General features: G+C 35.8%; 1 protein-coding gene across 1 annotated transcript; it reads right to left on the reverse strand.

Moving 5' to 3' along the window:
- Positions 1-15268: 15268 nt before the first annotated feature.
- LOC149168936 (uncharacterized) lies at positions 15269-15629 on the reverse strand. The gene is made up of 2 exons (XM_089425021.1): positions 15399-15629; positions 15269-15349 (listed from the first exon to the last, which is right to left on the reverse strand). Exons 1-2 carry the CDS (start codon positions 15627-15629, stop codon positions 15269-15271), a joined length of 312 nt encoding a protein of 103 aa, XP_089281147.1.
- Positions 15630-144179: the final 128550 nt, after the last annotated feature.

Consider the following 144179-nt stretch of genomic DNA (forward strand, 5'->3'; position numbering starts at 1 on the left):
TTTAATCCAGTTCAAAAATATATAGTTGGAGATAGGATGATGTTTGGATTTGCCTAAAGAATGCATGATAAAGGTGGAATAGATGTTCTTGAGAACAACATCCCTCCCTCACCAGTAAAATCATTAAATCTATCAGATGAGTTTGGAAGTTGCATTAGGGCTCCTATGTCAAACTTACCAAAATGTTACATCAAGAGTTTACAAGAAAATTTATTCAGGTCTATTAGAGTTGACTCTCAGAGAAGCTATAGTCCTATGTTTGTCTCATCAATCAGTCATCTGGGTGGTAATGGAGTGGCTAAGATGTTTTTATCAACTTGTGTCAATGATATGGTTATTTTGTTTATGAGGATGAGCCAACAAGCATAATAGCTTATGCACTAAGCTGGCTAGAATATCAGGGTATCCTATATGACAAGATCCTTTTTTTTTTTTTTCTAAATAAGACTGAACTATTATATTACAACAAGAGCAAAATTACATCAGTGGTATTACAACAGGGTCGAGGCCCTGTAGAACATGTCCTGGGACGAACAGTAAGCTCGAGAGAATGCATACCAGAATTACAAAAATGGAACCCAGAGTGATACTCCTGTGGCCGACACACGGACTGAAGTAGAAGGAGATTGAAACAACAGAAACACATAGAGAACATCGACCCCATGACAGAGATAACAGATAACCGACACCATAACAGAGATGGACAGAGATACATAGTAGCAGACACATATAAGATCGCGAAGGGAGCTGACAGAGAGAAAAATTTGTGCAGAGGAACCTGGAGCGCAAGTCGGGCAAGCTAATCTTCTTCCGTAGTCTGCGGTTCATCCTCTTTCTTGTAGCAGGGAGGCTGGAGTATTGCCTTACCAGTATTGCGTTGCACTGGCTCACTCGGGCCGGCTCTAGGATCAAGAACAGGCCTCAGCATGTCAATGGCAGGAAATTCCATTTCCACTGTGGGAACAATCCCAGGAATACGCGGAGGGTTGACTCGAGGGGCTTCCTCTTCTTCCCACGGATTACTACAGTGCTCCACTAAAACTGTAATGAAGAAAGTGGAATTGGATAAATTGCATGGAAGACGATATCTTACCATAGGGTGTTCAGTATGTCCACATTCCATTCTTGCTGGAGGTTCGCCATTCTTCCTCTGCCCGGAGGCCTTCCCCTCGGTCTTCTGCGTTCAGAAGATTCCTCAATTGAGGAAGAGGGCGAAAGGGCTCTTCCACTGAAGCTACCCCGTCGACTGGTTCCCCTCTGACGTTCCGGCTGCATATTGGAAATGGGCGGTTGGCAAGTGTAAGGCAGGTTCGCAACTCCTCCAATCTCCCTCTGAATTGGATTATCCCTCTGAACTGGATACCCAATCCCCCAACCAGAATGCGGAAGGCGGGTTCGCAACACCTCCAATCTCCTTGGATCACACCCAAACTGCCCGTAAACTCTCCAATTGCCCAAGTCGACGGCCTCTGGACCCTCACAGTCGCTCTCAGAGCCTGGCAGACATCCGAAACAATGAGCCTCCGCCACTTCCTTCAAGATCAAAACAGGAGCAATCGAAAAATGCGGGGGAATGTCTGAAACCATCCGGCTATAAAGCGCCATGTTACCTTTCTCAATGCAGGCAATGATTGCCGAAGAGACGTCGCTGCAGTAAACCTTAACTGCATACCTTAAATGTTACATGCCTGAACGTTTATGGCTTGTCCTCCTGAGATACGTGGCTTGTCCGGGCGGCCAGATGCCCTGCAGACAAGCCATGAGCCGTATGTTTCTAACAACCACCCGCATCCGGGGGTATATGACAAGATCCTTGATAGTGAGAAGAAAATGGAAATAGAAAAGGATAAAGAAAAGGAATGTGCATATTTATTTGGTATGGGTGGAGTTGTTTCAAATGCACTTTAGCTGTCAGATGGTTCCTTAGACTCGAGTAAATTTCTTTCCAAAGAGAGAAGTTCAAGATATGAGGATATTTACACATATGGATCCAAAGGGAATTGGGGTTCAGATTCATCACTATATGAAAAGACATGAAAAAATATATTTCCATGATGAGGGTCCTCCTAGAAAACTTAAGTACTTGGTCAATCATTATTATGCAAAACAATTTGATGACATTATGAAAAAGTGTTGTCCAATAGAGATGGACTTTAGATTATCACTAAATCACAACAAGAAATGGGCACCTCAAGGAAGAAAGAGAAATGTGCTTTTTGCAAAATCCTTAGATGAAAGATTTATTATTAAGAGTCACTGGGATAGAATTGGAGTCTATTATGAAGTTTTCGTCAAAATATTTCAAATATCTGTTTGACTCATTATGTTATGGAAGAGCCACATGTTTGGCAAAGATCCTTATTTATGAAGTTAGATACTCATATTATCTTTTATTCTATATTTGACAGTTACCTTTTGCATACTCCTAGAGAGTTTATTAGAATTTGTTTCCTTCATTGTGTGTGTGCATGCTACCTAATGTGTTTATCTTTTAGGTCACTATAAATAATGCAAAAGGTGGCAAAGAGATCAGGATGAACTGATGGTAATGTAAAATATTTAGTTTGGAAGAAATGTAACACAAGCTTATGACCTCAGGTTTTGGTTGCTCCCATTACAATGTAGATTCATCAGGAAACAACAAAGTTCTTCTGGACCAGAATCTCTTAGAGACCATGCAAACTACTCCAATATTTCTTGCGAATAAAGCCAAGCACCTTTTGGAGAGAGCAATATGGAATGATATTTCAGTTCTTGTGGTAAATATAGTTTTCGTTTTTCTTAATGAACAATAATTATAATCTTAGTTTTAATTTTTTGTTGAGCTAGTCAGTTACCATGATTGTGTGCAATGTGTGTTTGCAATCAATTGATGTCATGGATTATTCATTACTTGTTGGAGTTGACGAAGAGAATTGTGAGATGGTTCTAGGTAATAATAGACACATAAAATGATTAGTTTTGGCAAAATAGAATCATACATTTTCTTCGAAATATTTTCGCATATTTGATTTCCCATTTTAGGTAACATTATCAATAATTTCAGTTGCTTGGGTCAAAGCATGTATCTATCAACTTTTTAGAGATGAATACGCTAACTATTTTTTTCTTCATTTCAAATTTCAATACATGAAATTTAGTTTACATTGGTGATAAAGCCAATAGTTCTTGCTATGAAGTTTTTTATGCAACGATGCTTCCTAATGATGATATCCTAATGATTAGAACAATATTACAATTGACAAACTGAGCATTCTTTACTAGAGATATATTCTCTTGATATTGTACTTTTATATTAGGACCAAGAAACAAGTATTGGCAGTCAAAGATTTCATTATTTGTGACTGTCATTTGTGTGAATAGGTCACGGGTTCCTTGATTTTAAGGGTTTGGATAAGCTCATTTTAAGTTCCTCATATGGATCTAGCTATCAGATGAAATAAAATGTGCCCATCTTCTTTTTCTTTTCCTTTTTAATTCCTCTGATAATATATTTTGGTTGAATATTGTCTTTCATTTTCTAGTTTAATTATCTTCAATTCTCTAATATTGAACTTGTTTTATGCCATGAATAAATAATTCTGGTTGATTTTAAAATGCCTCCTTGACTTATTCTTTCCAGCCAACTAAAGTTAAGTGTATTAACACCATTTTATGAACTCAAAAGGCTTCCAAATTCATCATTGAAGGTGATATGATTTTTCTTGTCCTTGATGAGAAGTATTAAATCGTTTTCTTTCATGTTTTTATCCTTTCAATGCTTGGTAATTTCTAAGTTTGTTTTTAATTCTTGTTTTTTTCCATTAAGGTAGATTGGGCTTTGGGTCTTTACACTCACTTTGTGTCCATGTTTTGTAATGATGCTTTATAACTATGAATGGTTGTTAGTTGGATCTAATGGTTATCAAGAAGCAATGTGAGGCTTAAACATGCTGCTCCATTAATGGGAACATCTCTTGTCACAGTTTAGTAGATTGGTGGTACTAGGGTTTTGGTATTTATGCTCACTCTTGTGTCCATAATAGTGACTGTCATGAAATTTCCATCACAATAAATCTATTGTTCATATGGAATGGTGACGGTCACTATCCGTCATTATAATCATTATTTGTGATAGACTTTGAATGTCACCACAAAACCTATACTTTTGGCAACAGCACCATTGGTGATGTTCATTTTCTTAGTGACGAAGGCTAAGGTTGGTCATCATTGCTCATATGAAATGGTGATGGTCACTATCTATCATTATAAATCATTATTGGTGACAGACCTTGAATGCCACCATAACACTTATGTTGACATTTGGTGATGTTTAGTTTTTTGTGATGAAGGCTCTTTTGACTGTCACCAATGAGCTTATCGTGACATTTTTCGACACTCACCAATCACTTTTTTTGTTGTAGTGAGTAGCTCTCTGTCTCATGTTTACCCTGACTGACTGGTAAAGTTGGGTAAACGTGAGAGAGGTGGTTACAGTACATAAGAAGAACAATTTAATGAAATAAAGTAATATGAGAAAAAATTAATTATGTTGTAAAGTTGAAGTGTACCCCTATTATTATTTTATCACAAAATTACAAAAATATTTTAGAAATGAATTTAAAAATCCAACATTTTATAGTAGTTCGTAAATTTTTATGTCATGTATTAATTTTTATAAATAAAAACAATAATATTCAATTAATTTAATCCATCCATTGAGTTGGAAACCCATCATAAATGTAAAGTGCTATGTTTGAAGTTCCATGTTCAAATCCTTTACCAGTAGGTCTTGTGTTGCGGGGTTTTTTGGTTATGTTGTAGTGGTTGCAATGCCCTCCAAAATTTTGGCCCGCATCCAATTTCCGAGCCTCCTTTGAGAGTTTTACTTGATGTTTGCATGCACTCTGGTTCACGCCATGAGCTCATGCGAGTCTTTGCACCTAGCTTTCTTGATCGTTCAGCAGACAACTTTTTCATGTTGGTAACAACGTCACTCTTGCAGCCATGTTATGGTCATACAGAAGGTCTCCACTTCATGTGTACATGTTGTGTTCACTATGTAAACATTTGTTGCATGTACACGAAGTCGTATACAGTGTTGCGCAAGTGTCATCGTAGTCGCCCAACAATCAATCACAAGCATCTCGCTTGTTGAATTGCACCATCGGTTAGTCATGTTGAGCATTTGTGTTTGGATAGTTTGATTCATCTCATCATTAAGTCATGTAAGTGTGTGTTTGCAAGTTCACGTATGCACCTTTCCACTCGCTCACACCCTTATTTGTTTTGTTGATGTTCTAACGATTGGATCTCCCTATGACAGTTGGGCCTCCATCCCACCATTGACTCGATCGACTATCACCGAGAACAACACAGAGGCACCCAACAAGTCATTTCAAGCTACGATGCCCACACGATGGTCAATCAACCCTCCTGTTGGTCAACCAAAGAGTTTGACCCGCTAGTCACCCTAGGACTGAACTCCCCTCAAAAACTGCATAGCGGCTACAAACCGTGCCCACTCTACTGACTGAGAAATATGTGCAGACAGGCCAGACAGAAACTCAGTGCCCATCCATGTCTCCATCAGGAAATTGCACAGTTTTTCTAGCCATCCAATGAGTCAGTCGACCGGCTGTTGACCTGAAAAACAATGAAAATTTCATGAGCAAGCCCTCTACTTCCCAATAGTCCACTTAGCTCATAAATTGTGCAAAGGTGATTAGAAGGAAAACCTCCCAGCATCAATGTAGTTTTTCCACCAACAGCTCCCAGCAAGTTGCTGCTAGTTCCCTCTAGGAATTGTGCAATTTTTGTTGCCAAGCTCCCAATAGCCAATTGAAAGTTCCCTACAGGAGTTACATAGTTTTTGTTTCCAAGGTCCTGGCAGCTAGCTGCTAGTTGCCTTTAGGAATTGTGCAATTTTAGCTGTCAAGCTCCCACTTCCTACTTCTTCCAAAAATTGTGCAGATCTCATCTTCGCAACCTTCATGCAGCCTGGATTTCTCCTCCCAAAAATTGCGTATATTTGTCCTCAAACTGATCCAGCCCCCGCAGATAGTCAATGTCAATCCGGATTTCCTATCACCATCTCCTAGTGACTTCTGCGTTATTTTCACGAGCAATTTTCAGAGCCTCCATTTGAGCTCGAAGCTTGCCTTAAACAGTTTCATAGCCTTGTGTTCTCTCCTGGTCGTCTGCATCCGAAATGATCATGCATCATGGTAGAATAGGAGGTTTATGGATTTGATGTCATCTCATCATGAGTGATTGCAGATACATGTACACAAACAAGCATGGTACAACAATGGATGGGATGAATAAAGGGTGTACATGCAGAAGGACATGTTCGCAAACAGACACACAAATGATGCATGCAAAGAGATGTGCTTGGGAATGGACAATCATGCAAAGATGTCATCATCGACAGACGGATGGAAAAACATGCGAAGATGTGTTCACAGATGGACGCATGGACAGACATGCACTTTTTGCAAACGGACGAAATTATCAAGCATGTAAAAATACAAGCAAGGAGAAACATGCAAATGCAACATCAAGTGAACCCAATGACCACTGAATACTCCACGTACCTTGCCATGCGGAGGTGAAGCTGTGTCACACCATGAGGACATCCATCACCCAACAACACTCTCATGTCAGGTCCTATCATGAGTCATGTCATCCACATCTCTAATGTGGACCATACTATGAATCAATGCAATGTAATGTGGAAGTCCAAGGGACCCACTTGTCATATGAAGAATCATGTAAAGTTGAAAGGTCATTGAAGTCAAACAATCATGAGGGAAGTCGAATAGTCAGAAGGGTCACTTTCACCCTTGGGTATAAATACCCCCTCATTTGTACATGCAAAAGACTTTTCGCCTTGGCTCCTCCCACATATCCTTGAGAGTCTGTAATATTTTCTTTGAGGAGTAAGTAGCGGCTCCAATGCCTCGCCCATGGGGTTGGTGATGTATGGTGTATCAATGTGTCTTGGAACTTTGACTTAATTCAGAAGCCTGCTAATAGGCCAACACATTTTCACACGTGTTGTAACTGTTTGTAAGATTCGTCTTGAACACTTGTAAAGCATGTTGCTTTAACCTATGTTTAACACTTGGATTCATTCAACTATTCTAATACATATATATTAATGAAAATGTATTGTATAATTTGTTAATGTTTTCCTACCCATGTTGGTCACCTCCCAGACATGAGAAAAAACCTTTCATGTAAACTTTCTATAACGACCATCACACTCGTGTGGATTTCCCACTGAGTGTTGTACGAGCTATCTTCCCTTGTGTGTTGTGACTTCTACATCTGTGTGGATTACTCCTTCAGAAGCTTTGCACATCCTGTTGTGTTGTGTGTTCCTAAGAGGGTTGGGTTTCCTCCCATTCAACTTAGGAGTCACTCCCACCCTTCCTCTCTTCGGTGAAAGAACCTTGACACAAGTAACACTATTAATCACCAGGCATGCGAACCTCACTACACGAAGACAAAGAAAACCACTGTCTTGTGCTGAAAAGCGAGAGATAAGGAAAAAATTTAAGATAATGGCAACTAGACCATCATACTGGATGGGACTCCCACACCAAATGATGTGAGGTCTAGTTTGGACTTCATACTGGGGTGATCCCCTCAATGTTGGCGGGTCCAGCACCATCAACATTTATGGCACTAGAAGGAGGGCCACCAATTTTTTATGGCTAAACATCCTCTCACACTTAATCATCAACTATCTGGTTAAGGTAGTAACTCACACTCCCTCTCACCTACGTGTGAATCCACAGTTGGTTCTCACCTTCTAGGACTGAACACGAAATTCCATATCATCACCTTTACTCCATCCATCCCATCACTCACTAGTTCTTGAAACTAGTCGGACTTATCCCATGCCTACAACATCTTACATACACATCAAGGAAGCCAAAAACCACTCCCAAATGGGTTGTTCTATCATCAGTGGAAGAAGTAGTTCTTACCACACTTGAAAGTCTGGCGGAAGCTGTTGAAGATAAAGAGGATCCTCTGGGCTTTTGAGAGTGGGAACGAGACACCCTTGTGATCTTGGGCCCAGGATCTAGTCCATGAGGTGGAGGGGAAGGCAACAAAGGAGGCAGAGGTGGAGACGAACCAACAAACTCAGAGCCAGAACCATCAGATTCTGAAGAAGAGGAGGAGGACAAAGAAGAAGAAGAGATCCCTGACCAAAATCTGGAATTGATGACTCGAGGACCATTGGCTCTCTCGGGTGCTTTGCACAAGATGCCAAAGCAGGGAGAGAGAACAAGCATCAAGTTCAACCCTGGCAACACAGTGAAGGAAGAAGACCATTTGGGAAACTTCTACCTACAACTGCAGACCCATGAGGTACGTTACGATGATGTACCATGTAGATTGTTTCCATGTACCTTGGACGGGCACACAAATGCATGGTATGACAACCTTCCAACCAACTCCATATAGAACTGGGGTGTGCTCAAACACATGTTTCTTGAAAAATTTGTTGATGACAAGACCCCATCCATGTTACTCAAAGAATTGGGAAGCTTAAAGATGGAAGGGAAAGAAAAGTTAAAAGACTTCAATCATAGGTTTACACCCATATTGAACAATTTTGCAATGGACATGAAACCTCATGACTCCATCACTGTTGATTACTACACATCCACACTGTTGACCAACATTGTGTAGTTCATCAAGCGAGATGTGAAACCAACATTACTAGAAAAATGAAAAGAGGCTATTGCTGTTGAGAAAGATCTGTGCTTTATTGGAGTCATCAAGAATGATGAACTAGAAAAGGACTCCAAAGATGCGAGCAAGAATTCCCAAGTGGTGGAAAGAAAAGGTAGAGACAAGGAAACAAATGATATTGAAACCCTCACCCGCCTCGTCAAGAACTTGACAACAAAAGTGTCGAAGCTTAAAAAATGGGAAACAGACACCTCCGCAAGAAACCATCTACCCCGATAGAGACAACGAAGCATGTCATCAAGCAGTAATCGCTTCCCTGCAAAAACTGCACAAAGCTCCACGTTCTAGCTCCATTAATGCGTAAATCCTGAATTCTATTCGTTTCACGAAGACCATCGCCTAGAGAATTCTTGTTCAGACTGGAAGAGAGTCACAGGATTTGTATGCAGTTGCACATTTGACGCAAACAAAAGTATGCAGGAACAACCATAAGATACAGATAATGATGAAGATGTTTCGCCTAATGAGGCATCAAGTTTTGGGCATGTGGTAAACATGTATCAGTTCTGACAAGAAGAACTAAAGACGAACACTGAGAAATAACCCCAAAACGAAAATGACCGTTACAATCTCAAGAGTATAGGGGCTCCCCTTACAGTTGGGGAAGCACAAGAAAAGATGAGACTGTTGATGACAAAGGTTGATCCACCAACCATCCCAAAGCAGAATACACATAACAAGACTGGGAAGAAAGCAGGGGACAAGAGTAGGTCCATGAATAGTAAACTGCATAATAACTCACTAGATAACACGAACATCAGTCTCACCCCGGACGCCCCGGTGAGTCTTCACCCTCTGGACTACAACCTTGTTGATGAAATGAAGAAAACTCACATGGAAATTAGTTTGTTCAAGTTAGCTAAGATCCAGAGTTAGTGGGACATCCTATTATACACACTAGGACAAACAACAACATACAACAAAACCTCTACCAGCAAGGGAGCAAGCGCACCTCCCGAATCACTTTCAACTTTGCTAAACACACTCTTGATGGAAGAGGAAAACTCAGGTTGCCCTCCATTCTTTCTCTCATTTGAAATATTCAACTGTAACGTTCACAACTGCTAGGTTGATTTGGCATGGCAACCAACATCATGCCACTCTCCATTTCCAATAAGATCAATGCGTAATGGAGCAAGACATCCATGCAAATCATCCAACTTGATTGAACATTTTTGTCGACCATTGGTGAACTTCGAGATGTGATCATTCGACTATCTCATGATGGTTGAGTCCACCAATGCATCAACATTGTTGTTGTGGAAATACCGAAAGCATATGGCTTACTACTCAATGGAGAGTGGTCTAGTAATCTCAATGGATATTTTCCTACAGACTGATCACACATGTGGCTTCCATACAAGGGTAAAAACAATCAAATCCAGGTGTTATCGAAGAGGTGTGAGTCACATATTTAACACAAGTCCGTGGAAATAGGCGAAGCAGCTAGATGTTCAATTTATCATCATCTCGTCCCATTTGTAGCTCATGATTATTCAGAAGAAATGGGAAGCAACATATTGGGCTCTTGCAGATCAAATTTGTTTGGGGTAGCGATTGATTGCCTAGTCTGTCATCGAGTTCAATAGCGCGCATATGATAGGAGGAGGAGATTTCATGGGTAGCCATAGAGAGGCTCCCCACATATGAACATCTCAGAACTTCAATACCGAATGACCTCCTAAACAGTCAGTCCATCGGCTCCGGTCACAAGCAGATCGAAGTTTCAACTAGAAAATAAACTATTTCTTTCTTTCAACAAGTTAAATATATTTTTCAAACCATTTCTTTTTGACTTCCTTTCTCAGACTTAACCAATCTTTATGTCGAATCATTTTTAATAGATCATTCTACAAATCCTAGAAATTGTTTCATCCTTTCACATCGTATTCTGAATTTCTGACCTTGTTTCTTCTGGCTTACGAGACAATTATAATTTTTATCATTTTCAACAAGTTAGAAATATTATTGTTTAGCCATTACATGCACTTTATGCTCAATTTCTTTATTCTATACTATATGTCAGTTAACATATTTTTAATTTCACACTGGAGCCTTTTCTTTTAAAATAGTTTATTTGTATTTTTATTAAACATCGAATGTTTAATAGATTTTTATTTTTTATTTTTATTTTAGGATCTTATAGATTTTCTTATTGTTAAAATTATTTGTCATTTGTATTTTTAAGATAAAAGTTATATTATATATATATTTTTTAAATAAGACACTTCATATTATCGATTTCAAAAATTTACATGGATCAAATAAAGTTTTGAGGTTATGATAATATGGTTTGATGATAACATTAGCTAAACAAAAAGTACATAGGATAAGTTGACTATACAAACAATGATTGAGCATAGACTCGGAAATCATAAACATAGCATGTTTGTTAGAAGAATTATGAGTAGAGTGTTGGGCAAAGATGTTGACTCTCAATGCAGTTTTCTTTCTTAGTATCGGGAGCACTCCCTGGAAGGAGTTGTGGTTACATATACTGAGAATATTAACAAGCTTATGGTCTATTTCTTCCAGTTTGTCTTCAAGTTTAGCATGCTTATGAATGTTTTGTTGTTGGTCAATTTGGTAGTCAGCAAGAATGCACCCAAGAAGAGCTTTGGTATGTGAGTAGACACTGGCAGTCTGCATATAATCGACATATCTAGAGCGTGTGGTTGTGCCTGTGTTAGGAACCCAATTTTGAGTGTTAGCTTTCACATGTTAATCTTGAGTACATTTGCACTCTTGATCGACAAGGGCTTCATATCAATTAATATCCTAGTGGGCCAGGTTTGGGATGATTTGTTCTTAGTGAGCTTGGGAATGTTGGTTTGGTTATAGGCTCTATGTTGAGTGGTGAGAGATAGATTTTTGGATGAGGGAATGGACTCAGAGGGGTGACCTTTTTCCCTTCCTCAGCTAGAGGTTGTAGGATTGCTTTCAGTTAATCTCCTAGTGGGCGAGGTTTGGGATGATTTGTTCACAGTGAGCTTGGGAATGTCTGGCTTGGTTACAGGCTCTATGCTGAGTGGTGAGAGCTAGATTGTTGGATGAGGGAGCGGACTTAGAGGGATGACCTTTTTCCCTTCCTCAGCTAGAGGTTGTAGGATTGCTTTCAATTAATCTCCTAGTGGACTAGGTTTGAGATGATTTGTTCATAGTGAGCTTTGGAATGTCTCGCTTGGTTATAGGCTCTAGGCTGAGTGGTGAGAGCTAGATTGTTGGATGAGGGAGTGGACTCAGAGAGGTGACCTTTTTCCCTTCCTCAGCTAGAGGTTGTAGGATCGCTTTAAGTTATGTTGATGACAATGGGGTTGACTTAGATGAAAGAGGAATTGCTAAGGGATAGAAAGTAGATGTTTTGATGTAAAAGAGGGTTGAGAGAGATGGAAATTGATAGAGGGCTAGAGGAGCAAATACCCAAAGAGAACAAAATGGAAATGGGGGGTTGAAGGCATGGAACCTAGATTGTGAGTTGAACTAGAGAGGATTGATCAAATTGTGTTGTTGGGTGATGATTCTTCAATCCACAATCCAATATGGCTAGTGAGTGGCCCAAATATAATTAGTTCGATTCAGAAGGAATTGAATTGGAGTGAAAATGACCTTGCCCTAGTGTTGGAGGAGCTTGCGTTAAAGAAATTTGTTGTCGCTGAAATTCTAGGTCATCCCTTGTTGAATTTCCCATGTAGAGAGGATAATATGGGAAGGAAGCCATGATCCTAATAACGGAGTGATGGTATCTCGATTTCAAATTTTTTTAGAAAACTGAGGGAGCACATTTTTCCCATTATCGCACACCGACCTTGCTTTAAAGAGATCACCACCAACTCAAATCTGCATTCAAGATTGTGCATAGTACTGAGGTGATTATGATGGGAGGTGATCTCGATAACCACATACTTGGAGAATTTAAAGTTAGACTATCATTCTAGCACGATGATATAGAGTGTTCGTCCTTTGACTTGATATGTCTCTAATTGGGGTTGTATCAGTTTGGTACGTGTTATCATAATGGTGTTAGGGAGTTGTTTGAATGAGCATCCTTGGGATGACACGTTGCACATAGTCCCTGCGGGTGGAAGACATGTTTAATATCTTGTTTAATATCCCCGGAACCCGTGCCTAATTTTGAAATGATGGATTTTATTATTTGTGTAATAGGGAAAATATTATTGAACAAAATGTTATTGACTTAATCAGAAATGGTTTCTTTTAGTTATCGCCAAGAAATAGTTATGGAGTTGAGAACTCACTAGAAACTCCCACTTGGTTTTGAACGATTTTCGCAACTACCATTAGAGTACCGATATCATTCTTTCTTCACTATAGATCTCTGATCTGAGTACTGGGATGGTAACACCATTCGATTTATTTTAAAAGGATGTAAATGTGAATACAGTCATGTTGTTAAGAGGAAATATTATCCTCAAAATTAGAGAATTTAGATTTAACATTTGTTTTGAAGGACTTGAGAATTGTGGATCTAAATAACGATAAAAACTTGATCACTAAGTTCTGAGCATAGTTTCAAGGATTCAATTTTTTACCGAATTTCTTCATCACATTTTTTAACGCCGACGCTAGTTTCACCATGAAATGCCAATGAAAATTGTCGCAACGGATATAAACTTATGTCGACAAATCTATAAATGGATGCCATGATATAAACGTAGAATTTATTCTTGAAGCAATGCATGATGAATTGGTATACCTACAGGTCTCAATGGTTGGAAACTTGTGAACACCAACATTTCGACCGCTCGTTTATCAATATCTTTGGGAATTACGCTGAAGTGGTACTCTCTAACTACAGAGATGCAGTTCTCTTATTTGTGCAAGTATCAGATGCTTTAACCTCATTCATTCAGAACGTTGAGGCAACGACGTGGCTTTGAACATGATGTCCATTAATTCTTACGAGGGCGGTGGTGAGTTTGTAGCTTCTTATGATATTTAGCAAGCCGACAAAGATTGGATGGCATGGCCTTGAATAAGAGAGACGCTTCAAACCATAAATAAGTTAAACAACATACGACCGAAGATAGTATTTTGAGATGTTAATTCCTTTTTTTCTAGTGGAAAGTCCATCCGAGTATGAATTAATTCCTTTTGGATTTTATGGTACATTTATTCTGGTTAGATGATCCAAAAATACAAATTTTATGAGGTTATAAAATTAGAATAAAATAATTATTAATTTAAGATATCAAATTAATAATTATTATTCTAGAATGTTTAATTATTTAATGGAGACTTTTAGAATTAGCATATTGTTGTAACTAGATATGGCTCTCCAAATGTGTGGTATCTTAGGGCTCTATTATAGGAGATTAGTTAGCTAGTTGGTTTTAATAGCATTTATTGTAAATGGACACTTGTTATTTAATAAGTGATCCATAATTAGAGGTAGTTAGGACATGGAGCTTATAAATAGCTCATTGCAAGAGTGTTTGATTGTTCGGGTGTAAACTCTTGCAAAATCAATTATGTAATTTTTTTTTGTACGTCTCTTCAACGCTAAAAATGTCTAAGTTGATTAACTTATTTTCTGGTATCAGAGCTCCAGTAATGTTGCAGTGGATTTGAGGAGATTCCAACTCAACAAAGTCCTGTAAAACTCCATTCAGTAGGCCAACAAATCATTGGTATGGAAATTGTACAATTTTGTTTAAAAAAAAAAAAAATTATCATTGATTTTAGATTTTTCAAAATCTAAAATTCATTTTATTTATTATAAAAAAAATTGCTTTTGCTCAGCCTTCACACTTTTCTTCTGCTCAGCCTTCACACTTAGTCACACAGAGCCGATTGATCATCGAATAATGGCTATGGAGAAATTAATGACGGATTGATTAAAAATACATTGCTGATAGTTTGAATATCAATGTTTTCTTATAAAAAGTCGTATCAATTTCATAAGGCATGTATGTCCGGTTTGATACATCCTTGTCCTTCTGTTCCATTATTTTTCGCTTCTTTCTCTGCACCTCAAAGCATGTTTTGACAGGAGCATCATAAGATTCTTTCAATGGTTTGTACGTCAAAGCTTCCAGCTCCCTCTTGACTCTTTCCATCATATTCTGTTTTTCATTAATACTTCTGATATTGGTGCCGAGACTGCGAGAGCGTTGGCTAAACGAGGAGCACGGATTATAATTCTAGCCAGAAATGAAAAATTGGCCATGGATGTCAAAGCCCGGATACAGAGAGAGACCCTGGGAGCAGAAATCATTGTTCTGGAACTCGATAAATACGACTCCTGATGTAGTATCTACTCAGTCCCGCCTTCACTTGTCTTGAAGAAGTTCTGATTTGCTGTTGATCCTGCCTTTGGTTTCCATCCTCCGCGAGGGCAAAGGATCGATTCACAAGCACGCCTAACTGAATTGATCAAAGAAGATGTGGGACACAATCAAATATTTGATTGGAGCTTCAGGACCTAGCGGCTTTGGCTCTAAGTCAACTGCAGAGGATGTCATTGCACATTGTTGTCTCAATTCCGTGACAGCAATTATCACAGGTGCAACTTTCTAGTGAATCTTGCAATGCGCTCTTTACAAACACGCATCTCCATCTTTAATGAGTGTATACGAGACTATGTATGCACTGGAGTATGTTCAAGAACACTATTTTTATGGGAGTTGAGTTTCCAGGTCCTTACATTCCCTCTCAAGAACAAGTGCGTGGCTTTGAATTCTTAATACCGACCTCTTATGTGCAACAACTTTGACTGCTTTTATTCTTTCAAACTTCAGCCTGTAAATAGACTTGTATTTCTGATGAAAAGCTGCAGAATCAACCTCAGAAGGGAAATCTTTAGCCCAGAGCAATTTCCACAATGGATACTTATGCCCAGAAGCCAGGGGCAAGCACATTTTGTAAATTTGAAGAATATTTTGTGGAGATATAAGTGTTTTATTTTGTATTTGGAGTAATAAGGTGTTTTATTTGTAATTTGTAAATTGGGGAGATAAGGTGTGTTGGGTAATTTGTTTTTAAGAAGTTTTTTGGGATCATCACATTGTAGCTCAAAGTATTTTTTACTTTGAGGGGGGGTAAATTTTTTACCATATTGTGCAAAAGCACCATTGTACAAAGTCAAATTTTGAATGTTGCCTTGTAAAAATTTGAGAAATTGACTAGAGCCAAGTGCAAAGCTCAGTCAATTGTCTCCTGTTTTGATGACTATTCGAGGGTCAAGGCCAAGCCCTGATAGATCGTGTTTTTTGCGTGGTGTGTTGTGCTGACTATCTTGTACTTTCTGTTCTGCTTCTTAGTGCGTCTCTTCAACGCTAAAAATGTCTAAGTTGATTAACTTATTTTCTGATTCTGAGAACCTTGAAGGCACCAAATCTTATAAAACGTGGCATCGTCTTATTGAAAGCACACTCATTTACAATGAAGTATGGCAAGGAATATGTGATGGAGGTGTTAAGCCGAATAAACCCACAGATGCAGATGCACTGACAAAATGGGAAATCAAGAATGCCAAAGCCTTAGCTCTTATTAAATCGTCTGTGAATGATGAAATGTATGTTCATATAGAAAATGCCACAGATGCATGGACTGCCTTGAAAACTTTTAAAGACCTCTTTGATACTCAGCCTGAATCAAAGAAGGTTGATCTACAGTTAAAATTGTTGCAACAAAAATTAACTGAAGATGGTGATATGCTTGAATATCTCTCCAGACTTAAGAATATTAAGCAGGAAATTATTAATGCTGGTTTTCCCGCAATTGATGATAGCTTTATGGTCACAATTGTAATTGTTGGGCTTCCTTCTTCCTATACACATTTTTTAGAGACTTTACAAGTAACTGGGAAATTAGAAAAACTAAAGTTTGATTAACTTTGTGAAATGTTAAGTCAACATGATAAAACTTTTGGGAAGAAGAAGAAAGTTGGTGAAGAAGTTTTTCTCACAGAAGCCAGCACAAGTAAGTCATCAGCAGATACTTCTCGAGGAAGAGGCATATGGAATCAGAATCAAGCAACACATAATCGAGGTCGAAGCCAAAGCAGAGGCAACAATTTTAACAGAGGAGGAAGAAATAATTTTCAAGGTAGAGGAAACAACCAAGGAAGAGGCAATTTTCAAGGACAAGGATAGAATAGTCAAGGTAGAGGACAATCTCAAAATAGAGGTCAAAGCAGAGGCAGAGGACAATCTTCAGGAAGAGGAAGAGACTTAAGTCAAATTGTGTGTCGAAGATGTAACAAAGTTGGCAATTATGCCGAAGATTGTCGAACTTCACTTAATAAAATTCCCAAGTTTCAGCATCATTCAACACAATTTGCAAATGATCAAGAAGAAGATAACTGAGAATATGTTTTTACTTCCTCACCAGCATCACAAATTTCATCTCATCTTAGAAGTGACTATGAAGATGCCTGGATCTTGGATTCGGGGTAACTCAACACATGACTTGTCAACGTGATTTTTTCTGGTATTTTCAAGAATGCCAACTTAATTCAATTTTTCTTGCTGATGATACAAAACATACTCCTTATGGAAAAGGAGTAGTAAAAGTTTTTCTCCCTGACATTGGAGAAAAAATGATTTCCAATGTATGGTATGTACCCAGTTTCAAGAAAAATTTGATCTCTTTAGTCACGATTCACCAAGCAGGACATCAGGTGATTATGGAAGATGGTTTAGTGAAGATTAATTCAGTGAAACAAAACTTGAAAACAATCATGACAGGTTATGAAGATGGAAAACTGTTACGGATGAAAGGGACAGTTATTCCAAGGCATTCTGATTTTGCAGGGGCAGTGACTACAAGTATTTCACCTATAAGACTATGGCATGTAAGATATGGACATTTGAATTTTGAGAGTCTTTCTCAATTGCAGAAACAAGGAATGGTTAAAGGACTTCCCACATTCAAAAGGGAAAATGCAAAATGTGAAGCTTGCATTTATGGCAAACAAAATCGAGAAAGTTTTCCAACAAGTTCATGGCGTGCAAACAGGCGGCTAAAACTAGTTCACAGTGATGTTTGTGGTCCACTACAAACTTCATTTGGTGGTTGCAAATATTTCTTACTATTCATTGATGATTTCAGCAGAATGACTTGGGTTTACTTCTTGAAGAACAAGTCAGAAGCATTTGATAAGTTTAAACTTTTTCGCCAACTTGTTGAAAATGAAGTCAAAGAAAAGATAGGTACTCTCAGGACGGATAATGGGGGAGAATTCACTTCAAATGTATTCAAAACTTATTGCAGTGAAAATGGCATAAGACGACATCTCACTAATGTTTACACTCCACAGCAAAATGGAGTAGTCGAAAGAATGAATCGCACTTTGTTAGGAATGGCGAGATCCATGTTAACCTTCAAGAGGTTAAGTCCAACATATTGGGCGGAAGCAATACATACAGCTATCTACTTAAGAAACAAATCTCCAACTTCTTCTTTAGACAGAATCACACCTTATGAAGCTTGGTTTGGTTTCAAACCTCGAGTTAAACATCTTAGAGTTTTTGGGTCAGTGTGTTATGCCTTAGTTCCGAAAGAAAAATGAACTAAGCTTGACTCAAGAAGTTTAAAATGCACAATGATTGGCTATTCTGATGAGAAGAAAGGGTATCTTCTTTTGACCAATGGAAAATTCATTGTGAGCAGGGATGTCATTTTTGATGAAACAGAGAGTAAGAGTGCTAAAGAAATTGAAAATATTCTTCACAAATTAGAAACTAAGGGAAGTAAAAGAAATGGAAAAGTGCAAAGTCAACCAACTTCACCAAATTGGTATGAACTTGATTTTCCTTCCTCTGAAGATGAGTCATCCAGTCCATCTACATCAACAACATCATCTGGGTCTTCAAGCAGTTCATCCGCATCTCCAAGCAGCAGCAATTCTTTAGACAGTGAGTCTCCACATTCTTCACCTGAACGACGTACATCAGTTTATATTAATCCTCTTTACAATGATGGGGACTTTACAGAAGCACAAACAAGTGAGCACCAACTTCCGAAATGGGCAGTTCAACTTTTGAAAGATATAAAGCCTGATGAACAGAATAAAGCTGGCACCAGAAGGACACATAGAAGTGAAGGAAATTTTGCCTTGATAGCAAATGATTTTACTGAACCTTCCACATACAAAGAGGCAGTAAAACATACAGAATGGCAACAGGCTATGGTTGAAGAATATCAAGCAGTAATTGATAACAACACTTGGAAACTTGTTGATTGTCCAGCAAATGTTAAACCCATAGGATGCAAATGGGTTTACAGAATTAAGTATAATAAGAAGGGTGAACTTGAAAAGTATAAAGAACGACTTGTCGCAAAGGGTTTTGCGCAGCAGGAAGGCATTGATTATGAACAAACCTTTGCTCCAACAGCTAAATGGAACACCATCCGATTAACACTTGCATTGGCCGCTCAAAAAGGATGGAAAGTTCATCAAATGGATGTGAAAAGTGCTTTTCTCAACGGGGATTTACAGGAGGAAGTGTATATGACCGAACCACCAGGTTTTGAAATGGAAGGACAAGAACATAGAGTCTACAAATTGATCAAGGCTTTATATGGGTTAAAACAAGCTCCCCGAGCCTGGTATGCAAAGATGGATGATTAGCTTAAGAAAGTTGGTTTTCAACGAAGTGAATCTAATGATACTTTGTATGTGCGACAACAGGGCAAATATCTGGTAATTCTTGTTATGTATGTAGATGATTTGATCATCACTGGCAATCATGATGATCATATTGCACGGGTAAAAAAGGAGTTACATGCAGGTTTTAAGATGACAGATTTCGGATTACTTCACTACTATCTTGGAGTTGAAGTCTTCCAACGTCCACATCATATTTTTATTTCTCAGATTAAGTATGCCGCAGAGGTTCTTCAGCGATTTGGTATGCAAGATTGCAAGCCTGTTCTCACCCCCATGGAGAAAAACTTGAAACTTTCAAAATTTGAAGGGGGGGAAAAGGTGGACAGTACAACTTCAGACAGTTGATTGGCAGCTTGATTTATTTGACAAATACTCGTCCTGATCTATCTTATGCAGTCAGTATTCTTTCATGTTTTATGCAGGAACCATGAGACAGCCACTGGAATGCATCCAAAAGAGTTCTTCGATATATCCAAGGAACAAAAGATTTTGGTCTTCTTTACACAAAGACTAAAGATTTTGTACTTGGTGGATATTCTGATGCCGACTTTGCTTGGAGTATTGATGATCGAGCATCAACATCTGGTTATTTAATGAATATGGGGTCAACAACAGTATCTTGGAGTTGTAAAAAACAAGCTACAGTGGCCACTTCTTCATCAGAAGCAGAGTACATTTCAGCATGGGAAGCAGCATGTGAAATTGTTTGGTTGCGCCGAATTTTGCAGGACTTGGGCATTTCTCAGGCAGAAGCTACATCAATGTTCATTGACAACCAGTCAGCCATCAAACTTGCCAAGAACCCAGTTTTTCATTCAAAGACAAAGCATGTGGACACCAAGTATCATCATATCAGGTCTCTCATTGCCAAAGATGTCCTCAAACCAGTTTATTGTCCTTCCGAAGATCAGATCTCCGACATTTTCACAAAACCGCTTGGCAGAATAAAATTTACTAAGTTCAGGGATGAACTTGGTATCTGTTGTAATGTATCTTTGGATCATAGGGGGGAATGTTAGATGATCCAAAAATACAAATTTTATCATAGGTTATAAAATTAGAATAAAATAATTATTAGTTTAAGATATTAAATTAATAATTATCATTCTAGAATGTTTAATTATTTAATGGATACTTTTAGAATTAGCATATTGTTGTAACTAGATATGACTCTCCAAATGTGTCGTATCTTAGGCTCTATTATAGGAGATTAGTTAGCTAGTTGGTTTTAATAGCATTTATTGTAAATGGACACTTGTTATTTAATAAGTGATCCATAATTAGATGTAGTTAGGACATGGAGCTTATAAATAGCTCATTGCAAGAGTGTTTGGTTGTTCGGGTGTAAACTCTTGCAAAATCAATTATGTCATTGTTTTTTTTTGATTAATAAAATTACGTGTCTGAGGACACTTCTGCCATTAATTCTAAACCTCGGCATGGATAGTTATTATGTGGTATACATGCTTTGCATTGGAGGTTGATAATATAAATATGGTTTTTATATGGAAATACATTGCTTTAGGAAATACAATAGTGATGTTGCCATCGTTTTTGCATTCATAAATATAAGTTGAACCCCGAAAATGCATTTTGCATTTTGTAATTGTATTTTATTTATTTAAAGCATTTGAAATATGGACAATAAGGCATATTTTTATAATTTTTATGCCTTTATTTAATGCATGTGAGATGAAGATGAATGGGAGTGCTTTTACAATTTCTATAAATTTATTTATGCATGTGGAATGATGATTAATAAGCTTGCTTTTATAATATTTATGCATGTGAAATGTGGATAAATAGACTTGGTTTTATAACCATGTGTATTTATTTAATACATTTAAAATTTGGGAAAAATAGTTGTATGCATTTGTATTATGTTTGGGAATAAAGATAACCAGAATTAACCATATTTTATATTATTTAACTATTATTTAATGCATTTGAAATATGGGAAAAATAGTTGTATGCATTTGTACTATGTTTGGGAATAAAGATAACAAGAATTAACCATATTTTATATTATTTACATATGTTGTTGGATTGGTGATAACAAGAATGCTTTGTTATTAGAAAGAATTAGTAGATTGTTAACCATGGTTTTGCAATGATAAGAGTAACTCATAAAACAATATCATGGTTTTGCATATTTATTCCCATGCTTTTGCATTTTGATTATGATTTTGCAAATAATAATTAAGGTGTTGCATACATTGAATAGTTGTGTTTTTGTACTTGATGATGCATGTAAAAGTAAAAGATTGGTTATGGAGATGACTTTTACTATTGTTTATGCACGTGCAGGAATATGTTTTCATAAAAAGATGTATAGTGCATAGAGGATTAATAATGATTTTGACATAAAAAATTAGAACTAGTACGTTTTGATAAATTGATATTTCAGATAGTCAGAAGGAATCATGACTTTAACAAAGAATGGTGTAATAAAATAATCCCTTTTGTAAGGATCAAAGGATGGACTATAAATAATAATATTCCAAGTGATGAGGTCATTATGTATAACCATTGTTACATACAGAGTATAAGGTCGTCAAATGCAGTTTACAAGGGGTAACTTACTACATAAAACAACCATGCCACTAAGATATTGTGCTCAAAGAATTGTGTGGTAAAGTTTTTGTGAAACATGAGGTCATGATTAATGCAGTGGCCTCTAATTAATTATTCTTGAATTAAAATATTTTATTTCTTTTGTAAAATTTCATAAATGGACAAGGGATGGACTCCCTTGTTGCCAATGATGAGCGAGACAAAAAGTTTATTAAAATAAACATTTGTTGGTTTTTCCCTTCGGGGTTTACGGGGTAATATCAATGTCCATTTATGTTCTTTCCTATTCTATTATTTTGATGATATTTCTACCTTGCATGATGTTAGAAATTACATTGTTCAATGTGTTATTAACATGTTGGCATTAATTGAATAATTTTAATCATGCAAAGTTGCAATAAAATGAATTATGTTAAAAAGTTGCATTAATGGGTACACAATTTGATTGTTTCATTTCTACATGGTTATATCATTTGATGAGTAGTTAAGTAGGTAATAAGTCATTTGTGGGATGCTACGTGTTGTAAAAATTGATAGAAAAAAATAATCCTGTGTATTTTATATGAGGTATACCCAGAGATGTTACATGTTGTTTTATAAGGGGGATGTATTTTCATTGAGGGAAAGCAAAATGGGGGAATCTATGCATGGGGAACCCACCTTGGGGATATTTTTTATTAAATTTATTTAAATAAAAATTTTAAAATAAATTTAAAATTGTTTTAAGCAAAGTCTTTGGGTAGAAATCACATAGGAGAATTTTTTGGCCGACGCATTTTGAACCAGCAAGTGTGGTTCATCATCTGGTCCTAATGATGAACCGTACTTGTTGGTTCAAAACGTGTCAACCAAAAAATTCTCCTACGTGATTTCTACCAAAAGACTTTGCTTAATTCATTATGGATCAGAGAAGCTTGAATACAAAAATTTAAAATTGTTCTTACCTAATTAGGAATTTATCTCCTTTGAATATAAAGGAACATGTTAATGGTACAACATCCAAAGTAATATAATAAAATTCTACCGCCTTACCATCTTTCGAAAAAAAAAGCTAAATACAAATACTTTTATTATTGTGATAAACATGTGCTTATCATTTGCACCTTTTGATTTGTGTATTGATAACATATTAATAGATAAGTCATTTTGTTAATTGCATGTGTTTAATGTATTGGAGTAGTATATTTCTATAAAAAAATTTGCTTTTCTAACTCAATTAAATATAGCTAGTCTCATTTCTTTTTTGGCTCACTTAAATATAAATAGTCTCATTGCTTTTCTGACTCAATTAAATATTACTATCCCCATACCCTTACATAAAAAATATATGTACTTCTAATCGTCCCCGTGACCTACAACATCTATTGGAACCCACGAGGGTTCAATCCTTCTGAGATCACCTCCCACTTTTCTTATTTTAAGGGCTTATTCTCGCAGAATCACCTTGCTCACTTTGCACCACAAGACCTTGGAGCTAATTGAAGCCTAACTCACAAGTGCTTGACAAAACCTTCACTTGTATGTGATCTTGATGGATATAGAGGCACCACACTTCAACTACACCAAGATATGTTATGAATGGTGGATCTGCATGGTCCACCCTACATATGTCTCTCCCACTCAACTCATCCTCTGATATGGGAATATGAGAGGGGATAATTTTGAAAATGACTTGGATTCCACCAAGTCATAACCTCTCCTTGTTGGGTCCCATGGTAATATTGGATCCAATTGTCTGAGAGACTTAACAAATGATGATTCTTAGAACGGACGAATCTCTTCTCTATTCTATATGGCTTAAGTTCGGGAGTCTGGGCCATTTGGGACTTAGTTTCTTTTCCCTTGTCGAATTCTTTCTTCCTGTGATTAAATGAACCTCCAACCACTTGTAATTATGCTGAACCATGACTATTTGGTTACACAACTTGCACCACCATTACACTTTGTGACTTTGAATAGTTTTAAGTTTGATTGTCTTCATGTCCTGACTTGGTTCAACCACATAAACTTCAAGATAACTTAGAATGCTATGTTTCACACTTTGCAACCCATGTTTGTGGAATAACTAACATTAACTCAACAAATACATATTTACATTGAAATTTCTCCCCCTTTGGTTAATTATACTAAATACTCGACTTGAGAATTTTTAATTACTCAATGTTTGTTCTTTATCCAAGAATATTACACAGAGACAGTCACACAAATTTCTGAGGGAATCACTCCTTGCTTAGGTAGAGGAATTAAATGTTGGGAAAAATACTAAGAGGGGGGGGGGCGTGAATCCGTATTTACAAATCAATAACTTTTTGCATTTCATATTTAGATTTATATACTCGACTTTACTGAATGTAACCTACGTGTGTACGCGATTATTCTTAATACTATAAGCATATATCCAGTGAACTTATGTTTCAGTTAACCCATCATATGCTTGTCTTCAGCCAGTGCATTATTACTTTATTAAACGTTAGATAAACAGTAACCATGTCTTGTAATAAATAAATCATCACACATAAGCAACACAAATGAACACCATCCGTATTTACAAATCAATAACTTTTTGCATTTCATATTTAGATTTATATACTCGACTTTACTGAATGTAACCTATGTGTGTACGCGATTATTCTTAATACTATAAGCATATATCCAGTGAACTTATGTTTCAGTTAACCCATCATATGCTTGTCTTCAGCCAGTGCATTATTACTTTATTAAACGTTAGATAAACAGTAACCATGTCTTGTAATAAATAAATCATCACACATAAGCAACACAAATGAACACCAAGATTTAAGGTGGAAACCTAATGCCGAAGAAAAACCACCTATTTTTGTTGTCTCTGTCTTATTTTAATATAAAGAAAATATTGTTTACTATCTTATACTCATATAGACTGATACCAGTACATAGGCACCCACATGTAGAAGGCTACAACCTTCTCTCATTCTCTAGCTTCTACTGGAAGGGAGATACAACCCCCTAGCTCTTGTATTGTCTGATATGTTTACCGATATGTAGGAGCTGACCTACAAAATGCTACAACCTTCACTCGTTCTCCAGATACTACTGGAAGGGAGCTACAACCACCTGATCTAATCACCAGCCACTACTGGTAGGATGCTTCGACTTCGTCAATGAAGGCTCCAACCCTCATCATCCTCCATGGACCACATTTCATAAATTTTCCGATTGTATCCACGTGCTTAAACACATCATAACTTGTAGGCCACATTTCATCAAATTTTCATATTAGACCGAACATCAACACTTAAGCTCAATATGAGAACTCAAACTGTAACTCATCTTTGTAACACATTCATCCATCATCAATCAATCACTAAAACCCAATCATCAATATCTGACATAACTGAAACCCAATCATCATTTTCTAAATCAACTAATCATTGAAACCTCTAACACAATTGCATCACCCAATCATAAATTTCTGATACAATAGAATTAGCCATTCACTCAAAACTCAATTAAGTGACAATCAAAATTCAACTAATCATCTGGAATAATCAGATCACTGTAAATAGTACACATAAATGAACTCAGAACACTGCATCAACAACCATAATCAACTGCAATCTCAAAAATCATATGTAAGAATGTATACGCTACTTTAATGAAGCCAACCTGCATGTATACGTTACTTTTTGTAACCCAACCTGTGTATACCTCTAAAGATATTGAACCATAAACTATACCATCCAATAAAATTCTCAAGATCTATTGTCATATTACAGAGTTTTGAATAGATAGAAGCAAATATCACCCTTCTTACTCTATCAATCAATCAACCAGACTCAATCTCCTCATACAATAAGTTTTACTTTCAGATCTAATGAAGACATCATTGCCAAACAACAGTAAAATAATAGCGCTGATCAGATAGATCAGTCATATCTGAACAACAAGATTTTCTTCTACATACAGTACTTGGAAGTACTGAACCCACGTGTATATGCGTCTTCACCAAGGTGAACCTACGTATCAATTTGAAAATAATGGCTTATAAATTTTCATCTTTTCAAGACTTCATATATAACCAGTTCATAGCATATAAAGGATAAAACATGCATTAGCACTCAGATCTAGCCTATCCATTATCATATCATACAATGATAAGTCATTTCAGGTCTCATGATCCTGATCCATCATTATATCTCATCCATAATCAAACAGTCATGTGCATACTTAGTTCAGATCAAGAAAAGCATCAAAAACCCATAACATGCATATTTTATCTTGATCTAACTCTTCATAAGATTTTCATCACTTGCACACTTATCCCTTTAATCTTTTCTTCCTTATATAGTTTTATCATTTTTCAATACCTCAGGTCAAAACCATAATTATTCCGATGGTATTATTCGACGGGATCAATATTCTTTCCCGCGCTCATTACTATGGGACAATACCATGGTAGGAACCCTAGTATTCTTTAACCTCAATTTTCTATCCCATATGCACTTTTCCTTCTATGAAACTGTGTGCATATGTATATGCTACTTTTATTCTATGTACCCATCTGTATACACAACGTGGACTAAGGTAAACAACATATACAACTTAGAACATTCTCCTTCCTCCATTTCTTGATTCTAATATGAAATATTTTGTCCCATCATCCTATTCTTTTGTGCTATTTCTCTATTACCTATGAATTGACCTATTACAATGTGAGTTTCAATCATACATCACTTCTGAACTACCCTGCATTTTTTCACGTCTGTAAACACAACTGGAATGCATTCTATCACATCCCGTTTATACCTTTATCAATTAGTCCATAAGTAGGTTTCTTATCAAGGACAACACTAACAGGCTCCCTGTATCAAACCTTTGCCCATTATTATGTTCCATTACTTTGTCACCTCTGATTTGACTCGTAGATTCATCTATTTACCATACACTCGTTCTGCTTCAAGTGAGTTGCCATCAAGGACAACACATGCATCATAATGCCAACAATCTCCCCCTTTGGACTTGATGGCAACCACTTTGGTGTTTGGTCACCGCAACCTATAAATAACATCAAGATAAGCATCAAGCTACTTTCCAAACACCAAGATACTCTCCTAACACCAAGTTACTCTCCCCCTTTGACATCAAGGGAAAATGGCTGACCAATGTTAAATGAAGAATTCCATATCTAAACTATTGAATATGAAGACTGGTCATACTCCCCCTAAGCACATGCTGAATTCTATAATAAAACTCCCCCTTAGTACATGTTGAGATGTACTATACTGTCCATGCTCCCCCTCAGCACATTACATAGTCTCCAGAAATATTTTCCAAAATAATAATGTTATGACTCTATAACTCAACTATGTGAGTATGACCTTCCTGTCACCAATTATTCATACATATGTAAGTATTCCAACCAAGTGGGGATACATATTTGACTCATCCACTCAGCTAAGTGGGATTACATATTTGACATGATCTTAAAAATCAATACATTACTGAATATGACAATTATTACATCATAGTTCTTTACATGACCTTTACATCAAATGATATACATGGCATTTATAACAAATACCAAATACCTAAACAAGACCATGATAGTTATCAGCAACTATCATGCATCATATATGATCTGCACCATAAGCATCTGTGAGCAACATCAAGAATAACAACTTGTATATGTCCATCATCAGTATGTCAATGTAACTTTAGTATCATCAACCTGTGACTAAGTATGTTGCATATAGGTATCAACTCATCCTCCCGACCTTATCAAGACCAAATTTCTTTTTTTTTTATAGAAATAGCCTTTATCTATAACTTTACATGAATAAACTAATCATATGCCATATCTCCAAGTAGTAAATCCATTCACATCATATCATATATATGTGAAAGTACCATAGTCATCATCCATGACCATGACATCATCATCGTAGCAAGAACTACCTGATATTTCCAAAAGAACCCTCAATATATCAACCATGTATCATCAGTAGGGAACATCCCACATCTGATAAGCATTAATCATGATAAACAACATATTTGAGTATCAAACCTATCATCATAAATTAATAAGTCATCATTATATGAGTAAATAAGCCATGTCTCCATATATCCATTTCATCAAATAGCTATGTATTCAAATAAATATGTCTTCATGAAATCTGAAATAACACCATTCTCTTAGCCAACCAACAATATTTACCAATATGCAATTTAAGTAATCATCCATGTATCCAGCATAATATGTATAGTCATTTTTCGAACCTTCTTGATACCATCAAGATCAACGATCCTCAACTAATATACCATGTCAGATCTAAGAACTATAGGAATCCTCATTCATAACTGCACCCTATGAAATTTCTGTATCTTTGAAGGCATGATGGCAGCAACATAACAAAAATAAGTGACACTTAACATCATCAAATAATGAAGATGTGTACTCAATTTTTGTTCTTCTCCCTGAACTTATGAAGATCACTATGTAAGAAACATAACTATATGCATTGTCAAAAGATTCATCCACAGATCTAATCAGCATCATCAAAACAACTAAGTGGCTCAAGCAAAGTATCATATATATTTCATCATAGGAAATTCATAACCGTATCATAGAATGATGCGTCATTTAAACACTTCAACAACATAAGCATCCTCACTATTGATAGGAATCATTAGGTGCTACAGACTTCTAAACATAATTCCAATAATGCATTATTAGAAGCATAGCATATTCTCCTCCTGAACCTTTGCCAATTGTTCTCTGTCAGATCTAATTATTAAATATATCTGTAAGAATCATCAAGGCATCATCATCAATCAATTATATATCATGTTATCAACAACTTATGAGGGTGAAAATGACTTCTAAATAACATCCACAGACTGAAATCATCAGCCGTCAAAACAAAAAAGACAATTGATAATTGTCTGAACCATATCACACCCTTTTTCTGAGTCTTTCCTACTACTCCCTCATCAAACCAACATATACATGACTCTGCATCTTAAAACTCACGTATATACACAAATTGTCTTCACAAGATCAGTGTATGAGAAGTGGAACATTGAAATTTCATACTCCAGAGACTCCATTTTTCTCTTTTCTCCAGTCATGTGATGAGAACATTCACTATCATCTTTGTCTTTGAATAAGTAGAGAGAAAGATCACACCTTATCTGATCTTCCTATTCTTTATTCTTGGTGGATTCATCCTTTTCAGATTTTCTGATGTAAATGTGCTTGTCTGTTTTCTTACCATATTGTTTATGGAAATCCATAGACTTGTTCCTGCATTCTTTTTCTATATTCCCAAACTTATTACTAGAATAATATCTTATATGTTTCATATTCCATCTATAGCAATAAATGGATTTGTGACCAAGCATATTGCAAGAAAAACAATATCCCTTGAAGTACCTAAAATATGATGATATTTCTGTGAGACGATTATTAGCTTGAAACATTCTACTTTTGCACCTAGCTGCAACATGTATAAAATTATGATAGATATAACATTCACCATTATACATAAGAGGAAATAATATATTAACACTTCCATAGTTAGGAGTAAATGATTTTCTTTGGAGACTTTCCTTCCTTGGTTGTTGATGAAGTTGACCTCTTGTCTTTTTGTTGAGCATTTCAAATTTTTCATTAGAATTCCTTGCCCCAGTTTGTGAGCCGAATTCATCTTTAACAGTTTCATGAAAAGCAAGACCAGATTTGATGGCCAGAGACCTTTTATTACTAATAATATTATCCAAAATCGTATTACTATATTGAAATCGTGAAAGTTTATCCTTTTCTTCTAATTTACCTTTTAGGATATTTAATTCAACTTGATATTGATCTCCCTTTTCCAAATACTTATTCTTCATGATTTCTTCAACTTTTCTTCCTTCTCCCATTTTTTGCCTTAATTTTAGAACCTCATTCTCTTGTTTGTCAAATTCTTGAAGTAATTTTTCATTCTTCTTATTTGAATTTTCAAGATCTTCTTTTAGAGAGACGACCATAACTTCAAGACCTTCACAATAACTAGTTCTTTCTTTTAGTTCCTTGGTTGGTGTATCCTTTTCATCCACTTCATTTCTCAATGCTGTTACTTCATCCTGCAGCCTTTGAAATTGATCTTCCTTTTCTTTGAACTGCTTCCTTATTTTTTTCCTTCCTCCAATTGAGTTTTTAACTTGGTAACCTCTTCTTTGTAGGTACACTCCATTTTGTCAAATAGATCTCGTTGATCTCTAATTTTATCTGTGAGATTTTTAACTTTTGTCTCATTTAGATTTCTGTCACTTTCACCCATAAGAACAAATTCAGTTGTTTCACTCCAACATTCATTATCTTCAATATTGCATGAATAGAGAAATGTATCACTAGAGGACCAAAAATTAGTACCTGATAATTCTTTTGCTTGTTCATCTTCAATATGAGGTGATTCTGAATCTGAATAATGGCTTCCTCCTAATAACCAATTCTCCCTCCTGTTGTCACTTTCTTTTGAGATGTCTTCTTCTTCCGAGGTGCTTTCTTCTTTTGCTTTGTTCCTATTGTTAGAACAGATCTCCTCCAAGTGACGAAGATTTTGCCAAAGGACCCACTCTAATACCAATTGTTGGGAAAAATACTGAGAGGTTGGGGGAGGTGAATCATTATTTACAAATCAATAAATTTTTACATTTCACATTCACATTTCTATATGCAGCTTTACTGAATGGAACCTGTGTGTGTACGCAACTGTTCTTAATACTATAAATGTATATCGAGTGAACTGATTATTAAGTTAATCCATCATATCTTTGTCTTTAGCGAGTGCAGTATTAATTTATTAAAAATTAGATAAACAGTAAGCATGTGTTGTAATAAATAAACCATCACACATAACCAACACACATGAGCACCAAGATTTAGGGTGGAAACCCAATGCGGAAGAAAAACCACAGGTTGTTGTTACCTTTATCTTATTTTAATATAAAGAAAACAATTTTTACGATCTTTTACTAGCATAGACTCATACCAGTATGGAGGAACCCACCTACAGAAGGCTACAAACTTCTCTTGTTCTCCAACTTCTATTAGAAGGGAGCTACAACCCCCTAGCTCTTGTAATGGCTGATATGTTTACCAGTGTGAAGGCATCGACCTACAGAAGGCTACAACCTTCACTCGTTCTCTAGATGCTTCTGGAACAGAGCTACAACGCCATGATATTATCACCACCTACTACTGGCAGGAAGCTGCGACTTCCTCACTGAAGGCTCCAACCTTCAGCATCCTCCATCAACCACATTTCATAAATATTCAGACTGGATCCACCTGTTTCAACACATCATAACTTGTAGGCCATGTTTCATCAAATTTTCATACTGGACCCATCATCAACACTTAAGCTCAATATCAAAACTCGTACTGTAACTCATCTCTGTAACACATCCATCCATCATCAATCAATAACTGAAACCCAATCATTAATATCTGACATAACTAAAACACAATCATCATTTTCTGAACCAATTGATCGTTGAAACCTCTGACACAACAAAATCACCCAATCATCGATTTCCGATACAACTGAATTAACCATTCACTCAAAACCCAATAAACCGACACTTAATCAAAATTTCAACCAATCATATGGAACATTCAGATTGGTTTAACCATTACACATAACTGAACTAGAACACTACATCAACAACAAGAATCAAATGAAACCTCAAAAATCATATGTCAGATTGTATACACTACTTCAATGAAGCCAACCTGCATGTATACGCTACTTTCTGTAGCCCAAACTGCGTATACCTCTAAATATATTGAATCATAAAAATTCTAAACCATAAACCGTACCAACCAATGAAAATCTGAAGATCTACTGTAATATTACAGAGTTCTAAATAGATAGCGGCAAAGATCACCCTTCTTACTCAAACAATTAATCAACCCAACTCAATCTCCTTATACAATTAGTCTTACTTTCAGATCTAATGAAGACATCATTGACAAGAAACAATAAAATAGAAACACTGATCAGATAGATCAATCATCTTTGAACAAAAAGTTTTTCTTCTTCATATGCTACTTGGAAGTACTGAACCCACTTGTATATGCACCTTCACCAAGGCAAACCTGCATATAGATCCGAAAATAATGACTTATAACTTTATAGCTTTTCAAGACTTTAGATATACCCAATTCATAGAATATAAAGGATACAACATGTGTTAATACTCATATCTAGCCTATCCATTATTAGATCATACAATGATAATTCATTTCAGGTCTCATGATCTTGATCCATCATTAGATCTCATCCATCGTCAAACACTCATGTGCATATTTAGTTCATATCAAGCGAAGCATAAGAAACCCATAACATGGATATTTTCTTTTGATCTAACTCTTCATAAGACTTTCATCACTTGCACACTTATCCCTTTGATCTTCTCTTCCTTATATACTTGTAGCCTTTCTCAATACCTCGGGTCAAAACCATAGTTATGCCGATGATATTCTTTGATGGGATCAATTTTTTTTTCCCACGCTTATTACTATGGGCCAATACCATGGTAGGAACCCTTGGTATTCTTTAACCTCAATTTTCAATCCCATACACACTTTCCCTTCTGCAAAATTGCATGCATACGTATATGCTCCTTTTATTCTGTGTACAATGTGTATACGTAATGTGGACTAGGGTAAACAACATATACAACATAAAGCATTCCCTTTCCTCCATTTCTTGATTCTTATATAAAATCATTTGTGCTATCATCTTGTTGTTCTGTGCCAATTCTATGTTACCTTTGAATTGATTTGTTACAATGTGCACTGCCATCATACATCACTTCTGAACTGATTCCTCTGAACTTCCCTGCATTTTGTCACACCTATAAACACAACTACCATGCATTCTGTCGCATCATTTTTATACCTTTATCAAGTAGTCCATAAGTAGGTTGCTTACACTACAAGAAAAAAGGTCATTGGTGAGCGTCATGCCTATGACGAACCTTTAAGGTCTGTCACCAATGTGACATATGGTGACAGCCTTTAAAAAAGCATTGTTGTAAGTGTATATAGTGATGGTCCTTTAAAGTTTGCGACCAAATCCATTTTCAATGACACTTTTGGTGAGGGTCGTTAAAGGCTCATCACTAATTCTCTCTTTGGTGACACTTTTGGTGAGGTTCGTTAAATGCCCATCACTAATTCTCTCTTTGGTGACACTTCTAGTGACGATATTTTATTGACCATCACCAATGATATTTTTGGTTACTTTTGGTGATTTTAAAGGTAGTGACACTTTTGACGGTCGTTAAAGGCCCATCACTAATGACAATTCTAGTGACGATATTTTATGAACCTCAATGCTCTTTTTGGTTACTGACATGTCATCAATAAATGCTCATCATCATTGATTCCAATGAGTTTTTTATGATGCTTCATGCTTGGGATGGACCTTTAAGGTTCACGTTTTTAAAAAATCATTGTTGTAAATGTATATAGTGATGGTCCTTTAATTTTTGTCACCAAATCAATTTTCAGTGACACTTTTGGTGAGGGTCGTTAAAGGCCCATCACTAATTTTCTCTTTAGTGACACTTTCGGTGACGGTCGTTAAAGGCCCATCACTAATTTGGTGACAATTCTAGTGACGATATTTTATTGAACCTCACCAATGCTCTTTTTGGTTACTTTTGGTGACGGTAAAAAAATGTTCGTCATCATTGATCATTTCAATGAGTTTTTGATGAAGATATGAACTTGTTACTATATTTTTTGTCAAATGATAATTATTTAAGGCCATTGTTGTGGAGTATTTTTTATTATGTGTCCAAGGTCATAGTGGTTATAATAGTTAGTCAATTTTTTAGGAATTAATTGGTGTGTATCATTTCCCTCAAGTCATAAGAATATAGTTTTCCCACGAGTCAACACATGATTAATCTCAATTAGGTTTATTATCTAGCAAATTTCCTAAGTTCCACTAGTGTGTGTAGGAACTATATTATTTAATACATAATCAAGCTCTATCAATTCTACTAATGAGAGATACCTAGCACTCCCCAACACTCATGGCACACCTTAACATGCTTTGGAACAATACACTAACATTCCTTGGCACCTCACATGTCTTGGAACATATTTGTACCTAGAAAATCTTGCCATGAGTAGGATTCCCAAGCACATGTTGTCTTGCCCTAGCATAGCATATCACTCCCCTATCATGTGTTGGCATGCCCTGGAACACCTTGGCAGAATATTGCAATGAAAAACATTAGAACTTGGCACACATTGGCACTTGAAATGTATTGGAACATATTATAAGTGTGCTAGCATGCCCCTTTTGAAAAAGATAAATTCCTGACTTATTAACCCTCTTATGTGTTCATTTCCTTTCATTTTGGCTTGTTTGTTCCTTTTGTTTCCTTGAAACTCCTTCACACATATTGGCATACTATGGCACCATGCACATACTAGCATTTCTTAGCACTTGGAATGCCTTGGCACTATTTGGCACATGCTAGCACACCCTGAAAATACCTAGCACACTCTAACACTTCTTGACATTCCCTGATATTACCTGGCGTGCCTTACCCATACTTAGCATACCTTTTCACTCCCTCCTTGGCTTGACATCTAGCACTCATTAACACTCCCTGACGCACCCTTATATTCATTCACTTCGATGCATTTTGACCTAGTTCTCCCTTGTGTTGTCCTAGTACTCCTTAACACTCCCCAGCATGCATTGGCACTCTCTAGCACATCTTAGCACTCTTCGATATGGTCTTCCACTTCATACCATGCGTCACACTCCCTGGAGCACATTCGAACTTGGCTCATGTTGGCACTTGGCAAGTGTTAGCATCTTTGGCATGCGTTGAGATGACTTGGTATGATTTGTCATGGTTTAATATTAAAGTTATTTGAGATCAATTATTGGAAACTAGATGAGAAGAAACAGAGGAAGATTTGGCACTTAGAATGCATTGACACTTGGCACTTCGCACCTATTGGCACCTAGTGTTGGTTTTCCTAGCATGACCCTCATGGAAAAGGTAAATTGATGACTTATTAACCCTATTATGTGCTCATTTACTTGTAGTTTAACTTGTTTCTCCCTTTTGTTCCCTTGAAAGTCCCTGACATGCATTTTCACACCCTTGTACATCTTGGCATGCCTTCGTACTTGACATGTCTTATCTTGTTTGACATGTCTTCATACTATTTGGCACATGTTAGCATGCCCTAGAATTCCCTAACACACCTTGGCAGTCATGACCTTACAACTAGCATTACATTTTTCCATGACTCGGGAACATTACATTCACTAGAACACCTTGGCACTCCCTAGTTTTCATGGCCTCAGTTATCCTCCACAATGTCCCAAGCTGATGAGGAGATCGATAGAGGTAATTACAAACCAAGCTTTTAGTTTAGTAGATAGTCTTACCAAAATAGGGAGGGATCTCTCTATGAAATAACAACAAAGAGCTGACTAGAATGTAAAGGGTTTTAAGCTAGATAGATAGGTTCAAGTGGGTTTTGGAAAATTTAGGGTTTTGTTGCTGGATAAGGGAGAAAAACCAAGTAGCTAGGTAAGAGGATCAAAGGGTTACAACATAAAATACAGAAGGGAGAAACGTCGCGTTACTTTTGTGATAAATCTTAGGGTTTTTTGGTCTAGTGTAGTGTTTAGAAGAAGTGAAAGGTATTAATGAGGATGAAACATGAATTCATTAAGCAAGAAATAAAGTAACACATAATGATTTTTCCATCAAAGCAGAGCTTTATGCAGGGAATTTTGTTTATTAAATGTAAGGAAAACCACTGAATAATTTATGAATGGAAAGAGAAGATTAATATTTTTCATATAAATCTATAACAAAGAAAAAATAACATCACAAACTTACTGCACATAAATTCCTAGATAATAGTTGCAAATTGTGTCCTTTGATTTCTAGAAAATGTTCAAGTACAAGCTACAAAAGTTCTCTCCTCTGAAATCCAACCTGTTCTATCACTGAGAAACTTATACATAAAGACCAAAACAACATCTCCCCACTCTTAGTGGTTGAATCAATGACTCTAGGAATTGTTCCATGAGGTGTTCTAACCAAACCCTAATGTCTAGCGAAGTTAAAAACGACTTCTACAATTGACTTTGACTCCAACCTCTCTCATAAATGAGGTAAAATTTACATCAAAACAAATTATAAATACTAGCCACCCATTATTTACATTTACTTTTACCCCTCACGTTTATCTACTTCACTCTTTTGACATTTACCAAAGTTAAACTAGGAATTACAAAAAATGACACAGTGAAAATTTTACAAAATTATCAGAAATTTCCAGGTGTACAACGAGCTGTTGGAGGCCATTTTTGAGTGTCTTTATGAAGTCCAAATCCATATCGAAATCCTTTTATGGAAATCTGGGAGAGTGTAGATGTCTTTAGAGTATTCTTTTCACTCAAAATGACCAATTTTTGGTTGAGATGTGGCCATTCTCCCAAGGTGCGCAACAAAATGGAAAGAGAGGGGCAGAAAGGTGATTTTTGGCCTCTTTTTTGCAAATTTCTCAAAACCTGAGCCCCAGACAAGGAAAGTGGGCAAATGGGGTTTGAGATGGGGTCATAAGCTTTCCAAAAATGATGATTTTACATCATTTGGAGCCTTGAGGAAGAAGCAAAGTGTGAGCTCGCTATGCTACTAGACAAAAAATTGCAAGTCTACACCAAAACAAAAACAATTCTCCAAACCCTCCCAAAATTTGTCCAGAGATTCCTCCTTAGCACACCCAGAACTTGCTAACACTCCCTATCATACACTATTATTCATTCATTTCGATGCAATTGAAACTAGTCCTTCCTTGTGTCTCGCTGACACTACCTAACATACCTAGTCAATGCCTCCTTAGCACACTGAGAACTTGCTAACACTACCTATCACACACTCTTATTCATTCATTTACATGCAATTGAAACTAGTCCTCCCTTGTGTTTCCCCGGCACTCCCTAACATGCGTTGGCACCACACCCTAGCACCTGAAACCTCTTAGCATGTCTTGGAATGAATATCATGCCTTGGAACTTTATAGCATGTGTTATCACTTCCTGGAATTCCTTTCACACCTTGACACTCCTTAGTTGTCATCCCCTCATAGATAGGCTTACCTTTTTTGTGTCTTTGGAACCCAACCAAGTCATTGAAAAATTAGTGTTGTTCCTAGACAAAAGTCTCCCTTTGTCTAAAATTGCTTTTTCCATCCCCTTATCATAATCGTAGGCTTACATATTGCAAGTCCTATTATGAAATTATCATAATACACTTCATCCTTAGGACACCTGGAAGACATTCTTATTCATTTCTTTCCATGCACATTGACCTAGTTCTCCCTTGTGATGCCCTCCCACTCCCCAACACTCCTTGACATGCATCGACATTGTCTAGCATGTGTTATCATTCCTTTTCATTCCTTGGCATGCCCTGGCACTCCTTAGCTATCATGCCCTCATAACTACCCTTATTGGTTTTATGACTTGGGAACCAACCAAGTCCTACCTCGACTACAACATCTTGACCAAGTTACAGTTACTACATACTATCCCTTGTTCACCTAAGAATGGCCTATAACTCATCTTAGGCTACTCATGCCCAAAATTAGCTCATCTCACTTAAGAAGTTACCAAGTCAAGGATCACGTTTAACCATGGCCGTAAAACAACTAAGCAACATAGTTTACATCTTGACATGGCATAAGACCTGGCATGTCTAACAATCCCTTGGCACTATGTGGTACATGTTGGCATTCCCTACATGCCATGGCATGCTTTAGAACTCCCTATCATACCGTACTACTCCTTCACATGTCATGGCACTATTGCATGCCTTGGAACTACCTAGAATATAACTTTGTCACTCCCTCCTAAGCACACTTGGAATTCACTGACACTCCCTATCCTACACTCTTATTCATTCATTTCCATGCATTTTGAACTAATTTTCCTTTGTGTTTATGTCGCACTGCCTAACACTCCTTGACACGCATTGGCACACCTTGGCACGCATTGGCACACCATGACACACATTGGCATACCACGACATGTCAACCTAACACTCTAGCATTTATTGGCACAACCTAACATACCTTGTTGTTCCCTCCTTAGCACACCTAGAACTCACTGACACTCATCACACACTCTTAGTCATTCATTTCCATGCATTTGAAACTAGTGCTCCCTTATGTTTCCCTAGCACTCCATAACACTTCGTGGCATGCATTGGCACACCCTAGCACTTGTCACATCTTGGCATGTTTCCCTGGCTTATAATATGCCTTAACACTTCCTATCATACCTTATCACTCCCTCCTTAACACACCTGGAACTCACTAACACTTCCTGTCACAAAATCTTAATCGTTCATGTGCATGCATTATTTTCACCTATTGCTCCCTTATGTTCCCATAACAATTCCTAACACTTCCTAACACATGTTTTTGATGGAAAAAACACTATATATAGGGCAGCTCGTCCTCCATTTGTCGACAAGAAAATTTGGTTAAGTAAGTATGTAATAAGAAGTGCAGATATAACCAACCAAGAGAAGGAAACAAAGAGAGAATATTTTGGTGTTGTTTATGAGTCTGTTTTAGGGCTAATAGATCCACATGTGCGAAGGAACGAAGAAATATCTACTATAGAAAAGGTCGAAGGTCTTGTTGTTGTCCAAGAAGTCGAATCAAGGAAGAAGATAAACAAGGTTACATGTTGAATTATAATAAGAGTTCATACCATCCAAGCGAAGAAGATCAAGGTTCAAAAGATTAGTCAACCACACGTTCTAGGGTTTATGCAAGAGGGCCAAAAACTACAGATTTGATCCATGGAACTGGAATTTGAAGGATAGTCAAGTTATTGAAGGAAGAAGCCTAATCATCGTTGACTCAAGTAAAAATAAGGAAGTTGAATCAAGGAGGCTTGTGACTTGGTCTTGGACAGGGAAAATTTTAAGAACCACCCTAAATTTATATGTGTAATAAATGGGCAAATCCCCATGATACATAGGAAAAATGGGAGGCAATTTTATCAATAATATAATATGTATATATAATTTTTTTGTTGAATCTCTTACCGGATTATATTATCTTATAAAGTCATGGCGAATCTATCACTGAATTATAAAATTTTGTAAGATCTTGGAAAATATTTCGCTGAATAATAAAAAGTGAAGTCTTGGCGAATGTTTTGTTAAAGTATGAAACCATATATGATAATAGGAAAACATATTCATTAAATTGTAATATACTAACATACATGTTTGGAAAAAGGAAACATAATTTTCTCTTCCTACAAACAATGTTGCAAGTTTCAGTGGCCATGTCTTTCAAGGTTCTCACTGTACACTCTTTCATGTCCTTCTATTAGTTTTGACAATATTCCACAACAAAGTTCTTGTAGGTGATGATCTTGACCACTAGTTTTGTCAAGGTAGGGGAGATTAACCTTTTATCTACCACTTTTGTAAAGCTATCAAATTTATTTCTTATTCCATAGAGTCCAACTATGAGATAAAAAAAAAAACATATTTTGTACCACTTTTTTCAAGCTAGCAAATTTCTTTCTTATTCCATAGACTCCAACTACAAGATAAAGAAAACACATTTTGTTTACCCCAACATGCCAACAAGTAGCAAGCACCAACTATATAATATAATAAAGTAGTAGGTATCCCAAAGGCTTAAAGGGAATCTAAATAATAAAATCTAATTATGTCTCTCCCAATCTAAATTTCTTATTAGCATAATTCACTACCTTCATACATCTTACATTTTTTAACAATGTTGTAACATGTGGATTAATTTCCTTTTTGGTGCACAATCTCTTCCTTTTAGGACAATATGGTGCACTGGCCCATCCCCATATGGTACACTACCCCAACCCCTACAGATCATTATGAAAAATTAGGAAAAAAAGAGAAGATGAAATGTTGTACAAACCAGCATATTTTTCAAGCATTGGCCCAACCCCTATAGATCATTACAACCAATTAAGAATAACAGAGAAGATGAAAGGTTGTACAAACTAGCGTATTTTTCAAACAACTAATCCAACATCAGTACCTTAAATTTTTCATGAAGATATCATATTGAGAACGTTTGAAAAATGGTGGGAAATCTCGGCACTGACTATCTCTCTTTTCAAGGGTGATGCAGAAAGAGTGATAAGATTTCACTGTTTTGAATTTTTTTTTGTTAAAACAGAAAAACTAATATTAATGGAGATATTGGTATTTTTTACTAAATTTTGTGAAGTCACTAAATGTAGCTTTAACCATTCACCTTATGATGTTTTTTTATAATACAATTTTCTAAGTCTATTTAATATCTTCATTATCATAAAAACCAACCTATATCCATCTTAACTCCACTTCTACCACTCTTGGAGGGATGAAATCTATTTATCCCTCTGAGCACTTGTAGACCCGGAATTAAGATGCATTTAAGCTGATAGAATTTCCCCTTTAAATAGTCTATGCTCACATGAATACCATGATATTACCATGGGTCAATACCATGGGTTATCATAAACCTAGAGCTTAAAAACCACTATTAGTAATTTATAAAAATTAATAAAATTAATAATTGATTTTTATTTTATTTTTTATTTTAACCAAATTAAAATGTTTAAGTGACATTAAATTACAAGATCCAATTTTACCCTTGATCTACCAACCCCAAGGATCAAATATTTTTTCACTCTATGCAAGTTTTCATACCACCATATTTGACCCCTCTTGAGGCTTAGTATATCTAGAGTAAAGATGGATCTATGCTGGTTTAATTCCCCCTTTAAATAGTCTACATTCCACGTGAATACCATGGTTCAATACAGGTTTAATTCCCCCTTTAAATAGTCTACATTCCATGTGAATACCATGGTTCAATACCATGTGCGATCTTTTTTTTATTAATACTAATATTAGACTTAATAATGGGTTAATAATGTTTCTTTGCATGGTATTAATAATAATTTGGCCTGTGGTATTTCGCCCATAGGCTTCACCTAAATATAACACATTTTTTGAGTGTTCTTAAATATAATGTGACTTCTCGAGTAAATATAAAAATATGTTTTATTTATTTACCATACCTTTCTTTCATCTATATTTTTATTAATTTACCATACTTCTTTTATAAATATGGTATGTGGCCCACAAGATTCACTTAAATAAAACCTCTTTTTTGAAGCTTCTTAAATAGAAAGAGGGTTATGGACTAAATATAAAAAGAGGTTTTATTTATTTACCATACCTCTAGTTTATTTATATTTATATTCATTTACCATACCTTTTGAGTAAGTATAAAAGGAGGTTTTATTTATTTACCATACTCCACTTTATTTATATATATTTTTTATTTACACGTAAATATAAGGTGACTTATGGAGTAAATATAAAAAAATGTTTTCCATTATTCTTTATATGATTATGACTAAAAAAATGCAAACTTGGAATATGGCGAACATTATTCAATCTTTAAATAAACATGAAAATAAGAGACTTGAATTTTTAAATAAAATGAATTATTCATTTGTTCCAAAAAATAAGGCCATATTCTTGAAACTAACCCAAATACCATGAATTACGGGAAAATGAAAGAAAAAAACCTTTTTTACACCCAATGCGGAGGGTGAAATAACTATCACAAATACCTATTCTTGAAAATTAGGGTGAATGGAAGGTTGTAACCCCTAATTTCAAGGGCTAAATTTACTTTTTTTACTCTCTCCCTTAAAATAAGGTGGGCTAACCTCCATACCTAATTTACACTAAATGTGGAGGGTGAAATAACTATCACAAATACCTATTCTTGAAAGTTAGGGTGAATGGAAGGTTGTAACCCCTAATTTCAAGGGCTAAATTTACTTTGTTTACTCTCTCCCCTAAAATAAGTTGGGCTAACCTCCATACCTAATTTACACTAAATGTGGAGGGTGAAATAACTATCATAAATACCTATTCTTGAAAATTAAGGCGAATGGAAGGTTGTAACTCCTAAATTCAAGGGCTAAATTTATATTTTTTTTACTCTCTCCCTTAAAATAAGGTGGGATAACCTCCATACCTAATTTTTTTATAAAATAAATTTGAGGCAATTTGTAACAATGTACTGTGATATAAAATATTTTCTGAATAAAAATATAAAACCGCTTAATTTCACCCAATGGCGAAAATTCTCCCCTCAAATTTTCCATGGTCTTGGACAGGTCATTGAGTCAAGGGTCTAGGCCATGGTCTTGATATTCATCCATTGAAGTCTATATAAGAAGAATATCTCTTTTGGTTTTTCCTCTCATGTTGGAGACGTTTTGGGCTTGGTTGATTGCATATTCTATGTGTCTATTGTCTCCTCATTGTTTATAGATTGGTAGATGTGTGATGGAGAATATTTTTTTGAGCATTGTTTGTTATTGTGGATTAGTCTTGAATGTGTTTGTGTATGAAAAATTAGTTGGGTTTCTAAACTCAGTAGAGAAGTGTTTGATTGATGCATGCTTCCGAAAATAGATTGTGTCTCTTACTTAAACAATTAATTTAGTGGAAACATGGGTATTTGGACAATTATTTTGGAATTTATGCAAGTTACAAGTACATGAACTCATATAATGCATAAATATAATGGAAAGTTGTAACATGTTGCATCATAGAAAGGATGTTGATAAAATATGATAGCTTAAATTTACATGATAGTTTGGAAAGGTGGGGAATAACTCTTATTTAGTCATAGGTAGCCTAATCAATTCCTTTTTTAATATTTAAATGTCCATGATGATTTTGAAAGTAGTTGAGTAGCAATTCTTACTCATGTCATAGATAGCTTTACGAGTACTTTTCTCTATCTAGAATGATACTAGATACAAAAGTTTTTTGTATTGTGTGCTTTTTCATTTTTTTTTATAATATATCATGTTATAAAAACTTTAAAATAGGCTTCTCACTTTGGTTCTTGCATTTGTGGTCAAATCTGAACCTAGCTTCTGAAAGTAGTGCTATTCTGGAGGATACGAACAATACTTTTCACTCCATAAGGGTTTTAACCTATCTTTATTCTTTGATGAATTTTTTAGGATGATTGTACTTTAAAAATAAACATGCATCTGCAGTTTTCTCACTTGCTAATTTAGAATCAATGGAAAATAACAAAATAATTACTTACATTTATTTGTAGAGTTAACCTGAAATTGATGGAACATGGTCACTACATCATGTCCTCAATGCTTTGAAAATGTAATGGGATTAGATGATAAGCTAACATGTAAGGTACTTAGTGAGACATTTGTTCTGTTCTAAGAAAATTATATCTAAACCAAGTGCAATACCAGGGACAGAGAGGATTATGTAGTGTGCAAAGCTTAGTTGTGTGGGTTTGGGGCTAAGGCATAGTTGCTCCATTTAAATGAAGTAAAATGAGAGGAAATGAGGCAATGCATACTTTGTAAATCTTAGCTATGAGGATTTGGGGTTCAAGGCTTAGTCACTTCACAATTGAAATAAAATGAGATCAAATGAGACAAAGACTTGAAAATTATTAGTTATATGTAGTGAAATTAAAGTGAGTAAACACAAAGTATCAAAATTTGGAGTAGAATCAACCCTTGTGTATGAAAATTTAGTCAAGCATTTATTTATGGCTGAATACCCCTCAAATATACATTTGATTAATGAAAAATCTTAGAAAATGACATCTATGTAATCGAGGTATCCTCTTAGATGCACAAACCTTTCCCCTTGGCTTCCCATTGACTTTGAGGTTGTGTTCCCCAAAACTCCTATATGCTTACTAGGAATACTACACTCCAACACGACAGATTCTAAGATATATTGTGATAAGGGGGATGAGGGTTTTGGAAATTATTGCTGCCACAGGAAGGTATTTCCATGTTTAGTTCAATAATATGGAAGCAAAATGCTCATGTAGAAGGATTTATGGTGCTTTTTCAATTGTGGGAAATAGAAATGTCATACATTATGGTGCCTCTTGGTACAATCTTACCGATTCATGGAGAAAGATCAATGGTTCCTTGGGGGGAACTATACCAATGTGTGGGTGGGACTACGAACACAATGAACTGCAACCAAATTGACTCATGGGATTCAATTTTTACTGCCATAACAATGAACTACATCCAAATTGGCAATAAAAGGTTGCATTGTTAAAAGTTAATTTTTAGCTTTAAAGTTTGACTTAATAATTATAAAACCAAATCTCATTTGTTTAAATAACATGGAAACCAATAATATTAGTATTAGATAGTTAAACATTAATAAAAAAGATTTATAGTTTTTTTGTTTAATTATATAAAATCCAAATCTGAATTTGTTTAAAATTACAACTTACAACATGATTAATTATTTTGTAATTTTGAAAAATAAAAAAATATACTTTTTTGAAATGAGTATACAACAAGATAAGAAAATATACATTCCATACATTCTGATATATTCATAAAATATAATGTCTTTAAAATTTATAAAAAAAATAAATAATTATAATTAAAAAATTTAACGATCATCCAAATTAAAAATTTAATTTCTGTCTAATTTTCACTCCCGCCTTAGTGTATTCAAATGAATGTTGAGCAGTTGAAAAAAAAAAGAAAGACCATTTTGCCGCTTTTTCTTCCCCGCCTTAGTGTATTCGAATGAATGTTGAGTAGTTGAAAAAAGAGGAAAGATCATTATGTCGCGTTTTCTTCCATACCTTAGTGTATTCGAATGAATATTGAGTAGTTGCAAAAAGAAGAAGGAAAGACCATGGGCACAGTAAAATCTGATCTGTGGCTATATGGAAACAAGTACAGGTTGTTGGATCAATCTTTAGGGTTTCTAGATCGATGGCCATTCTTAGAATTGTTTTGCAAATTTGTTTTATATTTTCACATGAAATGTATGTTGAGTAGTTGAAGAAAAAGGAAATACCATGGGCACAATACAATCTGATCTATAGCTATATGGAAACAAGTATAGGTCATTGGATCAGTTTTTAGGGTTTCTAGATTGATGGTCATTCTTAGAATTGATTTGCAAATTTGTTTTATATTTTCACATGAAATGTTGCAGTAATTCACTGGCAGTTATTGTTTCATTGTTGAATTTGGATGCATTGAGAAATATGATTGAAGAGGATCTCTTCAATGGCTTGCTCACAAAACATGGACCTATTTTCGCTGGGCAAATTTGGACCATGATGGAAGGATCAGAAGCCTTGGTCTTCTTTCAAGAGCCCAAGAAAATAATTGCACAGGTACCCATTCTCTCCTTTAATTGCTTCCTCGATTTCAATTGCTTTAAACAACTTTTTCACTTGAAATTAGGTTATTTGGGTTTTGTTTTTTAAGAATTTTGCTTCCAATGAAGTAGCCCCACAATTACTATATTGGCAATGGAATTTATACTAAATATACGCTGAACTCTTATAGTAGTTTGGTAGTATACCACACCAGAAATTACAAAAATAGTAGTTGGTAGTATACCACACCAGAAAATAGCATTAAAAACAACAACATAGACTTCTCAGGGTAACTCCTTACCCTCCATCATTTCAATGCAACAAGAAATGATTTTCTTGCTCTCTTTCCATTTCACGACAGTTCTTAATGAGAAATCTCAATTTCAAGCTCCCTTACCAGAAATGGAACGGAAGTCTTGGTTTCTAAAAAAAATCGTATAAAAAATGGAAGGTATCGAAAATGGTGTTTTATATGGTAGTTTTCATTTTTTAATGCAAGAAACTGGGTTGTCTAAAAATGGTTCGTTTCTTGAAACTATTTTATGGAAAACGTTAATCTGGTTCATTTGCAATATGGATCTCGATTGGACGTTGACATGAATCATAAAAAGCATTGGTTTTCTGGATAGTTTTTGAAGGCATTTTCATAGTCTTCGGTTAGAAGTTAACCATATATAGCTTAGGTGCCAATGGAACATGTTTGTTGCAAATAGGTTGGGTGTTCTCCCTAGTGACAACACTTTGCAACACTGCTTAATATATCTTTAACATTGGAAAAGGATTTTGATAATACTATCCTATAGAAATTTGTATCAACTATTGGACTATCTATAGACATTAATTTAATATATAAAAAATAATAATTATCTATTATCCATCCCATTAATAGTGTTATCCTATAAATACTTTTTTCATGGATGATAAGATACATTATGTTAGGTAATTTGCAATAATAAATCTTAAGAGAAACAACCTATTGATTAATATGTCTATATACAAACATAATTTCAACTATGATAAATATGGAAAGTTTCATAATTACATAAAAATAGCGAAAGAAATAATTGTAAATTTATAAAAAAAACAAGTTTAAAAAATCAAAACACAAAATAGAAATCCATCATTTAATAAATTTTAAATACAAAACAAATAGGAGTACTAATACAAGAAAATAATCCTCTTCATTTATAAATAACTAGCGTAGATCTATCTCTCTCGAGCATCAAGAGAGATCAAATCTCTCTCTCCCCTCTCTACAAACCTCTCTCTCTCCCTCTCTATATAAACCTCTTTAAGTGAAGAGATTTGATCCTCTCAACTCTTTAAAATGGCTCTAGGTTGCTTTAGTTATTAGCCTTTGAATAGGCTACATTGCAGAAAAATACCATGGATGAAAACCATGGGTTAGGAGTACCATGGGAAAAAACCATGGACATGAAAAAACTATGCACTCGAGAATCTTATGTTTTTTAATTTTTTTATTTGATTTGATTTTGTTTTATTTTCATTGAGTATAAATCCCAAATATTTTAACATATTCCCCAGGTGGAAAGGGTCTTTTGGCACAAAAATATAACGACCAAAAATATATTAAGAGGTGCCTAGAATAAAATACCTAGATTATGACATTTCTTTTCAAGACTTCAAGGTCTCTCTCACTTGTTTTAATTTATAAAAGAAAATTGATGAGTAAAAACTAATAAATTAAATAAATATTAAATACCATGGAATCTAACAAAACTATGTGCAAAAACTAGCAAATTAAATGAATATAAAGTACAAAACCATGGAATTTAACAAAGCTATTGGCCATAACATTTTTTCAATAGTTATTTTAACATAAACAAATCTAGGGACTAAGAAAGAATGGTTTGGTAAGTTTTAACCATGGGCGATAACATTTTTTTAATTATTTTAACATAATCATATTTAACAACTAAAAATGAATGGTTTGGTATGTTATAACCACAAGTGGTATTTATATATAATGTTTAACTAAGTATAAATTAAAAAAACGAATAATTTAATAATTTATTTCACTTATTTATATTGATCAACCACACTTGTTAATTGGAAACATTGACTTACATAAAAAATCTTATAAAATAAAAATTAATAAAAAATAACTAATATCAAGAAAAAATATCTAAATTTAACTATTAAAATTTAACATAAAAATAAATTTACTATACAAAACCATATATATGATGCATTAAAATAATTAATATAAAACATGACTACATATAATAATCATTTAATCAATGCAAATACAAATATGAGATAGCCATTATACACTTTAACAATAATTATGGTAAATAATTTATACTAGCCTAGATCCATCTCAATTTCGGATATACCAACACCCTAAAAGGATCAAATCTCTTTTATAAATTAGTAATGTGTATAGATATTTTATATATTTTTTTATAAATTAGTAGTTAAATAATTTAGTTAATTCTTTTCTCTCACAAACTAGAAATTTAATATCTAGTTCAACTATACTTTTAAAATATATTATTATTATTTATTAAAGATATTTATTATTTTTATTATTATAAAGATTAATTTAGATAAATTTTTGAAAGTTTTCTCTTTAGATTTTGTCTTCAAACACATGTTGCAGTATTTATGGTTCTGCAAGTGGTAATAGTTCGAGACAACCCTCTATTTTTGTCTCTATATCTAATGGAGATCAACTCAATCTCCACCATCTTGTTACCCAACCATGAAAATAATAACCCAATAACTATGTGGAAAATGATACAATAGATCCAAAATTTGAGGTCCACTCATGTCACATCCAAGAATATATACAATGTATGTGGGATCATGTACTCATCCAGAAAATGCAAAGGCTAAATCAAATTTGAATTGTGTGCCAAGTGTTTCTTCACTATTGTATTTGCAAGCCTAGAGGATGAAGCATGGGTATTCAAGAATGGCTTATGTGAGAAATGGAAGCTTTGTTGATCACTATAAGTATTAAGGAATGGCCAATGTGAGTAGCTAAAGTCTATGAGAAACTACTTATGAACCATAGTATTCGAGAATGTCAATGATGAATGCTTGGTTTATGTTTCATATTTTTCTTGTTTTTTCTCTCTCCTCATTTCTTGAATGTGAAACAAATTCTTGGTTGTATGTTTCATCTTTGTCTTGTTTTTCACTCTCCGCATTTCCTGAAGGTGAAATCTCCAAACTCCGTTTCTCATCTCGTTGTCATTTCTTGTTTCATTTCCCCTTGATGGTTTCTAGTAACATAGATTTCAAGCCCTTGCTTCTAGCTTTGGTTGAATTTGTGCATTTCTCTAAACCCAAAAGCAAGTGATAGAATGGATGGGTAGAAAGCTTGGTACCCAAGAAAGAGTTAAAGAGGAAGGAACATTGATTCAGACACTACAAGATTCCTCTCCTGGGGTAAACGGATCACAACAAGGCCAAGTAAGCCCCCAAGAGAGAACGAAGATGCTACCACATGCAGTGGTAACAATCAGAGTGTGGTGCAGCTTTGTATATTAAGGTCCACCAATGACATCATATTAGCATAAATCTAAGCATGAAAATATATTGAAACAAAAACAAAAGGGAAACCCTCACTAACTTGTCAGGCCCTTGCTCAATAATCGGGAAACATTTGGGTATGAAAAATCAGGGATCCCTTCTTCAAAGTCCTTGTTTTCTTTTATAGTTCTCTTCATATTGATGGATGGCTTCGACCCTCCTCGAATGGCCATTGGATGAGTGCTGGGCAGTTGCATTCATTAATCTTCTTGGCAACTATTTGAAATTTTTTTAATTTAAAACTTTTATACAAAACTTTGACTTTTGCATTTTGTAATTTGGTGCATATGTTTTCCGCTCATGCCACATTTGTTTAAATAAAATACATATTTATTTTCTTTTGATTACATTTCTCAACTATCACCGTGGATTCATCCTGGAAAAGTAATGAAAATAAGACATGTTCCATGGAATTGAACTTATTTTTCTCATCACTTGTATTGGTATACTTTGACAGCACGGGCACGGAAACCAGAACCCATTGCTTCATCACACTATGACCGATAGAGACCTTCCTAGATGTTGAGCACAACACATAGCCCATATCATTTGAAGATATACTAGTGTTATTCTTTCACCTTGAGATGGATATATATTTGTTTTATTGCAACAAGGAAACAACTGCTACATTACGATACATAAGCTATACTCAAAGGAAACAACTATTTTTCATGTACAACCACGCTGAGAATAATAAATATCTTCCCATGTGTCATCATAGAAACAGATTCCACTTTGTTAATTCATTGTGTTTCTCGTTCTTGTGGCCACCATTATTGTGCAAGTTTCTCCTGTCACTTTTTTCCTCCATGAAAGTTGATAAGAAAATCCTAAGACAATGCTAAATGTCAAATTTTAGCAGACATTCTGAAAACCTTTTTGATCCATTTTCTAACATGGTCCACAATTTTCTTTGATAGTACTACGATGTATCTCTTCCAAACTTGATTGTCTTTCATAGCTGGACAACTAATTTGATGAATGATCTCTTTAAATATGTCTTGGACTCGAACGCTATTGGATGTTCTTGAAGATGGGTCAAATGTTCACCCAAAACATCCAAATATATCAATAACAACATATAGTGTAACAGAAATATTCATCCTCGTCCAATTATTAGATGCGGAAATATTCCTCTAAAATCCTAGATTTCCCATACATTGGGGCTATTACTTATATAACCCCTGGTTTTAGTTTCTCTTGCATGTTTGGCGATTCAGCTGGAATATGTCAAAATATAGAGTTCCTTGATGTCTTCACTCCAACTTCTTGGATGCCATCTCAAAGAAAGGCTCAAAGGGTATTCCAAATATTATCTTTAGAGGTGGCCATTTTGACCTATAAGGCCGAGTATCCATGCAATCATTCACACTCTTCTATGCATATGTACATTACCAAGCAATTTATCATCAATAAACATTGTTGCAAGACAATAATTATTCAAATAAATTTCTGAGACGTTCTGGATATCTAAAGATATTTCCTTATAAATCTCAAGTTCAGCAAAGAATCCAACATATGTATCATGAAATAGTGGATCCTCACACTAATATATTCACCATGGGACTGAGACAAAAATATACAAATTGTAAACTCCCTCATGTAGATGATAAAGTGGTGTTGGAAACTCTCCATGTTAGAATTGACATTCTTACATATTCAAATGGTGTCCTTCCTCAATGTAAACAATTCTTCTATAATATGGCCATTCTCCCACATGTGTCACTTCTCCCAATCCTCATGCTTAATTAGCACACTGCACTTACGCATTTCATTTGACAATGCCTATGTCTTGGGACTTTATATCCATTGTAGTCGGCCTTCATCCCTCTTCTATTACAAAGCAGTATTCTCAGGGTAGGGGAAATCACAACTGCCTGCCCTCCCTCATTTCAATGCAACACGAAAATATTTTCTTGCTCTCTTTCCATTTCATGGCAGTTCTTCAATCAAAAATCTCAATTTCAAGCCCTTCCTTCCAACTTTGGTTGAATATTTTCATTTCTATCAACTCCAAAAGTAGGTGATAAAAAGGATAGGTAGAAGGCTTGGTACCCAAGCTAGAGTTAAAGAGGAAGAAACATTGAGTCAGACACTAGACGATTTCTCTCGTGGGGTAAAAGGATCACAACAACTCCACAGTAAGCCCCTGAGAGAGAAAGAAGATGTTATTGCATGCAGTGGTAACAATCAGAGTATGGTGCAACACTGTATATTAAGCTACCATTATCATCCCCTCAAGGCTTCGATTTCTGAGGAGAGAGAAAATATTTTGAAATCAAAATTTGGCAAATTTGAGACTATAATTAGCAAAGTGGAAAGCTTGCACAATTTTGTTTAGAGACCTTGTGAGCAAGTTACAAATGCTGATACAATCTTTGATCTCACATCCACACTCCTCACTACTGTTAACAGATCACAAAACAATGATGGTGATACTCTAGTTGATTTTATTATTAATGATATTATAAGAAACTATAGTGACCAGGCATATGGAAGCAAGTCTTTGGAAGGAAATGATGATCAAACCCAAATATCATGGAGAAATATTGGACTTTTAGCTGCTTCTGTTTTCCAGCATGTGGTAGGAATTTGCATTATGCTTGGACCAATGGATAATGAACCCAAGAAAAGGAAAGTTATAGTACAGAGAAAACATACTAAGCCAACAGAGAGCACTTGACCTGAAGCAGTCAAAGATCACTGGAAGATGAAAACGCAGAAATAGATAAGAGTAATGTAAGCATATTTAGCATTTGGCGCAAACATAAGCCAGCCAGATTAGACAATTTGGTTCTAAATAGAATATCATTTTCCCAGATAGTAGAAAACATCTTTGCATTATCATTTCTAGTAAAGGATGGTAGAGTTGTTATAAATGTCGATGAAAATGGAAAAAATTTTGTTATCCCCGAAAATGCTCCCAGAGCTACAGAAATGGCATTTGGAGAAGCTTCTTCCAGCCAATTTGTTTTTCGGTTTGATTTTAAAGACTGGAAGTTGATGGTGGAAGCTGTTGAAAGTGGTGAGGAGTTGATGCCTCACAGAACCAATCCACTTATGATTCCTTGTTTTGAGAAGTTTGGAGAGACTCCTACCAGAGAGATTTCAAGAAATAGCGACAGAGTGGTACCTACAACTCTTGAGGTGCAAGAGGATGAATCTGGTAGTGATGATGGTGGTGGAGGTCTTCAAAGAGCAGCAACGAAGAATCAAAATAAGTGTCTCCTATGACTTTTGTTGCTTTTTTGGGTGCTTTTTGTTGGAAACTATCTTTGTTTCTATGAGTGCACTATAATTCATACAGGAAGGTAATCATTAATTTAAGCAATCTGGTATATAAAAAATGCTATCTTGTTCTCATAATTAGTTATAATTAAGTTTAATGGCAGTGCAAACATGCAGTCATGTAGTACACCCCTTTATGCATGGTTCCAAGGCCTGGATAGAAGATTCTCATCACGTAAAAGGAAGTTTTTAATGTAAGATGTCAAGTTTGATCTATTAAACCATGATTAGTCTCCTTGCGACAGTACATTGTAATTTTATGTTTGAAAAGTATTTTGAGATACCACACAAGAACAAAGTTTCTAATTGTGTCATTGGTTTAATTTGAGAATACATAGAGATGAGAGTAGTGTAAGGCCCGATGAAAATTTATGTAAATACAAAGGTTCAAAAAACTAGCGATCAACCCTTACCATACCCAAACCATTTTATTGGCACTACATGGATAGAGAGATCCACCCAAAGGCGTGTGGAGAATAAGTAGGGATATGCATGCTCTAGATTGACTGATTGCTTGAACCTAGCTCAAGTAGGTGCAACTAGTAGATAGCAAGAGAATGGGAATATATATCTATTAAGTATGTGTATATGAAATTCATTATCACCCCTTTTGATTTTCAAGGTGGGATGAATGAAATTGAGAAAGGGAGATCGCATTTGTCCTCTATATCCCACCTATCAGGACACTAGGATAATTCCTAATAATAAGAGTTGGGTTCACTCATAAGTATATGATTGTAAAAGTCCATCATGAACATTCTTAAGCTAAGTCATCCTTTAGTTGAGTTTCATCCTTTAGTTGAATCTTCAAGCAAGATACTCGGCCTCTTTTCAACCCTTTAGTCTTCGTGGAATAGCTATAGAACAACCCTATTTAACCCACTTTGAATGCCTCTTCTTGCTGTGATCTTAAACTTCAAACTCCAGACCTTCTCCCTACAAGAGCACCCAAGAATTCCATGTTGCTTCTAGGGCTTCTTTCTTGTTGTCTTATGGATCCTTCTTGTAGTGGCTAGGGCCTCACTTTGACTACGTCTAGGGCCTCTCTAAGTGCTACTTTAGACCTTCCTTGACTGCGGCTATATGATTCTTCTTGATGGCTAATAAGGGCCTCCCTCTTGCTATGGATTAAGGCCTCCTTTGCTGTGGATAAGAGCCTTCCTTTTGCTATGTACCTGGCCTCTCTTGAATGTGTCTTTATGCCTCTCCTGACTGCATCTTAGGCCTCTCTCTAGACTGCTTCTTAGGTCTCTCCGTTGTTGTGGCTAAGCCTCCTTTTGACTGCGGTTAGGGCTATCTTTTACTGTAGCTAGGGCTTCCTTTTCGATTGTGCCTAGAGCTCCTTCAAGACTGTGTCTAGGTCTCCCTTCATGACTATAGATAGGGCTCCTTTGTGACTGCAACTAGGGCTCACACTATTGAAGCTTGCTAGCCTCACACTACCCGGGGACTCCTACACTATAGCACTCTTTGTTGCTTCATCCACATTTGTCTCTACGAACATCCACCATTCCCTCTACTCTCTCTTCGAGGCTCCTATAGAAAGGTAGAATCAAAGAGGTTGGGTACCTCAAGTATCTGCCCCTCATCGCTTGTAGTCCTCCTGACTACAACTCGATGTCTCCCCACCTCTTCTCTAGATGTACATGAGCACTCCCTGTAGTCCCTAGCATGCCCTGAGACACTACGACATGAGCACTAGTGCATTAACTATGCTAAAAGGTCACTTTCTTGTTAATTTGACCATAAATATCTCTTCTACAAGGCAATATTTCTTAGCTTTGTTTACGTTAGTGGTTTGATAAGAACATTTCTATAGTCTCTTCACTAAATTTCTTAAAGTTTTTACATTTATGCATTTTGACAAAAAAGGGCTAACATTTTACCCTAGCTAAGTAAGGATTCTTTAAATAACCTTCTAGCTTGGTTCATTTTTGTTCCGTCTAAGATTGGAAAAGTGTCATGAATTTACATTGAACAATGTAAGAATCTAGTCTTTTTCCAGAAAAAATCAAGCTAACTCTTTCACTTTTCAAATTACCTACCAGTTCTAGACATATTCTTTGAAATTTCTATGCTGAAAGTGTTGAATTTACGTAAGTGATACATAATGCACACATACAGTTCTATTGTTCACCTATTAGACCAGTGAAAATTATAGGCAAAATTGGAAGGGTTGGACATGAATGTTCCAACAATACTCTTATTTGCTTGCAATACATATATTCATAACACATATCTACAATACTATTGTTCACCTATTCTGCTAGTGCATATTGTAGGCAAACTGTTAATGTTGGACTTCATTGTCTCATGTTCACACACCAATGCTAAAGATGCAATGTATTGTGTGCATCCTTAGACATGTTTGACATTGCAAGCTAACTATTTATATAAATGCATGTATAGAACTTTTATATTAGCAAAATAACAATCAATATTTTTTTCTAGCATTTGGGCTGAATTCACAATAGTATGCTAAAAGTGTCATTTCAATGTCTGGAAATTAGGATATATAAATGTGAGTTATATGCTCTACATATTTGGGTTATCTCCTTTTCAAATTTGAGTTTTATTAGGCTACATGTTAATTTTTTGAAATTTGAACTTTGAATAAATTCCTGAATGGACTTCATAAATACTCGAATGAATGAAATTCATAAGGAAGTGGTACGATAAATTGTGTTATTTCAAATATTTGACTTCCATATTTCACAAAATACAATGTCCTCAATAAATACTTATATGTATATGTTTAGGATTATATATGCGTTGGAGCGGTCTCTTTACGGTTTACTATAATCCTAATGCTGACAAGATTTAGCTGTCTTTATTCATCAATTGTTCATAGAATATGAAAAAGATTTCATTGTCAAGATGTGGAAAAAGTTACATTTCTGCTGATTTATTTTTTTATTGTTCATGACAAGATAATCATGTTGTAGAAATGAGGTATCCTACAGTCTGTTTCAATTTGTGGATATATTTTTTCCTCCCATTTTTTTACAAGGATGTAGATTTGATTTTCATGTTGATGGTTTTTGCGGGTATCTTATTTAGCACCAAATGCTGGTAATGAAGTGGATCTTGAGAAGTATTCGTGGAAACAGACTATCAGAGGTTAATGTTACAATACCACTTCCACTTGGTATCAAATTTTTTTTAATAGTAAGTGACATAAAGAAGAGTTATTTAATGGCAAGGTTGAAAGAGCAACCTCATGTCTTAGTTCTAAGTCATTTATTTGCATTTCTTAGCTCTAAGTCATCTGTTTTTGAGCTTTACCAAATCAATTATTTCACTAATCCAATATGCATGGATTGTATTTCTCACCCAATGTTAGTTACTTGACATGGTTGATATAACATTCAATTCCAGGCCACTTTTATTTTAAGTCAGATATTTTATTAATTAAAAGGATGTTCAAATTTTGATTGGTTTACTTGGAGCTTGATTTTAAAAAAAAAATCTAAATTCCATGTGAATGTTATTTTTTCACGGTGAGCTCTTTGCACCAGTAAGGTCAGATGAGTCCTAGAACATAGGTGTACAATAAGAACATCTTTGGCCTTTGTTTTGTATCTGTTATTATTTATATCATTGATGGATGGTTATTGATTATGTAAAATAGAGGATGGGAAGGTCTTGCAAATTCTCTTGACAAAACAAAATAAAATGGAGTGGTAGAATTGTGTTTTAAAGGGTGAGCCAGAAATCAGTACTTGAAAGGTAGAACTTAAGAATGGTAAGCTATATGATCTGTATCTAGAGACACAATAGACCGTGGAAAAAAAATGATGGTATTGATGAGTCTTCCCAGAAAATAAGCTATAATTGTTAGATCACTGCCCAAATTTTAGTTATCTGCAATGGACATAGTCACTCTAGCGTTATTTGTATGAATAATGACTTTGGCCATTGCCCTATTCATTTCCTATGAATGATTTTTATTTTCAAACTCCAACTAGTTTGTTGTTAAATTAAGTAAAGATTTGATGACAAACTTATAGTTTTCAAATCTCTTTTCTAAATATATTTTCTTGAGAAAATTTGTCTTTTTACTTTAGGTACTATAGGCTGCTATTATGTGAGATATGATATGATATAGTGCCTGGATAAATAGACAGAAGTGTTGTACAACATAGTCTTTTTTAAATCTAAAGAAACAATATTACCAAATACAAAGTTTATTAACTAAGAACATATATTAGACTTCTTTTCTAAGTTATGATTATATTTCAGTAGGGGATTTTGTGTACGCTTATACTGTGTTGTCTCTTTGGTTTTTGTCAGGTAACAATGGTTAATAATGAATGTGTTCTTGAGTAGTAGGCACACATATTATTCTACTATCAACAGGAAACTCCATGGTTTTCAGGCATGGCAAAAAAAATGCAGATGTTAGTGGGATATCCAAAGTTCGTGTTGGATGAATTTAATACTAGTGATGATTTTGATTCCTTGTTAGATAAATAATGTCATGAGCCAAATTCAAATAAACAGAATTAGCTCAAGAATGAAAGTGAAGCTATTGCTTTATGTCCAATCAATTTCTTTTATTTGTTGGTTGCTGTCATGTTTTGAGTGTGGACTTGTGAAATTCCAAATTTCATGTTATGTAAAGGGGATATATATATATATATATATATATATATATATATATATATATATATATATATATATATATATATATATATATATATATATATATATATATATATATATATATATATATATATATATATATATTATCATATGTCATTTATGGTTTCTAGAGATCCATGTTACATTTGCACAGAAGTTTAGATATCATTTAGATATCTAAACACAAAACAACAACAACATCAATATTTTTCTTTCACTCAACCTATAACATATTCCATCTATCTTCATCAATGTTCTTCTTCCATATGTTATCAACTTATGACATTTCCTTTGCAATATTTGGTGCATTTTCTAGTTATAGGTCATTTATAGATTATAAATGTCTTTAGACTTTCACTTCTAATTGAGTATTCAACTGAACATATTGATTCTCTTATACATAATAATTTTTCCGTCCACCCAATTTTCATAACATCCATAACCAATAGTTATGGACCTGCAACTTCGATGTTGCATTTCTTGTTTAGTAAAATATTATCTAGACTTTAATTTATTAAAATTTGTAGAATTTACAATTTATGAAGTTTCAAGGTCTAATTTTAAAAGTCTAATTCTTTAAAGGGTGCTAGCTCAATGGAAGAGCACCTGCTTTACAAGCAAGAGGTTGGTGGTTCGATTACATCGTGCCCTGACATGATCCATATGGAATGAGCTTTTGACCATCACCAATGAGATTTGGTGACATTTTTCAATCATCACCAAAATATGAAATGGTGATGGTCAATGAACGCCACCATATATAAGCATCAATAGTGATGAACCTCAAAGGTCTGTAACCATAAATCATTGTTTTTGATATGAAATGGTGACGATTGATGTCCGTCATTATAGTCATTATTCATGACAGACCTTGAATGTCACCACAACACCTATACTTATGGCAATGCAGCTTTTGGTGAGGGTCAACGAACGTCACCATATATATGCACCAATAATGACGACCATGAAAGATCCATCACAATAAATCGTTGTTGTTCATATCAAATGGTGACGGTCACTTTCTGTCATCATAATCAATATTTGTGACGAACCTTTAATGTCACCATAACATCTATACTTTTGCTGATGCCATCTTTGGTGACATTCAGTTTTTTGTGACAGAGACTATGGTCCATCACCATTGCTCATATGAAATGGTGACGGTCGCTATCTGTCATTATAAAACATTATTGATGATGTACTTTGAATGTCACTACAACACCTATAATTTTGGTGACACCACCTTTGTTGACGTTCAGTTTTTGGTGACGGAGGCTATGGTTCTTGACCATCTCTCATATGAAATGGTGACAGTCACTATCCGTCATTGTAAATCATTATTGGTGACGGACTTCGAATGTCACTACAACACCTATACTTTTGCTGATGCCACCTTTGGTGACGTTCAATTTTTGGTGATGAAGGCTCTTTTTACCGTCACTAATGAGCTTATGGTGACATTTTTTTACCCTCAACAATGTCCTTTTTTCTTGAAGTGTTATCAAGGACAACGCTAACAGGCTCCATGCATGTTACAGATCTTTTTGGGTACATCAAATCCCACTTATAGCTTAGTTGCTTCATGCCCTAAAGGGAGATGAGAGGAAATTAGAGCTATAAGCAGATCTTCCTATCTTCTCCTCTTATCTATTGCTTATAGGAAAAGTCTAAAACACTTTAAAATTTTGTTCTATATACAACTACTTATGTAGGGAATCAATATTTATCTGTAGATACCAAATTCTCCAAAACAAATTGGAAACTCGTTGGGGAAGATCCTCTTTCATAGCAGCTTATCCGCCTCCTAGGACATCCTTGTGGACCTTATTTGTGTTCATAGATTGTAATTTAGCTCTTTACATTGAAAAAATGGTCAAAACTGTGTCAAATTGCCTCCTGAAATGGCTTACTGTCACCAGTGCAGGCTTGTGAGGGACACAGTGCACTGCAGAGCACCCCTGGCTTAGGGATAGTGCTCTGAAGCACATTGTTTCCCACTTTAGGCTGCACTGATCATCCTAGGATCAGTTTCCCACCTTTGGAAAGTGTTTTTGTCAACTTTTCTCTATTTGTTTGCTTGCTGATTGATCAATGAATGTTATGTCTTAGAAAAGAAGTTTTTATCTCCTGGTCTAGCCCAACTTTGATTTGATTGATTAATGTTCTTAATGTTTTCTTTGTCATTATTGATCAATAGCCAAATTTAGAATATAGTTTATTAATCTTCATTAGAAAGAAAGTGTCGTAAAGTCTTCTCTTCCTTCGAATTAGAACTGTCGTAAAAGTCTTCATTCTTATCAAAGATTGATTGAATGTATGTGCATATTTCCTTTTGTTCATATTCACATTAAGGAAATCAAAAAGAAATACATGCATGTTGCATTAAAAAAGTTTGTGTGTGCTCATCGGAATATTGTAGGGAAATTGCATTAGATTTTGCTCTTTTCTCTTTGAATGAAAGAAATTTGATTGCTCTATCCCTAAGTAGCTAGGATTTTCATACTTAAATTGAATGTAAAGAATGATTATCATGATAGTTGCATTCCTAGGAATTTCAGAATACATCACGTGGTGAACTGGAAAGGAAAATTCCTACGCAAGATCAAATTAAAACTAACATTAATTTACCTAATGGAACATTGTCATTAACGAGAGCATTTAGTGGTTCTAGGATAGAGACGTGTTCCGACATCGTGAAACAAGGCAGCTATTGCTATTTTGTCTGCAATACATTCCAAGTGTGATACATCATTCCGCGTACGTGAGTATATCATAGCTCATCCACGTACCTTCGGGTATATAGGGTGGTGTTACAATATGTAAAGTATATGGGAACACTCTCACTATTCGATTTTTCATTAGATAGTGGTTATACATATTGGGCCTCCATGTACCTTCGGGTCAATATGGAAGGACAACTCTAGGTTTCTATCCATCCTTAAGTAACCAAGTCAATCACCTTGTACACTGTGATACATTGAACACAACATTGGGGAAGATTGGCTACCCGTATTTGTTGGTTCGCCAGGAGGTATTTTGCAGTTCGCAGTTTCTTGGTAAATTTTTTTACTAGTATAACCCTTTTCATTTATTTCTTTTTTCATAATAAAATTAATCAGCAATCATGGAAGAACATCAACCCTTACCCCATCATTCATGGAGAATGGCTAGCAAACCACCTTTACCGCCCGAAGCTGCACCTATTCAGTCAAAGCGGTCTCGCTTAACTGAGTCTTGTACATCAAGAACTCCTAGTTCCTCATCTGAATTACCTAAATCATCGATTTCGATAAGTACTGACACTCAAGTTACTCCAACCATTTATGGTACATCCATTTCTGAAGGAGACGTTTCACAATTACCTAAGGACATTAGAACTGATACTAGTGGAACAGTAACCAAAGTTGTTCAACAACAAGTTGATCCTCAACTTGAAGTTATCCCACAAGAAATTAGTTGTGAACCTGAATTAGTTCAACCAGAAGCTAGTCCAAAACCTATCCCAGTTCAAACAGAAGTTACATTTGAACCTGAAGTTGTTCAGGAGCCTCTTCCTAAAACTATTGTTCATTTACTCGAACATCTAGAATTCGAATTTAAGCATTCAGATGCTGTTACTTTACTGGAAGATGATCAACCGGTTACCCCTCAGACATCAGTAACTACTGAAACTTCAACTTTATCAACACCAAAAATATTTTACGAACTAGACGGTGAAGTTCTTCCACCAGGTTTAATTGCTATAGAGAAAGAATTGGAACAAGATTCTACACCTGGAACCCCATTCCACTTTGGAGCTGGGATTTATCTTTACCCTCATACTCCTCATTTTACCTCTCTATTTGATCCTGCTTATTTTCAAGTACCCGCTGATTCTTTAGGAAAACTTTTGGGTCATTTAACTATGGCTGAACAACCGTCAACATCCCAGACTGTATAATCTGATGCGGCTACGACAGAATCTTCTATTGCAACCTCTTCGATGTTTTCTACCACACCTGAGTCACACCTATACGGTGAATCATCCATCCCCAATGTTTTCCAATATTTACCTGGAACCCACTCAGGGGTTGCTTCTACACCATGGTCATCATCCATGTCCTCAACCAAAATTCTACCTGGTTCTTCTCTAATGGGAACTCAACAATTTGATCCTGCATATCAATATCAAGCTATGAAATATGGTCGACAAAGACCTATGTATCCATTAAATACTGGATTGCCACCATATGGAGAGAAATATTCTTATTCACCATATCTTCATTTCGGAGGACCGTCATATGGTAATATCCCACAATACTCTGGTCAACCTAGAATTAGAGTTTGTCAATGGCAACCAACAATGCCAGTTCTATTGGTTTGTGTTATATTCTTTCCATGACTAGCCCATGTAGTTAACTGGGGGGGTTAGAGGAGGGGTTGAGCACCCCTTCGTTGTGGCGATTGCGTAGCGTGGGGAAGGGGGGGTCACAGGGGGTCGGAGGCGTACCCGTAACCCCACTTTATGGGGTCCGGGGCAGCACCCCGGAAAATTGTGGTTTTGGACCCTATGTTAGGATGGGCGGACCCACCTATGCTTTTGTGCATGATTTTCGCAGATGTTTTTGGAGCGATGATTTTCAGTCCATGGTATTGGATGCTTCGGCATGTATAAATATGTATTATAACATTGAAAGAAAATAATGGAAAATCAAGTTGGTAGTCCCGGTTTTGGGATCCAGGGGAAAATATATGTGTATATGTGTTTTAGAATTCGTATGTAGGTAATTTCTGTACGTTTTAAAACCTCCATTTGGTATCGAAGCAGTTTTGGCTTCAAGGGGACGCCTTTGTTGCTGAGGGGTTTCGCTTGGGCCTGTGGGAGACCCTAATTAGTGGGAGATCTACGAGATCGATTCTGGTGGTGAAAGAAGATGGCGAGCAGTGTTAAGATAGTGATCGAGAAATTTAATGGTCGGAGTTTTGAGTTTTAGAAACTCAAGATGGAGGATCTATTGGTGGATAAAGATCAGTGGATCGCATTAGATCCGGGTACTAAACCATCGGGAGAATCCGATGAAGAATGGAAGAAGTTGGATAGGAAGGCAAAGAGCACAATACGATTATGTGTCTCAGATTCAGTATTGCTGAATGTATCAGGGGAAGCTACGAAGAAGGCTTTGTGGGACAAGTTAGGGACTTTGTACCAATCTAAGTCTCTTCTGAATAAACTGTTCCTACGGAAAAAGCTATATAACCTAAGGATGAAAGATGGAGACTCAGAGACAGTGCATCTGAATGCATTTAATAATGTGGTAAGTCAGTTAGCATCTGTTGATTTTAAAATTTCAGATAAAGATCAATGCATCAGTTTGTTGTGTTCTCTACCAGATTCGTAGGATAGTCAGGTTATTGCAATAGGTAGTAATGCAACTACCTTGCAGTTTGATGAAATAGTCTCAGCTTTGTTGATGGACGATATGAGACAGAAAAATATGGAGAGCTAGAATGGTGATGCATTGTCTGTACAAGGACGGCCCGAGAATAGAAACAAAAGTAAGTCATCGAGTGAGAGATCTAAATCTTCAAGAAAACCTGTAAAGGTGGTGTGCTGGAAACATGGAAAAGAAGGCCACCTTGAAAGGGACTGTAAATTTAAAGCTCCTGACAAAGGAAAGGGATCTGATGAGGCTCCTTCTACAGAGGCGAAAACCACCTCAGATGAAGGTCAGGATGTGTACTTGGCTTCTTCAAGTACACATGTACATCGTGAGGGATGGTTGATTGACTCAGGTGCATCCTTTCACTTCACACCCCATAGAGAGTGGTTCTGTGAGTATGAGAAATATGATGGTGGTGATGTCTTCTTGGGGATGACAGGAAGGCTAGAATCATTGGTTGCAGAAAAGTAAATTTGAAGTTGCAAGGTGGAAGGGTTATAATGCTTCCAGGTCTTCTACATATTCCTACATTAGCTAGAAATTTGATTTCTGTAAGCAAGCTAGATGATGCAGGTGTAAAAACAGTGTTCAAGAAGGATACCTGCAAAATGGTTCAGGGAGCACTGGTATTGGTGGGGAGTTCAAATTCGAACTCTGTACAAGCTTCAAGGTAGCACAGTTATTGATGTGTGCAACAGTTCTGTGGTTCTTGAAAGTGGAGCAGGAAATCTACTTGTTTTTGGAGAGAAGACCATGTTGTGTCATCAAAGGTTTGGACATATTGGAGAGAAGGGCCTTCGAATACTTCATGGTAAAGGTATGGTAGAAGGTATGAGTAATAGCTCTCTAAATTTTGATTTTTGTGAAATTTGTGTATATGGGAAGCACAATCGAGTGAGTTTCCCCTCTGGTGGTAAGAGGGCGAAACCTATATTAGAACTTGTGCATAGTGACGTGTTTGGACCTATGAAGGTTCCATCACCGGGTAAGTCTGTATATTATGTATCATCTATAAATGATGTCTCAAGGAATACATGGATATATTTCCTTAAGAAGAAATCTGAAGCTTTTGATAGGTTTAAAGAATTTAAGGCTCTCGTGAAAAATCAGATAGAGAAGAAGATAAAGGTGTTGATGACAGATAATGGTGGAGAGTTTTGGAACAAGAAATTTGAGGAATTCTATAAGAATTGTGGTATAGCATGACATAAGACTACTCCATATACACATCAGCAAAATGGAGTTGCAGAAAGAATGAATAAGACGTTGATGGGAAGGGCGAGAAGCATGCTCAGTGGTGCCAGGTTAGGATAGGAATTCTGGGCAGAGGTAGTGGATACTGCATGTTACCTGGTCAATAGGTCACTTCATCAACATTGGACGATAAGACTCCACAAGAGGTATGAACTGGTAAGAAACCCTCCCTTTCACATTTGAGGGTATTTGGATGTGATGCATATGTACATGTTCCAAAGGAGAAACGAACCAAGTTGGATAGTAAATCTGAAAAGTGCATCTTTATTTGGTATAAGGATTGTTTAAAGGGTTATAAGCTTTTGAACCCAGTCACATGGAAGGTTGTGTACAACTGAGATGTGGTGTTCAGAGAGGTAAAAGATGTTATTAAACATGAAGTCCAACCAAAGGAACCTGAGAACATAGAGTTTGAGCTAAAGGAGGAAGAATCAGACTCTACAACAGAGGAGGAATCAGAAGATGAAGAGCCACAAACTCCGGGTGTAAGAAGATTAGTTCAAGAAAGAAGGCAGCCAAAAAGGTATAGTCCATCCACTTTCTGTTCAAATTTTGCTTTATCTACTACTCATAATGATCTCAAAACTGTGAAGGAAGCAGTAGATTCAGAGGATGGAAAACTTTGGAAAGAGGCCATGGTTGATGAAATGGCATCTTTGCACAAAAATGAGCCTTGGGATCTGGTGGAGTTGCCAATTGGAAGGAAAACCATTGGAAGAAAATGGGTGTTCAAGAAGAAGACAAATGCAAAAGGAAAGGTGGAGAAATACAAAGCTCGATTGGCAGAAAAAGGTTATTCCCAGGTGCCAGATAATTGATTTTGGTGATATTTTTCCTCCTTTTGCCAAGGTAGCTTCTATTAGGTTACTTCTATCTGTTACTACTGCTTTTGATTTTGAGGTAGAACAGATGGATGTGAAGACATCATTTCTTCATGAGGATCTGAATAGGAGATCTACATGAAGCAACCTAAAGGCTTTGTAGTGAGGGGTAACAAAGAATTGGTATGCAAGTTAAAGAAGTCTCTGTATGAGTTAAAACAGTCAGCAAGGATGTGGTACTAGAAATTTGATACATCTATATGGGGACTTGGCTTCACTAGAAGCAAAGCAGATCACTGTGTGTATTTTAAATTAATTGGTGACCATGTTATTTATCCAGTCTTTTATGTGGATGATATGTTGCTGGTTGGAAATGACAAAGAAATTATCCAGTATTTGAAGACCCAATTGTCCTCCAAATTCGACATGAAAGATCTTGATGCTGCAAACTATATTTTGCGCATGGAAATCAAAAGATATCGGGCAAAGAGGAAGCTTTGGTTAAACCAGAGGAAGTATGTTGAGACAATACTACAGAGGCTTAATATACAAGATAGTAAACCGGTGAAGGTTCCTATTCCTGTAGGTGTAAAGTTATCTGTTGAACAATGTCCCAAGACACAAGAAGAGGAAGAGGATATGTCTTGTGTTCCATATGCAAGTGTAGTCGGTAGCTTGATGTATGCAATGGTCTGCACTAGACCAGACATTGGACATGCAGTGGGAGTATTGAGCAAGTTTATGTCAAAACCAAGGAAAGATCACTAGACAACAATGAAGCGGGTTTTTAGGTATTTCTGTGGCACTAATGATTATGGTTTGTGCTACCAAGGAAGACCAGGATTGGACAGAATGTTGGATATTCATGGCTTTGTTGATGCAGACTGCGTTGGAGATCTGGATCAGAGAAGATCTACAAGTGGGTATGTGTTTAACCTATTTGGAGGTGTAGTCAGTTGGATGAGTAAGAGATAATCTGCAGTGGCAATATCAACTACAGAGGCAGAATACATGGCAGCCACTCATGCAAGCAAGGAAGTAGTTTGGTTGCAGAGATTGTGTTCAAGAATGGGGTTAGTACAGGGAGCTATAAGGATAGATTGTGATAGCCAAAGTGCAATTTTCTTCGCAAATAACCCCACATATCATTCAAAGACAAAGCACACTGATGTTCAGTATCAATTTGTGAGGGATATGATAGAAGACAAAAAGGTGTTGCTGGTAAAGGTGGACACATTGAAGAATATTGCAGATGCATTAACAAAATCTGTGAGCTCTGAGAATTTTTGTTGGTGCAGAGAGACAATGGGCATTTCAGGGCTGGAAAAATGACTAAGCTCTCTTGTGCCCCCCCTGTGGAAAGAAAACAACAAGTGGGAGAATTTTGGGTTGTGTTATATTTTTTCCACGACTAGCCCATGTAGTTAACAGGGGGGTTAGAGGGGGGGCTGAGCCCCCCTTCGTTGCACCGATTGTGTATCGGGGGGGTGGTATCATAGGGGGTTTGAGGAATACCCATAACCCCACTTTTTGGACCCTATCTTAAGATGGGCAGACCTACCTATGGTTTTGTGCATAGAAAAATTTAGGGGCTAATGTTCGCCCTTTGGGGAAATTAAGGGGTTTTAAATTTTTAGTGGGCGAATATTTTGTATCTTAGTACATTTTTACAAATCACCTCAAATAGCCCACCTTATTTTAAGGGAGAGGGTAAAAAAGGTAAATTTAGCCCTTGAAATTAGGAGTTACAACCTTCCATTCGCCCATTTTCAAGAATAGGTTTTATTTAAGTGAATCCATTCACCCATTTTCAAGAACAGGTTTTATTTAAGTGAATCCTATGGGCCAAACGCCCAAATACCATATTTATAAAAGAGGTATGGTAAATTAATAAAAATATAAATAAATGAGAGGTATGGTAAATAAATAAAACATTTTTTATATTTACTCCATAAGTCACCTTATATACATGGAAGGGTGTAAGCAAATAAAAATATAAGTGGAGGTATGGTAAATAAATAAAAATATAAATAAACTAGACACATGGTAAATAAATAAAACATCTTTTTATATTTAGTCCATAATCCTCATTCTATTTATGAAGGCTTAAGAAACAGGTTTTATTTAAGTGAATCCTATGGGCCAAATACCATATTTGTAAAATAGGTATGGTAAATTAATAAAAATATAAATAAATGAGAGGTATGGTAAACAAATAAAACATTTTTTTACATTTACTCCATAAGTCACCTTATGTTTAGGAACACTAAAAAAATGCATTATTTTTAGGTGAAACCTATAGGCAAAATACTATGGGACAAATACCATGGACTAGATTTTTATTAATACCATGAAAAAAACATTATTAACCCTAATATTAGTATAAATAAAAATAAAAATGGCACATGGTATTGACCCATGGTATTCACAAAAATGGCACATGGTATTGACCCATGGTATTCACCTGGAATGTAGCCTATTTAAATGGGGGAATTAAACCAGCATAGATCCATCTTTACTCTAGATCTACTAACTGCCAAGAGGTATCAAATATCGTGATATGAAAACTAGCATAGAGTGAAAAAATATTTGATCCGATCAAGAGTAAAAATGGATGTTGTAATTTAATGTATGTTAAACATTTTAGCTTGGTTAAAATAAAAAATAAAATAAAAATCAACTATTAATTTTATTAATTTTTATGAATTACTAATAGTAATTTTTAAGCTCCAGGTTTATGATAACCCATGGTATTGACCCATGGTAATACCATGGTATTCGTGTGAGCATAGACTATTTAAAGGGGAAATTCTATCATTTAGATCCATCTTAATTCTGGGTCTACCAAGTGCTCAGATGGATAAATAGATTTCATCCTCCTAAGAGTGGTAGATGTGGAGTTCAGATGGATATAGGTTGGTTTTAAGATAATGAAGATATTAAATAGACTTAGGAAATTATATTGTAAAAACATCTTAAGGTGAATGGTTAAAGCATAGACATTGGACAAGTATATTTGTATACTTCTGTTTTAAACTGAAAAAAATCCAGGGCTAGAAGGAATGGATTGATTGCACTAGTCATCCTTCTATAACTTTCCAACATATGCTGGAGTAAACAGATTGTAATTGGGGTAATTTTTCCAATTGCAAACACGAACATACTTGTGTATTGGCAGGGTGGACGAGGTCCCTAGAAGTGATGAATTTGAATTTTTCTTGGTTTTATATATAGTATTAGGTTTTTTCTCATGCTTTCTGTGAATGGCACGGGTGAGTTTTATCCTACACCCACTAGGTTATCGATATGTAATTTCGGTAATTTTGATTTCAAAATATATTTTAAAGAAATGCAATGATTTCATTTGTGTATTCAATAAACACAAGATTTTATAATTGAGTAAAATATTCACCATGCCTGGTGAGAGATTCGCCAAAACATTATATAAACATATCATATTATTGATAAAATCGCCTTCCATTTTTCCTATATACCATGGAGATTCTCCCATTTATTATACATGTAAATTTAGGGGGGGTTCTTAAAATTTTCCCTGGTTTTGTGCATGATTTTCGCACATGTTTTTGGATGCAATGGTTTTGGATCCATGGTATTGGATGTGATGGTTTTAGGTCCATGGTATTGGATGCTTCGGCATGTATAAATATGTATTATAACATTGGAAGGAAAATAATGAAAAATCAAGCTGGTAGTCCTGGTTTTGGGATCTAGGGAAAGTCTCTGTGTATATGTGTTTTATGTGTTATGCTCTCGTATTGTTTATTTTCTGTGTTTTAGAATTCGTATGCAGGTAGTTTCTGTATGGGGTTAAGACCTACAAGTTCAGCCAAGGCTTGTGTATCCAACACAACCAATGCAAACTGTGTTAGCTATTCCTACTACACCTGTTGTTACTACTATACCACAGTCACAAGTTCAAATTGTTGTATCTCAACCGGTACGAACTGGTCCTTCTACCTCATAACCACAAGTTTCATGTCAAGAAGTTCAAGTTTCTCATGTTGTTGTATAGCAACCACTTGTTTCTAGGGTTCAACAACAACCATAGGTTAGTATACCCTTATCTGGACTAACCCAAGCTTACACTAGTATAGTTTATTCACAACCTAGCCAACCTTTCATTGCTGGGTAATAACAACCGTTAAATCAACAACAATTGTACCAACAACAACAATAGTTGATTCAACAACCGTGGCAGCCTCAATTTCAACAAACCCCAATTCCAACCCCATTTTGGACTTGCCCAAGAGGCTCAACCTGGGTTTGGACAATATCAAGCTTACCAAGGTCTTGGTCAACAAGGCTTTGAAGGTTATCGATAGCCACAAATTGAAACAGGTTATCCATAACCACCTTATGCTAGGTTTGTTCAACAACAACCCTACCAAGTTTATCAAATGCAGATGCCCTATGTTGTATGCAAAGTCCTATTGCTCAGGAAATTCCATCATATCCTGGGTATGGTCAACCCGACTTGAATCGATAGTTGCCATTTGTAGAAAATTTAGAATTACCAAATTTAAATCAGCTCACTAATGATCCAATCTTATATGCACCTTGGTGGCTGATAATTCTACATAAGTTACCATATGACATTTCGAAATTCAATGGAAATCCCGAAGAAGACCCGTCAAATCATGTCATGACCTTTCATTTGTGGTGTTCATCGAACTCCTTAAAGGATGATTCGGTTAGACTCCATCTTTTCCAAAGAACACTTACTCGTCCAGCTGCTAAATGGTACATCGAGTTACCAAGATCTTCTTTCGACAACTTTATGACGTTAGTCACTATATTTCTGACCCACTTCTAGTTACTTATCAGATACGAGACTGGAACGAAACTCCTAACCATATTTAAACAAACTCTTGCTACCCATATATCAAATCATATTCATGAGTGGCAGTGTCATCGTCGAATGGTTAAGACATATGTTCTCAATCAGCTTTTAGCTGAGTGGTTCATAAAATCCTTGTTGCCATCAATCACCAAGGATGTGGCAAAAGGTGGAGTTGTCATAGAATAGCAAGTAATTGCTCATGTCCAATACTTGGATTTGATTTACACACAATCTGGAATGATCTACAACAAAATTCCCAATGCACCCCGACCAGCTTTCATTGTTCCTCCTCCTCCACAATCAATTAAGGACTCTCATGCCAGTGATGGTGTGATCGGTTCATCCAACATGCAAATGACAGGAAGACCATCTGGTCAAACTCTTGCCATTACCAATCAAACTAGCAATGCATCAAACAATACCCTTGCTTCCGAAATTAATGTCGTGTCATCTAACAAAGGCAAAAATCAAAAGCAACTAGAAGGCAAGAAAAAGAGGAAAAACAAAAAGAAATAAGATAATTCCCCTCAAGATAAATCATCTGATTCCTCTACTTCGGGAAGGAAACCTCATTATCCATTTCTAATCTGTAATGACGAGCATTTTCCAAGAGATTGTCCACACCGCTTAGAGGTCTCTCAACTTTTAAAGAGTTAAAACACATCTACAGTGTTGACTGATTCATTTCCAAAACTGGAGACACATTGGGTTGTGACAGACCAGGCTTCCACCTCCCAAGTACTCATGTTATCCATCACGAAGCCATAAAATGAAGCTTTGGTGTCAATGAGAAACAAATATTGTGGAAATCTATCATCATCATAGAATAATCAGGCCACTGATCAACCTAATCCTTCGAATCCGACTTCATATGAAAATATTCCACCTATTGTACCAAAATTGACAATAAAACCACCAAAGGGACTTGTACATAAATCAACGTTTAACACTCAGGCTCGAGCAACTCAGAACTATAACATAGTGGAAGACCTTTCTCATTCACCTTCTGATATGTCGACACTTGAGGTGTTACAAAATTGTCCCTCACAGAAGCAGGCTTTACTGTTAGAAATAGGTGGAGTAGATCCTACGAATTATAATCTTGTGGTTTTTGACCATGTGGGATATACACCACAGTTACCGGTTCAGTTAGCTTTCCTAATTCAAGTAAAATCTTTCAATAAGAATTTCATCAAATTATTATTGATGGGGGGCATCTACTTGAATTATGTCAATGAGATGCTAGAAAACACTTGGTTCACCATCGTTGTCACGATCACTAACCACGTTAAAATATTTTGACAGAAGAACATATACTCCTTGTGGGATTTTAAGTAACCTGAAAATAGAACTAGGGGGAAATTAGTTACTGTTGAAGTTGAGGTAGTTGACGGACCCCTTGATTACAACATTTTACTGGGAAGGCCATGGGTATATTCTATGGCTGCTGTGGTTTCCACTTACTTTTTTACTATAGCATTCCCTCATAAGGGTGGAATCACAGTCATTGATCAGCTAGCCTTCTTTACCAATAGTTCACATGCTACGGGAAGCATTTTGTTGGTACACGGACCCCTGCTGTCACTTCAAAGTGTTGGAGTAGGTCACTTTGAAGATCCTTCCCTAATATGGGTTCTTTTATGTTACCGTCACCATCTGATTTGGAGGAAGTGGCAAGAGTAGAGACTTACAACATGATTTCCTCCACCTCATCTGATTTAAGGAGGATTACCAACAATTTTGAAGTTGATAGTAATATTGAGGTAATACCGCTAAGCCCCATTGAATTAGCATATAAATAAGTTTTTCAAGCTTTTGCAGCAAACCCAAATCCGCATTCACCAATTGCATGGGTAGACCATTCATTAGAATATGGTACTTCTTTGGATCCTTTCTCACGTAAAAAGTCTATGGATGAAGGAATAATCCAATCAATCATGATAGGAGAAGAACCTTGGGAAGATTATCATCATCGTTCCCATCTTCTAGATGACATCAAAGATTATTCAAATGAACTGAATCACCCTTCAGTTATTGATTTCCTTTCGAATTCATTTTTCATAGACACAATAGCATCTGAGCAAAACCTGTCAAATATTGAGGAAAAAATTTCTATTAATATTTCGACCAAGCCTAATATTGTAGAGAACATTCATGTCGGCAAACCTTATTCTCCATCGGAACTCGATAGTTACCGTACTCTCTTTGGTGAATTTAGAGATATCCTTTGCATGGTCTTATGAGGAGATGTCAGGCATTAACTCTAGTATTGTTGAACACAAAATCAAAATGTATGCTGATGTCAAGTCTGTTCGACAGTGGCTTCAACCTATTCTTCCAAAGAAAGTCACTGCAATTAAAGCAGAAGTTGAAAATTTTTTATAGGCTGGTTTCATTTACACTGTACCTCTCACTGATTGGGTTTCCAATCTTGTTCCTGTCATGAAGAAACAAGGGACTATTTGAGTGTGCATCAACTATAGGGATGTAAATCGGGCGTGTCCAAAGGACAATTATCCTACTTCTTTTATCGTCTATATTATTGACGAATTTGCTGGGTGCGAAATATTCTCATTTATGGATGGATTTTACGACTATAATCAAATCAATATCCACCTACAAAACCAGTCGAAAACAACTTTTATTTGTCCATGGGGCGTATTCAACTATAGGAAACTCCCATTCAGTTTGAAGAATGTTGGGGCCTCATTTCAGAGGGCAATGAATTATGCCTTTCATGACATCAAGCACATTGTTCAACCTTACCTTGATGATTTACCAGCTCATTCACGAAAGTGAACTGATCACCCGCAACATTTGAGAGCAATATTTTTACGGTGCCAACACAACAAGATACAACTCAATCTACACAATTGTGTGTTCTGTGTTGGTTCTAGTTGATTGCTCAGATTTGTAGCCTCTAGAAAGGGGATTCAACTCGATCTGTTAAAGGTTTAGGCAATTCTGGATTTTCTTCCACCTTCAAATCTTTTATAGTTACAGATACTCCAAGGGAAAGAAAAATTTCTGAGGTTCATTTCTAATTACGCTGAGATGGCTAAAGCTTTTACACGTCTTTTGGAAAGGGAGATACCCTTTCATTGGGATCAGGTTGCACAATCTTCCTTTGACACTCTTAAAGATACCTTGACTAGAGGTTCATTAATGTATTCTCCAAATTACCAAAACGACTATTACATGTATCTCGTCGTTGTAGATACAACCATTGACATGGTTTTAGTCCAGGAATAAAATGGGATTGAACATTCGATTTAATACTTGAGCCGTAATCGTAATGATATCGAAAGTAAGTACTCTTATGTCAAAAAACTAGCTTTGGCAGCTATGCAAGATGTTCAAATATTTCTCCATTATATCTTGCTACAGAAAACAATTGTCATTTTATATTGCAACCCTATTACTTACATTTTGTCACGTCAATTGTTGGGGAGAAAATACTCAAAATGGATAGTTATTTTACAGGAATTTGATTTGGAATTCATCAAGTCCAAATCAAAAAAAATCTCTAGTTTTCACAGAGTTACTTTGCGACCTTCCCTCGACCTCCATTGATTTAACATCTGAACCATCAATTTTGGATGAGTCTCTAGTTCTAATATCATCATCTGATGCATGGTATGGAGATATATTGGTCTATATCAAAACCCAAACTTTTCGTCCTGATACCTCACGCTCACAACAATGACGTATTCATTACCAAGCCAAAGATTATCTCATCATTGGTGACACTCTTTACCGTCATGGTATTGATACAGTTTTACAAAGGTGCCTCATGCATGAGGAAGCCGAGAAAGCATTGAATGATTACCATTCAAGTGCCTATGGTGGACAGTTATGTCGATATGCAACCACACAAAGAATTCTCTGTGCGGTTACTTTTGGCCAACTATATTCAAAGATTATATTATTGCTGTTAGAAGTTGTCACGCATGCCAGATATATGACTGAAAAACCAGACTACCACCTGCACCATTGCATCCAATCGTTTCTAGTGGCTCATTTGCCAAATTGGGCATTGACTTTATGACATGTAACCCCACCTCGGTCGGGGGGCATGGGTATATTATAGTCGCCATTGACTATTTTACCAAATGGGCCGAGGCGATGCCAACATTGAACAACAATGGCGAAATGGCTGCTCTTTTCTTTTTTAACCATGTGGCTACCCAATTTGGTGTACCACAAGCCATAGTTAATGATCATGGGTCGCATTTTCACAATCACATGATGGCTGAGTTGACCGCTAAGTTAGGACTATCACATGATAGTTCTACCCCTTATTACCCACAAGCGAATGGACAAGTTGAGGCCATCAAAAATGTCCTAAAATAGATGTTGCACAAAATGATAGGGGTTCGTAAGTGAAATTGACACTTAATCCTATACTCTACCTTGTGGACATATTGAACCTCGGTGAGGAATGCAATTGGGTTCACACCCTTTGAGATGGTGTATGGTTTGGAAGCAATCTTACTGATACAATGCAAAATTTCATCGCTCAAACTCGTGATTGACCTGTTACCCGACACTTCTGAAGAAGAAGCGCATTTCCTGGAACTAATCCGTCTAGATGAAACCCGTCGTGATGTCGCATTGGCTAACAAAGCACATAAGAAGCGTATTAAGGTGCAATATGATAGAAATGTGAAGCCTCGTATCTTCTCGGAAAGAGACCCGGTCTTGCTTTACGATCAGGAAGCTGATAAAGATGGAGCAGGGAAATTCGAACCAATGTGGATGGGACCTTACATTGTCAAGTGTGTTCTAGCAAAAGGTGCCTACGAGTTAGTAGATTGTGATGGGATTCCATTGTCACAACCCTCAAATGGGTTGTACCTCAAATGTTACTATGCTTGATTACGTGTAGTAAAACTCACTATACATATGCTTTCATTGTATGTGTGTGTGTGTGTATCTTTTAGAGATTTTTATCTAGTTAGTAATCTGCTTTGCATTTTTTGCAGCTATCGGAGTCTTTAGAAACTTTTATTGGTTACATCGATGTTGATAGTTGTAGTACACATAACTTGTCTTTTGCAGCATGGGCTATTTTCACTCCAAGTGGCAAGTTAGTGAGTTTCTGAGGGATTTGCATTGTTGAAATTGGCAACCAGGGCAAAGCTTCATGTGGGTCATCTTATTCATGGATAATAATATTTTTATTAGATTCCTCTCGTCGAGAGGTGTAGGATTGATATAAACATCATCCAATTTTGATAAGTATTCATGGAGATATGAATTTATTTTGATTATGGAATTATTATCAAGCTGACCTACAACTCATGTAGGCTCAGAAGCCCAACAGTCGCATCTATTCACCCACCAACGTTGTGTGTAAATATAAGAGGACTTTTCCTCATTTAGACTCACTCATCACATCACATATCTCTCTCTCTACTACGCGGATATGAGTCTCTTCTCTACTGCGCTGAAATGGGTCTCTCTCTCTCACACGTTTGAAGCCGGAAACTACTGAAACTGAAGCTGCAACTGCAGAAGTAAAGATTGACTTGCGTGGCCTAGAAGATATCCTCTTTGGAATTGTGTTGTAGGTTCATCTGAACCTCCTTTGAAAGCCGCAACTTTTGGTGGTGTAATGAAGTCAATCCGACGAACGGTTTGCAAGATATCGATTGCCCTAGTTTGAAGCCGAAACTGCTGAAACTGAAACTGCAACTGCAGAAGTAAAGATTGACTTGCGTGGCCTAGAAGATCTCCTCATCTCAACTGCGATGTAGGTTCATCTGAACCTCCTTTGAAAGATGCAACTTTTGGTGGTGGAATGAAATCAATTCGACGAACGGTTTGCAAGATATCGACTGCCCTAGTTTGAAGTCGGAAACTGCTGAAACTGAAGCTGCAACTGCAGAAGTAAAGATTGATTTGCGTGGCCTAGAAGATCTCCTCATCTGAACTGAACTGTAGGTTCATCTGAACCTCCTCTGGAAGCCAAAACTTTTTGTGGTGGAATAAAGTCAATCCGACTTTCGGTTTGTGAGATATGGTTTGCCCTAGTTTGATAATGAAGCCGCTAATGCTGATGCTACTGATCTAGGGTTTGCTACTACTGATATGAATCAGATTTATTATACTATTTCTCTCTGCTGAATTATTGAAGATAAAAGAAGATTTGATCAAAGGGTTTCCCCACACATTGTGGGGTTTGTCCCTGGCTAGCCACACATCTTGTGTCCCTTGTCTTGGCTTGTTTTCTGTCGATCATTTAATGTTCTATCTGCACTTTACTTTATGTACATGTGATTGCTAATCGGTGGAATATAATAAGAAAAAGAAGTAAATTGTTATAAGCATAGAACATACCATAACTTAACATGGTATCAGAGCTGAGGTGAAGACAAAACCCGAGCAAGAGCAAGAGCAAGAGCAATCACTGAAGAGAAGGTTGGCAAGGCTATCCTAAAAGAACTATGAGGTCCTCAACACTCTTTCCTGCCGAAGACAAGCTCTGCGAGAAAGCTAACTATCACGGATGAAAGATATCTATCGATCTAACCCTTGAAGATCAAGGAGTGCTGGACCATGTAAGAGGCAATATTGTTGAGCCTTCATCAAATGCATCTGCTGCTGCCTGGAACAAATGGAAAAATGGAGAAGTCAAAAGAAAGAAGATCATCCGGGACTCTATCGACAAGCGCTTGGTGGCCTACATCTCTGATCTAGACACCTCCAAGGAAACCTACGACAGACTGGTGAGTTTATTTAAAGTTAATGATGCAAATCAAGTTTTGTTTCTTAGAAATAAGCTGAGGGAAATCAAGAAGGGTAAAGATGAAATTATGCAAGCATACTTCTTAAAAATCACCGAGATCAAGAACGATCTCCTATCATTTGGGAAACTATTACTGACGGAGAAATGGCACTCACAACTCTTGAAGGATTACCATCTGAATGGTATGTGTTCAAGACTACTCTTCTGAACTATAATGTAATTCCTGGTTTCGAGGAATTAATGGCTAGATGCATTCAAGAAGAAACAAGGGAAGAAGTGTAAGAAATGCCCATGCCTAAAGGTCCTCTTGCTGCCTTTTCTTTTAATGCAAAGAAAAGAAATAATTCTGGGACTAAATCAAAAGGAAAGGCTGGACCTAAGGCTAGAAGAAAATGACGATGTTACATTTGCGATGATGCAAGTCACTATGCAAGGGAGTGCCCTGATAGAAAGGACTCACTCTAGGACGATGATCAAAATCCCTCTGATGGCAATCAAAGGAATGACAAATTCAACAGTAAAGGTAAGAGGAGAGCTGGGAATCAAGGAAGAGGACAAGCATTCAAGAAGGCCAGAAATTCCAGGATGTATTAAATGCACCTGACCTCAAAAAGGACCTAGTGTCCATCTCAGGAACGAAAGACAAAGGCTACAAGGTAACCTTCAGCGATGGCAAGGTATGAATATGGAAAAATAATGTTAAAGATGCCTTTACACTTGGGTTTAGTGTTGATTCATTATATCAGGTCGATGGAAGTTTTCTAGGTGTCATGTCTTATGACACATCTCCTCAGTCTGAACTTTGGCATTAGAGGTTTTCCCCCCTTCATTATAAAGCTATACTCGGTGTAAGACAAATGGTGATAGGGATGCCCAAATTCTGAATAGAGAATGAAGGTGTATGTCCAGGATGTGCTAAAAGAAAGCTAAAAAGGGGACCATTCCCCTCAAGCCAAAGCAAGACCTCTGATATATTACAATTGGTTCACTCAGGCATACCTGAGTTTGGCATTAAGAGGGAGACTACTACACCACATACTCCTAAGCAGAATGGTGTGCTGGGAAGGAAGAACCGCACGATGATGGAAGTTGTCTGGGCCATGCTACATGATCAAAGACTTCTGATGTTTCTATGGGCTGAAACTACAATCACCGTCGTATATGTACAAAATTGATGCCCTCATCAAGCATTGGGTTCCAAGACTCCTAAAGAAAAGTTCACTGCAAGGTGAACAATATTTCGACTTTGAAGAGCTCTCAAGAAGCCAACACCAGGGAACCGAAAGAAAAGGATGATGAATCAATGCCTGATGTAGAAGAACCCATGGATCTAATAGATTCTCATCCACATGAGCCTTCCTCTTCTAGGAAGAGGCCTTCATGGCTTAGGGGGATACTTGATGATGCTAAAGGACATGTTGCACCCTGAGGAACCTTCCATAAAAGTAAGAAACTTAATAGGTATCAAGGATACCTGACCATCATGAGCACGATCATACAAAATGAGCCTTCGTCATTCTCAGATGCCGTCAAGCATCAAGTATGAAAGGATGCTATGACCGTAGAATATGAGTCTATTATGGAGAATGATGTCTGGGAAGTAGTTCCCAGACCCTGGACAAGACAATTGTTACTTCAAAATGGCTTTACAAGATAAAGCATTCAACAGATGGAAGCACGGGAAAATATAAGGCTCGTTTTGTTGCTTGAGGTTTCTCCCAAAAGGAAGGTATAGACTATGATGAAATATTTGCACCTGTTGCCAGATATACGACCATTCGCTCGATCATATCCCTTGCCGCTTCACAAGGATGGAACCTACATCAGATGGATGTCAAGACTGCGTTCTTGCATGGCTCGATCAAAGAAGAGGTCTACGTGGAGCAACCCAAAGGATTTGAGATTTATGATCGAAAATCTCATGTATGCAGGTTGAAGAAAGCTCTCTATGGGCTGAAGCGAGCACCCCGAGCATGGTATGAGAGGATCGATAGCTACTTGATGAAGCTGGGATTCACTAGGAGTGAAGCCGATCCTAACCTTTACTTTAAGGTTGAAGATGACAAGCCTCTCATACTGGTATTGTATGTGGATAACCTCTTTCTAACAGGTGCAAACCCTCTCATTCACAAATATAAGAGGGAGCTAGCCTCTGAATTTGAAATGAAAGACCTATGACTGATGCACTACTTCCTAGGACTTGAAGTATGGCAGAAGCCAAGGGAAATTTTCCTATCTCAAGGAAAATATGTGGTAAAGATATTGGAAATATTTTGTATGATGGACTCCAAGCTTGTGACTACCTCGAGGATCTTAACTTTTAGACGTTATATGGTAGTAATGTCAGACCAGACTTGGGAAATGCCTCTCAGTTTCATAAACTCATTCGCATTGATGTTCTTGGTGAACCTCCGTCCGAACATATTTTTTGCAGTTAGCATTGTGAGCTCATATTTGGTTGAGCCTTACTGGATTGATGCCAGGAATCTTCTGAGATGTCTTCATGACACAACCTCTCATGGATTAAGATACACTGTCGGAGATGTGAGACTACTTGGATATACTGATGTTGATTGGGCAGGCAGTGTGGTGGACCGTAAGAGCACTTCTGGGTGCTCTTTCACCTTGGGATCTGCTTCGATATTCTGGATGAGGAGGAAGCAGAAGTCGGTGGCTTTGAGCACCGCTGAAGCAGGATATATTTTTGCTAGCATAACCTCGTGTGAGGTAGTCTGGTTGCGAAAGCTCTTCATTGAGTTGTTTGGATTTACATTGGATACCACTGTGATTATCTATAACAACCAGAGGTGAGATTCGATTATTGAGGAATCCCGTATTCGTCGATTGCTGCAGCAGATAGACATCATCTTGGATATGGTAAGTTGATGAGCAAGGAGGCTCCATCGCATTAAGATGATGTACAGGTTGATACACCTTGTCAAAGCCCCAAGGAAAGATCTAATCTGTGATTTTCCCAAACGACTTGGAGTCGGTAAGAAACCTTGTACAAGGGTCCTGCATGTTGCATACATTGAGCTCTGGGAGCTCTGAGGGCTTGCGGTTATTACTGGAGCAACATATGACCATAGGGTGACTCACCCTCCCCTGGTGGTGCACACTGGAACAAGATGATTCGCTCTCTTGTGGGACAAGATGATTCGCTCTCTTGTGGAACAGGATGATTCGCTCTCTGTGTAGCAGGATGATTAGTTCTCCTGTGAGGCCTGGATCGATGTGTTCTCCATGGCGATTGTAGCAGGATTCATGTGTTCTCCTATGAGGCCTGGATTGATGTGTTCTCCATGGCGGCCTCGATTGATGTGTTCTCCATGGAAATTGTAGCATGATTGATGTGTTCTCCTGTGAGGACAGGATTGATTAGTTCTCCTGTCGAGGTATCCTACCCATGCAGTCAGGGAATCATGGGAAGTACCTCTCATCTAATCAATGAGCAAGGAAATGAAGTTAGGGACCATACTTCAGCGTAGGGAGTACGGTAGTTACAACGATGCATCCACCAGTACTACTGTACTCCCTACGCTAGGATGACCTCCATTGATCTGGAATCAATGATACTAGTCTGGGACCAGTGGTAGGAGTTGTACCATACTATGACGCTGACTTCGAGTCGGTTGAGACTGGTTTGGGATCAGTGGTATATACTCTAAGACTGACTTTGAGTCAGTATGATACATCCTCGATCATTTCTTCTTCTTCATAATTCAGACAAAAGCAGAGTAGAACAGAACAATGCAAGAGCAGAGAAGAACAGAACAAATCAGTACAGATCAGTGAAGGGCAGAACAAGACAAAGCAGAACAGGAAAAATAGAGCAGAGCAGGGCAAGGGTCAGGCTGTACAAGGCAGTGTATTTGATGGATGAATAGTAACGACCGATAGCCAGATTGGAGATGAAGTTCTCCATGGTTGAGAGGAAGTGTTAAAATTGGCGACCAGGGCAAAAATTCATGTGGGTCATCTTATTCATGGCTAATAATATTTTTATTAGATTCCTCTCATTGAGAGGTGTAGGATTGATATAAATATCATCCAATTCCGATAAGTATTCATGGAGATATGAATTTATTTTGATTATGGAATTATTATCAAGCCGACCTACAACTCATGTAGGCTCAGAAGCCCAACAGTCGCATCTATTCACCCACCAACGTTGTTTATAAATATAAGAGTACTTTTCCTCATTTAGGCTCACTGATCACATCACATCTCTCTCTCTCTATTGCGCAGATATGAGTCTCTTCTCTACTACGCTGAAATGGTTCTCTCTCTCTCACACATTTGAAGCCGGAAACTGCTGAAACTGAAGCTGCAACTGCAGAAGTAAAGATTGACTTGCGTGGCCTAGAAGATCTCCTCTTTGGAACTGCGTTGTAGGTTCATCTGAACCTCCTTTGAAAGCCATAAATTTTGGTGGTGGAATGAAGTCAATCCGACGAACGGTTTGCAAGATATCGACTGCCCTAGTTTGAAGCCGGAAACTGCTGAAACGGAAGCTGCAACTGCAGAACTAAAGATTGACTTGCGTGGCCTAGAAGATATCCTCATCCGAACTGCATTGTAGGTTCATCTGAACCTCCTTTGAAAGCCGCAACTTTTGGTGGTGGAATGAAGTCAATCCGACGAACGGTTTGCAAGATATCCACTGCCCTAGTTTGAAGCCGAAAACTGCTGAAACTGAAGCTGCAACTATAGAAGTAAAGATTGACTTGCGTGCCTAGAAGATCTCCTCATCTGAACTGCGTTGTAGGTTCATCTGAACCTCCTCTAGAAGCTGAAACTTTTGGTGGTGGAATGAAGTCAATCTGACTGTCGGTTTGTGAGATATGGTCTGCCCTATTTTGATAATGAAGACGCTAATGCTGATGCTACTGATCTAGGGTTTGCTACTGCTGATATGAATCAGATTTATTGTACTATTTCTCTCTGCTGAATTATTGAATATAAAAGAAGATTTGATCAAAGGGTTTCCCCACACATTATGGGGTTTGTCCCTGGCTAGCTTCCACATCTTGTGTCCCTTGTCTTGGCTTGTTTTCTGTCGATCGTTTAATGTTCTATTTGCACTTTACTTTATGTACATGTGATTGCTAATCAGTGGAATATAATAAGAAAAATAAGTAAATTATTATAAGCATAGAACATACCATAACTTAACATGTATCGATTGATCGACGAACAACATCGCTGAGTATAACACGTTGATTAAACTACTTTCTGATGTCATTTCACTTGGCATTCACCGAATCATCATTAGGTTGGATTCACAACTCACTGTACTACAACTAACAAACATTTCTACTGTCTGAAATCCGAAAATTTTTCATATGTTCCTTAGAGTTCGTATTTTGGAAAGACATTTTGAACACATTCAATATCAACATATTTCCAGAAATCTTAATGCATTAACTGATTCTATAGCAAATTATGTGTAAAATAGACATTTACGACACATGTAAATGTAACATTTTCAATTCAAATCATCAGTTGAATAGGATTGCATATAACGTAGAAAAATCTGAAAGTAAAATAGATAGGTGTTTTAAAAGTTTTACAAAATTTGTGTCCAAGACACATTTGGTCATATGATCCAAAAACTCAAAATGCATGCAAAACATCTTAAGTAGATCTAGTGGTGCTCATGGTAATAGGTCACAACCTATGCTATCATGCGCAAAATCCTTGCCCAATGTCTAGGAACACCAATAGTGTGGCACTGCAGCCTCATAGGTAACTCCTCTTCCTAGATATTTGGAATACCAAGGGTTAATCTGTTTATGTGATCCTGCAAATCTACTAAGATCCCGACCAAATCTAATTCCTCGAGAACTACACTCTTGATGTTTCTCTGTGCTGGCCCACTTGCAACCAGTGGAAAAAGTGATTGTTGACTAACCCACATGTCGAGCCATCAATTCAACCCACATCTTCATCTATGGACCTCTAGGACCAACTACACCCAATGATACGTATTATGGTTGCATCAATGGGATTCTGTCTAAGGTAAAAGCGATTAAGATCGGACCATAGCAGAAATTATTCTTCTTAGCAGTTTCTACCTTAGTCAATTGTGCTTTCAATGAAGAAATCACAGCCTCACGCCAATTAAAATATGTTGGCTCTAGACACTCCAGTGCATACTGCATATAAGATCTATTTGCTAGATGTAGTGTCACGCTGCTAGCAAATTTTGAAATTGTGAAGAGGATCATTCTCAAAGGCAAATCACCTACATCCTTGATGTTTATTTTACCATCCTTGATAGGATGTTTACCTGGCCGAAAAATATATCTAATATAATCTCTCATCGATTCACCTCCACAGGAAAATCCAGAAAGTGATATGGGGGCACCTCGCCTCAATAGTCTGGTAAGAAAGTAAATATCATCAATGGTAGTAGGGACCATCTTGTCCCTAATGTGAAAAGTTTGATTTGTCAAATCCCATGCACGAACAAGGAACTGTAGTGGTTCTATTCATTGCCTCATTCTGGACAACTTAAAGTATTTGAGCAACCCGCAGTTTTTTAGGCCCACAACTGTACCCAGATTGTTTAGGGAAACCATGTATTTTTCTTCATGCCCTCTTTCTCACCATGTAATCGACATTTTGATCTGATGAAGCATGAAACACAATCATAAGCTTAATTAGGATCCTTTCCATGCAAATAAAAGGACAAATTTTGGAGAAAACAACTAAATAAAACTTTGGAAACTCACCCAACGCAACTCATACATAGAGACAATGTGCTACATAGTATGCAGCCTTCTATCTGGGTGCTCTTCAGCACAGTTTTTGATGTGAGAGCGTGTGCTGATCCTAGGGCAAAAAAATGAAACCCCTAGGGCCCTAGAAAACCCTAAAACTTGCATGCAATGACAAAAGAATGACTTGAAAAGAAAGTAGAGAGGTTTAGTTCCTACCTAGTCTAGACGGCTCGAGAAATGGTCCGCAGAATCTCTCGCAATTAGCTAGTGAAGATCGAGGTAAAAAACTAGCTCAGAGCACAAAACTGAATGGTAAGTTCCAAATGGTAAAATGTCATGGAAAAAACTTGTTTTATGTTTATTTCATGTTCATTAATCAAGTAAACATTCGTATTTACTTATTTTTTGCTATGAAACAGATATTTTTAATCCATTTGATGGTGTTTTGAGCAGGTTTTGCAACTGACTTACAGAATTCAACGTGCTCGATTGTTAATTGTACCTTTGACCACAGAGCACACTTTTATCTCTTTTTCGAGCTCTGTTAAAAATGAAAAAGGAACCCCTTTGGAGTCGTCTTTAAGTTCTTTTCAGATCCTCTAAACGTGAAAAGATTGTCCAGCACTTGTCCTTTCCATCTCGTTAATAGATTGGAAATGATATCTCTCTTCTATTATTTTATGTTTTTTCGGGCTTGATAGATCAATTTATGAAAAAGAACTTATGGATTTTTCTTTTTGTCCCTTTTCAAACTCTCTAAGCATGAAAAGGACCAAGTTATCTTTGTTGTTAAACTCGTTAAAACATCAAATAACGACAAACTTGTCCATCTAGACAAGTTCGTGTTTCACCTTCGCTAGACTCATTAAAACATCAAATAGTGATGGATTCACTTGAAGGGTGAAATTATACAACAAGCATATGTCATCCTCCTCAAGCTTGATAAAAACAAATAGATAATAGTTAGCAATTACTGGGGAAAATGGAAAAAGGGGAAAATCGCTTTATGGTAGTAGGTCACTCTTGAATGTGACACTTTCACTCCATCAACATGAATATTTGGGTTGGGTTATTAGCTTGATGGTTATGACAAAATTGGTCTATCATACCATCCATCACTTTGTTTGGGTTAATGCTACCAATTGATTTCATTGTCGCCGACATGTTCAAGAGAAGTCATTAGGTCAAAATTCATCCTTTGCAATACCAAAACCTTCATTTTCATGATCGCCATTCATAAACCTTGTGTCGTCAATCAAATTCCATTTCTAAAATAACTACACTCATTTCATGTCGTTGATGTGGGATACATCAAGGCCCTCCTGTGACGAGTCTCTTCTTGTCGACATCAACACATTATCCAAGAAGTTGACTTAGAAGCACCCTTCCAGTACCTTGAGGCTTGCATGCATCAGTGGTAGGTTTCTCACTCCCGACGATAGGCATACATCACTGGCCTTCATCCGAAAGACTTTGTATGGTGTTCGATGTCAAATCATCCATTTAAACCATGCAGAATGTACTGCAGTACCTTGAGGATCATTTTCATTATCGGTGATTTCTCTCGCATCTGTTAACAACCTACATCTTTGGATGGTAATCAGATGGTGTCTCCCCATCTTTGACTTCAGGTCACTTATTCATATGGTTAGACTTGTACATGAGTGAACGTTTGAATGAGATAGAAGACCCTAGATCTAGTTTCATCCATCAAGGCTGCAATTTCAGAAGTACTAAATCATATGTACAATGGATTTACATTGATGGCCATTCGAGTCATGGGTCTATATCTATAGACGACTATTTATGTACATGTAATAAAATTTTATAAGCTGAGCATGGGTATGCCTTCCCTTAGAAATTCATGTAAAATCAAATATCATGATATATGTATTGTAATTGATGCAGGTCACCTTCCACTTCGATACCTCCTCATCACATCGTAAAGAATTTCGTTCGACATTGGAATTTTTCTGAATTCGTGCTTTAGGGGGTAGCTGTTATAGATCCATTTGGGCACATCAAATCCCAACATCGAGATCAGTGTTTTAGGGCTCACGAAACCCTAATTTTAGTTGCTTCATTCCCTAAACGAGTCACCCCTTTGAATGCCTCCTTCCTAGACAGTTTCATGACTTGAAGACATCCAAAAATAGCCTCTACAGGGACCAGTGTAGGTAAGCCCTTGTAAATGTGCACTGCAGAGCGGTTGAGTCCATTGCTAGGGTGCTTTGCAAAGCACTTAAGCTTCCTTTCACCTGCGTTGGGTGAGATTGAGCAAAACTCACATAGGGTTTCGGGAATATTCTTATCTTTTGGAGTCATCTAGAAGGTTCCCTCACTTATCAACTCCTATGAGCTCGAAAATTGATGAGGAATGAGTTAAGGTGTATCCTATGCTCTCATCCCTTCCTCCATGGAACTAATTCTAAGTATGGAAGGCCATTCAATGCCACCATTTATGACAAAACCTCCTTCATTTTCCTATAAATTGACCACTCATCTAAGTGATCAGGGGTTGGATTATGTTGAATTGTAAGCAGATAATGCTGCTATGAGATTTGGCGTTGAAGCAAGTATTGTAATGCTACAAGTTTTCCATGATTTTGATGTGATGTGGATGGGATCGAAGTTGGAGGAATGGATTTGAATCAGACACCAATGGTTGTAATTCCTTCTTCTATTTAATAAAGTTTTTGAACCTTTTCCCCATATGTTTGTATTTTTCATAATGCTTATATGTGTGAATTGTATCTGATTCCTTTCACTTATATCTAATAGATCGTGTTCTTTGATCGGTTATTTGTTTTTTTTGTATTTACAAGGTATTTCTCAAGTGTATTAAGTACAGGAAGGAGAAAAAAGATCAATACAAGGAAGACAAGAGGAAACCAGAGCTACAAGTAGGTCTTCTCATCTTCTCATCTTATCTATTTCTTATAGGAAAAGTCTAAAACACTTTAAATTGTTGTTCTAGATACATCTACTTATGTAGGGAATTAGTATTTATCCATAGATAGCGAATTCTCCAAAACAATGTATCAAACCTTTGAACATTATTTTCTTCCATCTTTCTGTCACCTCTGATCTAACCCATAGATTCATCTAGTTACCATATACTTGTTTTGCTTCAAGTGAGTTTCCATCAAGGACAACACATGTATCATAATGCCAACGTTAAACATAGGAATTGATTGTAAAAACAAGACTTTATTAAATTCAAAAAAATATATTTATAGAGGAATATTATAAACTTCATTGTCTTAATCTATAGAGATATCATGCTTCTCCTATGTTGATTTTTCTCTGATATCTGGACTCCTTTCAGTCTCTAAGTTCCTTTGAGACTCTCTCTCGCTATCTCTCTCTTTGTATAATTCCCTGAGCTCTTAGATTGACCCCCTAACTATACACACACATATAAACTATTTTTTTAACTACAAAATATCCTAACAGAACTTAGGATGTTTGGACATCTATGCCAACACCTCATATTTACAATTGTTAGCTTTACAGAAGGGCCACTTGGCCCAAAACAACAACTCATTAAAAAACCAGCAACCCAACTATCACAGATTCTCTTAGAACTAGGGAGCATATAATTACATCAAAAGGCTACTATTTCTAATACAATTTACAATTCGAGGGAAAATTATTTCCCGTTAGAAATTTTATGACCCCCTTGGTACCTAGATAAAAGTAGATTTCCTAGGGTTTATGCTCTCGCATCATAATCCCTAGGTTTAGAATTTTGTGTGACCTCCTAGTCATGTGCTTTGGTTGTTTCTTCCTCCAAGATCCCAAAATTTATGTTTCTCGTGTCCATTAGGTTGCTTTCTTGGTTATCATGTAGCTATCTATGACATTGCAATATCCTATACTCTAGTTTTCTTCATCCTTCTTTATTTGGTAATACAATCCCCAATAGTCAACCATATCTTGTACATGACTTCTTCCTCTTCTCCATTGTATGAATTTTTTGGTACCTTCTTCATTAGCATAACCAAATTCTCCATTTTAGCGGTCAACTTATAATATTGTTGGGCCAAACTATTGACATTATTGATTTGTAGCAGTATCCTCAAAAACTTCATGGCTTTGATTTCCATCTTCTCACATAGATCCTATGCTTCATTAATAGAATTTGAAATCCCTTCCCATGCCTAGTTATTGGAAAATAGACTTCCATCCTTTATACATAAAATAAATGTTTTTTCAATAATTATTCTATTCGCCAATTGGAGTTTGTTAGTTATTTTCCAAGATAGTATTCCTCTCCTTACCCCTTTGTTGAAGATGAAGTAAAATTTAAATTTCATGAGATAGATTCGTCTCATGCTCTTGTTTTTCTCCTCCTCCTACCAAAATTTTATGTCTTCTTTTTGCAATGCCAACCATTATTACATTTTGATTTTTATAAAAATATCCATAACAATTAGATACTTTAGGCACCCCAACCTCTTTATGTTTCTTGGTTTTATTTTCTATGCAATCTTCTTCAACCTTGGGACCATCCAACCAATCTTCCTCGTATCCCTTCTCCTTTATATGAATCTATTCATAAATGAGTCTGTCAACTTTTCTCCATTTTATAACAACTTTGAACAACTGCCATTCATCTTCAGCATGGCTACAATCCAACTTGTTCTCATCTATTGTCTTTCCAACTTCTTTCAGTTGTTTGCAAGGTTGATTGCACAACCTTATATCGTCTTGCTTCTACTTCTGAGAAGTAATTCATACGCTTTCTTCATTCTTTTGGACGATGTATCCATGTTCTTGACCTACAAACACATGAAAATTATTAGGTTTAAGAATTTGAGCTCATCTATCATCTCCTGCTATGCTTAGCATAAGTTATTCCTCCTATGTATCGCCCTTCTCGTTGCCTTTATGAGATAGTGGCCTCTCATATTCATTCATGACCAATTTTAAATTTTATCCTTCTCTAATGCCTAGAAGAACCATTCTTCCATTGTTCACTATTCTTATGAAAACATTGGATGATTGTTCCTCTTTGTCATCCTTGTGAACTTCAACCATAGAGAAAACATAAGTATTAAAATCATGAGGCTCTCTTGCCCCATTTGGTTCTTCTATCAACAAATCCTTCTATTGTTTTGGAGTCTTCCTGTAGTCCATGAGACTCTCACACAACCTCTCATCAGCATCTTCCTCATCATCTTCTGCCAAGACTGTTCCTTGTTCTTATTCAAACTAGTGAACTATCTCCTCCTCTTCACAGTCATTTGTTCTGAGTTGTTCACTTTTCAATAGAGCACTCAACAGGTGCCTCAACTCCCTTCCCATATTATTGGAATATGGTTTTCTAACAAGCCATTTGACCTTCTTCCTAAGGTCCCATCCATATATCTAATATTCATTATCACTCTCTTGTAGTAGCTTTCTTATCACACCAAGTCTCTCTTTCAAATATGTCATCTCTCTATCAAACTCGTCTCGGCTTATCTTTCTTTAGTTGAAGTCATATGATTTGGAATATTTCTTTGTCCTCTTATGGTTTTCATCTAAACACTTAACATGACCATCAATTGTCATCCCTCTCTCCCTAAGCTTCTCAATGCTCACTGTAAGTTGCAAGCTGCAAGCCTCCTCAACACACCTTACCAAGCTCCTCTAGTCTGACCTAGCTTTTTGGTATCATAGGATCACCTCCTTTGAAGCCTCTCTACCCACCTCTACTCCTATGTTTTTTGCAAAATCCCCTTGTTGTTTTAATGTTTTTAATTTATTGAAACTGAATTATGTTAATATGAATGGATGAAAATACATCAGGTACATTGAAATATTTATGTAAATAAATACTATTATAAATAAATAAATAGATGGAATTTAAGTAATTGGGAATGAGACACTTGAAAATGAGATTCTTGGTAAAGAAAGGAAAAACAAAAATCTCATTGGTAAATGAGATTGGTATAATTCTTTCATGATAAAAATTCTAGATAAGATTCTAGATAATTTACTAGATAGGAGAGAAAATCCATTAAATTGCTTAGCTGGGGAATTATACTAAGCTTGGATAAGCATAAAAGTGTCATGGGAGAGAAAGGAAACCTTTTACAGAAAAAGACTAGGAAAGTGGACGTTAGGGGCCACAAAAGTAGCCCACCACTAAAGGAAAAAGTTATCATGGAAGAAAGGTTTAAAATACCTATGTAAGGGATCAATAGCGGTTGTTGAAACCTTAGGCAAGATCATCTCATCACAGGGGTGAGCTAGAGGATTACAGTTCAAGGTTGGGTGTAGAAAAGTGTGAGATTCCGAAGTTAACTTCCATCGGTGATTCTGCTTGGAATATGTTCACCATGTTACTTTATTTCATTTATTTTACTCTTCTCATACTTATCTTCATAGTGTGAATAATGAGAGGTAGATGTTGTTTTGAATGAATATGTTAAAAAAACAAAGTTAGTTATTTAATTATTTAATTTTATAAATGCATTGGAGAGTTGCATGTACTTTGAGATTTAAAAGGGAAGTCTATTGGAAGATTGATTTTATTAGTCTACAGATATGTAAGTATTTTTCTAGTGTAAAAATATGTTATATTACCTTTGGATTGTCTTGTCATAATGCATGCTAGTTTTGTTAGTAACCCTATTTTTTATTAAAAGAAAGGGTAGGTGTGACATTTAGAATACATGGTACAATTATTTTGAAATGATGGGAGAAGTTACAGGAAATATAGTTCAGTGGAACTAAAATTAATTGCGAGTAGGGTAGTAGGCAACACCTATAGGGATAGGAACCTCATATACGTGGCGGTAGAATTACCTACGAGGTTTGTGTCTAAAAGTGAGATTACAAGCAATTAGCATGTCTCCTAAAAATAATTGTAATAATCACTTGAATATGAGTTTTAGCACCATTGCAAAATGCTCGTTTTGGATTAATCATTCGAGTCCAACTTCCTGGATATTTAGGAACTAATTAGTTCCCGTTTTGACTTAAATGTATGAAGGCAAATATTTATCAAGTAGTAGGTTCAAATCGCTCATGAATAAAAAATATGTATGAGGTCATGAGTCTCCTACATGATAGTTGGGCATGAAATAAATTGCCTATAAAATAACTGAGCATGCAGGTTTGGGTATGCATGTTTAAGTAGTAATTATTAGTCAAGAGCTTTGAATTACTTCTTTCATTGTCTCTTGTCTGAGATAAAAAGGACACATGGATTTAACAAGAGTCTAGTAAATCTACAATATATAAGTGTACCAAGTCGGAATTATTGAATGCCTCTGTTTTCAGATAGTCAAGCTAAATTACGAGTTAAGATGAAATAGAAAAAAAACAGAAACAAGAAATATCTACAATAGTGTTAAGCGCAGAAAAATCATTTAGTAGTTCATAAATGATATGGAGGTAATTATACACAATATTGAAGCATTTATTCTAAAATAAGACTTACAACAATTAATTCGTCATATCATAGGTATGGAAATACACAGATAGGAAAGTAGTAGCATCTTAAATATGATGGAGAAGATGAAAGCTAAACACATAAACCCAAATACATGAAAATTTGCAATTATGGCGTACATCAAAGTAAAATGACATACGAGACATTAAAGAAATGCAATGCCTGGAATAGGCCCTCACAACAAGCATTCTTTAAGAAGGAAGGTGACAATTTATTAACATCAAAGATAACAAAATGTATCCAGTCAATATTTGTTAAACACACACATGGTAGAAAGAGTATGAAAGATAAAACATGAGAGTACATTTATTATTAACAAATCATATACATTTATAGTACATGGTGTGACTGTTGGGTTCCACATCGCAAGGTCTCTTGGACTTCCTTAGTCTATTCAGCTTCCACACTAACCCTTAGAGGATTAGGTGTCCAACATTCCCCCGCTTAATCTGAAGGGTTATGTATGAGTCCAAGAACAGAGATGTAAAAAAAGATGTGCAAAAAATGCATGACGACACTATGATGAATGTGCTCTCTGAAATGTTGGTATAAGGAGCTGTGGTTTAAGGATGACCACCAACACTAGAATGCTTAGTGCAGTTCCCAGAACTCTTCCAATTTTGGCATGAAGATCAAGTCTTCTGCTAGAGGAAGTGTTCTTAATGTTTTGAAGAGGGAAACCTTCAACCATGAAAGGGAGGTATCACCCCGCATAAAAGGGAGAAACTCAACCTAAAAATGGAGTTCTTAACCTGTGATGGTTTAAGGATTACCACCAACTCTGGAATGCTTAGTGCAATTCTTGGAACTCTTCCGAAACAGGCAAGAAGCTGAAGTCTTCTGCTAGAGGAAGTGTCCCCAATTCTATTGCTGGAACTCTTCTGAAACTGACAAGAAGCCAAAGTCTTCTACTAGAGGAAGTGTCCCAAATTCTTTGAAGAGGCATTACCAACTGAAGGCATGCTCAGGGGCATCTTTATCTCTGGCTACAACTCTGAATCTAGTGTGGCAGGCTGTGGCTCAGGCTCGCTTGATGTGGTTTTGAAGCTTGTAGATGACCATCATTTCCCCCCTGTCAAATACAAGGTGAGATGATGGAGAAAAATCAACTATAAGACTATTCAATACTCTTAAACAAGTTTTGACATGTGACTAAAAGATCTTGTTGGCTGTTGATGCCCGTTGCAAAGAAGCGATCCATCCAAGATGAATCTTTGTTCTTACATGAGGTTTGTTTCTGAAGCATCTGTTTGAAGAATGACTGGTTTTATGACAATGCTTAAATGGATGAATATCAAAACAATGATCTTTCATATGGCCAACTCGGTCACAGTGTTGGAATTTCACAATTTGTTTTTATTTTTATTGTTGTGGAGGAGGGGTAAAATCTATAATAGTTGAAGGTGAACTGTCATGAAGTAATCCAACACTCTGAAACTGGATGGGATTTGAGTAATCTAGAATATGAAAGGACACGTCCTTGTCATATCTAAGACTAGTTTTGTGCCTGTTGTGGAAAAGTTGTTCCCAAGGTTTGATGATGGGCTTGGGAAGTGCAAACTGAACTTCTACATCTGCATGGAAATCAGCTTTTGAAATGAGCACTATATCTGAATCAACTTGCTACTTATGGGAGTCTGTTTCAATGTTCTGAACAAAAATAGGTTCAGAATGATGACTCTGTTTTAATTCTTCTTGTTGAAGCTAAGATTCAAGCTCCAAAAATTCTACCTTTTCTTGTGTATGCTGTAGATAGGTTTTAATATCACAGAGAGTGTTCTTGTTGATTTTCACTGTATCATGATCAGTAGAATTCATAAAAGTTTTCAAGAATTCTAATAATTCACTAATTTGAGCCATATTCTCCGTTGTCAAAATTACACATTTTAAAAACTGATCACAACTATGACCCAATGTGGAAAAGTAACACCCACTCATAATACAAAGACACAACGATATCCTCTATAAATGTGCACCAATTGACCATTATGCAACTAGCAAGCACCAATTACTGTAAAGCAATTCAAGCTGATTCGATTGCAACATCTTCGAATTCTACCTATTACTTCTTGTTACACACTGGGGCATCACTTCTCATTTGGCATGGTAATTTGTATGCTTGTGCATTTGAAAAAGGAATATTGAAGCCTATAGAAGTTTTCAACTTTACTCAAGATGACCTATTGACAGAGGATATCGTGGTAATACTCATAGCGAGGTTTACATTTGGATTGGTTAGCATGCAAATTCTAAACTGAAGAAAATTTTTATTTATTTATTTTTGTTTGTGGACATAAATACACAGAGCGTGTAGCAGTGTTTGAAGGGTTGTCTCTAGATACTCCGCTTTACATAGTTACTGAGGGAAATGAACCATCTTTCTTCACAAGATATTTTGCATGGGATTCTTTGAAGGTCGTGGTCCAGGGGAATTTATTTGAAAAGAAACTTGTGATTCTCCAAGGAAAGTCTATTCTAGCTGTTGAGAAATTAAAAGCTGAGTACACAACATTAATGCTGCATCCAGTGAAAACACAAAACAAAGACATGAGAGTTTGAATGGTCTTCGAAAAGGTGGCTTAACTTGAAAATCTTCTACACTGGCTTCCTTCACTTCTACTTTTACATCAAGTAATGAAGAAAAAGGTTCAAGTAAAGATGTGAAAGCATCATCCAAACCTACGTTGAATCAATTCTCTCAGAGATCATCTGTTGTTTCAGCATTATCTACTTCCCTTGGTGTAGAAACCAAAAGCCATCCAACTAAAGACTTAACCATCCAATCTATTCCAATTATTGATTCTTGGAAGCATCACTGAGGTCAAATTTGTGGGTAGAATCCATGCATTTCTCAACAGAATGTAGCACCAACTCGAGCAAGTCATTTGTTCTGTAGTAAAATGTGTCCTATGTTGTATTCTTTGATCTTTCAACAAACGTTTTCCTGGGACTTCAAATGCTGGCCTTGAAAAAAGAGTTCAACAACAGTTCCTCTTCTTTTAATGGTTTGGGAATGCAAGTGTAGTTTCCAGAAGCTTGGAAAATGTTGTAGCCGCACTATAGTCTGCTCTCACAAGCTGGTGGAATGCTTTCCTTACACAACAACACACAAAGTGATTTTTGTTGTCATTGTTTTCCCTTCGCAACAGTCATGGTCTCCAGTGGAGGTGATTCAGCCTTCTTCACTCAATTTCTAGTGGAACGAAGAGGGCTTTAAGTTAACGATAGTTCTGGATTATCGAGCTCCCTTGAAATCTACAGATGAAGAAGGCTAATACGTGATGCAGAAGAGGGACCCTGTGAGAAGCTTCCTCATTCCAAATGGTTCTTCTGCAATTTCCCCGTCACTCAGGTGCTTCTGATGTGTCCGGTCTATTTAAGTGAAACGTAGATGAGGAATCATTGCACAAGCCCGAAGAGAGCCACAACACACCCAAACTGAAGATAATTTCCAGCCAGTTGTATGCTTTTTACCACCAATAAATCACTTCATAAAATCGGTCCCTTAGTGAAGTAGGTTCAGCTTCACACTCATAATTTGATATGGCTTTCAACACTGATAGAATCGCATCCCTTCATCTCGTCCCTTCAGCCAGAAAATCGACTCAAAACTAAGGTGATTCTTCCCACGGTATAGGTGTTTGTCCTTTGTTCTCAAAGAACCACACAAATAGTTGTGTTGATACAAGAGGGAGATTAGATTTCCTTTAAGGGAGAATTGGTGCCATTAGGAACCAGAAATCGACCTTGTCTCTTTTCCCAAAATACGACCTCTATTCTCAAGATTATACCAGCAGAATTTGAAGGGAACTCGTTCTCTTTCCAGCTGTGATTTGTGACTTGAGTCTTCTACCAATCAACACAAATCAGCCAACACAACATTTCACACAGACGACACCATGAACAATATAGCAAAATGGCCATGGAGTTGAATGCATATGGAGTTCAATACATCGATTCCACCTTATAATATGACACAGTGTTGTACAACACACATCAATGCCTTAGACAACGCATAACAAGATGTAGATCAAATCCACCTCAAACAATGCACAACACACCATGATATTCCAATGCACAATGCATCACGCGAATGATGGTTGGACGCACCACATATCAGTCTGATAAAGGTGGTTTATAAATGTATTGCGGAATGAGAAACTGAACACGCCAGAGCAGTTCAATAACAACAAAAGTGGTAACGTTCAGTATTTCACAACCCTTAATCATGTGAGTTTCTTGTGCCTTACACCACAACACTAGCCTAGCATGGCTAACAAAACTAAATTTTATAGCCATGAATATAACAGTGACACCAGTACACAGAAAGGCTGTAACGGTTCCTTCAAGGGTTAGTGATGAAAAAGATGCAGCAATAATAGAATGGTAGTTTTGACACACAGAAAGGAAGAATTGGTGGTAGAAATGACTTGCACATAAAGGCTATAAAACAAATGGCTCAAAGTAATTATGTAGGGCAGGAATATGCCCGCTCTGATACCATCTTAAACACACACATGGAAGAAAGAGTATGAAATATAAAACATGAGAGTACATTTATTATTAACAAATCATATACGTTTATAGTACATGGTGTGACCATTGGGCTCCACATCCCAAGGTCTCTTAGAATTCCTTAGTCTATTCGGCTTCCACAAAAACCCTTAGAGGATTAGGTGTCCAACAATATTACATAAATGTCTCTGCCATAAGTGGAAATTAACTACATAATACAACATTATAAGGATTGTGCCTATACGAAGAAGAGACCCCATAGATCTAAGCCTGAAAGCCAAAGTATGAACATAGTATAACTAAAATCAAGATTTGGAAAATACAAAAATATAAGCTGATTTAGCAATAATGCTCAATAACCCATTTTGAACAAATTCCTAAGCTAATCATAAAAATGGTGCACTGAGAAGTGTCACATGGCATCATTTAGGAGATCCACTAGAACGATGAGAGAAATAACACCCAGAATAGGAAATCTTAACCAACCTCGAGTTCACAGAGCTGACATGTCCAAGCTGAAGGTGTCATGCCAACAGAGTTGGGAAGACAGTTGTTGTGAGGGGTAGTGCATACCTACAAAAAAGAGAGAAATATAATATGAGTAATAATAAGGTGAAGTTATTACATGGAAGAAAATAAGAACATGTAAGAAGTAATGAAAACAATCATCCAAACCCTTACCTGTGCAGGGATGGTATGTCACGGATGCAGGTGAGCTCTTATGTGCATGCCCCTCATAGCCACACCCTTCCCAATGTCATAGTTGAAATGGAAGCACTAGGGTGAGTTAAATTCATGCATAAATTCCATAGGGATTATCCAGGAATGGAATTAAAACTATACATGCTGTAAAGCCTTGTAATTTCCAAGGCCCCACGGTAAACAAAGGATCTCAATTTCTCGAGATAATGAATCCACTGCAATGAGGAATTTGTGCACCATAATATGTACGGATAAGAGCGAACAATCATGTATGGCTAGAGATGAAAAAAAATGAAAAACAAGTATATAGTCTAAATTACTAAGACTCCACCTTACCTTTTCATTGAAAGGTTGTGGCCATGAAATTAAGGGGTGTGTCGTCTAGTGCTCTTTTTACAAGGAAGAAGAAAAAATAAACATGATATAAAACCCTAGTGGATTTAGGCAAGATACCCTTGAAATTGGAGCATATTATAACTAGAATGGAAATAATGAAAACCCCCCCTCAGAACCTCAAAAAATAATAATAAACAAATAGTCTTCCGAAGCTGGATTTTATACCAGAGAAGGGGACTAATTAATCCATCACCGAAGCTAGATTTTACACCAGAGGAAGGGACCAAGTAATCCATCATCTGTAGAAAAAATCAAGTTCGTGAGTAAGCAATCAATAATCATCCACAAAATAATAAAAAATTTAAAAGAGGATATTTATCAAAGGAAAATAAAATAAACCAAGTTACCTAAAAATAAAACTTCGGGAATGACGAGTGGCGGATGCATGTGGAGTCTGCCAGATGTTCATGGCTTACGCTCTCCTACAGGAGACTAGATGTTGGGTATGGATAGAGAGCGATGCTGATAAGCCATTAGGTAGAGAGAATGGCATTGATAATGACGCATTGGGAAAACCATTAGGGCTCAAAATGAGTTAGGGTTAGGTAGAAGAGTGTGACCGTTCGATGGACATCTCCTCATCCTAACCATCGAAATGTTGCCACAAAATCATTCCAATTATGCTACCACTGTCACATGGCCTCCTTATGATGCAAGAAAAGGTGACAGAAGTTGATTGCAAGGTTAATTCTCCAAGGTGGAAGGGTACACAGTATGCGAATTTACAAAGAATTTACCACTAGGAGATAATCATCAGTAACTAATTCGACTAAATACATTGTTTATATACTTAATGAATACAACATAATGTATATTGAAAAGGTTAGGAGGTGCATCCATACAATTATAATCCCCAAATTAATATTACTATTGAAAATCAAATTGAATATAGTTGATATGGCTAAGAGGGTATTTTCCTCATACCTATTCAATATTCAATCTAAACTTATAAATTAATATAATTCTATTAGGTTCAAAATGAAAGATAGTTACTCTCTAGGAATAAGATTATCAATAATATACTGATGAAATAAAAGCACAAGAGCTATATACTATTTCAAAAGAGTACTAAAGCTATAAACCAGTTTAGGAAAAAAAATAAAAAAAATTGCATTGCATAGGAAGAGTTGTCATAATGGTATTAGAGCCCACATACACCACTAGATTTTAGGGAACCACAAAAAACTATTAAAAAAAATCAACAGAATTATACAAATATGAAAATTTGAAATAAGGAAGAACTAGTCTTTGATTTTATTTGAATTACAAGGTAAGAAATCGACCCGATCATAGTGGAAAGAAAAAATGGGTTAGGAGGCCCCAACCATCACTGAAGGTGAATATTTGTATGTCGAATTGGGAAACAAGGCTACCCAAACCATTACCTAGTTTATGGATGTCATTAGAAACCTGCAACAAGAACTCACATCTTTGAGGACCAACAATGAGCATTTGTCAAAAGTCATCGAGGAACAAGAAAGGATGATTATAGGATTGACTAAAAAGTCTAGCCATAAAATAGTAGAACCTGATATAGTGATTGTAATCAAACGAGGCACAGATTCAGAGAAATATGAATGTGGGGGGATTCTAATAGAACATATCCCAGAACACAAAAGGAAAAGAAACAAATAGAACTGTAAGCAGAATTTAGGAAAATTAATCCCCCTAATTTTGATGGGGAAAATGAGGAAGACACAAAAGCATGGTTACTTAATATGACCAAATATTTCCATGTCTATGAATATGATAGCAACTTAAAAGCCACATTGGCCATTTATCAGCTGCAAGGTAAATCTTCCCTCTAGTGGGAAGAAGTTAAAAGTTTTCATTTATTGTAGGAAAAGACTGTATCTTGAGAGGAATTTCGAAAGCGATTTAAAAACTGATGCTTAAGTGAACATTATTATGATGACCACACCAAAGAGTTCCATGTGTTATGGTTAGGATAATTAACTATGGATGAATTTTTCCAAAATGTTTACTAATTTATTGCGATATATACCCTACACTAATGAACAAAAAGCCAAGGTGCAACACTTTATGAATTGTTCTTCCACTATTCATAAAGAACATATAGAATTCAATAATCCTAATATCATGGATGAAGCGATTACAAAGGAAAGGTTGTGTTATTAACAATTTAAGAGTAAGGGTGAAGGCTGATGTTTTGGCAAAATAAGGACCATCAACCTCGCTATCTCAAAAACATTGGAAAGGACCATCAATGGAAAAAGTTCAAGAAGGGGAATGTGAACCAATGAACTCAATCCTAAGCTAGATTAAAACTGATGGACTTGAACAAAAAAAATATTGGAGGAGGTAAACAAAAAGAAACATTGAAATCACGGGGGCGCTGTGAACCTCATTTATTGAGGGATTCTCTACATAATTCCAAGTCCATTCAGAATATCCAAGTTGTCCATGAAGCAACCACAGTGAATGATATTTCCTGAAATATCACTAGAATAAACACAACATTGGAAGATAGAAAAACAGAACATCAGTTAAAATGATTGAGATTAAAGGTACTATTTCCAACCAACCCATTTCTTTTTTAATTGATCGAGCCGCCAGTTTAAGTTACATTGGACCGCAGGTGGTAGAAACATGTAAACTTAAAGCTGAAAAATATAAAACTGCCTAGTTGGTGGAGTTAGCAACTTTCACCGAGAGAAGGGTAAGGAACCATGTAAGGCAATTTCATCTTGATATAAATGGTTATTCCATATACAATCACCCAAAGTACTTGAAATTAAACAGAAATTACAGCAGATTAAATTTCCTAGTTATTCAAAAAATCCTGAAAGATTGCTAATTTATAGGAAAATATTTTATTTTCTAGTGTACATGCCTTGAAACAAATGATACTTGATGAATATCACAATAAACAATACACAAGATATCATGTTTACTAAAAGATAATCACAACAATAAGGAAACATTTATTTTGGCGAGTTGTGAAAAAAGAGGTGGTTGAATATTTAACAAAAATGTTTAGATTGTCAACTCACAAATATTGAACATCAACACCGTGTTGGGTTGGTGAATTCTTTACCTATCGCCTAATGGAAATGGGAAATAATTTCTTTAGATTTCATCATAGTAATACCAAGGACAAAGAGGAAACATGACTCCATCATGGTGATGGTGGATACCTTAAGTAAGGCAACCCATTTCATACCAGTACAATTTACCTATTTCACGACACAGTTTGCTAATATCTTCATGAGAGACTTTTTTCGACTACATGGAATACCCAAGATGATTATGTCTGACAAGGATGCAAAATTCACCTCAAACTTCTAGAGGGAATTGTTTGGGGGTATGAGAACTCAACTAAATTTCAACACTGCATATCATCCTCAAATGGATGGACAAACTGAGAGAAACAACCAGATTTTGGAGGACATGGTGAGAATGTATGTCATGGATAGACATAAAAAATGGTAGGTTTTTCTGCATTTAGACAAATTTTCCTACAATAACAGTTATCAAAGAACAATCAAAATGAGCCCTTTTGATGCAATTTATGGCATAAAATTTCATACACCTCTCGGTTCGTGTCAACTGAAGGACATGATGATACTCAAGTCGGATGCCTTACAGGAAATGGAGTAAATAATGCGGAGGATCCAACAAAATATTAAAACTACATAAGACAGACATAAAATCTTTGAAGACAAGAAAAGGATACACAGGGACTTCAAAATTGGAGATCATGTATCTTTGAGGGTGAAACTAAGGAAATGTACATTAAGAACGAGAACTTGTCTAAAGTGAGCCCCATGTTCTTGTGGAACGCTTAAAATTTTTGACATAATTGGACTCGTAGCTTATCAATTAGCATTACCGAGTCACACTAAATTTCATAATTTTTTCATGTATCTTTACTTTAAAAATATGTACATGACAGTTCACACATCTTTTATTGGAAAAATGCTACAGGTGGAACCTGAAGGAGACTTTCTGTCAGAACTTTTCTGTATCCTAGACCAGAAAGAGATATGGCTCTGGAATCAAGTTGTCCTTTAGGTTAAAAAGCAATGGAATCATTTTAGTCCTAAATATGCTACATGGGGGTGGGAATATGAAATGAATAAAAATTATCCAACACCATTTTAGAAGGAAGTAACTGCAAAATAAACACCGAGGATAGTGTGAATGAAAAGGGGAGGAATGTAGTATCCCTCCATTGCTGTAATTTTTTTTTTATTCAAACTGAATTATGTTAATATGAATGATAGAAAAACCATGAGGTACATTGAAATATTTATGTAAATAAATATTTTTACAAATAAATAAATAGATGAAATTTAAGTACTTGGGAATGAGACACATGAAAATGAGATTATTGCCAATGAAAGGAAAAACAAAAATTTCATTGGTAAATGAGACTAAGATAACTGTTTCATGATAAAAATTTAGATAAGATTGTAGATAAGTTTAATGGGTCGGAGAGAAAATCCATTAAATTTCTTAGATGGGGGAAGATGCTAAACTTGGATAAGCATAAAAGCGTCACGAGAGAGAAAGGCATGATTTTACAGAAAAAGACTAGGCAAATGGATGTTAGGGTTTACAAAAGTGGACCACCGCTAAAGGAAAACATTACCATGAAAGAAAGGTCTAGAATGGCTATATAAGGGATCAATAGAGTTTGTTAAACCTTTGGAAATATCATCTCAACATGGGGGTGAATTGGAGGATTATAGTTCGAGGTTGGGTGGTGAAAAGTGTGAGATTCTCATGTGAACTTCCATCGGTGATTTTGGTTGGAATATCTTCGCTATGTTACTTTATTTCATTTATTTTACTCTTCTAAGAATTATCTTCTTAGTATGAATAATCATAGGTAGATGTTTTTCCTGATGAATATGTTAAAAAAAAAGAGCTAGTAATTTACCTATTGAATTTTCTCAATGCATTGAAGAGTTGTGTGTACAATGAGATTTAAAAGGGAAGTCCATTGTAAGAATGATTTTATTACTCTTGAGAAATGAAAGTATTTTTCTAGTGTAAAACTATGTTATATGAACTTTAGATTGTCTCACCATCATGCATGCTATTTTTATTTCATAACCCTAATTTTTATTTACAGAGAGGGTAGATGTGACATTTAGATGACTTGGCACCATTATTTTCAAATGATGGGAGAAGTTATAGGAAAAATAGTTATGTGGAACTGAAATTCAGTGTGAATAGGGTAGTTGGAAACACCTATGGGTACAAGAACCTCATATATGTGGCAGTAGGAGTGCCTACAAGGTTTGTGTTTGAAAGGGAGATTATAGGCAATTAGGATTTCTCCTAAAAAGAATTGTAATAATCAATGGAATCTAAGCTTTAGAACCATTGGAAATCACTCGTTATCGCTTAATCCTTCGAGCCCAACTTCCCAAATATTTATGAAATTATTAGTTCCCATTTTGATTTAATTACATGAAAGTAAATATTTATCAAGTGGGAGGTTTGACTCGCTTATGAATAAAAAAATATATAAGGTCATAAGTCTCATACAGGATAGTTGGGAATGAAATAAATTGCTTATAAGATAACTAAGTATGAAGGTCTGGGTATGAATGTTTATGTAGTAATTAGCAGTCAAGATCTTTGAATTACTTCTCTCAACATATCTTATCTGAGATAAAAGGAAGATTGCACATTTTAGCAAGAGTATAGTAAATATGAAATATATAAGAGTACCAAGTCAGAATTATTGAATTCCTCTTCTCTCACATAATCAAGTTAAATTAAGAGATTATATGAAATAGAAACATGAAAGATCTACAATTTCATTAGGAAAAAAATAATCCTTCATTAGTTCATAAATAATACAGAGGCAATTATACACAATAGTGTAGCATTGATTTTGAAAACATATTTAGAATAATTAATTCGGTGTATCACAGGTATGGAAATACACAGATATGGAAGTCGTAGCCTCTTAAATATGATGTAGAATATGAACACTAAGAACATAAACTAAATACATGCAAATCTATAGTTAGGGTGGACATCAGTGTCGAACAAGATAAGAGACATTAAAGAAAGGCACTGCTTGGAATATGAACTCACAATAAGCATTATTAAGAAGGAAGATTATAATTTATTAACTGTATAATACAACATTATAAGGATTGTGTCTGTATGAAGGAAGGAATATGTAAATTAACTATATAATACAATATTATAAGGATTGTGTCTGTATGAAGGAAGGGACTCCATAGATCGAAGCTCGAAAACCAAAATAAGAATATAGTATAATTGGAATCTGAATTGGGAAACTACAAAAATATAAATTGAGTTAGACATAATGCTCAATAAACCATTTTGAACTAATTCCTAAAATAATCATAAAATGGTGCACTGGGAAGTGCCACACTCCATCATTAAAGAGACCCACTGAAACGCCAAGAGAACTCAAACCCAAAATAGGAAATATTAACTCACCAGGAGTTCACCAAGATGACATATGCAAGATGACAATGTTGTGCCAAATGAGTTGGGAAGACAATTATTGTGAGGGGAAACACACACCTAAAAACAAAGAAAAATATAATCAGAGAAACAATAAGGTGAAGTGATTACAGGGTAGAAAAAAAAGATCGTGTAAGAATTAAAGAAAACAATCATCCAAACTTTTACCTATGTAGGGATGGTATGTCGCAGATGGAGGTGAGCTCTTATGTGCACACCCCTCATAGCTACACCCTTCCCAATGCCACAGTAAAAATGGGAGCGTTGGGGTCAGTTAAATTCACGGAGAAATTCCATAGGGATTATCCAAGCATCGAACAAAAACTATACATGTTGTAAAACCCTGTAATTTCCAGGGCCTTGGGGTAAACAAAATCCTGTTAAGGCAAACACGTTTTCATGCATATTTTGTATATGTTTGTAAGACTATTCTTTTAGCATTTTTAATACATGTTTGTTTCACCTATACTAATATATTTAATCTACATTGGTTGTTTTATTACTTACATTGTTGGGAATGTGTTGTATTGGTTATCACTGCTATCTCATCCTCATGGACTACTCTATACAATATTAGACAAAACTTTCTTATTTACTACTTATAATAGTTGTCACATTCGTGTGGACTACTTGTTGGATGGTATATGTGTTTTCCCTTATACTTCGGTTTTAACGGTTGTCGCATCCACTTCTAAATATTCTATTGGATGCTGGATAGACCTATTTTGGTTCATGTGTGCCTCTTTCTAAGTGGTACTACTATTTCTCACTTAAAACCTCACTTTACTCTCTCCCCTTTGTAGTAAGAGAACGTAGACACAAGTTACATTATGCACTCACTAGGCACACTCACCTCGACTTTTGAAGATACTAGCATAACACTCTCATGTGTTGAACAATAAGAGCTGAGGAAAATCTCTAAGTAGATGGAAATCAGGTCATGTTATCGGACGAGACTCCTGCACTTAACTCTGTGAGGTCTATTTGGGCATTCACACCATGGAGATCCCCTAAAAGTTGACATGTCCAACACTGTCAAGATGATCATAAATTGTACCAAGTTCATACTGCCTTAACCTCCTTCTAAATACATTCATAAGATTGGTAATACAATAAAGGAAATTACACTTCCAGTAACTCCTTGCTGAGCACTAGGGTCTTTTCCTCTCAAGATGTACATGAAATTATTTATGCCAACATATAGAAAATTTATAATACATAAATAATTAATTAATTAGTTTTTTTTATGAAAACCATAGTGGTAAAAGAATGATCTTCCCAACTAATGGTAAATGGTTTCCACAAGAAGATTGATCCATTTTCACATCAAGACAATTCTATGACCGAGACCATACAGGGTCCATTTCGAAATTCTACTAGCCAGTCATATTAATGATTCTAATGACCACATGGGGTCCAATACATGATTTCTCTTTGCATTGTCCTTCCTATTTCTTTGGTAGTGTCTCGTCTATGAGGAATTTTGGGCCTCCTCCAATAAGCTTAAAAATCAATAGAGTTGCCTCAGGATTTTTCCCATCTCACCATCTTGGCCAACTCTTTTCCCTTACTGATATCATCTATCTCTAGGTAGAGGAAATATGGCCAGGTAAGCACCATCAACCCCTCTCGGTAGGAAACTACCAGCAACTTAAGGCCTACTAGCCTTTCACAACTTTCCACAACCATTGGGCATGTGAAATTATCTTTGATAAACCTTTCCCACAATAATTTACATGATGAACCACATGCACATTATAATTAAAACAATAGAAACATTTATGTACATCATGCAGTCATACTTGACCCTCAACATGTGTCCACAATACCTAAATTGATGGGAAACATAATTGACATAGAGGTAGTATACATTATGATTTTCTAAATAACACAATCATGCATATGATAACATTATATTTTCTCATTTACGATTGGAATTGTCATTGCAATGTTTCACCTTCACAAATTCTCATGTTTCCATTAAGCTACCCCTACTTCATCCTGCCAGTAACGTTAATCATAAACATGAATTTTTTAAACAAGTATTCACTTCCCCAATCATTTAAGTTTCATGCACACAATAATGTCATGGATACAAGTATATACAAATATTCATTAATATGTAAATGTCAATTATAGTTAGGGTAAAAATCCAAACATTTCCAATTCCCACAGTGTATTGTTATCAACATACCAACACATGAAGTAGATACCATAATCACTTGTTTACAACTTGCAATAAAATTAAATCAAAACCAATTCATGCATATAAGTTTTAATATTGAGTGATCCAACACTAAGTCAACAATGTTACCAACCATCTTAATGCAACCATGACAAGGCTCAATCAACAACTAACTGTTATAGTCAAGTTTCAATACTCGGCTCATTGTTTATTTTTAACATCTAAAGGTGTTCTTTAAATGTCCTTTTAAAACAGTCTATTGTCCTCTTCAAGTACATTCCCCATCTTTTACATTCTTGCATTTATTCTTTATAAGTATAGCATTGTAAGTTTAGTCATGTTCATTAAATGTATTAACAATATTGTCATATATGCAAAGTTTGGTAGTCAACTCTCACTTTCACTAGTGAGTAACCATGATTTTTCATAGGTGAAACAAAGGTTTTATTGTCTTTTATCCTGATCAATATTCAAACGTCATGAGCACAGTTTGGAAATAGACTTCATTTATTACTAAAATTCAATGAGGTTATAAAACTGCATCATGTGTTTCATGTCAAAAGTCTTCTACTTCATATATCATTATGTAGTTTTTTTAGAATCATACATGAGCTAATTCGCACTAGTATCATACCTCAAATTTATTTATTTATTTTCTTTTTTTATTCCTATTAATTCCAAAAAGGTGTCGGTGCTCCAACCTTCAACTCTGATACCACTTGTAACATCCCTCGGTAACCTCACATGAAAATGCATGGAGTTAGAAATTTCTTAAAGAATTTACACAAAAGTAACTATTCAAATTAACGGGTAACTATCCAAATTACTATTCGAGATTCTTTATTAACCATTAGATTGAACCTTCATCGTTTCATAGAGTAACTTTAGCAAAAGAATATTAAGTTACATAACCATTAACAACCACTATTATAGAATATTAACATCAATTTTCTGATGTAACCTTGCATCAATTCTATGGTTCTTTTAACTAAGTTAATTAGTCACATTCCTGATAATATAAGCATCACATCATGTAAGGAATCAACAACATAAAAAAACACATCTAGAAACAAATATACCCTAGAAACCTCGTAAGGTGAAAATCAACAAACATTTAATGTTATTATTAAACACTCGTGAGGGTGTTGACCCCTCATTCAATGGCATCTAAGGAGTCCATCCCTTAACCATTGTCATAAAATATTACAAAGAAATATCATTTAAATACCAAATATCTATCTAAAATATATTACAATCATCCTGATATCATTTTACCCACGAATCTTCAATATTTATATCTTTGGTGTTTGGTTGTTCTATTCGTAGACCATCCTACAACTCGCACTCTCCAATCTACATAGACCATTAGTTCTTTATCTTCCACAATGTTAAATATAATCTATCCTTTGTACAAGTCACCATTATTTCCTTCCATTGTTGTCATCAGTAAACATTGATAACATGATTAGACAAGTATTAATCAACTAGTGGATAATTTTAGTAGTGATTCCTCAACATCTCTTCATATGCATATATAAAATGTCAATAAAGTATCGCAACATGCTTCTTCTACACACTGCTCATGCATTAATTATAAGAAAATAATTATGAAAGCTTGTCAAAATAAATACCACATTACTATGATTCTTCTCACACAAGCACACCATATTTTATGAAGGATAACCACTATACCCATCCATTTTTCATTGAAAATATACTAGCATCTTGGATTTGGTTTCCGTTCATGTAACTAGATAAAACTTATTCAAAGAAAGTTAGCACCTCAACTCTTCTTTGTGCACGTAACTAAGTAATCTTCCAATACAATAGATATTATTAATATTATTATGCATACAAATGCATGTCCTCTTCTAAGGGAAAGCTAACATGATAAATATATTATTGTGCATGCAAATGCATGTTCCTTTCCCAAAATCATATTTTCTAAGATAGAGATATTTACATAGTATATTATACATGCAAACAATGCTTTGTTCTAAAAGAAAACTAACTTGTTGGTTATTATTTCTTGCGTGCCGATATATGTATTTTTCCAAATGAAATCTAATGCATTTATTTTATGCAATTACTTGTTTTCTTTCCCAGGTCCAACATAATAAATAATTCTTCTTTTTTTGCACACAAAATCCCATTTCTCTTCAAAATTTTCGAACACAATAATTATATTATTTCCATGCATATTTCTTTTCAGAGAATCCAACATCATAAGTTTTCTTTTCATGCATGCAAAGATCATATTTCCTATCTAAGAGATCAAACACCATATTTCTATTTTTATTTCAAGAAACTAGCACATTTCTTTTCAAGAAATATCAAACATAGTATTTTTATTTTGTCCATGCAAATAACTTATTTCCTTTCAAGAAACATCCACCATAATAGTCCTCTTTTGGTGCAATCAAATGACTTATTTCCATGGAAAACTTTAGGGGCCAATATTCGCCCAGTGGACTAATTTTCCATGATTTTTCGACAAAAACGATTCATCAATTTTCAATTTTTATAAAAGACGATTTTCCCAGATTCTAGAATATAAAATTATTTTACCTTAAAAATTGCCAACATTATATAGAGACTATATATAAAATCATTATAAATTTGAATAAATTTACAAATATATCAATAAACATTTTATATTTTGCATAATAGAGATTAGCGAGATTCGCCAACGTTTTTAAACTTCAAGAAATTTTTCCATCCTTAAAATTTTCCTTGCTTATTTCCTCTTAAGAAACATGAACCCACCCATGCCATCCCAAACATTCATCCTTCATGCCAAACACTAAGCTCCTCAAAAACAAAAGCTAGCTTTAAAGGCTAAGACTTCATACCATAAGCAAAACTTAGAAGCATATGGCCACGAACCACATATGTTGCCATCATCCATAGGAAATAAGTACCATCATAGGGCCTTTAACAAACTAGAAAAAACTTTAGGAAAGGCCCATAACTTACCCACCATCTCCTCCACACACTATTCATATTCTGAAGAGGAAATATTGGCCGAGACTCGAGCACTAGAGCTAGGGGGCCCATTTGCTCTTCCCCATCCGGGTCACAAGCTATGTGGCTCTCGATGTTCATCAAAAGAGCCTCAATTTTGTCCACACAAAACCTCATGTTCCTCAAATTTCTCTTCACATCCTCAACGAATGGAAATATATCGTATTTTTCCACCTACTTGTCTTTCAGCACCAACCCAAGAAGCGTTTTCATTTACCAATGGAACACTATTGAGTTAAAATATTGCTTACAAGTTATTCCTTCCCCTGGTGAGCCCAGGGTCGATAACCCATACTAACATGTCTTCCAGTAATTCAAAATTCGAGAGAGGTTGTATCTCTTCACCTGCCTTAACCTCTACCTCAAGAATCTTCGGACAAGCCTCATGAGGAATAGCATTAAAATAAGTTGCCACAGAGTCATGGGAAAAACTCTTTGCACCATGCTGATGTCGCTGAGATCTACCACCTCCTCCTCTCCTGCTCCACCCCCTCTGATTTATGGCAATATAAATTCACAAGAGCATTCTTCAATTTCCTTGTAGCGCTGCTTCTACCTACAAAATGACACAAAGACCGACTCGACCCTACCCTATCTCAACAAAACTTGGATACCGACAAATAATTTAGTCAGAAAAACACCATACAAATAATCTAACCTTAATAAAAAAACCCAAAAGACACGGTAGTGGACAAAGCTTCTTTAGCTATAGTCTCAAATCCCTTTACGATTAATTACACCTCACTATATCGCAAAACTTATAACAGTGCACATTCAAAAACCAAAGCCTAACCCAACCACATAACTTTATATTAATTTCATTAATTAATTATTTAATTCTGAATCTTTAATCTTTAAACTATAATAATATTTTTATTTTTATAATAAGAATAAAATATTATTTTTCTCCTAAGATAAAATCTTTCACTAAAATAAATTCCAAACATTGGAATTTGATAATTCAAAGCCATGTTAAATTTGAATTTTAAATATTAAAAAAAAATTATTCCGAATTCCAATAAAAAATACTCTCATACCTATTCCAACTCTAAACTTATTTTTAAAGCCTAATCTTAAAATCCTCTTAACTATTTACCCAAAATTACATTATATTTTCCTTACTTTTAATTGGCTGTTACTTGAAAAAAAAAAAAAGATGAGGTTGAATTTGACGTAACCATCCAATAGAATTTTCCTATAATATCTATGATTACATCATCTGAGAAATCGCACAAATTGTTAATTGCGTGTTGTCATTTTCAAAAATTTTGCATTCCGTAGTAAGTTTCTTACACATGCACGTCCATGGGGAGCGTCCATGGGAGCATCGAGAGGTGCATGAATGTGCCAGTCGGTTAAAACAGCAGATCTATGTATGAAAGAAAACCAAGAAATGCTGCAGATGCTACATTTCTTTAATGCAAGGCAACGATGTCAACGATGATGTCGTGGGAGAATGTGAGACTCTCCATTCTAAAAGGTGAGAGTTGTATATAATCTCTGACAATGAAACATTGATTGCGACTATATGTCAAATAGAATTCACTGCACAACGTGCGACATAGAAAGTTAATTTGACTCATTAATATGCAGTGTTCTATAATGAGAATTTTTGGAAGTTTTTTCGGTGGGTTTTTGGATGAAAATTGGGTGACAATTTATTGGAATCGCAAGTTTGATAGCTAGTTTCTGCACAATCAATGCGTCCCAGGGGTTTTTCAGGGTGCTGAATCCAAATATGCAGTTAAAAAACCATTTTAACTTCAACAAATCAAGATTTAACCTCAATTTTTTCTGCCAGATTCAATCACCAGAATCTCCAAAAAATCGCATTATAGATAACTCTTATTAATATTCTACAAATCCTAAAAATATTTTTATCCTTTCACACTGTATTCTGAATTTCTGCCCTGATAGTTTCTTCATGGCAATTATAATTTTTATTATTTTCAACAAGTTAGAAAATATTATTCTTTCGCCATTACATACACTTTATGCTGAATTTGTCTGTTCTGTACTCAATATGTCTTTTTAGATATTTTTAATTTCACATTGGATTGGAGCATTCTCCAATATTTTTATACTTTCACACCGCAATCTGAATTTCTGTCGTGATAATTTCTGCATGCGTACAAGGCAATTATAATTTTTATTTTATTTTCAACCAGTTAGAAATATGATTCTTTCTCCATTACACACACTTTATGCTCAATTTCTCTGATCTTACTCAATACGTCTTTTTATATATTTTTAATTCCACATTGGATTGGACCATTCTCCAATATTTTTATACTTTCACACCTTAATCTGAATTCCTCCGTGATAATTTCTTCATACTTACAAGGCAATTATAATTTTTCTTATTTTCAACAAGCTAGAAATATTATTCTTTCACCATTCCATACACTTTATGCTCAATTTCTTTGTTCTGTACTCAATATGACTTTTTAAATAATTTTAATTTCACATTGGATTGGAGCATTCTCCTTTAAAATAATTTATTTGTATTTTATTAAATATGGAATGGTTAATCATCTTGATTTGGTTTCTTTTTGGTTTTTTTAATTTATTTCATGTGCTTATTACTTTTTAATGTTAAAATTATTTTATAATTCGTAATTTTTTAAATAAAAAATATATATGTTATTATTATTATTTAAATAAAACACTTGATATAATTTATTTCAAAAACTTAGATCAAATAAAGTCTTAAGGTGTGTTTGAAGACAACATTAACTAAACAAAAAGTACACAAGATAAGTTGATTATATAAATATTGATTGAGCATAGAGTCACAAATCATATAAATAACATATTTTTTTAGAAGAGATGTGAGCAAACTGGTGGGTAGAGATGTTGACTATGAGTCAAATTTGTCTTGCTTAGTGTGAGGAGCACTCCCCAAGAAAGAGTTGCGGCTATATATACTAAGAAGAATATCAAGTGTATGGTTTATTTCTTTTAGTTTATCTTCAAATTTAAAAAGCTTGTGAATGTTTTGTTGCTGGTAAGCAAGAATGCGCCCATGAAGAGTTTTTTATGCCAATAGACATTGAAAACCTACATGTAATTGGCGTATCTCAAGCTTGTGGATGTGCCCATGTTAGGAATCCAATTTTTAGTTTCAACTTCCACGTATTGATGTGGGGTACATCTATGCTTTTGTCGAACAAAGAATTCATATCAAGCAAACTCCTAGTGGAGCATGTCTAAGAGGATTTGTTCATAGTGAGCTTGGGATTCTTGGCTTGGTTACAGTCTCTTTGCTAAGCAGCAAGAGGTAGATTGCTGGACAAGAGAGTGGAGGCAGAGGGGTGACCTCTGTCCCTTCCTGGCAAGAGTTTGAATGATTGATTCAAGTTATGTTGATGAGATGGGCTTGACTTAGACTAAATAAGAGTGGTTAAGGGATAGAAAGGGAATGCTTCAAGGTAAAAGAAGGTTTCAAGAGATGGAAATTGGTAGAGGTCCAGAGGAGTGGAGGCGGAAGGAAAACAAAATTGCGAAGGGGGGGTTGCCAACAAAGAGACTAGATTGTGAGTCAAATGAGAGGGGCTGAGAGAGATGAAGAATGAATGGAGGGCCAGATAGAATTAAGTTGTTACATAAGGATGCTCTAATCCACAGTCCAAGATGGACAAGTAGTGGAGCAAATAGGAATCGTTCGATTCAGAAGGAATTGAATTGGATTCAAAATGATGATACCTTAGTGTTGGAGGAGCTTGCGTTGAAGAAGTGGATGACCCAATTTTCTATTACTCGAATTGTAGGTCATCTCAGGTTGAATTTCCCAGCAAGTGAGAAAACTATGCAAAGGAAACTTTGCATGATCGTAATAAGGGAGTGAGGGTGTCTTCATTTTAAGACTTTTTCTAAGACTGAGAGAGCACATTTTGTGCATCGTCAAAGAGGACCATCGTTACTATAAAGAGATCACCACCTACTAAGATTTGCATTCATGATTATGCATAGTACTAAGGTGATTAAGATGGAAGGTTCTCCTAATAGCCACATCCTCAGTGGATTGAAGGTGGGTGGTTTGGAAATGATGGTAAACTATCATTCAAGTCTGATGATACATAGTGTTCATCCTTTGTCATGAGGCAACTCTACTTGGGGTTGTACTAGTCTCATATGCTTTATCATGATGGTGTTAGGGAGTCATTTGAATGAAATTTGTTGGGATGGCATGTTGCACATAGACCTAATGGGTAACAAACATTTTCTTTTTCCACAGTGTGATGCATTTTCATTTAGTTAAAGAAAAATTGGGGGTCCACACTAGGGAACCCACATTGGGGATATATTCTATTAAATTTATTTAAATAAAAATTTAAAATAAATTTAAAATTGTTGTCAATTAATTAATAATTTGAATTTATCTCCCTTGAATAGAAAGGAACATGTTAATGGTACAACATCCAAAATCATATAATAAAATTCTATTCTCTTACCATATTTATAAAAAGCTAAACCAAATACTTTTATTACTGTGATTTTGTATCTATATATGCATAACATTTAAATAAACATATGCTTATCAATTGCATGTTTTGATTTATGTAATGATAACATTTTAATAGATAAGTCATTATGTTAATTATGTGTTTTAATGTATTTAGGTAATTTATCTATATACCAAATTTTTTATATTCTATTTAAATGGAGGGTGAGAAAATCCTTACATATTCTACAAACAAATCTTAGATTTAATTTATTGAAACGCTTTCTTAAAGGCTTCGACTTTTGTGTATGCCTCATTGTATGCATCATGGATGAAAGAATTCATGTGTATTACATTTCCCAAAGCTATAATTTTGGATTTGGATGGCCTTAACAACATCTCTTATTAGTGTTTTTAATGACTACATAAAATTAGTGGAGAAACAACATCCACTTGTAATATTTGATTTGTTGAACTTACTCTAAGTTTGCAAATATTTCAATGGTTACTGATAAGTGTGGATAATGGATAGTGTTTCCTTCTTTATTAGATAGTGCTTTATTCCTTATCATCTGTATGGTAGTTTAGGACTCCACCATGATACAACCTCATTTTTCACCGTACCAGTTAACTTAAGTGTCTCATTTAACTACTAGGCCAAGATACTAGTTTAATACCTTGGGAGACCAAAATTAGAAGTGTAATTGCTCATTGCACATGGAAAAGAATTGATCCAACCCCTCTTATCCCTTTACAAGCGCCAATGATCACTTATTTCCCCTTAAAAAAGAACAATGACTTGTTTTGACTTCTAGACTTGTACATTCACTAGGACATAACTTCAAGAAGGTTTATATGGCCTCTTATAATGGTTTATGAACTCTAAATTCTCTACGACACTAAAATTTGAGACTCATCCTCTCCTCTTATGATCATGTTTCTATAATGATTTCATTCTTAAAGAATATATATATATATATATATATATATAAATAAATAAAATCCATTGTTTTTCATAAATTAAAATTTATATTTTTCCATCCTATAAAATAAATTGAATTTAGATCAAAATTTTATATAAATTTATCTATCGCTTAAATAATTATTTTAATTATATATCATAAATGGATAATCTACTAACATACAACATATTTATTCAATTTTTTTAATAATATAAGAATTTGGTTTTCTAACCTACCATTAAGATACCACAATGAGGGTCTTAGAAATGTGGCTTAAACGTTAAAATAGATGCTTCTAATAAAGCTTTTAACTTATTTATAAATATTTTTTTAATAAATCATTTTATTTACCTATATAAATATAATAATTTAGCTATATATTATAAAGTGACATATACATATATGTGTGAGAGATATATCACATCACATGATAATTTAATAATTAAAATAAATATTTTTAGATAAGCAATTAAACTTATTTTTACTATTCAAAGAAGATGTAGTATTAATCAATCATATCGTTCAAGCTACTCTAGATTATCCTTGTTACCTTTAGCAGCTCACATTTTTTTACCTAAACAATATATATATATATATATAATTGTTGCCTCGGCCTACAACATCTTTGGAAACCCGTGAGAGTTCAATCCCTGTAAGCTCGACTCTCACTCATCTTATTTTTAGGGCTTTTTCTTGTGGACTCACCTTGCTCGCTTTGCACCATAATACCCCGGGGCTGATCAAGACGAGCCTCCCTATATCTAGATTCAGATGGACCCAGAGGAGCCACACTTCAAATTCACTCGCATATGTTACGAATGCCAAATGTACGTGGTCCACCCTAGATATGTCTCTCCAACACAAGTCATCCATTGGTCTGGGAATTTGACAAGGGATAATTTTGGGAAGTACTTGGATTCACTAAGCCGAATCTTCTCCTTGTTGGGTCCCACGTTGCTCTAGGGATCCAGTGGTCTGATGGAGTTTACAAATGATGTTTTTACGAAGGTAAATATCTCTCCTCTACTCTGTATGTCCCCGGTCCAAGATTTTGGTGTGTCTGTGACTTAGTTTTTTTTCCCTGTGCTCATCGAACTCTTTCTTCTTGTGATAAAACAAATGAAACCATTTGTAATTATATTTAACCATGACCCCCTGGTTACATAGCTTGCACCATCATTACGCTTCACAACTGTGAATAGTTTAAAGTCTGATTATCCTCATGTCTATACTTGGTTCAACCAGACAAACTTTAGGATAACTTAGAGCGTTATAACCCACATTCCATAGGCTATGTTTATCGAATATTTAGCCTTAACTGAAACACATAGAGATTGACATCTAAATTTCTTTCTCTTTGGTTAATTATACTAAATATAGAGAGACACTCGCTCAGTTTTCCTAGGGCATCACTCCATGCTTAGGCAGAGGAATGAAACATGAGAATTAATTGAAAAACCCATATTTTATTAAATTCACAAAGATATACTTAAATAGGACAAGTAAATCCTTCATTGTATAAATCTAAAATAGTCTCGTGCTCACTGTCTCTCTATCTAATTCCCCAAGCTCTCTATATGGCTATCTAAATGTACAAATAAATATAAACTATTTTATTAACTAGAAAATATCATGACAGAAGCTGGGTTGTTTTGGAATTTGTACCAACACCTTAGCTTTACAATTGTTACCTTTACAAAAGGCCCATTGGGCCTAAAACACCAACTCATCAAACATCCTAACAACCCAACTACCCCAAATTCTTCTAGAATCACGAGACATGTAATTACATAAAGAATTTACTAATTCTATTTATACAATTTATGATTTGGGAGAAAATTATTTCCCTTTGGAAATTTCATGATCCCATTAGGACCTGGGCAAAAGTAGATTGCCTAAGGTTGATTCTCTTGCATTATAATCCCCAGGTTGAAAATTTTGCATGACCTCTTGGTCAGGTGCTTTGATTGTAATATTCTCTAGGGTTCCAAACTTTATGTTGTTTATGTCCATTGGCTTGCTTGCATGGTTGTCATGCAATTTTCTCCAACTTTTCATGATCCCATAACCTAGTTTTCTATTTCCTTTTCTATGCATTTTTTTCAACCTTGGGTCTATCCACAATAATTTAAACAATAGAAGAAAATATAGATCAACGACTTCAAAATCAACCTCTTTGAGGGGAAACCTCCTTTATATTACGCAAATGAACAATTCTTTCATGATACAAATGACAAGACCTCCTTCCTATAGATAGAAGTCTAAGGGGTCATAATATAATTAGAGCCGACATAACAATAATAATCTAAGGGCACAAAAATAACAATAATGGGTTTCTATGGGCACAATAATAACAATATGGGGACTACATGGGCACAACAATATAATAAGGGGGTTGCACTAATAAGAATAAGGGGTTACACTAGTAGTATAGGGACCTTCGATGCCCCTCTCCTTAAAAAAGTGTTGTCCTCAATGCTTGAGTTTCTGTATAAAATTATAGCCCTCCCATGTGGAATCTTTAGCGAGTAAGTTCTTCCACTTGATGAGATACTCGAAAATTGATCGATTTCGTAGTTGTCAGGTTCTTGTTTCCATGACTGCTTCAAGTTTGAATATGATTTTTCCTTCCTCGTCAAGTTCCGACATATTGTTTGACTTGGGATCTTATCACCTATAACCTTCCTTAAGCATGAAACATGGAAAACTTGGGGCATTTGGAAAGATGTAGGAAGCTCAAATTTGTATGCCATAGTACCAATCTTTTGCAGCACCTTGCAAGGACCATAGAACTTTGGTGGTAATTTATTATCCTTCTTAGCTTGCTTGAGGTACATTTGTTTGTATGGTTGTATTCGTAAGAATACCGAATTTCCTATATCAAAACTTCTTCACTATGATGTTGATCTTCTTGTTGTTTCATTCAACTCTGCACCAAAGTGGGATTATCCTTTTAAACTTGGAGAACTTATTGTTGATGCTCGATGTGATCTTTCACTGCTTTGAACCTTTTTCTTCTTGATATGTCCTTCTATCTTGAGAGTTTGAGGAGCGGTAATTCTTGCCAATGCATTACAAGATATGGTCAGATACATTTCGTGAAACTTGATGTGGTCTTTCACTTCTTGAACCTTTTTCTTCTTGATATGTTATTCTATCTTGAGAGTTTGAGGAGTGGTAATTCTTGCCAATGATTTACAAGACATGGTTAGATTCATTTCTTCTTTCTCTGGGGTTGGTTCTTGTTGTATATCCTCTTCTTTTGATGTTTCTTGACCCTTTGCTTCCTCCTTTGAAAATCTATGTAAAAGAATTTCTTCTCAACACACTTATGACCTTTAGTGTATTTTCTATCACAACTATAACAAAGCCCTTCTTCTCTCTTTTCTTCCAATTGTTGTGGTGTAAACCTTCTAGGTTGTGGAAGGCTAAGATAAAAAACACTTCCATATTTATAGTTGTGAGTGGTGGGATTCCTTGTTTCCATAATTTCTCTTTCAATTTTTATTTCCAACCTGAATGCCTTCTGCAATGAATCAGGTTCTCAAAGAAAAACCTCATGTTGAATGTTATCCTTTAATGGCCCTATGAAGACATCAACCATTTTCTTATACAGAATACGATTTATGCTTATATTAAATTTTTTTAAATCGTCAATGTGCTTTGCCATTGAACCCTTTTGTTTGAGATTTATCAATTGCCTAAAGAAGGTGTTGATCTTTGTATCCTCATAATGTGGTATCATTTCATTCGTGAAAATTGACCAAGTGACAGGTGGTTTACAAGAACAAATCCCTTTATACCATTAAAATTGATTCAGTTCTAAATATAAAGATGCAATATGTAACTTTTGCAACAGTTGTACACCATGTAGATCAACATGTTGCTCCATTTGTAGTATACAATTTATCGAATCATTTCCATCAGACTTCTTAACATTGCTTTTTATTTTATTTTAGGAGCTCGATCTTGAAATGGCTGTAACTCTATAATTTCAGATCTCCCATTTCTGAAATCTCGTCCTGTGTAGCTCTCTTAGTCCTATTTCTAAACCCACCATTCTGATCAATATTGGAATCATCAAGAAAGAGTTATGCCAAATCCTCTAGGATGACCTGATTATAGACTCGTTCAGTAGAGCGAACTTGTACGAAGTGCCACATGTCCCTATTTAGCCCTTCAGACTTGAAAACAATACACAAAAAAGTAAATTCCATCCTATTTCTGTAAATTCTTATGAAATTTCAATCTGATTCTTAGAGAGAATGTTATGATGATTTTCCGAAGGTCACCTATTTGGGATGTAATTCGGGAGCCTGCAAAATCCCTAAATATCTTAGACAGTGTCTCTGAAAATATAGTAAAACAAGATCTGAAATTTGGCCTTGAGCTTCGCCAAGATTTCGACTCAAATGGGTTTTAGTTTCAAAGTCTAAACCTTCATAGAAACAAAATTATAGCGAAAATTCCATGATGGCCTATTTGTGATGGAATTATGGAGCTTGCAAAAACTCTAACTTCCCTAGAACATATCTCTGAAAATATAGCGAGTCAAGATGTAAAACTCAGGCTCAAGGTTCGGAACGATTTCAACTCAAATGGATTTTTTTTTAGCTTCTAAAAATTTGTAGAAAAATAGTTATATTGAAAATGCCACGATGGCCTGTTTAGAGTGGCGAAATGCTAGAATCCAAAGCTCTGATACCAAATTTTAAGAAACCAACTCACAAAAAGATAGAAAAGATAGATCAACAACTTCAAAATCAACATCTTCAAGGGGACAACCTTCTTTACATTACAAAAATGAACAATTCTTGGATGATACAAATGACAAGGCCTCCTTTCTATATATAGGAGTCTAAGGGGTCATAATATAATCAAAGTCGACATAACAATAATAATGTAAGGGCACAATAATAAAAATAGTGGGCTTCTATGGCGCACAATAATAAAAATATGGGGACTACATGGGCACAACAATATGAAAAAGGGGTTGCACTAATAACAATAAGGATTTACACTAGTAGTAGAGGGACCTAACACTCTTTCTATTTATTTGATGAATTTTCTATGCATTTTTTCTTCAGCCTTGGGCCTATCCAAGTTCCAACCAACCTTCTTTATATACCTTCTCTTTCATATGAATATCATCTTAAATTAGTCCCTCATCTTTGCTCCCTTACACAACACCTTTGAACAATTTTCCTTCATCTTTATCATGGATATAATCCAACTCATTCTCAATTTTTGTCTTTCCAACCTCTATTAGTTGTTTCAAGGGTTGATTACTCAACCTTATCTCAACTTGCTACTTCTTTCAAGAAGTAGTTCTTACGACTTCTCTTTTTTGTACAATTTGTCCATGCTCTTCAAATACAAACACATACATATCAATATTAACTTTTAAAAATGATGCCATCTGGCCTCTCATGCTATGTTCAGCGTTAGTTCTTCTTGTTGTGTATGCTTCTTCTAGTTACCATTATGAGATAGTGGCATCTCATAGTCTTTTATGTAAAATATTAAATTGTATTATTCTCTAATGCCTAGAAAAATCATTCTTCCATTGTTCTATATACTTATGACAACATTAGATGACTATTCTTATTTTTCATCCTTGTGACTTGCAACCATACACAAAACATCAGTATTAAAATCATGAGACTCTCTTGCCCTGTTTGGTGCTTCTATCAATAACTCCTACTATTTTGGACTCTTCATGTAGTCCATGAGACTCTTAGACAATCTCTCATAAACATCTTCCTCATCCTCTCCTCCAAGGAGTGTTCCTTATTCTAGTTCATAGCAGTGAACTCTCTCTTCCTCTTCACTCTCACTTGTTTTGAGTTCTTCATTCTTAATAGAGCACTGAAAACGTGCCTCAACTCTCTTGTCATATTCCTTGCATATAACTTTATAACATGCCATTTTACATTCTTCTTAAGATATCATCCATATCTCTCGTATTCCTTCTCTCTCTCTTGTACCAACATTCTTATCACACAAAATGTATGTTTCAACTCAACCATCTCCCTATCAAACTGCTCTTTTCTTATCTTTCTTTCACTAATTCCATATTCTTTGGCATCAATGTTCATCCCTCTCTCCCTGAGATTCTCCATGTCCACTGTATGCTACAAACAAGCCTCCATAAGACACCTGACTAAGCTCCTTTCCTCTAACCTAACCTTTTGTTATGACAAGCTCACCTCCTCTGGAACCTCTTGACCCTCCTCTACATGTCTAGTTGTTGCACTTTGCTCACCTCTCAAGAGCTTCACTTGTTCTCTTGAATTCTCTTTGTGGAATTCCTTTATCCTCCTCACCATTCCAACCTTAGCTGGAAATACTTCTGATGCAACCTCCATGCTACAAGGTATCACAATTATTCTTTTCTCCTCTTGCTACTATATGCAATTTGTTAGCACCTTAAAATAAAATATTTAAAGACCAAATTACCTTCGAGAACTCCTTGGCACAAAGATCTTATGTCAATTAATAACATTGTTGTTGCCCTCTTAGTTGTGACCATTTCCACCAATTTTTTTTGGTCACTGCTATAATATGCTTGGACTGCAATTTTTTTCAAAACTTCTTATCACTTGGCTCAGAATATCTTAAATTCGCTTTATGCCAGTTTTTGTTCTTTCTCCAATATTTCTCTTTCAAAAACTAATCAAATATTAGTCATTTACTTAGAATAAATATAAAAATCATTACCTCATATTTGAAATCTCTAGTCATACTTATTTTTGTTTAATTGATTGTAAATCTATGATTCTTTCGCTTGCTCTTTCCTTTGGCAACAATCCTTTTTTATCAACTCTCCAGGTTGCAAATATCATGACTCTTTGTTCTATTAATCCTCAAGTACGAGTGTCAATGTGCATCCAAACATCAAAAATCTATTTCCATATTAAAAAAAAAAAAAAACCTAATATCTTTATAAACATCATCACTAAGAAACTACTTTTAAAATAAAGTGATTTCTTTAAATATCTTATAACCATATGTAAATTAAAAATTAAATACAATATAATTTCAACCAAATCCATATCTCAAAAAATTAAAAAAAATCTTTACTAAAGATCATCATCTTTAATGTTCAACTTATCTCCAGGATAACATCATACATAACTAAAATATTAAACTTGTTATTTATATGCTCACTAGTATTGAGGAAAAAATTAATATTGATAAAATAAGAAATATTTTTTATGATTTTTATAGTAAAATTATACATTGCTCAATTCCCAAATTTTTTAGATGAAATTTGTCATCTATACGACACTAAAAATGTTGAAGATGAAATACAATTTCTATTACATTGTCCACCTTTCACTTTTCATTTAATTCTGAAAATATTTTCCACAATATAAATTTGGAAATGCTAAACATATAAATCAAATGTTAAAATATCCTTGTAATACATATTTAAAATCTAGTAAACCATATGAATTTCAATTAAGGTCAATCATCATTATCACTTTGTAATCATTATACTTAATTTTAGTTAAATAATTTAGAAAACGAGTAATTTCAAGTAAGGGTTTGTGGATTTATATCTCGTTTTTTAAATAAAACTATACAAAATGCAAATTCAGAGATATATGACCATTATTTCCCGTGGGGTTCTTTGATGATGCATTCTCCATGAGAAAATATGGGTGGGATGATTCCACTTTTGATGGAAAACTGGACAGAGCAGAAACAGTAAATGAGAGGACACAGTTCTGTGGGGAGTTTTGATTGCTGCAAAATGACTTGGTATGAAGCACATTCAGATATATGGTAATGCTAATAGAATCATACATGGGTTGAAAGGCTTCAATAACTTCAGTCTACCCATATTAACTGACTGGATGAAATGCATCAAGACCCTGGTAAGCACCTTCCAATATATCAATTTCCGGTGCACTGAGCAGTGCAACAAAACAGAGGAAGTCATGATTAATACTGATAGCACTTATGATTGATTAATGCTCATAGGACTAATTACTCATAGTAGATTCGGTATTTTGCAGTAGTGTGCCATAATTTTGGGGGAAATGTATTGTAAATACATAATAGCATGAGAAAGTCGTGAAAAAGTGATACTCTGGCAACACTAATTTGATAGCAATAACAAAATTGGACATTATGAAACTTAGTGATTTAAGGATCAGATTATATGTGAGATTTCTTCCAGAAGCAAATGATGCATGAACAGAAAGAAAAAAATACTTGCAAAGGTACTATCTTTTTAAATAAGATAAAGAAAAAGAAATTTTTTCTTCTAAAAATATCTAGAACTATTTTCCCATGTTATGTTTTCGATACAATTATTTTGCTGCGGAATAAATATCTGTGTAGAAGATTCATGAAACAATTGAGCAATCTACAACCCATAGAATCTGATAAAATACTATTTTCTTTTTCTAGCCTAGGTGACTTCGCAGAAAGGCCAAGAACAGTACTGGAGCAGGACACACGCATACCATTACGTTTCGGTGAGGATTTTGCAGATGCATTTCAATCGTAAAGGATTTTGCACATGCATTTCAATTTTTTCATTGGGAATACAGTTTTAAATGAGAATTGTCTGTTCCATATGACAAAAGTGAATGTCATCCTACGGCTCTATCTACATGGAAATAAGCTTTATTTCTAAAGCATGTTTTCATTAGACAGGTTGCTTTATTTCTAAAGCATATTTTCATTAGACAGCTTTTAGGGATGTCTGATACATATATTCAAATTCTTTCGGGTGATAAAATAAGACTTAACAGTTACCGATTTACGATTAAAAAAAAAAATAAACTCATCTTAAAAAAAAGTCACTAAAATAATGATTAACCTTAGTACAAGCTCCTATCATAATATTAAAAGATTGACCTTAGTGCAAGCTCCTATCATAATATTAAAAGATCATGTATGCTCATACCTACCATAAACTCATCGGGATTTTTCGGCAACTACACGGCTCATGGTCGTCCGTTGTTCAGACTTTCCCCTTTCCGATGTAGTTAATGACATCAATGCACATGTGTTCAATGTCATCTTCGTGCTGAGTTCAAACTAGTCAGTTATGCGGGCAAATTTTTGAAATGAAAATTCAAACTCAACAGTCCCGCGCTCAAAATTTTGAAATGAAAATGAAAACCGCCGAGTACCCGGTAATATCTATTTCGATTAGAGCAGCAACACGGAAGGGATCATCTACTTGGTTCAGGGGATTCAATGCAATTTGGGTGGAGAGTTGCGTGATCTCTGTAAACTACAGAGATCTTGATGAATGATGTGTGCCCATGGTCTTCTATTCTCACAGAGTCCATCAACATGGATATTGTTATTCTCTTTGAAATCCAAAACCGATGTCCTGTGAATAAAATAACATAACTCCAGGAATGCTACACTGGACTTCTGCTACATCGTAACACGAATTACCTCATTTACCATGGCGTCCAACAGAACCTGCACGATGCTCATCATGCCCGCTATTACTCCATTGTTCATCATTTTTCTTGCGAGTTCTCTGCTAGTTAAATTCATTTCCAGTTTGAGTTTTAACAGGGCACTGTGATCTCCGAAACTGGCAATAATTTTGGACTTGGATTGCTCCCTTACAGGCCATTGTACAGCCAACTTCAGCCAATTTCTCCAGCAATTCCACAGCATGCTCTCCCCATACATCATCGATGGAAAAACTCTGACTTTGCTATAATTTCTTATTCAAAAATAATTTTTCACCTTCTTCATCCAGATTCTGGGCGGAATTTTCACCTTTTTGTAAAGTTATATCTACACAGAGTTCATTCCTAAGACTCTTAACAGACGGACTTTGAGAAACAATCAACCAAAGTAATGAAACCATCACTCAAATGATTCGGTATCTTTTGGTATTGAAGAGCATCTTGAGAATCAGAGTTTTCCGGGGTCGACCCTTGCCAAGCACACCAATATTCTTAGCCTCTGCATCTTCCATCACCAAATATTCGATAAATGAAAAGGCTTCGTATTGTCCCACTATAAAAGTTCGTCGATAAGCTTCATCTCTGCACAGCCGGTTGGAATAGGACCGCCATGGGAACTGCTTTCAGAACGAACGTTGAGCTTCTAATGTTTCCTTAATCTGCTGAAGTTCACGTTGGAGGTTCTGAGTTTGTTCCTCTAAAAGCTCTGGAAGTTGGGCCAACTCAACCAAAGGGGACAGTTTGAAATGCTCTTTGATCTGTAAAAACAATTCGTAGATCTTCATGCTCGTTTGATAACGATACACATGATTGGTATTGTGCAGCGTTGTGCCATCTATGACGCTTCTTGGAGAAGGGCATCCAAATCTTTAAGCCATCTGCTCACAGCGGAAGCCTTATCATTCTCGCTCTTCTTTATTTCTTGGCGGTCTCCCTATTTTCATTGCGACATCGTTAAGAAACGCCAATTCTTTCCTGCAGCGAACTGCAATGTCTATGGGATCGATGATCTGCTGGATTACTTTATCGATACCCACACCAATAAAGTTAAGAATATTTTTAATTTGAAATTAGCATCTCCTAGAACTTACAGAAAGCAGTGGGTAAAAGTTTTGTTTTTCTACTTTTTAAAGTCGTTTTGATCCTGAGCGTGAGGGATATCGATTTTGAAAATTTATTCAATTTACAAATTAGGAGTAATATTTACAATGTGATTTATATATAAATTAAATCTGAGTAGGAATTAGTTGTAGTTGAAGACGTCCTCGTTGCCCAGAGCAAGCAATTGTAGACATTGTTTAGAGCTCATTCCCATTGCCTTTGTGGAGGCTTTGGAAAATAACTTCTAACCCACAAAGCAAGCAATCGTAGACGTTGTTTAGAGCTCATTCCCATTGCTTTTGGGAGGCTTTTGAAAATAACATGTAACACACAAAGCAGATCAAGCCAGTACAGATTTATATTATTTTTGTCTTTCAAGGAATAACAGCTTTCCGTCGTTTTTTTCTGATTCTTTGGTTTCCTAAGAGCTTTCAATTTTAATTTTGAAATCAGCTTTAATTTCAATTCATTTTAAAATGTAAAGCTTTCAGATAGTTTCACGTTTGGAATGAATAATGGACTGAGAATTGAATTTCCGAAAGCTTTCCATGTTAATTGACTAGGGAGAAAGTTAAGAAGCTTTCTAATTTGAAGTGAGCATCTTCTTACCTCACGGAAAGGAGTGGACACATCTTGTTTCGTTCTTCTAAGTCGTTTCGATCAGTAGCGTGAAGATGTTCGTTCCATTTAGAAATTAGGGATACCGCGAAGGTCTAGTTAAAGTATACAATGATTATTATATATCTTCTAAATTAGAAAAAGCAAAGGGTGGACACATTTCTGAGTCATTTTCAATTTGTGATTTCTGATTTGAAGTATACAATGATGATTATATATATTCTGAATTAACAAAAGGAAAGCGTGGAAACATTTCAAGTCATTTGTAATTTGTGATTTTAGAAAAAATACTGTGAAAAAAGGGATTTAATGCAAGGGATTTGGAAAAGGCATTCTATTTTCTTGTTAAATGAACTTGCCATGTTCCTCTTTTTTTTTCAAATAAGAGCATGGTATTAAATGGTATTGAGATTAAGAATTATTTCGGTATTTTTATTTTTAATTATGTTATATATATAAAAAATTAAGAAATTAAAATTAATGTAAAATTTTATTTCAAAGTTTTTCTTTTTTTAAATAAAAAGTATAGTCCAAAATTGTATTTAAATTGATGAGATATTTTGTTATTTTTAATTATATTCAAAGTAAAGAATAAGAAATGATAATTAATGGATATATTTCATGAATACTTGTAATAATTATGTTCAATTTTGATTATTTTACATGCTTGGTCAGAACTTTTAGTATTTTTTCCATATGGGGATAAATTTTCACTGGTTGTTAAGATGTGCAATTAAACATTTTTTAGCATACAAAATTGTTGAGAGCTCTATATTGATCAAATATATTAATACAAATATAAATATAACAATCATGTATATAACATGTAAATTTTGATGAATATTGTTGTAGTGACTTAGACTTTGAAAAAACACTTTTTTGTTTTTTTTGTAAGCTAAGGCGATACTCTGTTTTCCATTACTGAAAATAAAAAATATTACAAAGTTGGACAGGTCTCAACCCGCCCTTAAGGGAAACCGGGTTGCTTAACCATCGAAAGTTTTTCAAAGCCATCCAAAAAAAATATATTACCAACCTATCTATCCATGCTAAATATGCATCGATTCTTACTATAGGTAAATTGTTTTCCTTCTGATTCAGTATCATCTATATTTCCAAAAAAAACAAAAAACAGTATATATAAAAACCTCCTAGCAGCAGCTGCATCTTCTACTGATTTGGTGCATCTGTCTTTGGTTCTTTCTCGACCTTGACACCCATTCCACCCGCTTGAAGCATCTGCAGGATATCATCCATCTTTCTGTCTTGCATGAGTAGAGTCACTTGAATATTTTTCAATTCCCTTTTCATAGTTGGAATTCCCTGAACCAGTTCAGCCATTTCTAGAGCCACCTGTTCCATAGCTTTAGCCAGTAATCGCTTCATTCCCCAATATACATGTAAAGATTGTTTGTACAAGGACATTCGTCCTCTCGTATGTCCGGGATCAGGGAGGAATTGTTCCCAATCCTCCATCTCAGTATCTGAAATCTCCTGCATAGCTTCTTCCTCCAAATGCTCTATAATCCTTCTGATATTGGGATTAGTATCATGGGTATATGCTTCTTCTGCGTCCTGTAATCTCCTCCTCATGTCTTTCTTACCCCTCTTTCTTCTTCTTACCTCAGTATCTGCTCCCTCCTCAAATTCCGAACGTTCATTCCTATTCCCTCGGCTGCCTCGTCCTCCAGTCCTCCCTCGCCCTCTTTAGCTAGCTCTTCCTCGCGCTCCTCTACCCCGTCCACGTCTCTCCACCTCTACTTCATCATCGCTTACCAGATCCTCGTTCACCTCCTCGCGGTCCCCCACTTCCATCTCTTGTACCTTTCCCATACCCACTTTTCCTTGCACTGTTCGTTGAGGCTCCTCATCTGCAATATATTTGCGAATGTCAAACTCTTCATCCGAGTCATCCTGGATAGTCAAATATATCCTCTGCAGAACTTCTTCGACCATGCTCTTTCCTTTTTCCGCAGGAGTTGCTCCCTTACTCCTCGTCCACCTTCCTGCTCCCCTGTCCTGGTGCTCCGCCATCTTACAGTCCTTCTTCTGTTGTAATTTCTCTCTACACTTCCTCGCTCTTCTTTGCTGCTCTTCTGAGTTCGCGTTTGGCTTTGGCCGATTACATGCAGTCCCTATATTATCGCTATGCTGCCACCTTGCCGTCTTGAAACTTCGCTGCAGTCTGTCATTATCATAAATACCCATTTCATATACTCTTCCATGATGGGAAAGTAGTACTGACTCGCTGGCGTTACCACCGCTTCTCCTCGGTACCTTACCCGATTTCCTTCTTGGGATGCTCAATCTTCCCGTGGATTGAGTACTGCCATCCTTCATGACTTTAATCCCATCATCTTGATCCTGCAGACGCTTTGATCGAGCATTGAATACTCTGTCCTTCCCCCTCCTTGCCATAATCCGGAGGCTCCTAATTATTCCTTCCCTGTGTGGTCGCGTCATCATGATCCTGACTTAATATAGTTTTTAACCCGCCCCACCTTGGATCATCCTGTAATGATATCCAGCTGCAATCGACGCTTCTGTTCGATCCTCCACTACCCCAATTAGCCAATAGGTCAGCTGCACGGTTACCATTTCGCAGTACATGTGTTATTGTTGTATACTCGATCCTACTCAGCATCTGCTCAATATCCTGTAGGATCCCTGTTGTACGCCAACTCTTCGACACATGCTCCCATCTCTTCCCATCCCTTAATTTCTTCAGCATATCAATCGTGATTTGTGAGTCGCCTTCGATTTCTAGATTCATATAACCGTTCCGAACTGCTATCCGGAGTCCGTGGTGAACAGCCCATAATTCCGCTTCGTTGTTCGTCATTTCCCCTCCTCCTTCAGCATAAACCCACCGCGTGTTTCCGCTACTATCTCTGAAGATACCCCCCAAACCTGCTTGTCCCGGGTTACCCTTTGAGGCCCCGTCGAAGTTTAATTTAACCCGTCGCTCACCAGGCAGCCTATAATGATTGGGGCTCGGCATTCCATTTCTAATCTTCCGCTCCGTATGAGGATAAATCATCTGAAATTCCAAGTTTAATTTGGAGACTATCCTCTGTTCCTTCGCATTCAATCTCCAATCCTCTTCCTCCCATACTTCTGATAAAACCGTTTCTTTAATCAATTTACAGATTTCATCCCAAATTCTCGACTCTTGCCAACTAGTATCCCTAAAAATTCGTGAATTTCGCTCTTTCCAAATCGCCCAGACTACAAAACCAATCGCTAGATTCCATATTCTCCTTACAACTTTGCTTTGGAAATTCCCTTTTCCCCACTGAAACAGAGTATTCCTGATGCTAGCGGGATCCCTCTGTGTCATACCAAAGAGCACTCTAATTTCTTCCCATATGCTTTTAGTATATATACAGTTATTCAATAGATGCTCCTGAGTTTCGAATTCCTTGGTACAGAGACTACATCTTGATGGCCCAATCATTCCCCTTTTCTGCATATTATCCCAAGTTAGGATCCTTCCTCTGCATACCAACCATACAAAGCATGTTACTTTTGGCCACCATTTGCCTTCCCAAATCTTTTTCCATCCTATTGGTTCCTCCTCTCTTTCCTCCTTCGTTACCCAATAATAGGCTTCTTTTACTGTGAACATGCCCACCATCGCTTTACCCCATCTAAGGATATCCTTACCTTCTCGAACCTTGATTTTCCTTGAGGCTATTTCTCTGTCATACATTTGCCCAGCCTCCTGACCTGTGGTGTCAACCCATTCATCCGGTTTTTTCCAAGCTCGCCATATATCATTTAATTCGACTCTTTTCCAATAATCTCTTACATATTTCATTCCCGCTCTTTGCGCTGTTTCTTTAACTTCATGAAGAGTTTGTATCCTATCCAAAATGCCCCGCTGCTGCCAACTATCCTCCCAAAATCTTGCTAAGTTTCCTTCACGAATTTCCCAGAAGGCAAAGTTCCTAACTATATCCCTATTGCTGCTTGCAAAATCCCAAATCTGTGAACCTCTTGGTGTTTCCTCTATTCTTAAGCGTCCTTCAGTAGTATCGGGCATGCCATATTTTTGGGACCATATCCTTTTCCATACATCAGTTCCTCCCTGGACCCATCTCCACCATAATTTCGCCCCTAGAATCTTGTTTACAATTTCAGGGTCTCTTACTCCCAGGCCTCCTTCCTCTTTCCTCATAATTACATTCTTCCATGAAACCAGAGCCCATTTCTTCTGCTGCTTGGGACCGCCCCATAAAAATTTTCCAAGGATTTCTCGCATTTTGGCAAAAACTCCTTTGGGAGCAGCCATAATAGACAGATGGTATATGGGGATAGATAATAGGACCGATTTTAATAAGACAATTCTACTAGCTATATTCAACAATCTGAATGACCAACTGTCTAATCTTTTCCTGATTCGTTCCAACAGACTTTGCCAATTTTTAATCTGATTAGGGTTTATATCCAATTGGATACCCAAATACTTCGTGGGTAACTCCCCCTTTCTAAAACCTAGAACTCTGGTTAAATGAGTTTTGATAGATTCATGCGAAAAATATGAAGGTACAAGATTGATCGTTATTAATCTCCATACGTGAAGCGCTCTTGAAGACTTCTAAGATCCTCTTGAAATTCCTCACCTCCTTAGCCGATGCTTCTCCAAATAACATCAAATCATCAACAAACTGTTGATGTGTGATAGTCAAATTATTCCCTCACAACCTTATGCCTCTGATTCGCCTTTCGCTAACTTCCTTTTTTATTTTCCTACTTAGTCCTTCCATAGCCAAGATGAACAAAAACGGAGAAATTGGGTCCCCCTACCTAATTCCCCTACTGGCATTAAATGGGTCTGTAGGAATACCATTAACCAAAATTGAAAAATTTGGAGTAGAGATCATACTAATAATCCATGCTATCCACCTTCTCTCAAAACCGTAGGCTTCCAAAACTGCTCTGAGATAGTCCCAGTTCAATTTGTCATAGGCCTTGGATAAATCCAACTTCATCAGCATCCCTTTCTGTTTTTTCGTCTTTAGGAAATGTATCACCTCCTGAGATACTACTATCCCATCTAGGATCTGCCGCCCCTCCACAAACCCAGTCTGTTCAGGCGCAATTAAGTTAGGTAAGAGAGGTTTCAACCTTTTCGCTATCAAAGTGGAAATTATCTTATAGATGACGTTACACAGGGCTATGGGTCTAAAATCCTATGGTTCCTCCGAGTTATTACTTTTAGGAATCAAGGTCAGAAAAGTCGAATTTATTCCAGGCCATATTCGTTGTCTCATTCGGGATTCTTCCACGGCCTCTAAAATATCTTTTCCCATAAAATTCCAACTAGCCTGGAAGAATTCCACCGTATACCCATCTGGACCAGGAGCCTTATTCTTACTCATATTCATTACAACTTCTCCTAATTCTTCCATTGTCACTGCCCTCATTAATGCCATGTTCTGCTCCACAGTTACTAATCTTGGTATCTCACTACAAATATTATTTATAGCTTCTCCTCTATCCCTTTGGTTTTCTGTCAAAATTCCCTTAAAGTAATCAACTAGAGTCTTTTCGATCTCTTCCTGTTCTATTACTCTGTCTCCTTCAGCATTTTTAATTGAAAAGATTCTATTCCTCTGCCTATGTTGAATCATAGCTTGATGGAAGAATTTTGTATTCCGCTCTCCTTCCCTTAACCATCTGATCCTTGATTTTTGTCGCCACAAAATCTCCTCTTGCTTTCTTCGCTCTTCCAACTGACTTATTATTCTGCCTTCCTCCCTACTCGATTCGTCATCCCTTCCTTCCAGAATGATCTTTTGCTGTATGTCCTCCATTTCTTTTTCTAATTTCTGCTTTACTTCCATAATATTCCAGAATTCTTTCTTATTCCATTCTTTTATTCTCTTTTTAATTTCCTTGAGCTTCAATTGTAGAGTATGCATTTTCCCCTTACCCCTGATTGTGCTCTGATTCCACCAATCCTCCACTTTCCTGATGAATTGTGGATCTCTAAGCCAGAACGATTCAAATCGGAAAGGCTTCTTCCCCTTAATCTTCTTAATATGAATATCTAATCGTATTGGCCAATGATCTGAACCCAGACTAGGCAAAATTTTAGCTTCAATAAACACATCACGATTCAAAATTTCCTCTAACGGCAAGAATCTATCCAATCTAGAAGCGATTTGATGTTGTCCTCCTCTTCGATTACTCCAGGTATGGACACCATTATCTGTATCAATATTGACTAACCGCAGGTCCCGAATCATATCATTGAACTCCTCCATATTCTGGTCCTCTCTCCTTATTCCCCCTCTCTTCTCTCGTAGATCTCTTATCATATTGAAATCCCCTCCAATTATCCACGGGATATTCGGAATTAAGCTTCTCATAGTATGGATATTTTTTAAGAAATCATGTCGTTCCCTATGATTGTGAGGTTCGTATACGCCTATGATAAGAATGCTTTCCCCCATTCCCACTAATCTAAATAGCCCTGAAAGTATTATAGGCAAACTATACCAGTGTTCAAAAATTACCTCTTCCGGGTTCCACAAAATGGCTACGCCTCCTGCTGTTGCATCTGCATCCAATGCCATAACCTCATATCCAATTTTTAATTGTTTAATAATACCTGCCAACTGCTGGCTTTCCATTTTCGTTTCCTGAATGATCATTATGCTTGGTCTATCTTTCTTAACTCTTTCTTTCAAATATCTCCGTTTCCCTTTACTATTTAAGCCCCTGATATTCCAGCTTGTAACAATCATTTAAAACTTTTTAGAAGTTTGTTGAAATACCTCTAACAGAGGTATAACCCTTCCTGAATTTACTAAAGTCTCACCCACTGCTTGGATTGATTCATTCAAAGTCCTTCTCCCTTTTTTCCTTCCACTTTTTCCTTGTCCATCCCCTTCCGAACATTGGGACTCCTGGTTTCCTGCTTGATCAATCATGTTTTCTATCAATCCTCCTTTCTTCTCTTTATATCTTTGAAAGGTTTCTTTATACAACTGTTTCTCTTTCTCCGGGATGAATCTTTCATCTAATTTTTTCCATTCATTAAGTAATTTTTTCATTATCTTTTCTTCATCTGCACCCACTTCCTTGATATTCTCCGTAACTATCATTGATTGTTCTTCTACATTCTCCTTCCTCTCACCCATTTCTCCTTCCAGCTCTCTACTTGGACTCATGCTTTTCCGTTTTCCATCCTTAATGATTTCCATTGGAGTTATCTCAGTAACCTTCTTTACCTGTTTTTCCCCCTCCAGCTCCTCTTCTTTCTCTTGAAGGATATTGAACTTGTTGCAACTCTCAATTGGTGAAGTGGTCGCCTTGAATTGGGGTTTTGATGTTCCCGGAACTTGCTTCCTTTTCCCCTGTACCTCTCTAAATTCATTTTCCTCCCCTTCCAAGCCCTCTGCTCGCCTTGTTTCCTCCCTGCTCTCCTTTTCTACCGCTACTGATCGATTTTGTGGGCATTCCTTGGCAAGGTGTCCGTATACATGGCATCTTCTACACCTAAACGGTATATGTTCGTAATCTATGGGCTGCTGCCATAGTTCATCCTGATATTCTAGCTCAATTGATTCCAGTAAAGGGTCTGCTATATTCATATATACACAAATTCTAGCATATGAATTATATTTTCCTCTTTTCATTGATTTTGCCACCTTGACAAAAGTACCAATCGAATTTCCTATTCCTTCCAATATTTCAGGATCCCAGAATTCATCCGGTAACCCAAATAATCTGACCCATATCGGGGCTGCCATAATTTTCTCCTCATCACGGTTGTATCTATCTTCCCAATATCTTATGAACAAACCCGCATTGTTCATGAAGTGCGGTCCCTCCTCAAAAACCCTTTCCTTGTCTGCGAGGTTTGCGAAGATGACTGTAAAGAAGCCCTTAGCCCCCAATTTGAGATCTATATGCCCTTTTGGTCGCCATCGCTGCTGAATCCATCTCGTGAGATCCCTTTCAGATGGCCAGTATCCTATAAATTTGCAGATTAAAGCGTGATCTCTCATATAGCAGCGGTAATTCTCTAATTTGTTATTTGGAATCACATACCTCGGTTTTTTCTGTGCCCTAGGGAGGCATTTGTTTACCATTCTAGCTTGCCATTTATTCCCCAAGACTGGAGGTTCCCTTCTCATTTCCGATCTTCCCCTTTGCCCTTCTTCAGTCCCTGCGTTACCTAACATAACAATTCTGTAGGAGGGGATCTCTCCCCCCCTGGCTTTCTTGCATTGGTTCTCTCAGGCCGTCCCAATCTACTATTTTGCTTCAAACTGGACTTAAAGTTTCAATTATACCTGGCCGTTACCTATAGCAACGCTCACTTGTCGTACTCCGCCTCCCTAGTCTACGCTTTCAACGTTTTACCTGCACCTCAGAAACCCTACCGTCGACCCAGGTTCGAGTTCACTCCTGTCATTTCTCATTTCTCTCCTTCTTGTTACTGGAATAGTTGAAAAATAATGTTATTCAACAATCAAAGTTTTTTGAAAAAACACTTTTGAATGAATATAGTTGTGGATTATTTCTTGGAAGCTCATAAACAACTAATTTCTATTTTTTTAAATTTTGTATTATTATAAATAATCAATAAATAATTTACTTAGTATTTAAGTCAACTAAGTTATGAATTAAAGTAAGTAAACGTGTAGATTTAATTATATAAAATATGGACATCTCTCTCACACATATATATCTTCTTCTCTTTTTTTATTTTTTATTTTTTTAATTGAGAAATACATTTATTTTGACAAATGGAATGGCTATGTTTATTATATTTCTTTATTTATTTTTATAAATTATAATTTAAAATAAATGTTATGATTAATTTTCTTAAAAACTTTATAATATTATATTTTGTGAAATGGGATGGATTTTATATGTTACATATAAATTAATAGAAATAGATGGTGTGTTGTTTCGCATATTAAATGTTTTTCATAATTTTTACAATTTTAAATATCTATAAAACAAATCTATTTTAAATATGGAATGTATAAAATTTTAGATGTATATATTAGTTTTTCCATAATTATATGGATTTTGATTTTTTTTTAAATGATATTTTTCTAAGAAGAGAGTATAAGATAATTGTTTTTTCTTTCTAAGACTAATTCTATTAAAAGCAAATGAAAGTTTACAAAGAGGTAGAGGCCTCAAACTAGAGCAATTGAATGCATCAATGAGAATAAAGCTGTCCCATACTTGGGAAAAAAAAGTTACAGTGATACACAAACCATCCATAGAAGCCTGACAACTACTGGAAAGCCCTGGTGCATGATAGAGTAATCCCTTTGAAACAGTGAAAACCAAACACCTATGGATAGCAAAACTATACATGTTAACCGGGAAACGATGTACTGCTGAGCCAAAAAGACATAAAACCAGACTACCAAACCCCATGAGCAGAACCAGAATATTGAAATTCTGAGCCACAAAGACATAGAACTAGATTGTCAGACCGCCGATACAAAGCCAGAACATCAAAAACAGAAGAGACCGAACCTGACCCGTGACCAAAGGAAAACTCTGAGCAGCCAAGAAGGAAACCAGGGGGCATCACATGGGGACATCCTGATCCAGCGACACCTCGATGACAGGGCATGCATTGCCATACCAGAAAACAACATCATGTTCCACATCATCCACACCACTGCCATCTGGAGGAAACGACTCAAGACAGATACCACTGGAGCTACCAGCAAAGGCCACCGAGACTTTGACTTCATTTGGCATGCCACCAGGTAGCTGAGAAGTGCTTGGAATACCTCCCTCACCATGCATGTCGCCACGCCTTTCCACCTTATCTTCATCTACAGGACTTTGCCTAGAACCAAGGCTATCCACAACTCTGAGACCATCCTAAGGATGCTCTGCTACTGTACTCGTTGAAGGTTGAATCTGAGCTTCTTCCTCAGAGAAAATTATGGTGATATTAGCCGTAATGATGGGCTTATTCAATCTACTCTGAAATTTAAAGTGAGTCGATTGAAAAGGATTATGCGGGAAGGGTTTTCGAGCAAGGCTATACGGGGGTGAATTCGCTTGGGAAGAAGGCCGAGAGATAGGGGGTAGAGGCTGATCCACAGAATGAGCAGCTTGATGCTTCACACAACCACCATAGTGTCCGCCATGACGGCTTCTCATATGATGCCTGACCATGGATAAAAAACAAGGAGAGAGCACAAAATCACATAGAACTTTTGGAGAATGCCTGGTCTGCGCAACAGGAATCTGAGGAAGACTCAGTGAGCAAGACAGAGAGTGGAAGATAAACATCCCAAGCCCAGAATTAGGAGCAACCAAGAGCCGGCATTGAACTCCTGAGACCGAACTACTGCAAAGGAAATCTGCATAAGGCAGGCAGAGAATATGAGACAGGGTGCATGCAATGGGATTAAAGACTGAGAACTCCATGTTAAAACCAACTCCTTCAATGTCTCGATGGATGTGAGCATTAATATCAACTTTCAGATGGACCTACTTGCACCTAATGTGAGCCATCATGAGCCAGGTAAGGATGTGGAGAATAGCGCTGGCCAACAGCTGGCATGGCCGATATCCTCATTAATGTATTCTGAAATCACCCGCATCCGGGTGAGTATAAGATAATTGTTTGTAGTGCTGCAATATTTCCATTTAAATGAGGAATAAATATATAAAAAGTGTGGATAGGGAATACAATTGTGAGACTAATTTCACAAAGAAAAATGTTTGTTTTTTGTTTTTAAGTTAATAAAATTAGAAAAAATCGGAAGTTATATGTTAAGAATTGGTGTAACATTTAAAACTATTAGCATAATATAGAAATTTATATGTTTTACCATATATATCTCACTATGTGGTAATTTTAAAATTTATAATTATGTGGTTTTGTATTTCTAATTTTTCCATTTGTTGAGGAATTTTAAATTTATAAGAGAAACATTCATCTTTAGATATTTACATTAATAACTTATAAGGCAGGAAAAATAAAATATAAATTAACATCTATTTTACAAATTACAAATTTGTTATTTATATAAACACATATATGTATGCCTGCAATGTCACCATTTAGGAATATTTGTAACATGTTGTATTAATTTGTATAAAATTGATTGTTTTATATTTTGAAATTAATAAGATTAGAAAAAGTTGAAAATTATATGTCAAGAATTGGTGCAACATTTGTTTTCTGTAAGCTTGGGAGGACCTTTTCATTAATTGATTTTCAAAAAAGAAGGTTACATACACAAAGGACGTTCAATGGCTTCAACTTTCCCATTGAGAAACCAAGTCTGTTGGCCACCTAACCACATCATATACCATCCAAAATATTAATAAATTAAATTTGTCAGATAAGGCCTTATATTACTGAATGTGTAGAAACCATCTATCATCTACATAACTATGGTATTGACTACTAGCCAACATATACATCAAGAAAATTAAACAAAGTTAGGTGTTGCCATATCCTAACTAAATACTACTCATCAGAGGACTCCCCAGGAGTTGGTTCCTTAGCATTGGAGCCTAGTAATTCAAATTGAGTGACAGAGAATGTGTTGCTTAATGCAGCCAAGATGAACATTCTACTGCCAAATTTGGAATTGGATAAGTTGAAATTCTCTTTTTTTAACATTCTTTTTTTAATTGAGAAATACATTTATTATGACAAACGGAATGGTTATGTTTATAATATTTCTTTATATATATATATATATATAAATTATGAATTAAAATAAATGTAATGATTAATTTTCTTAGAAAATTTATAATATTATATTTTCTAAAATGGGATGGATTTTATATTTTACATATAAATTAATAGAAATCTATGGTGTGTTGCTTCACATATTAAATGTTTTTCATAAATTTTATATTTTAAAATATCTATAAAACAAATCTATATTAAATATGGAATGTAGAAAATTTTAGACATATATATTAGTTTTTCCATAATTATATGGATTTTGATTTTTTTTAAATGATAATTTTTTAAGAAGAGAGTATAAGATAATTGTTTGTATTGCTGCAATATTTCCAGTTAAATGAGGAATAAATATATAAAAAGTGTGGGTAGGGAATACAATTGTGAGACTAATTTCACAAAGAAAAATGTTTGCTTTTTTATTTTTAAATTAATAAAATTAGAAAAAACCAGAAATTATAGGTAAAGAATTGGTGTAACATTTAATACTATCAACATAATAGAAATTTATATTTTCTACCATATATAGCTCACTCTGTAGTAATTTTTAAATTTATAATTATGTGGTTTTGTCATTTCTAATTTTTCCATTTGTTGAGGAATTTTAAAATTATAAGAGAAACATTCATCATTAGATTTTTACATTAATAATTTATATAGCAAGAAAAATAAAATATAAATTAATGTCTCTTTTACAAATTACAAATTTGTAATTTATATAAACACATATATGTATGCTTGCAATGTCGCCAATTATGATAATTTGTAGCATGTTGTATTAGTTTGTCTAAAATTGATTGTTTTACATTTTTAAATTAATAAGATTAGAAAAAGCTGAAAGTTATATGTCAAGAATTGGTGCAACATTTTTTTTTGTAAGCTTGGGAGGACCTTTTCATTCATTGATTTTCAAAAAAGCAGGTTACATCCATAAATGATGTTCAGTCGCTCCAACTTTCCCATTGAGAAACCAGGTCTATTGGCCACCGAGCCACATGATATACCATCCAAAATATTAATAAATTAAGTTTTTCAAATAAGGGCTTATATGACTGAATGTGTGGAAACCATCTATCATCTACATAACTATGGTATAGACTACTAGCCAACATATACATCAAGAAAATTAAACAAAGTTAGGTGTTGCCATATCCAAACTAACTACTACTCATGAGAAGACTCCACATGAATTGGTTCCTTAGCATTAGAGCCTAGTAATTCAAATCGAGGAAGACACAGAATGTGTTTCTTAATGCAACCAAGATGAACATTCTACTGCCAGATTTGGAATTGGATAAGTTGAAATTCTTTTTTAATTTCCTAAAAACTTGGATCAAATTTGATAGAGCCTACAGGAGAGGTCATGATAGCTCTGGCCATAATACTTTTCATCAGCCAGTAGAGATGGACAATTTGTTTATATTGAGTAGTGTGGCCTCGAGTCGGTCCTGAGCGAAGAACTAAGATGCACCAGTCTTCTATCTGAACTTCAACTTCTACCCGCTGATTTAATTTTTCTTCCCATGTCAAGATCATTTGTTTAACTTGGGTTGTGATGCTTGTATTATAATCCTAGGCCGCCTCGTTAATGATTTGAGCATAGTTATTATGGTTTCTTCTTCTTGGTTGTCGGGATGAGGATGAACCCCTGCTGATTCAGTTCCCCGACTGTTGACTACGAACATAACCCCCATTTCTGAGCAAGCTAGCACCAAGGGATGGGAGAGCCATTTGAATTATCAGCCAAAAAACAAAGCCACAAACTGTCAACCGAATAGGACGATCCACATTCCAAAACAAGATCGTCTTCTCACAGGTAGGATGATTACAAAAGTTTTGAGAACTTGACACAATAACATGAAATAAAAGCAAGAGCCAAAATTTGTTAGGCTCAAGAATTGCATAGAAACTAAAGGTCAAATAGGAAGGCCACCTTTGACGCTCAATGCTATGTTCCAGCACCTTATGCTCAAATGAGTCAATAGGCACCAAAAATCCAAGTTTAGTTTGTTTCCTCGGGAAGAAGGCTCCACAGACCATCTCCCCAAACCCAATAATAGTGAGTTCCACACCATAGATGTAATAAATTAAATGGAAAGAATTTAATCTCATTCCCATGCTTAAGGCCAACGATTCAAAGATATAACTAGCAGCAATGGACATACTTTCCTCTAACAAAAGACTACAAACCAAAAATACACCATATATTCCAATTAGAGACAATAAAATGCCAACGAAAAAAATATTGGTATGGAAACAAAAGTCATTAGAAATGACAAAACCACATAAACTTCCCCATTTTCTAGAAAATGAGTTTCATTTCTCACGAGAATTGAATTGCATATATTATCATTAAGTTTTCAGGAGAAATTAGAAGATTAAGGAGGCCGTGGTCGAAGAGGGGAGAAAAGGAGAAGAACATAACTGATTGCAAAAGCCATGAACCATAGAGAATGAGTCATGTCCTGGGAGAAAAACATTATGACCTTCATTGTGAACAAGAGATTCATTGCTAAGAACCTATGCTTACCTCCAGGATCCAAACCCCAACACAAGAAAATGGCATGCATGGGACGTTAATTCCTACTTATATGGAGATTAAGAACCCCTCATCTCCTCTCATCATCATTAACACAACCCATGCACGCAACCACCCCACTTACCTAATCACACATTTGAGGGCAAGGGTCGAGCTGCCCTTGAGGACTTTCAATGATAATCTCACACATGACAAGAGTCTCGAGATGTAAAATGAGTTTTATTGCACTCCAATCATGGAATAATTGATGCAACATTTGAAACTATTAACATAATGAAAATTTATGTTTTTTATCATGTAGAGGTCACTATGTAGTAGCTCAAAATATAATTTTTCTATTTGTTGAGGAATTTTAAATTTATAAGAGAAACATTCATCATCTAATTTTTACATCAATAATTTACATGGAAAGAAAAATAAAATATAAATAATCTCTTTTAGAAATTAAAATTTTGTTATTTATATAGACACATATATGTATGCTTGGAATTTCACGAGTTATGAATATATGTAACATGTTGTAGTAGTTTGTCTAGACAAAACATATCGAAGAAAAACATGTTGATTACATTTTATCCATTCATACCATTAAAGGGACCAACTTTCAAGCCTGTCTATACCACAACCTTTAACATCAAGGTGGGACTAGTGCCAAGGAGAATAAATGGATTAGAATACCATTAAGAAATTTGTTTTCGTTGTTGATTGGCAGAGAGGCCTAGGCATCATTTTTGAAGCACTAGAGTTCTAAGGCAACTCTTGGTCATTTAATAGTCCCCATAAGCATATGAGTGATTCATTAACCAGAAGCTTCTAGTGGGTTATTCATGCTCATAGACATTCCTTTCTCTCAAAAACTAATCACCAAAAATCCTCCTGGGAGGCATTTCACTGTGCAAATAACTCCAACTAACTTTCAAGAGAAGAGATCCCATCATCAAGAAGGTTCAATACTATGGTCAAACGGTCTATGGGTGAGAAATCACTTTTCTAGGTGGTTCCACAGTGAGTCAATCACCATAGATTCAAACCCAAGTAACTCTTGGTAGTTCAACAACCCTCACAAGAACTTATGTGATTCTCCCCAGTTTGATAAGTTCATAAACCATGAACTTCCAATTCGGATGTCTCTTTGCGTCTTTCATATGAGTCGTGGATGATTTCCCACAGATCTTTCAACATCTTCTATTATTTTCCACATGAGCCTATCAACCTCCCTTCTTCTTTTTCTCTCACAGGAGCCTCTCAACCTCCTCTTTTCTCTGTGCAAATCGTGTCTTCTCTCCCCTTCCTGCAACACATGAGAGAATGTAAAAACCACATAATACTCTCTCCTTTCTCGTCATTTTTTGTTGTAACCTCGTTGTTGCCTTCTTGGCAACAATGGTTCTATTATTCACAGTGGTCTACTGGGATCAATTTTGTGGACAACGTAACCATACAGTCTTGTATTTTTCTTTTTCCATCATGCCCTCTCACAATGTTGTCACAGAAGTTCCATATATATAATTTGTGCATGTACATAAGTTGCATATACAAAATTTGCACATATACAAAATATATAAAAAGTTGCGCATATATAGAAGATATACAAAGTATATGGAATATGTATATGTGCATCTTCTATATCATAGAAGTGAAACTATGCATATATGGAAGATTACTTCCTTATATGCACAACTTATGTATAAACACACACACACACACATATGGAAGCGTGCATTTATGAAAAATGGCTTCCATATATTCAGAACCTCTATACATGAACAACTTCTCTATATACACATAGATATGGATGTGTGGATATATGGAAGATGACTTCCATATATATCTATATATACATAAGTTGTGCATATACGGAAGTAATATTCCATATATGCATGGTTCCATATCTATGTTAGAGAACATGCACATATACATGTTGATTTTTGGTAACTTGGGAGGTACTCCAAGCCCTAGGGTTCGGGGTTTGGAGGTTGGAGCACCATAAAAGTCATTTTTGGGATTGGAACTGAAGGACATGGTTTTGTAACTAAAGGGTTTGGGCCCAAAACATGAGAAATTTTCTTCTTTTGATGGATGGAGATGATAGAGGGTGTTGAGGAGAATCCAACGCAGTGAAAATCGTCAAAATCTGAGTTGTAGAATATGAGTTCTGAGATTTTGAAGATATTGTGTGGGTGTGGTTGAGGTTGGCCTAGTAATTGGAGACCTTATGACAACTAGACAATCCATTCTTAAGGAATTTGACTACTTTTTACAATTTGACTACTTTGATATTATATTAGACATATGTGTGAGATCATTCCAACATCAACAAGTACAGATTTCATAAGGAAATAACATCCGAAGTTAAGCCACAAGTCAAGGGAGCCAAAGAAATGAGGAATAGGGACCAGTTTGGGGGACATTTTTTACTATTTGTAGGGTCAAGTATAAGGACAAGGAGGTTGAATCTTTAGGAGAAAGACTAGGTGGTTTTGTGTTGGGTTAAGGATGCGTTACCTTGTGAAATTAACTCATGGGTCTATTATGGAAATTAAGGTATGTTGCATCCCTAAAACATAGCTTGTGAGGAGGCCACATGTCATACCAGAGGGTTGGTAACCAACCTAAACATCAACATAGAGAAATAGGGACACAAGGGAGGAATGCCACAGTTGTAGGAGGCTCTTAGGAGGTGAAACAAAGGGTTAACAATGATCTAATTGTTTCCCTAATTAGTAAACATTGTGTACAACATAAGTACACTAGATATGAAGGTATGTTGACGTTATTCTGTTGATGAGTTTTTTCTAACTAGATGGTCCATGTGTCGAAATTTTATGCAACCTATGGGAGCCATGTGTTAGGGTTGTCTTCGGTGTTTAGAAACCCTAATTAGGAGCATATTTCATAGTGAATTGTTACAAAAGTATATGGCAACATTGCACTGTTGGAGGGAAACATGTTGGTGTCTAAGATTAGTCCTTGAGAAGCATTCATAAAGAGAGTTTGATAGTTGAATTTTGGGTGAAGTTGTTGGACCCTATCTGTAGCTATTTAATGGACGAAAGAAGATACCAGATTTCTTATTGGAACTCAGGTATTGGCTAGCCTAGAAGAGAACACTCGGTCAAACCATTTTCATTGGAGCATAAGTGATTTGTAGCAATGATATATGGAAGCTTTCCTGGACTCTTCATGTGTTTTCTCTTGATGGACTAAGGGGAATCTGGAGAGTTGAATGGAAGCGAAGTACTCGCATGATGAGATACAATATAGATGCTATGATTGTGTACTATAGTAGCGAGATTGTCATTGTATCTTGTCTTCTTATAATTATGGATAATTGAGGGTTATTATCCATTATATGGGAGCCCTATAGAGTTGTATTTTTCATTTGGTTTGATATAATGAAGATTAGGTTGTCGAACATATTTGTAAAATATTTTGTAAAAGGTTTTCTATACTTGTGCATGTATGATTTACTGTTATTTATATTCCACTATGTAAAGTATCTTTCTTAATATTCATGGTTTGGTAGCGTCAGAGATTTTAAGATTCTATCCTAGACCAAATTCGTGGAAATTAAACAATATGTAAGCCATATAATGAAGTTGTGCATATACAGAATTAATCATTTGTATATGCATGCTTCTATATGTGTGTGTGTGTGTGTGTATGTGCATATATTCACATATATAGAAGATGGCCCCTTCATATGCGTGAATTTTGTATATGCACATATCTATGTGTTGTAGCGGCTACAACCATCACCCAATATTTTGCCTATGCTTCATTTTGGAGCCTACCTCCTAAATCACAAAAGCTCATTTTGCACTGAGCTAGGTACTTGTGCTTTGATTGAGCTTCATATTTTGCATTTGGCTTGTTTTTTCTCAATTTATTTACTATCTAACCTACAAGCCGATCTCTTGACTTGGTTTCAACTTGGATCCGGTCTTGCCTTACTGAACTACACAATCCTTAAGGGCAACTAACCCTTCTTTCGGGAATTGCGCAATCCAAGCTGACAGTGAGCCTTTAGCTCAAAAATTGTACAAAGCCAGCTAATAGCCTGCCTTCAGCTAGGAAACTACAAAGAGCACGAGAGGCAACCAAAAGCTACTCAACCCATAAATTGCGTAGAAGCTTATTTCTTAGAAGTTGCTTAGTGCATGAGCTTCTGAGTTGCCCAATACTTCCCGAAATTATGCAATCTCTCCGAGCAATGCACCACAACTTTTCACAAATAAATCTTCCATATATGCATAGTTACATATCTATGTTATAGAAGACGTGCATAAATACAAGCCACATATTGAAGTTGCACACATATACAAAAGTTGCGCATATATAAAAGTCATTTTATGTATATGAATTCTTCCATATGTGTGTGTGTTTGTGTCCGCCTGTGTGTGTGCATATACAAAATATACACATATACAAAAATCATATTATGTATATGCACAACTTTTTTATATGGACACAAATATGCAAGCCTGCATATACAAAATATGACTTCAATATCTATGTGCATATATAGAAGTTGTGCATTTACGGAAGCCATGTTCTGTATATGCATGCTTTCATATCTATGTGTATATATAGAGGTTTTTCATATATGGAGGTCATCTTCCATGTATGCACACTTCCATAAATATGTGCATATACAGAAGCCATGCATTTAAAGAAGTCATCTTCCATATATGTGCAGATTTTGTATACACACACACACACACACATCTATATAGAAACATGCATATATGGAAGATAGCTTCCGTATATTGCTTATGCTTATGCACATCTTCTATAGCATAGATATGGAAGTCTCCATATATGGAAGATGACTTTTATATATGCCCAAAATTTATATATACACATATACATGGAAGCCAATTTCCGTATATGCATGCTTCCATATCTATGTGCATGTATAGAATTTGTGCATATACAAAAGTTAGAAATATACAAAAGCCATCTTCCATAAATTCACACTTCCATATATATGTGTATATATAGAAACTGTACATATAGAAAATCTTCCATATATGCACACTTCCATAGCTATGTGCATATACAGAAGCCACACATATGAAGAAGCCATATTCTCTATATGTGCAGATTTTTTATATGCACACACACACACACACATATAGAAGCATGCATATACATAATATTTCTTCTTTACATGCGCAACTTTAGTATATGGCATATGTATATGTGCATCTTCTATAACATAGATTTGAAATGTACATATACGAAAGATTAGTTCCACATATGTGCAACTTTTGTATATGTAGATATATATAGAAGCCATCTTCCATAAATGCACACATCCATATCTATGTGCATATACAGAACTTGTGAATATATGGAAGACATTTTTCATAAATGAACATTTCCATATATATAATATGTGTGTGTATATATACAGAAGATGCACATACATGGAAGAAGTTTCATATATGAGTTATAGAAGATGCACATATGATGAAGTTATGCATATACGAAAACAATATTCCATATATGCATGCTTACATATATATGTATATATGTGAATATAAAAATTTTCACATATGCGGAAGATGACTTCTTTATACCTGTGGTTCTTTTATATGTACATATGTATGGAAATGTGCATATACGGAAGATGACTTCAATATATGCACAACCTCTATTTATGCACATAGATATGGAAACCGGCTTCCTCATATACATGGTTCCATATCTATATGCATATACAGAATTTGCACATATACAAATATGACTTTCGAATACGTGCATGTTTTGTACATGACTACACATAGACACATATATATGTGCATATTTGTATATATACATTGAAGAATGCATATATGGAAGATGGTTTCCATATATAAATGCATATATAGAAGTTGTGCATATACAAAAGATATCTTCCATATATGCACTCTTCGATATGTATATGTGTATGACCATATACAAAATATGCACATATATGAAAGTCATATTTTGTATATGCGCAACTTTTGTATATGCATATAGATATCGAAGTGCACATATAGGG

The sequence above is a fragment of the Pinus tabuliformis genome, chromosome 4_2 (assembly GCF_031772625.1).
Source record: "Pinus tabuliformis cultivar Carrire ecotype Pingquan chromosome 4_2, CPIR1, whole genome shotgun sequence".
In the NCBI taxonomy this organism is placed as follows: domain Eukaryota; kingdom Viridiplantae; phylum Streptophyta; class Pinopsida; order Pinales; family Pinaceae; genus Pinus; species Pinus tabuliformis.

Excerpts from the sequence above, each read along its gene's own strand:
- LOC149168936 (XM_089425021.1), bottom strand. The coding sequence starts at position 15,629 with ATGTGCTTGCCCCTGGCTTCTGGGCATAAGTATCCATTGTGGAAATTG. Across the intron at positions 15,350-15,398 it reads AATGTAAGGACCTGGAAACT|TCTCGTATACACTCATTAAA; the intron begins CAACTCCCATAA and ends GTGCATACATAG.